This window comes from Rosa rugosa, chromosome 4 (genome assembly GCF_958449725.1).
Source record: "Rosa rugosa chromosome 4, drRosRugo1.1, whole genome shotgun sequence".
Lineage (NCBI taxonomy): Eukaryota > Viridiplantae > Streptophyta > Magnoliopsida > Rosales > Rosaceae > Rosa > Rosa rugosa.
The window spans coordinates 17,447,943-17,592,121 of NC_084823.1; the positions used below are offsets into that span (position 1 = coordinate 17,447,943).

The 144,179-nt window shown below is 39.9% G+C and overlaps 6 protein-coding genes, 5 long non-coding RNA genes and 1 pseudogene across 12 annotated transcripts; 8 read left to right on the forward strand and 4 right to left on the reverse strand.

Annotated features, from left to right (window-relative positions):
* Nucleotides 1-19,634: 19,634 nt before the first annotated feature.
* Nucleotides 19,635-22,751, reverse strand: LOC133707135 (uncharacterized). The gene is made up of 3 exons (XM_062132674.1): nucleotides 22,298-22,751; nucleotides 20,427-20,502; nucleotides 19,635-20,014 (listed from the first exon to the last, which is right to left on the reverse strand). The coding sequence occupies exons 1-3, from the start codon at nucleotides 22,664-22,666 to the stop codon at nucleotides 19,890-19,892; spliced, it is 570 nt and encodes a 189-aa protein (XP_061988658.1). The 5' UTR covers nucleotides 22,667-22,751; the 3' UTR covers nucleotides 19,635-19,889.
* A 5,228-nt stretch (nucleotides 22,752-27,979) lies between these two features.
* LOC133744443 (glycerophosphodiester phosphodiesterase GDPD2-like) lies at nucleotides 27,980-33,053 on the forward strand (annotated as a pseudogene).
* Nucleotides 33,054-36,892: 3,839 nt separating this feature from the next.
* On the forward strand, nucleotides 36,893-40,222 carry LOC133741720 (uncharacterized). Its single transcript, XR_009862081.1, has 3 exons — nucleotides 36,893-37,813; nucleotides 37,897-39,659; nucleotides 39,862-40,222. It is a non-coding gene; the product is annotated as an uncharacterized LOC133741720 (long non-coding RNA).
* A 255-nt stretch (nucleotides 40,223-40,477) lies between these two features.
* LOC133706476 (uncharacterized) lies at nucleotides 40,478-45,321 on the forward strand. The gene is made up of 3 exons (XR_009844565.1): nucleotides 40,478-40,606; nucleotides 43,173-44,536; nucleotides 44,716-45,321. It is a non-coding gene; the product is annotated as an uncharacterized LOC133706476 (long non-coding RNA).
* Nucleotides 45,322-50,303: 4,982 nt separating this feature from the next.
* Nucleotides 50,304-55,335, reverse strand: LOC133706943 (uncharacterized). Its single transcript, XR_009844816.1, has 3 exons — nucleotides 55,022-55,335; nucleotides 54,105-54,171; nucleotides 50,304-53,947 (listed from the first exon to the last, which is right to left on the reverse strand). It is a non-coding gene; the product is annotated as an uncharacterized LOC133706943 (long non-coding RNA).
* Nucleotides 55,336-58,570: 3,235 nt separating this feature from the next.
* LOC133742299 (nuclear matrix constituent protein 1-like) lies at nucleotides 58,571-64,447 on the reverse strand. Of its 2 annotated transcripts, none has more exons than XM_062169971.1 (8): nucleotides 63,991-64,447; nucleotides 63,664-63,873; nucleotides 63,327-63,580; nucleotides 62,916-63,186; nucleotides 62,749-62,832; nucleotides 60,128-62,112; nucleotides 59,192-59,336; nucleotides 58,571-59,078 (listed from the first exon to the last, which is right to left on the reverse strand). In XM_062169971.1, exons 1-8 carry the CDS (start codon nucleotides 64,249-64,251, stop codon nucleotides 58,839-58,841), a joined length of 3,450 nt encoding a protein of 1,149 aa, XP_062025955.1. In that variant the 5' UTR covers nucleotides 64,252-64,447; the 3' UTR covers nucleotides 58,571-58,838. The 2 variants fall into 2 exon arrangements, 1 of the variants encoding a protein (XP_062025955.1); XR_009862477.1 differs by having other exon boundaries at nucleotides 58,938-59,078; nucleotides 59,192-59,331.
* A 6,026-nt stretch (nucleotides 64,448-70,473) lies between these two features.
* Nucleotides 70,474-72,530, forward strand: LOC133744444 (uncharacterized). The gene is made up of 5 exons (XM_062172550.1): nucleotides 70,474-70,625; nucleotides 70,817-71,004; nucleotides 71,188-71,289; nucleotides 72,057-72,097; nucleotides 72,272-72,530. The coding sequence occupies exons 1-5, from the start codon at nucleotides 70,474-70,476 to the stop codon at nucleotides 72,326-72,328; spliced, it is 540 nt and encodes a 179-aa protein (XP_062028534.1). The 3' UTR covers nucleotides 72,329-72,530.
* A 6,653-nt stretch (nucleotides 72,531-79,183) lies between these two features.
* Nucleotides 79,184-84,509, forward strand: LOC133746343 (uncharacterized). Its single transcript, XR_009864072.1, has 6 exons — nucleotides 79,184-79,717; nucleotides 80,115-80,168; nucleotides 81,400-81,448; nucleotides 81,863-81,928; nucleotides 83,742-83,831; nucleotides 83,961-84,509. It is a non-coding gene; the product is annotated as an uncharacterized LOC133746343 (long non-coding RNA).
* Nucleotides 84,510-94,928: 10,419 nt separating this feature from the next.
* LOC133743653 (F-box/kelch-repeat protein At1g22040-like) lies at nucleotides 94,929-97,491 on the forward strand. Its single transcript, XM_062171650.1, has 2 exons — nucleotides 94,929-95,088; nucleotides 95,612-97,491. The coding sequence occupies exon 2, from the start codon at nucleotides 95,672-95,674 to the stop codon at nucleotides 97,100-97,102; it is 1,431 nt and encodes a 476-aa protein (XP_062027634.1). The 5' UTR covers nucleotides 94,929-95,088; nucleotides 95,612-95,671; the 3' UTR covers nucleotides 97,103-97,491.
* Nucleotides 97,492-99,765: 2,274 nt separating this feature from the next.
* LOC133746285 (uncharacterized) lies at nucleotides 99,766-102,720 on the forward strand. The gene is made up of 2 exons (XM_062174464.1): nucleotides 99,766-100,511; nucleotides 100,589-102,720. Exon 2 carries the CDS (start codon nucleotides 100,829-100,831, stop codon nucleotides 101,840-101,842), a length of 1,014 nt encoding a protein of 337 aa, XP_062030448.1. The 5' UTR covers nucleotides 99,766-100,511; nucleotides 100,589-100,828; the 3' UTR covers nucleotides 101,843-102,720.
* Nucleotides 102,721-110,651: 7,931 nt separating this feature from the next.
* LOC133707430 (aminotransferase ALD1, chloroplastic-like) lies at nucleotides 110,652-114,057 on the reverse strand. The gene is made up of 8 exons (XM_062132996.1): nucleotides 113,998-114,057; nucleotides 113,446-113,562; nucleotides 112,961-113,023; nucleotides 112,611-112,715; nucleotides 112,402-112,452; nucleotides 111,438-111,758; nucleotides 111,127-111,333; nucleotides 110,652-111,023 (listed from the first exon to the last, which is right to left on the reverse strand). Exons 1-8 carry the CDS (start codon nucleotides 114,031-114,033, stop codon nucleotides 110,730-110,732), a joined length of 1,194 nt encoding a protein of 397 aa, XP_061988980.1. The 5' UTR covers nucleotides 114,034-114,057; the 3' UTR covers nucleotides 110,652-110,729.
* Nucleotides 114,058-140,648: 26,591 nt separating this feature from the next.
* LOC133742698 (uncharacterized) lies at nucleotides 140,649-141,209 on the forward strand. Its single transcript, XR_009862680.1, has 2 exons — nucleotides 140,649-140,927; nucleotides 141,006-141,209. It is a non-coding gene; the product is annotated as an uncharacterized LOC133742698 (long non-coding RNA).
* Nucleotides 141,210-144,179: the final 2,970 nt, after the last annotated feature.

Below are 144,179 nucleotides of genomic sequence, written 5' to 3' on the forward strand. Positions count from 1 at the left end.
CGGTGTCATGTAAATCAAGACCGGCTTCAGCCGTGTTTTCTTTTTCGCAAAGTTTCTCTGTGTTAACATAGCAGTTAATATGTGATTTCCGATCGCCGTTGAGGATCCGTATGTCGGCTTGGTCGACAACGCTCACTGGTGCTTGGAAACCAGATGCTGGTGGGATCCAGATTGGCTGCAGGGTCGAATTTCTGTCTCAGATAGCGATGAGTTGGATTCTGGATCGACCTTCACTAGGGTTCCCCAGTTCTGGGCCTTACGGGTGTAGGCTTGGTCTATTTGGGTTTATAGCATTGGCAATCTTTCATTTTATAATTTAGTCTTTTATTTAGGCTCGCATCATTTTTCACAAAACGGTGATGAACCTATTTTTTAGGCCTGGGCACGGGCTGGGACCGCATGTTAATTTGCTAGGCCCGGGACCAAGCCCGAATTTTTCGGGCCGGGCTCAAATAACGTTTTTCAGTTATAGGGACGGTGAAGGCCCGGACCATAAATGAACGGGCCGGTCCTGCTGGGTTTTCAGGCCCAAAAGTCCCATTTTGCTTACCTTCATTTTCTCCGTTTCTGATTTTCTGACTAGCACTCAGTTCATATCTTTATGTCAGATCATTGTTGGTCAATATTCTAAAAATCGGTCTAGGCGGTAAGAAACCGATCGGATTTTGGCCTAGGCGTTGCCCTTAGGCGCTGGGCTACTAGGCGGGGACTAGGCGGGTTAGGCGGTGCCGCTTGGGCGGTGCTAGGCGGTTCTAGGCGGGGACTAGGCGGCCCTAAACCCTAATTTATTCTATATTTTGACTATTTTTATATTTATAATTAATTTTTAGACTTTAAATATTTTTATTTTTATTATTATAGGTCATAAAAATAATTTAAAAATTAAAAAAATAAAAACCGCCTAGTCCCCGCCTAGGCCCCTAGGCGCTAGTCCCCGGGTCACCGCCCGACTAGCGCCTAGCGTTTTTAAGAACCTTGTTGTTGGTTAATGCAGTTATTCATCATCCAAACAATAACTTCCATTCAATTACTCGACACAGTTTTAAGGATGAATGACTAGGCTTAAAAAAAAAAAAAAACTTGGAATATGGCAGATGCAAATAACTGGTGAAAGATTGAAAGAGTATGATTCATCAGTTCAAGATATTTCATCAAGCATCTGAATATCCAACTTAAGATGCATGCGTACCTGTTACACCTTCAACAGATCACATATAAACTAAACATATAAACATATAAACATATCTTGAGTCCTCAGTCCACAAACTAATGAAGAGAGGCTTCGAGTTCCACCTTAGGATTGGGGATTTGAAATGGAAAATTGAAATTACTATTGGGTTTCGAGTTAGTGAAGAAGGCTAGAAGGGGATTGCTGCTGGGTTTCTGAAATTAGGGTTCTTGTTCAAAATCTGGAAATTTGGAAATCGGTTGAGGGCTTTGAGCTTTGAGCTTTGAAATATGGGTTCAAGCTTTGAAGGGAAACTGGAAAAGTGGAAATCAAAACCCTCCTGATCGCTCCTAAGGGAATCGAAATTTGGCTGCAGATTGGGAAAGAAGTAAGAAACTGAGAAAGGTTTGGAGACTCGGGGTTGTGTTGACGGCTAAGAGTGTAAGACTAGTAGAGAAAAATACAAAAGATGAAAGGTATATTTTGAATCAGGTATATTTTGAATCGGGCCTACGGGGCTTTCGAGCTTATTGATATCAGGGCCCGGGACCGGCCCGTTAAAACTTAAACGGTCCACGCTTTATTTTTTTGTGTATTTTTTTTTTCTCAAAGCCCGGCCCAGACCTGACGGTCAGGATCGGTCCAGTCCGGGTTTTCGGGCTAAAATGCCCAGGCCTACTATTTTTTACCTCCTTTTTTTTGTTTAGTAGGAAAGATCAACAAGGAAACTAAAAACTTCTTTGTTTCAATTTGTTTCTATTTGGAGTTCTAAGTTTTCTTGTCTTGGGCTTAATCCAAAAAGGTGGGTGTACTAGGAGTGTGCTGTGTGTAGGATAGTATGCTTTATGTAATGATTTTTTTTTCTGACGGCCCCTCAGGGGGATGTTATTATTGTATTGCTTGCTGAATTACATATATATAATGGATGACCCTTTATTTTCTTTGTTTGAAAAAAAAAAAATGGATGACCCTCTTTTTTCTTTTTTTTTGAAAAAAAAAATATGGATGACCCTTTCAACTAAAAAAAAAAGTCTAGATTTGGTTTTTAGTTTTTTTTTGTCAATAGTGTAATTTACTTTGTCTGTTTAGCATTTTAGAAATAATCCTCAGCCAATAATCACTCTTGCTTGCTTCTATACTCATTAACGACAATATCTAAGTGCAGGGGTAAGTCTTTTGGAAGGAAAAAAAAAACAGAGAGAGATAAGGTTTTTATTGTTTTTGTGTGTACATTTCATTTTATCTTCCTGACCTTTACACTCTAAATCACTTGTGCTCTTGCACTTTTAATTTGATTACAGGTGATCTTGTACTTCAGAGATGTTCCCCTGGTCAGCAGCTGACCAGGGATTTATGGTCAATCACCGTCCGATTGAAATCGGACGGTTGACAACTCTCTAACTTTTTAAAAGATGAAAGCTGTCAACCGTCCGATTGAAATCGGACGGTGATTGACCATGAAATCCCTGGTCAGCAGCTGACCAGGGGAACATGACTCTCTTGTACTTACCTATTTCAACCAATCTTTTTCAACACTTATCTTTTTTGCCAATTATTGATGTGTCTTTACATACCGTGTTAGGTTACATATCATCTTAAAAGGATGCCAACTTGAGCCACATTTTTAATAATTAGCAATATGTGAATACACACACACAGCACCCATATAAAAATGGTGGTTATGTTATACGAATATAGTATACTAATTTAATATTTAGATATCCCTCTTTCTTCAACACTAGTTAATGTTAACAATAAGGAAAATAAGATATTATTTATTTATTTATGGAAAATTTTGCAAACAGTACACGAAGTAAAGGCCACTAATAATTTATATACATAAAGTTCCAAACCAAATATTTTGGTACACGGAATTTGAAGACCGACCCACACGACGTCAATGACGTTGTGAGATCTCTGCCAGCTGGCATACTTTTAGGGGCAAATTGGTCTCTATCTCTTTCTTACTCTGGCCACCCAACTCTATCTCTCTCTCTTACTCTGTGTGGCAACCCGGAGACCGGATTACCACAGCGCCGCCTCCCCAAGGAACCCTACACCCGCAACACTTGGAGTAAGTGTTTTGGGCCTAGGATTCCTCAAAGAGACAAGGCCTTTAGGTTGGAAAACAAGAAATCTATAAGCCCGAAATTTTTGGGCTTGTATAGTGGGCTTGGCTCGTAATCACAAGATTACGAACTAGGCGAGGAAGAGGAAAGGAAGGTGGTGTTGTGTTGAGTTTAGAACCTACATCATTTTTTTAGTTCTTAGCCCAAGTTTACATTAGGTTCATTGAAAAGTAATTTACGTGAGTCTTCTAGGTCTAACCCACTAGGACCTAAACTCAAATGGAGGTTCTAACCCTAGGGTTCCACTTTGGTGGTAAGCAATCACACTCATCATCAACCATACATAACGTTACAAAAATTTAACGAAATCAAACAAGCCAAATAAAACTTTAAACAAAACAAATTTTGGCCTCCAAGGATTATCCTCCGTACCCAAGCTTCGACAACAACAGCCTGCAAAACAAACTAAAGTAGGGGTTAGGCTCCTAGATCCAGTCATTGCCCATGCCCGCCCCCATATCTAAGTTTAAAAACATGAGTTATCGTTTTGAGAAAAAGTAATAGATAAAAACCGGTTTGCGATTCCACGTGATTGTCACCACATAACTACAATCCCACGACAATTGATCTTCTTCCACAACTTTCATCATAACCGTCTATCTAGCCAATCACTTTCCGGAATTCAATAATCTCAAGGCTAGAGACAAGGGGATAATTCAATAACAAGGGCATGGTGCACACTGCCACCACCGGTGGCTCAAGGAGGAACAGACCTCTCCTTACATCCCCATCAATTGCCAACACATCAATCCAATCCACGCAAACCATTTCAATTTGTAAAAACAGATAATTTCCAAAACATGCAAGAGGCCTCAAATAAAACATAGTATATGCAAGAAAAGCATAGATAGAGTTAAAGGCATCCCCTACCTGGAACTCAAGCTTTCTCTTGCAGCACTTGGCCTCAATGCAACCTTGTAGCAACCACCACTTCACAAGATCCTACCAAGATATCAAGCCTAGACCAAATAAGTGACATTAATCACGATAAACTAGGCTAGCTATTCACTCTCAATACTCTCCGAAGAAAACCTTTCCTTTAACCTAATTACTAACTAATAACTAGACCATTTGGGTTCCAATAAGGAGTTTGTTGTTAGGAAGAGGGGGTAAGAACACTTTTTAAAAGACAAGTTGCTGAAAACTGAAAACAGAGTTTTAAAGGAGTTGTCAAGGGTCACGGAATTGTTCAAAATACTTGAGGTAAATTCTTGAGAAATTTTGAAAGAAGGATGGCTTGACAACCAACTCAGTAAGATTGAAATGGTTATTGAATTTCAAGTGAAACCAAACAAAGAGTAAAGGTTTTAAAGGCTAAAGTAAAACAATGTGCAAAAATCTCTCCAGAAATGCCAGCTTCTGTACACCTTTTTAAAAAATTCATAACTAATTCTAGAAACATTATTTTGAGGTGATTCAAAACCCGGAATGTTCATCTATGTGTCTACTATATTTCTCTAGAAGAAACTGATCCCAAATTCCGAGCGGTTTAGCACCAGTTTTGGAATAAATGCAACTGGGTCAGAATATACCGAAAACTGAAAAACTGTAGGAAGTTGTGTTCTTGTTCAAAACTCTTTTGGTACCCAAAATGGCCAGTCGAAGCTAACCCAACACACTTAAGAGGCATTTCTAATGCTCCTAATGATCTATAGCTCAAGTTACTTACGAATACTATATGGGCAGGTGCTGTAGCTCGATGACATAATGCATTGAAACATGATATTTGGACAGCTACAAACAACAAATAACCTTTGAACCAAATACGATTCTAATACTCAAGGTGTAGCCATAACCTAGCAGAATCCCTAGACATTAGAATGGATGAGAAATCAAAATTAAGGCAGCAAGATACCAACAACAACAGTGACAAGTTCATAATCTTCAAGAATTCGTAATAACAACCAAAAATATATTGAGTTTTATGGAAAATATGATACTCACCAAAGACTAATAAAAAAAGGTGAGTTTTTCTTGAGGGATTCAACAGGAAAGAGAGCTGAGGGTCGGAGCTGATTGGATCGAGCACAGTTGCAGGTCAAGAAATTCGCTCCATCTCGAACATGCAGAGTGAAACAGAAATTTCTCAATATGTGGAAGAGTTGTTTTGAATGTATTGAGCCTAAAATCGAGGAAAGAAAGGGGAACTTGATGGTTCCAGAATATTACCAAGTGTTTGTATCAGTCTCAAGTAAGATGTGAGGGATTCGGGTAGAGCAAGAGAGGGAATTCAAGCAGAAATCCGGAACAGGCTCGCTTCCGAACAGCTTTCGCTTCTAGGAATGTACAGGTCTCAAAACGTCTCCGATGGAGCTGAAATTTGGAGACTAGATAAAGGAGACGTAGATGAACAACTTTGATGAAGAACGTGTTTTGATCGGAGGTCCCTAACTAGGAGTTTCGAGGCATGCAAACACACTGATGTGCCCAGCAAAGAGAGAAAGGGCGAGAAGAGGAGGGTGGACGACAGTCTCTGGTTTGGGACTCTCCCTTTTGAAGGTCTGGAGTGATGTTCTTGGAGGAGTTGCCATATGCATGCTGGCAACGTGGAAGGGAGGAGCTGAACGAGGTTTACTTTCCCTCTGCCCAATTTGACGAGACGTGAAAGTGAAGGAAAGACTTGGGCTTTGTATAGGTAGAAGCAAGCTCAATGTGTGGGCAGAAAAGGGTTTGGATCAGCTAAGGCATGTGATAGGAAAAAAGGGTGTAAAAACTAATATGATGGGGAAATAAAAGTTGAACAAATAAATAAAAGAAAACTCAAAAAATTAAAAATGTTGGCAAGACTAAATAAGAATTGGGCCTTACCAAATTTATAGAAAAATGGCAAGGTAAGTTTGGTCGGAATTTTGCTCGAGTTTGAAAAATATAAGGAGTAAATAAATTATGCTTTTGAAAGTCGGTGAGATGGTTGACGAGTAAGTGTCGGGTAAGGCGAGTATGAAATCAACCAACGGGTAAGGAATAAGGTAAAACGAGAAATCGTAAATGCACGCACAAGTATACAAAATTATGCAAAGATGTCATTATGAGCTACAAGGACCATATTGGATCAAGGGAGATGTTCGGGTCAAAGGTCAACTAACTTATTAGGCTAGGCTCACTAGCATACCCGTCTGTTGGGTGTCCAGAGTAAATTTTGGACTCTAACCTTATGCTATTCTTGGGCCCAAGGCCCAAGCCCAAACTATTTCCAAAAGTCTTTGGCCAAACAAATGTCACGAAAAATTATCCCATCAAAAAGTGATGTTCGGAATTTCACGAGGTCTACACTCTGGCCACCCATCTCTCCCTCTCACAGCTATATCCGATCACTATTTCACGGGCGGCTGAAACAACACAACACCATCCCGATTGAATCCGAAATCTTTGAAATTTCGGCAAGAATTGTAGCCATTTTCTTCCTTGCAGCAGAGTCCTTCGCTCCCCCAACAGACAATCTTCTCCCTGGAGAAATCCGCCACAAGAGGCTCCGGCGAACCGACGAAGGGGTGGCGGCCAGCGATGGGGCGGATTCCGGCGACGCGTGGCACCGAAGAGTCGAAATCGAAGCGGTCGACGTAGATGAACTGGCCGAGCTGGAGGCGGTTGGCAAGGATGAGATCGGTGTCTTTCTCGGAGAGGGAGACGTAGGTGGAGTTGAGGGAGTTGGAGAGCTGGATGTAGAAGCCTTGGTTGGGCCAGAGGTCGTCGGAGTCGAAGAGGGCGGGGACTATGCCGATGACTTGGAGCAGGGCAGAGCGGTGGCCGCCGGTGACTTTGGTGGCGGAGTTCATGGACTAGAGGAGCCGGAGGAGGATTTCGGGAGTGGGTGACGCCATTGGGGGTGAGAGAATCAGAGAGAGAGGATTGGGATTTGTGTGAAGATGATGAATTGTAAGAAAGAGTAATTATAGCCATTGAGGAGATGCGGGGTTTCAGCCACGGGCGGCTGAAACAACACCATCCCGATTTCGGTTTTGGTGGGGATTGAGCTTTCTGGGTTTTGGTGTGTGTGTGTGGGGGTGGGGGGGGGGGGAGGAGAGCTAGAGGAGATCTGTTTTTCCTTTTCTTTTCTTTTTTTACACCAAAAAAATGAATCAGAGTATGAGAGTACTAAATTACTCTTTAATAAATGAACAATGACATAAGAGTTAACGGCATCATTGACGTCCTGTCTACATAATGGGTCGGGCTCAAAAGTCTATGTACCAAAATGTTCGGTTTGAAACTTTATGTATCGAAATTATTAGTGGCTTTTACTTGGTGTACTGTTTGCAAAAATTTCCCATTTATTTAATTTAGATTTTTTTTTTTTTGAGGTAAGGAAGTATTGTATTAAGAAAAGAGATTAGCTATGTCTGGTATAATCAAACTGAAGTACATCACTAATAAGAGGAGAAGCTTCCCTAAACCAAGCTTCTCGTTGATCAGATTTAAAGCCAATACCGGCTAATCTATGAGCCACCATATTACACGTTCTATGGGCAAAGATAATGCTTACATTGTGCAGAAGACGCTGTACCTCCTGTATATTAGCAATGATCGATGCTACCCAACTCAGAGTCATCAGACTGGTTTATGGCTTGAATTGCAGCCAAACGATCAGATTCAATAATCACTAATGATAGTGATACGCTCAAAGCAAGCGCATAATTTAACCCTGAAATGTCATTAGTAGTATAAGTAAGTAGGGATCGTTCTATTCCGGGGATTGAGGGTACACCTGTCATTGTCAAACAATTAAACAATTAAAATTAAAACAAAGTATAATATTCACAAAGATATTCACAACTATAAACATTTTACACGAAAAGGGGGGATTTTGTTTTTGGTTTTTTTTCGAAAATAAAACTAAATTAATAAAACAATTAAAATGCAAAAACATAAAAATACAAATGGAATGAGAGAACAAAGATCAAAAACCGAAACATATGATTAAAATCGATTCAAACCCTAATATTGTTCATCTAAGTCATGAGAAAGGAGTTGATCATGTGAAACGTTAAAAGCAAACAATTTCCCATATTTTACTTTTCAATGCTAATTAACCTAAGCGAAAGCACCTAGATTAATCCTATCAAACATGTAATCAAGCCCTAGAAAGCTAGTCAATCATGACATGTTCAACGCATAAAGCACATAGAAAGGCTATCAACTCAAGTGTACAACTTAGTATGGAAAAGTCCACCTAATTGCAATTCTCTTTAATTAAATTCGATCTTTGTACAAAACCTTTACTACTTTGATTCAAGTTTACACAAAACGAAAAGTCGATTTCATGTTCTTAAACCTAGCACCAATTATATCGAAACCCTAAGTGTTTGCAACCACATAAGATTAAAATACAAAAGTTATCTATAACGCAAATTTAATTAAACAAACCCACATAAGCAACTCTCGACGAACAATAATATGAATCTGAAAATTTCATTTAATCATAAAAAATTCCAGAAATTAATATTCATTCAAACACATATGTCAACTAGTTCATAACCAACGAAATTCAAAGCAAAGGTTACAAAGGAGAATCGGATTACACCGTGAATGAAGATGAGATGGATGATAAACGTTGTGGGCTCTTGAATCTCGAAAGCAAGCTTCAAGGATGGATATGGATGGTGATGCTCACGGCTTCTCTTCTTCTTCCTTTGGCCTTGCTTGAACTCGTGGAGATGACTAGAGGATGGAGAAACTCACGGCTATGCTAAGAAGATTTTCTGATTTTTTTTCTAAAGTGTAAATTGTATATGAGAGGACCCTTGACGTCTAGAGGAGGTGAGTATATATAGGGAACGGCCAAACTTGGTCTCCAAGCCGTGTAAACCTCATGGAATTAATCTGAAAATTCCACATAATTTCCTCCAATAATATCTTGCCAAATAAACCCTATGAGGTGGTCCAACCAATCACAAAATTCCAATGTTAATTCCCTAAATAATCTTGCCGAAATATATAGAGATATTTTCTGATTTTCTTCACCAATTTCGGCAACAATATATTTAGAGAATATAGGGGACGAATCTAGACTCCTTTGAGAGCTTTTTGTGTTCAACACATATTCTCTTTCCTTTAAAAGCTCCCTAAGAAATCTCCATCGAAATCTCTTCTTATTTTCTGACTTTTCTCACGGCAAACCCTACTTTCTCTCTTGCTTTGGACGGCAAACTCTTCTAGGGTTTAGGTTTTGCGTCACAAACCCTAATTTCATGGGCCTTGTTGGGCCTTGATCCATTTTGCCGAAAATCCAATTCAATCTTTGAGTTCTTGGGCCTTGTTGCTTCAACTTCAAGCTTTGTCACCCTCCAACGTCAAAACACATTATTTTTCCATTTCTTTTTCATGGTTGCGTTGGAAACTTCATTGGTAAGCTCTCCTCCTTTTTGCAGGGTTTCCTGGTTGAAGCAGGAAAACTTCTTTTCTTCATTTCTGCTCATTTCTGTGGCTCATTGTTCCTCATTTTTGCTCCCCTTGGTGTTCGCAAGCTCCTCTTTCCATTTGTGAGTTCATTTCCACTTTTTAGCTCGGAGGTCCTGAAAATAGAAACTAATAAGAAAAATAGAAACTTTCCTAAAATGAAAAATGGTAACTTTCCTAAACTGAAAATGGGAAACTTTCTAAAAATGAAAAATAGAAACTACCGAAAATGGAAACTTACTAAAAATGATAAATAGAAACTACAAAAATAGAAACTTTCTACAAATAGGAACTTTCCCATTCAAAGAATGGAAACTTTCCTAAACAGAGTTTTAATAAGGAAATAACGCAAGAAATGTAGGGAAATGCAGTTAAAACGTCGCATTAAAATGCTCCTATCAGATAGTTGCATCTATAGTGCAAGATCAAGTCCCTCACGTATAGCCAATAGTTCAACTTGTTTAGCAAAAAGCACATGAGGAATAGAATTTGCAAAGACAACCACAAAGCTACATTGAGGACCACGAATAACTCCCCCAATGCCCCCATGTGTGACAGACGACAAGAATGCTCCGTCTACATTGATCTTGAGTTGATTACCATCAGCCGACCTCCACTTTGCTGCACCATCAACTTGTTGGTTTCTGCTGCACCATATGGCTCCTAGCCTTATGAAATTCCTCTAGCCATGCCATAGCACTGCAAAGAAGAATAGCAGCCAACGTTGTCTTGTTTTCCCACAGAGTTTGGTTTCTATTCTTCCAAAGAGACCAAATAAGCATAAAAAGCTTTTCAAAGATCTCTAGTTTAAGCCTAAGTGCACATTCTAGCATCCACTCTTTGAAAATTAAGTTAGGCAGCAATGAAGTATGAAGATTAAATGGGGAGGCCGAGAACAATTCCACAATAATAGAGCATTTACAGAACAAGTGTGTTGTATCCTCCAATGTTGCAGAGCACAATAGACATCATTGATCTCCATCAGACCTTTTTGTGAGTAGCCTCTCTCATGTGGACAAGATGTTTTGGCAAGCACGCCAAACACATATATGAACCTTGCCCGAAACTTTGGCTTTCCATAGCCGCTTCATAATTCCTTAAAGAGATCACCACCAGAGGAAGTGATACGCTTAGAGCAAGCGCATAATTTAACCCTGAAATGTCGTTAGTAGTATAAGTAAGTAGGGATCGTTCTATTCCGGGGATTGAGGGTACACCTGTCATTGTCAAACAATTAAACAATTAAAATTAAAACAAAGTATAATATTCACAAAGATAATTACAATTATAAACATTGTACACGAAATTAGGGGGGATTTTTGGTTTTGGTTTTCAAAAATTAAACTAAGTAAAGAAAACAAATAAAACACAAAAACATAAATGGAATGAGAGAACAAAGATCAAAAACCGAAACATATGATTAAAATTGATTCAAACCCTAATATTGTTCATCTAAGTCATGAGAAAGGAGTTGATCATGTGAAACATTCGAAAGCAAACAATTTCCCATATTTTACTTTTCAATGCTAATTAACCTAAGCGAAAGCACCTAGATCAATCCTATTAAACATGCAATCAAACCCTAGAAAGCTAGTCAATCATGTCATGTTCAACGCATTAGACATAGAGAAAGGCTATCAACTCAAGTGTACAACTTAGTATGGAAAAGTCCACCTAATTGCAATTCTCTTTAATTAAATTCGATCTTTGTACAAAACCTTTACTATTTTGATTCAAGTTTACACAAAACAAAAAGTTGATTTTACGTTCTTGAACCTAGCACCATTCATATCGAAACCCTAAGTGTTTGCAACCACATAAGATTAAAATACAAAAGTTATCTATAGCGCAAATTTAATTAAACAAACTCACATAAGCAACTCTCGAAGAACAATAATATGAATCTGAAAATTTCATTCAATCATATAAAATTCCAAAAATTAATATCCATTCAAACATCTATGTCAACTAGAACAAAACCAACGAAATTCAAACAAAGGTTACAAAGTAGAGGTCGAATTACACCGTGGATGAAAGATGATGATGGGTGAATAAAGATGAATTCTTTGAACTCGAAAGCAAGCTTCAAAGATGGATGGTGGAGGAATAGGTCACGGCTTCTTCTTCTCTTCCTTGGCCTTGCTTGAACTCGTGGCTTGCTCTAGAGGATGGAGAAACTCACGGCTATGTTAAAGGGATTTTCTGATTTTTCTAAGTTGTAAAACGTATGGAGAGGGGAGCCTTGACGTTGTGAATAAAGGAGTATATATAGGAGCACGGCAAACTTGGTCCCCAAGCACGTATTTTCTGATTTATTTTCCAAGGAATTAAGTTAATAATTCCACATAGCTTCCACCAATGAAAAATTGTCAAGTAAGCCCTAGTGTGTCATCCAACCAATCACAAAACTCCATGGAGATTCCCTAATATATTCTTGCCGAAATTCCTTGAATATATTTCTGATTTTCTTCTTGTAATTCGGCCAAAATACCATTAGGGTTTCTAGGGATGAATCTAGACGCCATTTGGTCCTTTTCTTGATGTCCACACTTTTTCTTTCCATAAAACTCTCCCTAGAATATCTTTTTGCCGAATTCTCTAGGGTTTCTTCATGAATATCACGGCAACTTCCTCCTTTTCCTCTTGGCTTGGACGGCAAGAGTCTCCTAGGGTTTATCTTTCCATTAAAATTACCCTAGAAAATCTCTTGCGTAATCTTCTTTTAATTTCTGATTTTCACGCCATCTCCCTTGTTTCTCTCTTTGGTTTTCACGGAAAAACAACCCTAGGGTTAGGGTTATGCGTCACAAACCCTAATGTCATGGGCTTTGATGGGCCTTGATCCATTTTGCCGAAAATCCATAGAGTTCTTGGGCCTCGTTGCTTCATCTTCAAGCCTTCTCATTTTCCAACGCAAAACACATTATTTTTCCATTTCTTTTTCATGGTTGCGTTGGAAACTTGCTAGGGAAGCCTTCCTCCATTTCGTAGGATTTCTTGGTTGGACTAGGAAAGCTTATTTCTTCATTTCTGCTCAAATGTGTGGGCCGTTTTCTCTCATATTTGTTCGCCTTGACGTTCGCAAGCTCCTCTTTCCATTCGTGAGTTCATTTCCACTTTTTAGCTCGGAGGTCCTGAAAATAGAAACTATACTGAAAATAGAAACTTTCCTAAAATGAAAAATGGCAACTTTCCTAAACCGAAAATGGAAACTTACTAAAAATGATAAATAGAAACTACAAAAATAGAAACTTTCTACAAATAGGAACTTTCCCATTCAAAGAATGGAAACTTTCCTAAACAGAGTTTTAATAAGGAAATAACGCAAGAAATGTAGGGAAAAGCAAGTAAAACGTCGCATTAAAATGCTCCTATCAGGAAGTAGCAAGTACAGAACCCAGAACTGGTCCTGGCCAATCCAATATGCAGTTTTAATGGTAATGAAACCTCTCTTTTCCGGTTCCCACAAAAGTTTATCTGGTGTGCTTCTTCTGCTCAAAGAAATGCTGAGGATGAGGTCTGTAATGTCCGGTGGAAATAGTGTATAAACTGTGGCATGAATCCATGTACGGTGCTGATGATCAATAAGGTCAAAAACCATAATAAACAAAGACGAGTGTTGTGTTCTGGGAATCAAGTGTCTAAAGCAATTTGGATTCCAGTGAGCATTCCATATGTGAACATTGCTGCCATCTCCAATTTTCCATTTTACACTTGCTTTCAAGATAGGTCTGCCTTCAAGAATGATTCTCCATGAGAAGGATGGTAAATCTCCAAGTTGAGCCTCACAAAAGGAGGAGTGTGGGTAGTACCGAGCCTTGAATACTTGTGCCACAAAAGAATTCAGGTTTGACAGCAATCTCCAACACTACTTGGCTAACATTGCAAGATTATAAGCATAAATATTTTTAAAACCCATACCTCCTTCTAGTTTGATAAGACATAATTTCTCCCAGTTGCGTCAATGAATTTCCTTCTTAGCATCAGTATCTCTCCAAAACAAAGAAGCACATAATTAGTGAATATCATCACACAATCCCTTTGGCAATAAGTAGAAATTCATTGCATATAAAGGCATGGTTTGAGCTACTGCCTTGATAAGAATTTCTTTACCTGCACTGCTTATAATTTTGGACTTCCAATTCACAAGCTTCTTTGTTAATTTCTCTTTAATGTACTGAAAAATATCTGTCTTTGATTTGCCAACTCTCAAAGGCAAGCCAAAGTATCTATCATGCTCTTCCACACTTCAAGTATTGTAGCTAGGTCAGATTGTAAATCAACATGCACATTTTTACTGAAAACTACACTGCTCTTTTGAAAGTTGATTCTTCGTCCAGAGGCTCTTGCATAAGTGTCAAGGATTGCACGAATGTGGAGGCATTCTTGAACAGTAGCTTCCCCAAATAAAAAACTATCATCTGCTAAAAATAAATGATGCAAGGTAGGTGCCTGTGGGCTCATTTTGAAGCCCTTAACATAACTTGAACCAACTGCGTGAGACATAAAAGCAGACAATCCCTTAGCATATAGAATAAAAAGATATGGTGAGAGTGGGTTTCCTTGCCGGATACCTCTTGTTGGCGTAATTGTTGTGCTTTTCTCACCATTGACATGAATAGTATAAGTTACAGATTTCACACAGCTCATAATCATATCAATCCACTTTGAATCTAAACGCAATTTAGTCAAAGTGGCATGAAGTAATTTTCATTCAAGGTGATCATAAGCCTTACTAATGTCTAATTTGAGGGAGAAAAAACCTTCTTCCTAATGTCTCAATTTATGCATAAAATGAGCTGTCTCAGTAGCAATCAGGGTGTTGTCAGAAATTAAATGTCCAGGCACATATGCACTTTGCAGTGGTGAGATAATTTCTGGGAGCCATTTCTTCAATCTGTTAGCAATAACTTTGGAACTAATTCTATAAATGACATTGCAAAGGGCTATGGGACAAAAATGAGATGCATAAGTAGGATTTGCAATTTTTGGAATAAGATATAGATGTGTAAGATTGGAGGCAGCCCAAATATCATCATGTTCCAGAAAGTTTCGAATTACTACACAAACATCCAAACTCACAATGCTCCAATATTTCTAAGAAAAGAAAGGAGACATAACATCAGGTCTAGGGCTCTTTGAAGGGTGCATCTAAAACAAAGCAGCCATGATTTCCTCATCATAATAAGGCTACAGCAAGCCCATGTTCATAGTTGGTGTGACTTTCAATGGGGTTGCTATGAAAATCTCTGAAATGGCCTCTTCATCTGTATTTTCAGTAGCAAAAATATTGTTGTAGTATTCCAGAAGTATCCATTGCATCAAGATTCGAAGACCACTCCCCTTGTGCATTCTGTAAACCCTGAATGGTATTGTGACATTTTCTGTTAGAGGCTTTATGATGCAAAAAAGCTGAGTTTATGTCTCCATCTTTTAACCACACAACCCTAGACCTTTGCCTCCAATATTTCTCTTGTTGAGTCAGTATTTGACTGTGTCTGACATGTAATAAGCGTTGTTCTTCATATTGTGTAGAGGAGAAAGTACTAAGTATAATGTCATTCATCTGCATCGGTCTGAATGCTATCCAACTCGACTTTTTGCTTCTGGAACTCAGTGCTATGCCAAGCCATTAGATGTTGCCTGGTGGAAGCAATTTTCTGCCCTATTTGTTTCAAAAAGTTACCTGTATTAGGTTGATCCCAGTGATGTTGAATGATAGCCGTGCATCATTCATCACCATGCCACATCTCTTCAAATCTAAAACACTTGCAATGAGTGCGTTTTTGATTTCACTCGGCTCTTACTTCCACAAGGTTAGGGCAATGATCGGACTCACTTGGAGATAATGTAATCACTCTACTATAGGGATATTGTGTTCTCCATTGATGTGTTTATAGGCCTCTGTCAAGGCGCTCCTTAGCATATTTATTGGACCATTTGAACCGGCTACCAACAAAACCCATATCCAAGATGCCACAATCAATTAGACTCTACCTAAATCTTGCCATTGAAGTAGCTGCACGGGGAGGGCCGCTTGATTTATTCGCCTGGCATAGTATTTCATTAAAGTCTCCGGAAATAAGCCATCTTAGAGAGCATTGTTCTACAGCCAATGATCGCATCAGATCACATGTTCAAGTACGTTCACTCCTTGCTGCAAAACTATAAACGCCAGTGAATCTATAGTTAGGAGGTTTTTCCTATTTTACCAACATTGACGTCAATGTGATGGAGAGATGATGTTCGAAGTTCAACATGTAGGTCTTGTCTCCAAAACATGGCCAGTCCTTGGGAATCATCTTCATGTGCATAGCAAATGTTACCATAAAATCCAATTCGGTGCATGATAGCATCGATATGGTTTGCCTTAGCAAGGGTTTCTTATAAGAAGATCAAGCTTGGTTTCTTCATTTGCACGAGATCAATAAGGGCTCATTGAGTTTCATTGCATACAATTCCACGACAGTTCCAGACAAGGATATTCTCTTGCGCTAGCATGCTTGGAAGGCTGGCGAAAGACCGCTAGTCAGATTGGAGGCGGCGTTAGATAAGATATTATTTGTTTAGATAAATTCTTATGGAATAAAAGCTGGGATTTTTTCAAAGAAGATTTTTTTTTAGCCATTTATTTTTATGTGTCCTTATTAATCATTTTATAAGTGTTGACAGAATTAATTATTACTTGGAAAAATAGGGAGGTTCAAATACTAAATTTGGAGGTATGAATAGAAGCACCTATATATATAGGACCCTTGCAGTGAAAGAACCTTTTTTTTTTGCTACTTTGAGGGATCGCTTATTAGACCCACTTTTCGATCACTTATCCATATCTCAACCATTCAGTGTTTAGGTCTATATGAGTGGATCATCTCTGCAAATTTTAAGCTAAATTGATAATCATTAAGTCCTTCATAACTGTGAATTACAATTATCAATAGGAATGGTTTGTGTTGGACAGATTCGGTTCGTCCATTGATTTAATCTTGTTCGATATCTTCAGGATCATCAATTTAGCTTAAAACTTGCATAAATGATCTATACATTAGAACCTAAAAACTGAACGGTCGAGATGCCAAAATGTGATCGAAAAATGGGTTCCACAAGAGATCCCTAAAATGACCAAAAAAATGAATCTCTTATTGGAAGGAGCCTCATATATATTTAGAGTATTTAGAGTGTTGAAGAAGCCCTACCAACATAACCACCATTTTTTCATAGCCTTTATTTTTTATGTTAAATCACAATCTCTACAATGAAGTCTGCTTGCATTGTAGTGTTCACTCTAAACCTCATACTTCCCATACAGATTCTTTGGATCATCGCTCAATATGCAATTAAACACATATTCCACTACTTTATGATCTTCCCACAATATTCTCTTAGATTTATCGGCATCAGTCTGGGCATAAATTGATGGTATTCAGGCTTTTGATTAATTGAGAGGGAGGGGGGAGAGAGGGAGAGATAGATAGATAGGGGGGGGGGAGGGAGGGAGGGAGGAGAGAGAGAGAGAGAGAGAGAGAGAGAGAGAGAGAGAGAGAGAGAGAGAGAGAGAGAGAGAGAGAGAACAATTGTGACTTTAATCCTCCTTGTTGGCTCCAATAAGAGCATTAGCAGTGGAGACTCATTTTTTGGACTCAAATTTGGGTCCAAATAAGCTGGAATAGTAATCTGAGTCCATCTGAATAGTGTACAAAAGGACTTACTTTTATTGGGTGCTGCAGTGGTGCAGGACTTATTTTAGGACCCATATTTTGGACTTATTTTTTTAGACTCAAATTTGGGTCCAAAACACAAATCTTGCCACTGTGGAACAGATTCATATTTGAGTCTTCTACTTTATGTTTGTTTTAATATATATATATATATATATATAGACACACACACACATATATAACTTACATTAAAAAAAAAATGCCTAACAAATTAGTATAAATAAAAGTTAATCATCAAACATTAAACATAACATTCATTAAATTTATTCATTACAATATAAAAAAAATCAAAATTATACATTTCTCAAAAAAAAAAAAAAAAAAAAAAAAACTGTAAAACAAATTTATATATAATTAATTGAATCTATTTCTGGCCGTTAGATTGAATTAAACATTCAATCTTGGCCTTTAATTAAACACAGCAAGAGCCGTTGGGTTCAAATAAGTGTGGGTCCCATTTTTTTCTGATCTCATAGGCCACGTGCTGTAGCTTTTCTGTCTCCAAACCTCACTTGCATGTCCTTGCATGCATAAGCAAACAGAACGTGGCGGGTCCCACAAATTTGGATCCAAATTTTTTTGGGTCCAAGACTGGATCATATTTGCTCTCACATTTGGGTCTTCGGCAATATTAGGTCCAATTTTTTCCGACCCACTGCAGCTCAATTCCTACACTTTGGACTCAAATTTTGAGTTTGGACCCAAATATAGGTCCCCATTGCTGATGCTCTAAGGCATACCAACTTAGCTAGTTCCTCTCGATTATATTGAATTTTACTAGATTGACAAAATTATTAAACCAATATTGTACGAGTTTGGCTTCAATGAATTTCAAATCTGCTGTTAGTTTGGTTTGTTTGTTCATTCGATGAAGATTGACAATGACTCGGGGTCCTTGAGTTCATGGATCAGTCAACGACTTTGATTCATGGCCATGAAAACCAAACTGGTAAACACTTCTATTGATTTTATTGGACAATTAATGGACATTATGGAAAAATTAGGGAGGTGTAAATAGCATATTAGTTATTTGTAAATGTAAGTTGGAGGTCTATTAAGTGGGGAGGTCCAATTAAAAGTCGATTTTGGAGGTATGAATAGAAGCTACACACACACACAATGAAAAAAGCTAATGATCGTACAAGATTGATTAAAATTTGAGACCATGGGGGCACATGTGATGAAATTAGAAGTGTAAGAGCACAATTAATTTAAGGTGTAAAGATCATGCATGTAAAATGAAATTAACTATCTTTTTAGTTGTTATGTGTAATTTTTTTTTTTTTTTTTTTTGAAAGGGGTTTGGAACCCAGCCTAGCTGGGAGGCTCAGCCCCACGCCTGGTTCCATTTAGTATATTAATTTCATAATTTTGCAACGGGGGGGACATAAAACCTGAACCCCGTGCTACAGCAGAACTAAGAGAATAATCCTCGTAGAGTACATCCTGAATAATAGCAGGAGTCTCCTCTAGCCAACATCATCAATGGAAAATAAGCTAGCAAGGTGGGCAAGTCTATGTGCCACACCATTTGCTTCACGGTAAGTATGCCGAACCCTTACAGATTGAAAAGCAGACATATAATCTCTACAATCATCAAGAATCCAACTTAATTAGTGTAATTTTAATACACTTAATTAGTTAAACGTTAACCAACTTTTTTTTTTCTCCTAAAAAAATCCTTCGGCCACCCCACCCAAACGTTAACCAATCTATTTCCTGTAAGTTTAACACATAAACTCGATTTTAATTTTTATTATAGTGAAAGACAACAAAAAAAATTTCATTAAAAAGGACACCCTTTACTATTGTGAGTGCAAGAACCAAAAATTCATATCCCAATCCAGATGGAAAGGGATGGAAAACTTAAATCTAGAATTGAAATATGCTCGATTCACAAATCGAAACCCACAGAGGACCTATAACCTGAAATTGAAACTGATAGGATTCGTAATAAACCCAAATATGAGTCTGATAACGACCTGATGAACCCCAAACTCGAATTTGAAACCCACCTGTATCTCAGAGACGGATTCAAGAACCGCCTAGATCCCAAATCTAGCTCGATCATAATTGTTCTTATGTAAACGTTTAATTGTTTAACCCATGCCATGGTATTTAAAACTTTTAATTTCGTGCCATCTAATTCAATAAGATACAATAAAATGAGACATACGTACAAGAATATTAAAAAGAAAAGGAAACGAAAATAAGAAACCAGAAACAAAAATTGTCCTTGAATTAGTTGTTAAACCTTGATACATCAACATCACTACAGCTCACATGATCAAATTTACAACCCACTTTAATTATATCAATTTATTTTTGGGAGGACCACCTTAGTTTTTTTAACAGTTACCTGAATACAAATTGATAGACAAATATTAAAGGGAAAGAATTTAATTGCATGCGGTTGAAGCTTTCCTTCCATAAGGAGTAAGGTAGCTAGTTTTAACCTGATCCATCAGTTTCATTCATTCAACTGCAGGGCAGTAACTCTGCCTTTTTAACCTTGGAAATGCTCTCCACGACTCTGACTGGCGACACGTGTCCTCTTACAGTTACCATCTTTGTCTCCAGGTCTATACTGAAAGATGTAACCCCTGCAAATTAACCCCAGAAGTATTTTCTCATGAGATAATAATTTTCGATAGAAAAAATTAATAATGACCGAAATCTAGTTAATTCAATGATATTTAATTCCATAACGGTATATGTTTCAAGTTTAAAAACATTCATTTTTTCATTTTTCTTTTTAAATAAAAAGGCTTCGGAAAATTTAGAACTTGTTTATATATCCTTAATTAAAATCATTTTTATTTCTGTTCAACAAAACATTTGGTTGCATAACATGAAGGCAAACCAAGAAAAGGGAGCAAAGAAAAGAGATGATCGAGTGGTCTCTGTGGAGGAAGAGGAAAACCCCATGAAAATGATGTAATTGAATATTTCCCATTCCTACTTATACATATATAGGCATATAGCAGACCAATTAAATAGTAAATACGTACGTACCTTCCATTTTAGAAAGATGTTTCTTCACTTTACCAGCACATCCTTGACAATGAAGAGCAACCCTCATAACAACCACCTGCAAACCAACACATGCAAACAGTTCATATATATCAGACCAGAATTTACAAATATAGCTAGCAGAAAGTTGAGAATAATTTGCCAATCCAGTACTATATTGGAACCAATAAATGATTTAGCTAGGAGATAGAGGGCCCGGGTTCTCTTTCTACAAACTAGCAGGGCTCACCCATTTTGTGTGTGGAGAGAAGTTAAAGGTATTGAGAAAATCTTTCGTACAACTACCACATTTTCTGTTTTTTTTTTTTAAAATATTTTTATTCTTTTTTTTTTTTTTTTACAATTTACTATATTATTCCTATTGATTAATTATATTTTATAGTATTTTAATATATAAAGGTTAAATTGGTAAAAAAAAATTAATTTTGGAGAGCAAGCTCTCTTCTCTTAATAATAGTAGGGTGGTTCTAATTGGACCTCCAAATTTACTATTTGGACCTCCAAATTTACTATTTGGACCTCCTATGCTTAGTACACCTCTAATTTATTTTTTAGAATACTTGAAAAGCTAAGTAGACCTCCTTATTTTTACTAAAACACTCTTGAACATGAGATACAATAATCTTTTAATCTACTTTTTATCTCTATCTTCAACCACGAGAATAAAAATCAATCAAAATCACATGATATTGCTCTCTTATGAGTATGTCTCTTCTCCACCAAAATTAATAAGAGGATTGGTTCTTGATCTTGATATGTTGCTAGAATCCCTTTGAATTTCGTTTTGGCCGGGTTGGAAAATTGAGTAATAACTATATCATAATATTCAATTAATTTAGTTTAAGAAAATTTCAAATCAGATTGTTTTGAATTTACTTTCGTATTAAATGATGGGCTATGTATAGAAATTATTATTTTTACTTAGTTGTTTTAGGTATATTATAAAACTATATAGTAATATAAGGAAATTCCAGAAAAAAAAAAACCAATTTAATTGAATGTTATATTTGGGGAGGTAAGAAAAGTAATTTTTTTTTTCATTTTTCTCACTCTGTCTTTATTTGTCTTTTCATATGACTTGACAAAATTTATTAATAACTTAAAAAAGTTGGAGGTCCAAATATCAAATTTAGAGGTCCAACTAGAACCACCCATAATAGTATAGATTTGGCCAAAGAAAATATATGCGTACCTATTATATGTACGTAGACACTACCACGTAGTTTGTTACACTCAATTTCTTTATAAATATTGTTAGAGATCCCAAATTTATTTACTAAATTTTTTGCATGTTAGGTAATGTGACACTTTATAAGTAAGGAGCTAGCTTTGTCTGTTTGAACTTCAAAGTAATTAAGATTTACAGTTAAATCCATTTTGCATTAAAAAAAAAAAAAAAAAACTGCACTCTGAAATTAATTTGAGCTGCTTGACAATTAAAAAGAGAAAAAATAAATATGCAAGTTTGTAATATAAACTAATGGACGACGAATAATTCATCCCTATCTGTACTCGATCTTAGGTGCATGAGGGCTAGAATTATTAGTAGACAAGATACATATAGATCTGAAGATCGAATTTTGGTATCTAGCTAGTACTGTCAGAATAAATAGTATAATGTGGAAAACAAAACAATAAGTCGCACTGGCAGATTAAACAAATATAGCAGAGACAGATAATTAATGAGACAAACGCATATGATGCCTCAATATTCCATTTGCAAATTTCTTATCAGGTTCGAAAAGATCGATACAATTCTTATCTGACAATATTGGCATACACATACTGATTAACGGTTTATCATCAATGATCGTTTTCTCATATTGGTAGAAAGTAATTAACTAGATAATTACCTGGAAGACATTATCTGTAGAAGGTAGAACTAACGCTGTTTTCTGCAGTGACATCTTTGGCTTCGAGTGATGATGGTGGTGGTGGTGGTAGTTCAAAGCCGACTCTCTCTTGATCATGGAAGACAACAAGGCTGGTTTTTTCCCATGATCAGCTAAATTGCCAGACCTACGTGACTCAACGATCTTCGAGTACCTGGCATTGTAGTTGTTGATCATTCTCGTATTTCTAGCAGCTGGGACGATCGCGGACCGAGCTGCATCGGCGCTGCTCACGCAGACGGCAGTTGCTGCCTGAGAGTGGCACATGAACCCCCTCGGCATCATCGTCATCTTCTTCTTAGTAGAAGTGCTGCTCTTCATGTTCATCATGGTAGCAAGAGAACAGATCAGAGCTAGAGAGAAGTGAAGTGAGTGAGTGAGTGTGTGTGTGTTATTAAAATGACATGCTGTCTTTATGAGGTAGTTTGGCTGGGGCTGCCAGTTCAATCTGTACTCATGTTTTGAATGACTTCACCAATCCTGTCATTTTCTCTTAGTTAATGTTTCAGAGAAAATTAACTAATCGACTATTTATCGCAGAAAACGACTTGCTAGTTGACTACATCCAATACCCCATCACATGCATTATTATTACCTCATCCTTGATAAATGCTTCCACCTGCAGCAAAACTGAATAGCTTGCTACTACCAATCCTTATTTTGATACATAAATAGGAACCTAGCTAGCAACAACCATGTGCCTTGGTTATTGAAGAGTATGAGTACCTTCACGAGTAATGTCACTATATGGGTTCTTTCAACCACTCTCAAGGAATCTCCCATTCCCTTCGACTACAGGCCACTATGGACTATAGCTGTAAACCACGCCTTCAGTGTCTTGTTATAGGCCTTCGGTGTCTTGTTAGGACTGCCCTTGAGATTTTTGGGGTCCTAGACGAACTAAAGATACAAGGCCTATTTTTTCTTTTTTTTTTTTTGGTCAAAGTAAAAATACTTCATTAATAAGCCAAAGGGAAAAACCCAAGGACGGAGGCCAGAGCCCCAAAATACAAGATTAACTAGAACAGGAAAATTACATCTCTAACCTAACTCCACATGAATCAGGACACAAGAGAGTAACCCTACAAAATAAAGAGAACATATCCTAACTTGATACCACTGCTGCCGCCACCCAAACAATATTGCACAAGCAAAAGCCGCACAAACATCGATGAAGATGTTGCCAGAATAGCCAAATTCAAGGAATAAAATCCGTGACACCGATGCCAATAGAATCCCAGAAAGCAGCTCCAATCATACCCAAAATACACTTTGATACGGAGGGAGAACCAACACCTCAGACTAATCATCTCATCTCTACCAGAACCCAACGATCCGGGAAGGAAACGTAGCCACCAAAAGGGGACAGAAGCCAGCAGAAAAGAAAAAATACAATGGTGAATGGGGGGTGAAACACCCACGCGTGAGCACCCATAGACCGCAAGGTAAGTGATTTTCACTTTAAAGAGGCAGCCAGGAGAACCTCCATGGAAGTCAGTGGTAGAGGAAAGGGAGTTGGTATGGGATATTGGGTAGAAGAAAGTGTGGGGGCTGATCTCAGATCTGAAAATTTTCAGAGATAATTGACAAGAAATTAAAGGAACAAAGTAGAAGGAGGAACAGAGTCCTCTAGATCTGGACATAGCCAGCACAATCACCACAAGAGGGTGTAATATCTGGACAAAGCCAGCAAAATCACCACAGAGGGTGTAAAGGATTATGGTTGGGGATGGAGGCTGATGAGTGGAGCAGATGGAGGTGGGTGAGGATGATGGGTTTACTGACGGTTGACTCTCAATGGATGGGAATGGCAGAAAACTCTAGAGAGAGGAAGGAGCCTCTCTCTCTAGAGTTTTCAGTTTCAGAAAACTCGTGGCCTATTTTTTCATATGAATGTATAGTTTTTGCCTAGTATCATTTGATCTAGTGGCATAAGTACTTAATTTGTAAGAGAAAAGTCCTGAGTTCTATTCACGGACTAATCATTGTACATTCTCAATTGTAATATCATCGGTTAATTATTGATCTTTTTATTTTATTTTATTTTGTTTTTTTTTTTTATCGGGAGTGCGGTAGCAAGCCACCTCGGTTGCGTTAGCAAGTTAGTAACACACCCACCCAGTCAGTATTCGAACCGAGGTCCATGAGAGTATCCCAGCAAAGCCAGACTAATCTCCCATTGTAGGTGCACGAACCTGAAGGCTCATCAAATCTGCTGGCCACAAACTGGTGGGAGTTGGGATTCGAACTCTAGATATGGAGTTCCATACTAGGCAGCTCGACTAACCTTACCACACCAGGTGATTATTTATTGATTTTCTACTTTAAAAAAAATGTATAGTTTTTATTTTTGGTATCATAAGATCTTTTTATTTTTTTTAATGATATGAAGTCTGAATAAAGTGAGATAATGAGATTTCTAAGATGTACTATGAAACATTGGTTAATGATAGGGAGCCTCAATGAGGCCTAAGATTTGTGGCCTCAAATCCTATGTGTCATGCTATGTGAGCGAATACAGATTTTATTTTCAGTTCCACATAATATATCTTGCCACATGATACTCTTGCAACACCAACTTTACCCTTTTATATTTTCTTTTAGATGTTAGGGGATGAATCAATGATATCAATGAATTAGTCGGAGCTCCAAAAAACTCGGATCCTCTTGGTCTAGGGTTTTGAAAAAATCTACTCGTCCGGTGGTGCTCGGGATCGGTATGGGTTTGCCTTGCCGCTCATGAGTCGCTGCTAGATGGGTTATTGAATGCTATATTGCTCGGCTTGGTCTAGAGACTGGTTTAGGCTCAAGGGACAGATGGGTGGCTGGATGGTGAGCATCAGACGAAGGCTCTATGCGTGGTGGTTGGGTTGTGCAAGGATGGCCTGAGCAACGGCGTGGGTTCTACAAATCTGGGGGCAACGGCGTGGGTCGATTAGACTGAGCGGCGGTAAGGTTCTTGGGGCTATGCGGCAGCGAGGTTTCGAGCTGATCTGATGTCGACTTGGTGACTGTAGAGTTGCGGGGCGACGTAGGTAAGTGTTGGACTCTGGGTTCCATCCGGTGAGGACTTGGGTTAACGCGGCTGGATGCGGCGATGGCGCTACACGGCCACAGCGCGCAATGGAGATGGGTTTTTGGGCTTGCTCCAGCAATCCTGCTGGACCTGGAGATTGGGCTTTCTCTTTGAGCTGCTGGGCTTCAATTTGGGCTAGGGTTTTTGCTCTAGGCCCAATTTTATGTTTTTTAGTTTGTCTAAATTACAATAATTCCTTGTATTAGGAAGCTAAGCAATTGTGCGTACCTATGTACCTCTAGCGCCTTTGGAGTTGTACCGAAGGAGAATTCCCGCTATCTACGTATTTAATCTGTAATGAATAGGTCAATTTCTATGTACCACTGTGGGTACTAACACTATCTTCTTGTCTGTCTATACCATTAAATGAAAGCGGAAGGGTATGTAACGGCCTATTCTGGCTTGTGATGAATATATTATCTCGCCCCGGGGGCTTATTCAAAAAATGATATTAATGAATTTAATTAGGTGACAAAAAAAATCAGCTATTAATTGTTTATTAATCTAAGGGATATGTCTACAGATTCTTTAGTCCATATTTTTCTTCATTTCATTAAGTTCTTTCCTATAATTTTTCTTTCTAAATAGCATTAATATATGGAATTTTTTTTTTTTTTTTTGATCGGGTTAGTTGTTAGTAACTCACACACCCATGCAGTGGTATCCCAGCGCCAGGACACCTGCACCGACATTGCTGCGAAAGCCTGGCAAAGCCAGACTAATCCACTGCACCGCAGACGCACGAACCCAAAGGGTCCCTCAAATCTGCTGGCCACGGGATGGAGCTGGGATTCGAACGCTAGACTTGGGGGTTCCAGACTAGGCCATTCGACCAACAATAATATATTGAATTAAGTGACAAGAAATAGGCATTAATTTTTTTTCCAACTATTGATCCATTTCATAAAAAAAAATAGCATTAATAAATTGAATTTGAAAAATACGTATGTCCAAATTAAGTAGTACGAAAATATTCCATGTTAGTAGCAGCCAATAATTATCATCTACAATCTAAATATAAGGGAGAAAAAAAAAATTAACCCTAGCAACAGAAAGAGAAAAAAATGAACAAAAGAACATACACTATCAGAAAATTACACTTTTACGATGCACAATTTACGGCGTGCATCCCAGGCGCATTTCGAAATGCGCCTTAAAAAATATATGGTTTGGGTCATTGACGGCGTGCATTTAATGTACGCCCTAAATGTTGCTTCTCATTTACTGCTTGCATATTTTGTACGTCGTGAATGACTTCTTTGAAGTCTTTTACGGCTTACCTCTTAGTGCGCCATAAATGGCATTTCACTAGCGCGCCCAAACTCTCGCCCTAAAATTTGACTTCCCACTTTTTTTTTCTTGTCCCACGCCAGAACCCTTTGAAGATCTAAATCAAAAGACTCAAGAGAACAAGAGCCGGTATCACAAAAATTAGAAGACCCTCTGACTGGAGAAAGCACTAGATTGAAAACCCTCTCTTCTCCAATTCTTCGAATCTCTTTCTCTCACATAATCCATTTTGGTCTCTCTACATATGCGCAGAAGAACCTGAAGCTAGAGCTCCTGCGACCCCATGAACGGGTGAAGAGGATCCAGTCGGTGACTAACACAGATGACGAAGAATCCCATCGCAGTGCTACCGGTCAAAGCTGATTGCCTCCCGAAAGGAAAGGTAAACGTCCCAATTTAATTTCAATTGAAATTTCTAGGGTTTTTAGTTTGGAGGATTTGGTTTGGTGGTTGTCTTCTTCTCTCATCACTAAGATAAATTATCAAAAATTGCTGGAATTTCTTTGGGATTGTTAGGAAAATAAATCTAGTTGTGGTTTTCCGAAAGGTAGAAGTCCCCAATTCGGAACTGTAAAAATAATGTTCTTGTGGAATCAGTCTCGTCAAGGTTTTGTAAATCAACCTTTTTACTTTTGACATTGTTATGCTTTGTATTTCTTTGTGTTTGTAATTCAAATTGAAATTGTGCAGATGAAACAGCTCGGATTTTGGTCAAAATAACTTAATTACCTTCCAGGTTTGTTCTAATCATATTCAATCACAAAGCCCATTTCTTTTTGTGGTTTCTGAGATATTCTATGGTGTTGGTTCTGTGTTTTCTTCAATTATTTTGGAAAACCCAGAAAGCAAAATCCATGGTCTTTGTGTTTAAATTTTGTGGTTCATAGAGATTATATCCATTCTGCTGTCTCAGGACTTCTTCCTTTTGGATTTGAAAAGAGGACAAACTTTCCTCTTCCACTTTCTTTCAGCCAAATCCAGTTATGTATCGGCATTTTTAGTGAAATGGTTAGTGGTTACTATTAGTAATGGTGTTGTTGATGAAAAACAATGGAAAACTTAGTGCATTAAACGTACTAAGCAGATTTTCCTATTTTTGTTGTTGTATAGGTTCATGATCTGCAAGTTCATTGGTGAATGGTTACTGGTTGGGTTAATATATAATATGAAATAGTAGCCTGATATTTTGGTGGTTGTGACTTTTGACAAGTATATATATGACATGTACTACATCTCCTTTGTGTTGAACCAAATTCTCACATAGTGTTGAACCCGCAATGGCAATTGTGCCAATCACAGCCGCTGGTGCTGTTTCTGGAGCACTAGTTACTCCAAGATATCGGGATGGTGCTCAATCACAGCTTTGGTTACATGATGCAGAACAGATGGCAACCAAATTTGAAGAGCAGTTAGATCGTGTTAAAGGAGGAAAACGAAAAGTGACTAGTAGACGCGAAATAGCTTCTCGGAGTCCGATTGGGACGCACCATACCTTTCCGGAAAGGGAATCGCGCCAGAAATCAAACTCGTGGCTATGCCACGACGTGTGACCTTTTTCGGGCTTTCGGGGTCGTTTAGGGCCTCAAAAATGCGTTTTTCTATTTTTACCCGTTTTGGTTTTCCTAGTTATTTTCGGGTTGTTTTCGTTTTTACCCATGGGCTTTAGGGTTTCATTGTTAGTCGCCCTAGGGTTTATTTTCTCTTATTTAAGCCGCCTTAAGCGACGGCAAACCTATCTATTATCTTTTATCAATAAATTTGAGATTATTCTCTTTTTATCTCTGGTGGACTCCAGAATTCTTTGTTAGGTTTATTGCTGGTAAACCTAGGTTATCAATCCGATCATTCCGACTGCGTCATTACAAGTTAGTATACTTCCCTATATTACAAATTCAACTTGCTTGCTTTCTTATCACCGTTTTCTATAGCCTTTGAATTAGTTTTTTGAAGCTTAGAAGTTGGTTTGCATTCTATTTCGCAAATTGATATTTGATATGCAATTCATAAGTCTTCAATAGGATTTGTGTAGCTGTTATACATAATGACAGGAGGAGTGTTATGTGATATTCCACAAATATGTTGAGCTCTATCAATGTAGTTGACTGATCACATATGCTTTTTTTGGGTCTTAAAGAAAGCTAGACTTGGAGCATCTTTTGCCAGCTCCTATTGGTTTTGTTGACAGCAAGACACAAGTTACTCGGTGGGAAGAGGGGAATGGTGTTGGTAAGATGGCCCGTTTTGGCTCTATCTTGTGCCCCATTTGGATGGTAAGATGGGCAGAGTTTCTAATTCTGTGTCCTCTGAAAAAAAAAATGCAAAAAAAAGGCACTGCCTAATTGAGTTTTTTGGTTTACAAATTTGTTTAGTTTGTTATATGATGGTGACCATCTGATAATGGCCTTGATTTATATATTGGTTCAGGCACATAACTTAGCTGTCTCAATTTCCTGTTAAGATTATATATCATTTATAAGCTGGAATTTATTACATGTTGGTATAGGACACAGAGGCCGAAGTTGGTATTGATAGGACACAGAGGATGGAACGAACATGTTGCAGTCCTCTGATATCAGAATGAGAGGAATCAAAGGGAACTCAATCCTCTCCTTCAATATTGCTGCTCAATTCCCAATTGATTTTGTTGAGTTCGACGTTCAGGTAATTAACTAAGCATAATCTTTGTACTTCTTTTGGGTTCCCAATTTCTAAACAAAATCAAGAATCATGATGCACCTTCATGCATTTCGTCACAGTTTGGTTTCTTAGTAGTATTGCTTTTACTGTAAGCAGAATTTACTTTTGTAGGTGACCAAAGATGACTGTCCAGTAATTTTCCATGACAGCTTTATCGTCAGCGAGAACAAGGTTAGTTGGTTCTTGATCGATCCCTCTAAACCCATAAGTTCTTGATTTGATCTGCTTATTTTCATTAGTGTAATATGTAATCTGAACGTAGGTGATATCTTGTGTGGAATTTGGTTTCAGGATGTTTTCATTGAGAAGAGAGTTACAGACCTTAAGCTACCAGAATTTCTTTCCTATGGACCCCAGAAACAGCTTGGAGAGGTCATCATCAATGTTGATTTGTTTGTTTTCATATTGATTTTTTTGTATCTGTGGATTTTTTGTGGAATTGAAGTTTGATGATCACATAGTCTACAAAGAGAGACAGCTCAAGCATGTTCTTCAAGTAATCTTGCAGGTAACAATGCTTATTTTATAGTCTATATATGTGTAATAGTTGTTGTCTTAAGGTTTACTAGTAGAACACAAATCGAAATTGGGTACTTCAACCTCTTTCTTCTACAATGTACAATACTTCAATACATATAGGTCATTTCACTAAATTGTTGAAATGGATTGAAATTGAAAAAGGGTTTTCAACATCTTTGTTATACAATATTGAACATATAGGTGGTAATTTTTACCGAAAGTTGTTTAAACAGGTGGTAAATGAGTATGCAGAGGGCAGACCAATCTTCTTTTCAACCTTTCAGCCTGATGCTGCTCTTTTGATAAGAAAAATGTAGAGCAGTTACCCTGTAAGTAGATCACCTTGATTGGAAAATTTCATGCAAACTTGATGTTTTGAATAGATAGAACGGTTTTGCAGTGACTGACTTGTTAATCTATATACTTATTATCTCCAGGTATATTTCCTGCCTGAAGGAGGGTCTCAAATGTATGCTGATGTTAGAAAGAACTCTTGGGAAGAAGCAGTTAAGATGTGCATGGCAGGTGGTTTGTAAGGCATTGTTTCAGAAGTGAATGAGAGAAATGAATGTAAAGTTGTTGTAAAGGTTTCTTTTTGCTTATATATATGTTTTTCTTTGCTTGTAAGCAAGTTTTATATATGTACAATAATTATATAAATTAAGTTTATATACTAACAAAAAAATAGAAACATGAAATAATACATAAATTGTGAATTTTTGGTTTTTGATTTTTTTTTTTTTTACTTTTTCAACCCTCATTTACGGCGTGCATGGTATGTGTGCCATAAATGTAACCTCTTTTACAGCACACATTTGACTCATTTATGACGTAAATTTTAACTCATTTACGGCGTGCAAGGTATGTGTCGTAAATGCACCTTCTTTTATGGCACACTTTTGATTCATTTACGACGCACATTGTGACTCATTTACGGCGCACTTTATGTGTGCCGTAAATAATAATTGTCTTTTACGGCATGTCCATTTACGGCGCATTTTTGTGTGCCGTAAAATGTCTTTTACGGCGCTCTTTGCGGGCTGTAAAAGACCATTTTTCTGGTAGTGATATATAATCATCTGAATATGTATTTTTCACATTATATTTTCTGTTTTAGGAAATCAGAAATTGGGAGAGAATTGAGTTGTGTTTTCATTGATAATAGGGGCCTCTTTATATAGAGGATAATTACAAGCAGAGAATATAAGTCTTACAAGGAAACTGAATCATAAAATGAGTAGGATATCTCTGAGGATATCTGTAAGACTAACCCTATTATAACTTGCACAAGTAACTTAGAGTTTGGGCCAGACACACAATTCTGTGTTGCCCAAACGTGGTGCTTCTCTCGTTGCCTCGTCAAAAACCTTGTCGAGTAACAAAAACCCAGTGGGATAAAAATAACCTCGGTCGAAGGAGAAAAAGAGTACAACACACCCTTCACGTTTTCAAGACCATACATGTAGACATCTTCTCATGATGACTACAGTCATGAGAGTTTGGATAACTTCCAAACGATGCTACCAACATGTTTCTCGAAAGTGGATTTAGGCAATGACTTAATGAACAAGTCTGCCACATTGTCCTTAGATCAAACCTGGTTCACTTTGATCTTAAGGAGAGTCTGTTGTTGCTGATTATGCTTGGTGTTGTCGCCTTTAATGTAGCCTTGCTTCATTTTTCCAAAACAAGCAGTATTATCCTCATAAATGCTCGTAGGCTCATCTGTGGTAGACTTCAAACCACAATTTCGAACATGCGTAATTATGGATCCAATCTATATACATTCACAAACTACTTCGTGAAGAGCAATAATCTCTACATGGTTCGAAGATATAGCGACCCGGGTCTGTTCTATAGACCTCCAAGATATCGCGGACTTACCCATGTGAACACATAACCAGTTTGGGAATGGCTTTTGTGTAGGTTAGAGAGATACCCAGCATCAGCAAAACCTTTTAAAAACACAAATGTCATTTTGGGATGGGGGTAGAGAATGCAGGCTAGTGTTGGCGGCGCTCCTAGTGTGTGATGGGTCTGAATCCATCATTTCTCTGTAGGGATAGAACAAGCCCATATCACCAGTCCAATGGCATCGCGTTGGCACAGAGGTATACCTAGCTAAAAAGTTTACTGCAAATGAGATGTTCGGTCTTGTGCATTGAGTTAAGTACAATAATGCGCCTATTGTACTTAAGTAGGGCACTATTGCCTCTAGCACATCTTCGTTATCATCCTTCGGACAAAGATGATCCTTTTTAAGATCAAGACTATGGACGATCATGGGCGTGCTTGAAATCTTGACCTTATTAAAATGTCTAAACATCCATCAACACGATGCTCAAGTTTCAAACCGAGACATAATCGTGTTCTCCCAAAATCCTTCATCTCAAATTCAGATTTCAAGTGTTCAACGGTTTCCCTTAATTTCTTAAGGGCTTCCAGTGAAGATCATGTCACCAACATGAACCGCGATAGAATCCGAAACTTGTTATGGAAACGCGCGGGCATATCCTTCCCAATCAAGTAGTCACTTAGTGAGTGTTTCAACCTCATTGCAAATGTGTTCCATGATCTAAAGCCACTTGACTTGGGTAAATGAAGTTCACCAGGAACCTTCATGTATATTATGTATCTAGATGTCCATAGAGATACGTAGTGACCACATTCATAAGCTGCAAGTTCAGTTATTCGGAAACTACCAAACTGACAAGGTAGTAGAGTGCAATGACATCCATTATGGGAGAATATGTCTCCTTGTAGTCGATTCCAGGGTGTTTTGTGAGAAGCCTTGCGCCATAAGGCCAGATTACCATCTCCTTTTCTCATCACGCTTTCTAATGAAGACCCATTAGTCAATAGGTTTTATGTGAGGAGGTGTTAGCATTAGTAGCTCGAAAAAACCTTCCTCTTCGTTAGAGAATCCATCTTAACATGGATCACATCTTTTCATGTAGGCCAATTTTCTCTATATTGGCATTCATTCATCAGCGGAGCGCGGTTCGATATCATCGGACTCAACAAACTCATGCACAATGAAATGCCCGAATACATCATCAATCATGATGGAGTTTCTATCCCACATCTCATGTACAATAGTGTAATTTTCAGATAACTTTATATTCTCAGGAATAGGTTATGACGTTAAGGCATCTCCCAACGATAACCTTAATCCGGAACATTCTCATGAGATGAGCATGGTATACTCGACCTTGTGCTCCTCCTCATAGGTGGATGTCCACCCTTGCCCAATTTGTCATTGTTTCATCTTTCATTCGTAGTCGTAGGTAAGGCTCTAGACATCGAAGGTCTTTCCGGCATACTACACGCTTCCTTCTTAACTAAACAAGTGAACACGCACCAAGCGTTCAAGGTTCCCACAGACGGTGCCATTTGTTGGTGCCAATTTCGTCATCAACGAGTGAACGGAAGTTTTGTTGAAATCCAAGTGTAAAGTGGTGGGGTTGTTTTCTTCAAGTGGGCCTATCTTTTCCTTCAATTAGTTTGACTATGTGAGTAGCCTTGGTCGTCCACTTATGACTGAAGGTATGCCCTAGTGGTCATGTGCCTAGTCTTGGTCGTCTACCTCTTGTAACTAAACTACTGAAGTAAGACCTCGATGGTCCTCTTCCTTTGACCTCCTTGAGTAAGATTGGAAACTTGGCCTTGGACACCGCTATTTTCTTCTTGAGTGAGGCGGGAAGGCCTTTATCATTCCTTCTTGAGAATAGATGGAAGTATGACCGTTTGTTGTCTACTCCCTTGTAGGATGAAACTGATAAACTCGCCTTGGGCTTCCTCCACTTGACGTTGGGCGTCCAGCTCCCTTGTTGGGTAAATTTAGTAGTCTGGCATCAGGTTTCCTTCACCTGGCGTTGGGCGTCTAGCCCCATTGTCAGATGAAACTGATAGTCTGGCTCGGGCTTATATCGTCTTCTTCATGACGTTGGACGTCCACCACTTGAAGTTGGAGGAGGTTCATCATAACAGCTCTCTTGTTGGGTGAAGCTGATAGCCTCGTCTAGGGCTTCCTTCACCTGATGTTGGGACTCCACGCTCCTTTGTTGGGTGAAACTGGTAGCCTAATCGCAGGCTCTCTTCACCTGACGTCTCGAGATTCCTCCACTTGACATTGGGCGTCCAATCTGTGACTTGGGTGTATATCAACCTCCTCTTAAACATCCAATCTGGCTTGGGCGTACAATATCCTCCACCTGATGCTGGGCATCCACTGCCTCGAGTTGGCGGACCTCTATGGAGGACCAGCCTAAGGCCAGCCAAACACACTCCGATGCCTAAGTTAGATAAGTGTGTTTGAACATTTATGGAGATTGGAGAAGAAAGAATAATGCTTAAGCATTTTGACATGAGAATGAAGTTGACATGTCAGTAGAGAAAGAGAGATAAGAGACTATGCATGTTGGCATAGCTTTGGGAGAGAAGAGAGAGTTGAAGTCCCCCCTTCTGCTTGTGAAGGATTGATATTTATAGGAGAAGGAGTAGTTGAGGTGGAAAGGGATAGTATGGGCTCTTCCCTAAAATCGGGGTGTCAGCCCGTAATTCCTGCTTACTGACACTCCAAGGTATGGGTTTGACAGATTCGATGACACGTGTCACCACGTTATGGTCTGATTTGGTTGGTGAAGGGTCAAGAGACATGTGTCGCCTATCCAAGCTTCCCTTTTCCTTGAATTACTCTTAGGCCATGCCTAAGAGCCATGCTTCATGTCAGAATTCGACACTTGGCATGGTTGGTGAGATTTGGCCTTAAATGGTGCTACATGTCTCTTCATGATAACTACTAATTGTGAACCTGGAGGTCGATGCTTTAGCCTTGGAGCTCGTGGTCATGATCCTTAGAGGTCGAGGGTCTTAAGCTTGGAGGTCAAACTCTTGTTCTTGGGGGTTGAGTGTCTTGATTCCTTTGGATTATGTTTCCCATAGTGAGGTCATGATATGCTTTTGTCTTGCCATCCAAGATGGTGAATCAATCATATGGTGACCATCCAAGACTTAAGAGGTGGAGATATAAGGTTGGAGACTTGGAGTACCAAAGTGAAGCATCTCACTAGCCATGGTTATTTCCGTCTTAGGATTATCTTTTCTTTCTTGACGAAAGGTTTAAGTGCATTGAAAGGTCGGAGTCTTGCGTGGACTCTTTGACATTTCAACGCATCCTACGTGGAGTGGGTTGAAAAGTCAAAAGTATTTGGCGAACCAAATTATGACATCAACAGAATACATTGGCCACTAAACCTTTCGAAAATCGAAAGAAGAAGTGGGTGTTTCATATGATCTAGGATGAATAAGTTGTTCCTTTTAATTTGAAATCACGGTCATACATGTTGGTGATGACATGGATATGAATGTGCATGTGTGCATTTTCACGCTTGCGTAAATTGAATGTCCACACAATACCTATCCGAAAGAAAGAGAATACTATGAATTTTTTCATTTGACTATGGTGAGAAGAAAGAGCTACAGATTTCTTTAAGTATTTATTTGCTGCTGAGATGAGACCTCACATGAGATTCCATATACCTATTCTTTTTCCTGATGTTGATCTCCAATGGATGGAAAGAAATATTATAGTATGGAACTATGGATGATATGTATTCTGTTCTTTTCAAAATTGGTGGATTAAAGGCTCCCGGTGTAGATGGCTTTCCTGCTCTCTTCTATCAAAAGCATTGGAATCTTTGTGCTAAGGGTATCTTTGTATTGTGGCTTTTGCTTTCGCTACTGGTGAGATTCATACTGGTTTAAATCAAACTCTCTTATCACTCTTGTCCCTAAAAACTTAAGGTCCTCCACATATGCATCTGTTTTGACCTATTAGTCTTTGCTGCACAGTCTATAAAATCATTTCTAAAATTTAAAGTTCAAAAAATAAGGCCTTTGCTCTGCAAATGGATAAGCCCCAACCAAGTAAGTTTTGTGCCTGCTAGACTGCTAGGCATATTTGCTGACAATATTATAATTGCACAGGAGATCATTCATAAATGTAGAAACTCTAAAGGTCAAAAGGGATTTCTAGCTTGGAAAATCGACTTGTCTAAGGCTTGTGATAAGCTGAATTGGCAATTCATTGGAAAAGTTTTATATCAAGTTGAAATTCCACAAAAACTTGTTAAATTGATTATGAGCTGCGCATTACCTCTGCTAGTTATCAAGTTATTGTAAATGGTGAGCTTTGTGATACTTTTAGTGGGGGGATGTTGGAGAGGAAAGATCTCACATTGGAAAAGTGACAAATAAAATATAACGTATAAGTGGGTGGCTCTTACCCAATTGTACCGAGGTCTTTTGTGATTAAAACCAACACCTAATTGGTGGTTAAGTTGGGACAGTATCGGTACAATGGTGGGCCACGGGCCACGCTTGTCGCTGTTTAACATGGTATCAGAGTGGGTCGCGGTCGCTCTTCAATACGTCGCCATCATGGACCCGGATATGGATTCATTCATTAATTGATTCACCAATCTCCTCTCTAATCATGGACCTAGTTTGGGTTCATTAAATTGGCCATCGGAAGTTTCCGATTGGATTATTGTCAAGTGTCCGATGTGGGCCTTGGATTGTTATGTGATTGGTCAAGTCTCTAATGTGGGACTTGTGACCCGATTTCCAATGTGGAATTGGGTTTGTCAATTAATTCCACGTGCATACCTAGAGTTAGGTTGTACGTGAGGGGGCGTGTTGGAGAGGAAAGATCCCACATTGGAAAAGTGACAAATAAAATATAACGTATAAGTGGGTGACTCTTACCCAATTGTACCGAGGCCTTTTGTGATTAAAACCCAACACCTAATTGATGGTTAAGTTGGGACAGTATCGGTACAATGGTGGGCCACGGGCCATGCTTGTCGCTGTTTAACAGGGGAGAGGTATTAGGCAGGGGGATCCTTTGTCTCCTTATATTTTTGTTCTTTGCATGGAGAGGTTATCTTATCTTATCACTTCAGCTACTGAAGTAGGTCAATGGAACCCCATTCCTGCATCCCGAACTAGTCCTTCTGTTTCTCATTTGTTTTTTGCTGATGACTTGATTTTATTTTCTGAGGCTACTGTTCGTCAAGCTGGTGTTATGAAGCAGTGCATGGACATATTCTGCAACTTATCTGGTCAGACTGTGAATTTTGACAAATCCATGGTTTAGTGCTCCCCTAATGTAAATGTCAATTTGGCAAAACAGATCAGTGATGTGTGTGGCTCTCCCCTAACTAAAGATTTGGAAAAGTACCTTGGAATGCCTTTGATTTATTCCAGAGTAACAAAGAATACTTATGCCTCTATCACTGATAAGGTTCAGTATCGTTTGGCTAGCTGGAAGAGTAAGATTGTTTGACTGGGAGGTAGACTCTAATTCAGGCTGTGTCAGCTGCAATTACTCTCTATGCAATGCAGACAGCAAAACTACCAGTGCATACTTGGAATAAGTTGGATAAGTTGAATCGGGATTTTCTTTGGGGAGACACTGATCAGAAGAGGAAAATTCATCTCACTAATTGGGACATTGTTTGTAAATCCAAGGTTAATGGTGGTTGTGAACTAAGAAGGCTACTGATATGAAGAAAGCTATGCTTGCGAAGGCACGCTGGAGGATAACTCAGGGAGATCAAGGTCTATGGTGTAGAATTTTTCAAGAAAAATACCCAAAATATGACTCTTTATTACAACATAGCTATCGGAAGCCAAAAAATTATTCTAGTACTTGGATGGGATTGTTTATGATGCTGAGCTTCTCAGGAAAGGTCTTTACTGGAGGATTGGCTATGGTATTGATGTAAAATTCTGGTATGATAAATGTTCCTCGGTTGGTGTGTAAAGCCAAATTGTTTGTATTCTTAGACATTCTAACCATATGTCTACTGTTCAAGATTTTTGGTGTAATGGTGAGTGGAACCTTCCCATGCTCAAAAGCTGTTTACCTATGGAGATTGTTAATAAAATATAAACATTCTAATCTCTATGACAGGGGTCCTTGATACACTCATTTGGAGAGGTACTTCTTCTGGAGTTTTTACAGTTAAATCGGCTTATCAGCTTCTTTGTGATGAACCAGACCAATCAAGTAATAAGTGGAATCTGGTTTGGACCATTCCTATCCCTCCCAAAATTAAAATGTTCATATTGCTTGTGCTGCAAGGGAAAATCCCTACCAATGTTCAAAGATTCAGACGAAACATGGCTGCTGATTCTTTTTGTCACTTGTGGCGATAAGGAGGATACTTTACTTCACTTGTTCAGGGATTGCCCCACAGCTCGTAAGGTTTGACAAGCTTTTAATATTCCTTTAAACATGAGGCTTACTTTCAATTAGATTGGATGAGTTGGTTATGTGCCAATATCTATCAAAAGCATACTTTTCTGAATATGCAGTGTGGAATGTCTTCTTCATCTTTTGTTGTTGGTTCATTTGGAAGTGGAGGTGTAATGGTATTTTTTATCAGAATTTCTGTACTCCCTTCAATATATATATATGATGTAATTATTGGTTATGCTGATGAGTGGTTTAGTGCAAATATCAAACCCCTTGTGCAGAAAGATATGCAGATTGAAGCAGGGGGATAAATCAGCAAAGAGATTGTTAACAACATCAATTTTTGGTTGGTAGGAATCATTCAGTCTAATATTGAATGAGATGCAAGAAAACATATCACTGGTGTTCTATTCTAGTCGATTTATCTCTCAGGTTTGGCTAAGTTTCTCTCTATAATTTTTTTTTTAATACAAATTATGAGTGATATCCCCTCTCCAATTTATCTTTTTTGTTTCTTATATAAAGACTTCCAAGTTCACAAGGCACCCAACTTAAACAATTTCAATAATTATTTTGACTGTTATGTAACTTAAATGTTCCTCAAATTGGTTGGTTCTTTATTCTCCAGCAATGAACTGTGAACTTACCATGGACATTATGGTTCATAGGTTGGGTCATTTGTCATCAGAGCTTAACTCAATGCATTCTTTAATTTTAATTATTTGAATTGCTTAACCATTTACCTATCCATCATAAGCCTATATGTCATTCTGGTTCATGTATGTCACAAAATGAAATCTTTTTTTTTTTGTTAAATAAATTGAAACTAATTTGCTTTTGAGGTTGCTACAGTACTCTTACTGGTACAAACGTAACAATGAGTGTGTTCTGACTCTAGATAATCTTGGTGAGCAGGTTGGAACTGTAAATTTTTAGTCATCCATTGCCTGTCTTCACTTACACATTTTGTTGCTGTTAGATTTGGTCAGAGATGCAGAATGGTTTCTTGCCAAACTTCATCCTTTTCAATACCATCCAGCGTTTTAACGATCAGCAAAGTTTCCTCTTGTTCCTATTCAAAAGTCATCAGTTTCCAATTTTCCATGCCAAGCCTAGTTTCTATTGCGGTACTCAAGGAAGCAAAAATTCTTGATCACTAAATCTGTTAAAGTAATATGCAATTCATATGGTTTGTGACCAGTATCACGTTTTTCTTTAGTGTATATATAAGAATCCTCTATATCACCTTTTGTGATTGCTGTAAAAAAATTGCTATTAATAAGCTAGATGAAAACAAGTTTTACTAACTTTATTGTGTTACTGTTTTCATGTAAGGATTTAAATGCAGTTCATCAGAGTTTTGCAAGGTTGCACAATGGATTTTTTGGGATGTCTCACATGTTTTCCATTGTAAAGCATCTAGGGTCCAGATCGTTGCCCTGGCTAATCCATGCACTAGAGATCATATATCAAACAAGGTATGTCATGCCATGGAGCAATAGTTCAGAAAAATTGCAAATGCAACTTAGTTAATTACTAAAGGGTAGTTTTAAGATGTTTCATCTGTTTAGTTGCATTCATCGTATTGTTAGAGGGTTTTCTGTGTTTCTGCATACAAGATTTTGATAATGCCCAAAATTAACTGGGATTCACTTTTTGGTTTATGTGTTCTTTTTTCAGACAGCTACCCTGGAAACCTTGATTACAGGATTGCAAGAAGCATTACCAAAATCTATTGGACTGCTTCCTTTTGATGAAGGCGTGACAGGTATATGTGCTTGCACAGGTTGTATGAGGCTTGTTAAAGAAAAGCTTACCTGGAAACCAAATCAGAGCTCAAAGGAGAAGTTCTTAGTGATTGATATAAAGGAGATTGGAAGTGTATTATATTGGCTGGGGATTCTTGATATCGTATTGGTTAGTGATCTAAGTTTTTCATTTTACAACTTAATTAAGGATGCTTCCATGTTGGTATTTACTTATGTTCTTATATTCACACAAATTATACTAGGGACTTCAAAAATGTAATGCAAACAGTACAGGAAAATTGGTCATTCACGATGCAAGATTTACGGCTCACATTTGATGCTGGCCATGAATAAGTATCATTTACGACATGTATTAGATGCACACCGTAAATCTTACAATTCTTTAAAGAAAATTACGACATGTTTGCAAGAATGCCGTAAAATCATACTTTTATTAAAATTTACTGCGTTTTACCGTTGCAAGCTGTGATTTCAGCGCATAAAAAATTGTCAAATGGGACAAATTGGCCCGTTACAAAAATTAGACTTCTCACCTCGTCTCTCTCTCACTCGTCATCTCTCCCTCACTCTTCTCACTCGCCTCCTCTCACCTCAAAACGCAGCGACCATTGCTCCGACCTCCTCGGCTCTCCCATTGCTCCGGCCACAGTAGTTCGGTACCTTCTTCTCTCCCATCCACAACTCTTATAGATGTATCTTCTTCTTATGTCGATTACTTTGGCTGGGTGTTTGGCTAGGGTTTGTATTTGACTGCAATGGATTGAAACACCGATAGAGTTTAGGTTTGAGGCTAGAATGAAATTGAAATATATGATGTGAAACTGAAATTGGTTAAAACCTATATACTCGGGAATGTTTTGTTTGTTTAGGCCTAAGAACAATTTGTGTTTGGGTAAGAAGTTCGGTACCTTCTTCTCTCCCATCCACAACTCTTATGGATGTATCTTCTTCTTATGTCGATTACTTTGGCTGGGTGTTTGGCTAGGGTTTGTATTTGACTGCAATGGATTGAAACACCGATGTTCGGTACCTTCTTCTCTCCCATCCACAACTCTTATGGATGTATCTTCTTCTTATGTCAATTACTTTGGCTGGGTGTTTGGCTAGGGTTTGTATTTGACTGCAATGGATTGAAACACTGATAGAGTTTAGGTTTGAGGCTAGAATGAAATTGAAATATATGATGTGAAACTGAAATTGGTTAAAACATACTCGGGAATGTTTTGTTTGTTTAGGCCTAAGAACAATTTGTGTTTGGGTAAGAAGGTGGAATTGAACAATTTGCCTAAGAACTAGAATAAGGCGTAAAACTAGTGTTTGGGTCTGATTGAGCTATAACTTTAACAGTATTTTTGCTTATCTGTAGCAGGGAGGCAACAAATGCATGAAACATGCTTTTACAAATTGGGAAAACGGATAGGGTTAGAGACACTATAGGAATAGACCAAAGTATTCTTACAAATTTTTGAATTTGGGATAACGTCATAACAGCCAAATGGATTCCAGGTACTTATGTTGGGTCGGGGTAAGAACCTTAGCTACCAATGTGATATTTTTAAACTACTTGAGATACCAAAGTTACTAATGAAACTATTCTAAAAAAAAAAATAATAATAATACTAATGAACCAAACGTTAGGATCTGTTTGCATTTTTTTCCCAATTAATGGAGGCTTTGCAGTTACATTTGTGGCAAATCTTCAATTTAGGGTTGTTTGATTTCATTGTCTGATTGTCTCAATTTTTACTTGAACGAGCGAACGAACAAATATTTGCAATTGAATGACTGAAAAAAGTTACCCACCGAATAAATAAGGGTAATTTTTATCCTTCATTCAATTGCAAATTTTTGCCCAATACCATTTGGTCTAGTGGCATAGTCTCTCCTTTGTAAATGGGAGGTTGTGAGTTTGACTCACGAAAGACTAGTTGTAGCATTTGAGTTGTTTATCTAATAAAAAAAAATTGCAAATTTTTGTTTGTTCGTTCGTATGCTCATTCAAATAAAAAACAAATTCATTTACTACTTGTAAATTTTATTTTTGGATTAAATATTTGTTACTCCTCAAACTTTTGTCTGAAAAACAGTTTAGTCCCTCGCCTTTCAAATTAAACTGGATAGTCATTATTCTCTCTAATTCTCACACAACAGGTCCAAAATGATCTGAAATGACTATTATGCCCCTCATTTTCTATTTTTATTATTATTTTTATTTTTTCTCTATTTTTTTTAATTTTTCTCCCCTTTTTTAATACTCTCTCTCTCTCTCTCCCTCCCTCCCTCTCTCCCTCTTTCCTGGCCGCACGGTCTCTCTCTCTCTCCCTCGACCTCTCTTCTTCTTCTCTTCCTCTGCCATCACCGGAGACCACCACTTCCGGCCACCATCTCACCAAAAACCTAAACTCTCCCTTTCTCTCTTCTCAGCCGCGCGTCCTTCTCTCTCTCCCCTGACCTCTCGCTCCCTCTCTCTTCTTCTTCCCTCTGCAACCACCGGAGAACACCATTTCATCACGCCGCCACCTCCAATCGATCCAGCACCCAAATCCCCGAAACTCATTTGCCTGACGCCTGACGACGCCGTTCGAGCATCACCGAAGCTCTCGGCTCTGCATGCCTTCGATTTCTAGTCTCCAGCTCGAATCGAGCTTCAACACCTCCATAAACGAAGTCGGAGCTACACTATCTTTCGAAACCCCAAACTCCCGACCTCCTATTCTGACCAGAGCCGCCGCACGCGCTTCACGCGCCACCGCTGGTGCGTGGGAGAAGCTAGCTCCGCCGCTCATGGCTGCTAGAGCTTCAAACCGCCTCTATTAGGCAATCTTAGTGTTTTCTGAATTGATTAATCGAATGTTTGGTGTTTCGGAAATTTTAGCTAAATTTGGGTTCAATTTGGTTGTCTGTAGGCAGCAAATCCTCATGTTCGTGCTATTGTGTTGTATCTGAGCACACAGTACTCGGTTCGAATCTCGTATGTATGGTGAAGATTATCGAGTTTGAATTTAGTTGTAACGGAGCATTGGATTGATTATTTGAAATCTAACGGTAGACTAGAGAGTTTTGATTAAGCAATCTTTGTTCATTAGTTACTCCGGATGCTTTTTTTTTTTTTTTTTTTTTGCTTGTGGAAGGTAGTTTAGCTGCAGAATTGTAAGATTAGGTACGATTTTTCGTTTAATATGCTCTCATTAAAGTCATGCTTTCATGCTTGGCTTGTTGCAGGGAGGTGCTTAAACCTATTCTTGATCCGTACTTTGATAAATGTAAGTAAAAAATCGTTTTTGAGTTGGTAGATTAGACATGGCAGAAGAAATGAAATGGTGGCCGGAGATGGTGTTCTCCAGTGGTTGCAGAGGGAAGAAGAAGAGAGAGGGAGCGAGAGGTCAGGGGAGAGAGAGAGAAGGAAGCGCGGCTGAGAAGAGAGAAAGGGAGAGTTTAGGTTTTTGGTGAGATGGTGGTCGGAAGTGGTGGTCTCCGGTGATGGCAGAGGAAGAGAAGAAGAAGAGAGGTTGAGGGAGAGAGAGAGAGAGACCGTGCGGCCAGGAAAGAGGGAGAGAGGGAGGGAGGGAGAGAGAGAGTAAAAAAAGGGGAGAAAAATTAAAAAAATAGAGAAAAAATAAAAATAAAAATAAAAATAGAAAATGAGGGGCATAATAGTCATTTCAGATCATTTTGGACTTGTTATATGAGAATTAGAGAGAATAAGGACTATCCAGTTTAATTTGAAATGCGAGGGACTAAACTGTTTTTCAGGCAAAAGTTTGAGGAGTAAGAAGTATTTAATCCTATATTTTTTGTTTGATTGATTCACTCGAAAGTTCATGTTCTTGGAGGATAGGGTGGGCAGCTGAGGATGATAGATTTATCTGTATCATATAGGGAGTATAAGAAAATGATCGGAAAAGAAAAATAACAACAGAAGCATAAAGATAAGCTTGATAAAAAAATTAAAAAAAAAAGATAAGATGAGATAGTAAAGATAGAGTGATTATAAATTCATTAAGCGATGATTAAAATATTTTCAATTAAGTGAGTTTTGATGTTTAAGCGAATGATGCATAATTCTCGTTTCTGAGAAATTTATAAGTGTCGTTCTAGCCTTCGATTATCAATGAAATATTCCTTTACTCAAAAAAAAAAAAAAAAACAAAAAAACAAAAAAAAAACATTTTCACTCACCATGTGGTTATTTTTAATGATTTTCACTACTAGCAAAATAACCTATCCATACTGATTTCTACTAGCCACAGATATCTGTGTGGAATATCAAGTGATACAGACAACCGTAACTATTAACTTATATGGACCGCACAGAAAATACATTCATAATTGTACATACAAAAATCTATGTGACTGGCAAGGGAAGTGGCGAGGGCACCCGCGACACGGGGGGACTGGCACAGGAGGCACCGGCACTGGCACCGGCGGAGTTCCGTGGCAGTGGATTGTGGATGCTCAGAAGAAGATGAAGGTTCAGGCCAAAATCTGTTTCTTTTCTGTGCTCATGGTCATCATGCTCTGCTTCGTGATCCTTAAAGTCATCAAGCTCATCGAGTTTTTCGCTGTCACACCAAAGAAATGAGATGGTACCACCGATTTTGTGTTTAAGCTGTGGAAAACACTCTATTATCATTTTGGATCAGTGGAACAATTTTTGTTTTGATGTTTAATGTATGGAACCGATTATCGGTGTAACTAATTTTGTTTTGATGTTTAATCTTTGCTGTGGATGACGCTTTTTGCCAATTTTGTTGCTGGATTGAAGAGCTTCCTGGTCAGATCTCGCATGTCGGAGCCTGCTATCGCGTTTTCGTTCCTCAGCAACGCGGTCTCAGTGGTGGGCTTGTGTCTGCAGGAGGAAGCGCGTGGGGCGAAGGAAGCCCGCGATAAGGAGGTACATGCCGTGTGGCAGGAGGAGCAAGAGAGGGAATCTGTTCGCCAGGTCAGGGAAGTGGAAATTGCCAAGAAGAAAGAGCTGCTTGAAGCCAATGCGCAAGCCATGGCGGCTCACTCTCTGATTCTGCAGTAGGCGTTGGTAGCCTATGTTGGGCTACTTTCGATCTCTGACAAATAGGTTGCTCATCATTGGCACGTGGAATTGTAGATTTGTGGAGAAACTATGGAGTTAGCAGGGGGCAAGGAAAATTTTGGGTTTTTGGCATGATAGCAGGGAGGGTTATGGGAATCAAATTTTAATTTTCAATCTAGATTTTCATCCATGTTTTGCTCAGGTTGTATGCATGTTTTGCTCAGGTTGTATGATCTTACACTATTGGAGAATTGAAGTTAAGTTTAGACAGAGATATGATAGTAATGGTGTCTATCTCCTCGCATATTGTCTATTTTATTTGCTATTCTCTGTTTTGTCATTTTTTTTTCCTTCCAGTTTCCTTGATACACATTGTTAAACTAAAAGCCTGTTTCTAAATTTCTAATTTATGTGAATTTTTTGTTGAAAAAAAAAAAAACAAAAAAAAAACATAGACCCACACATATTTGTGACAATATCTATCTCACACTGATATTTGTGACAATACCTATCTCACTCAGATATATGTGTATATTGTGTTTGTATTTCATACGGTTATCTGTGTAAAAGATAACTGATAAAATCATTAAAATGTTTAATAAAACGTAGACCCACACATATTTTGTGACAATATCTATCTCACACAGATATTTGTGTATATTGTGTTTGTATTTCATACGGTTATCTGTGTAAAAGATAACTGATAAAATCATTAAAATGTTTAATAAAACGTAGACCCACACATATTTTGTGACAATATCTATCTCACACAGATATTTGTGTATATTGTGTTTGTATTTCATACGGTTATCTGTGTAAAAGATAACTGATAAAATCATTAAAATGTTTAATAAAACATAGACCCACACATATTTTGTGACAATATCTATCTCACACAGATATTTGTGACAATACCTATCTCACACAGATATTTGTCTATTGGGAAAATGCTCATTTACCCAATTTTAGCTTAAAATTTGCCACTTGCTCCACTAACTGTTTTTTAACCCCGTTTACCCAAAACACTCTAAGGGATTATTTCCCATTTACCCAATTAATTCTTTTTTTCATCTTTTTATTTATTTTTGGGACTTTTTTGCCCTCTCCCCCCTCACCGATTTCTCTGTCCCCCCCCCCCTCACCAATTTCTCTCTCTCTCCAGACGACATCGGATCTCTCTCTCCCTCCCTCCATCCCTCCAGCAGGTCGCCCACGACGCCGGCTCTCGCCATCGCCGCGCTTCGCTGCCAGGCTCGACGCCAAGCCGACGGTCCTCGTCGCTGAGAAGCTCGGCGAGGCCGGGTTTGACCTTCTGAAGGAATCGACGACGGACTGAAAACTGCTATCTGGGACTGAACGTGCTCTCCGCTGCCAGGCTCGACGCCAAGCCGACGGTCCTCGTCGCTGAGAAGCTCGACGAGGCCGGGTTTGACCTTCTGAAGGAATCGACGACGGACTGAAAACTGCTATCTGGGACTGAAAACTGCTATCTGCTATTGTGCAGTCATAACCATAAAAGTTGTAACATTAGTGCCCCCCAGTAGACTTTGTATTGGGGGCCAATGATGACTGCTTTATTTATTGACGGACTGAAACTGCTATTCCAAAGTAAATGTAGTGTTAAATTGCAGTAGTCGATAAATGAAAAAAATTGTGTGGTTTGTGTCAGTCTAGTGGGGGGCAGTAGACAAAATATTGACCCTCATAATGTGGGTTTTTAGACATTATCTGTTGTTTTGAGTGTGAATAACTTCTATAATCTGTGAAACATAGGAAGCGGTGTAATGTTTGATGGTCTATTGGGGGCAGTAGACACATTAGTGCCACCCAATAATGTCTTTCTTAGGAGACAGTAATCATCTCTTGTTGATTATAAAATGATCATTTTGGTTTTGTTTGTGATAAAGTGCAATACACTGTGAATCCTTGAAACTGGTGCAAGTTTTAATGGTTTAGTGGGGGGTAGTAGACACATTACTGCCCCCAGTAATCATATTATTGCCCCCCAATAATCAGATTATTGCCTCCCAATAATCTATTGACTCTATGTTATTATTTGTGGGAATTATGTTTTTGATAGCTGATACGTTTATTTGTGTTTATAGAGTGGAATTGTAGTGTACTATGTTGGTCTATTGGGGGGCAATAGACATATTATTGCCCCCCAGTAATGTGATTTTTAGACGTCTTCAGAGCATCTCTCTCCGACCAACCCGACCCCGACGATGACTTCGAGTCCAATCCCGGCCTTCTTCTCCACACTCATCCCTCAGTCGGACGACGCCGTTTTAGGTCCTACGTCAGCATTGATATCGCTGTGGTTGACGTTGCTGGCACCTGGCGCCGGCGCAGAAGCATCGGAAGCAGAGTCCGAGAGCGGCGAAGCAGAATCGAGGGTCTGCGGGGTAGGAGGTGAAGCGAAATTCTGAGAGTTCGCCGGAGCGTCAGGGGGAGACGGCGGGAGTGAAATCCGAGGGGCATTGGAGGGTGAAGGTGAATCGGAGGAGGGAGATGGTTAATCGAAATCTGTCTGGGGAGAACGAGTTGGTGAAGAGGAAGAAGCAGTGAGTTGCAGTAGGAAGAAGGCGAGGAGGAAGAAGCGGAGGTCGCAGACTCAGAGATCGCCGACGACAGTGGCCGGTGAGTCCGATTTGAATTCCGGCGAGGGCTTTCCAGAAGCAAGGGGAGGAGAGAGAGGTTGATGGGAGTCGAGAGAGATAGAGAGAGAGAGAGAGAGAGAGTATGAGGGCAATACTGTCCATAGATGTTAGATTGGGTAAATGGGGTTAAATAACTCTTGGTGGAGTAAGTGAGCAATTTTTTGTCTAAAATTGGGTAAGTGGTCATGGCCCCTTATCTATTTTGTGTTTGTATTTTATACGGTTATCTGTGTAGAAGATAGCTAATAAAATAATTATGATATTCAATAAAACGAAGACCCAAAAATATTTGTGACAATATCTATCTCACACAGTTATATGTGACAATACATATCTCACACAGATATTGGTGTATTGTGTTTGTATTTCATACCAACCTTAGCCGCAGCTTTTCTTATCTTCTTTTTCTTGAAACGGCTTTGCTTTCTTTTCTTATCTTCTTATGATCGAATCTTTTCTTTTTGGATGAACAAAAGAAAACTTCAACTTCTTCCGCCCTCTCCATCATCTTCAATGGTAATCTGCTTCATCACTTTTTTTTAGCCTTTGATCATTAAGTGCCTCTCTATATTAGAAATTCTTCTCCATTAACAATAGAGTGATTTTGAATCTCAGATTTACTTTTTAGTTTCAAGGATGGATTATGATGATCGGTCAGATCTAGTCCGTCTGCATTTACGTTTATCTGCTTCGGTGCCATTGCTCAAGGAGAAGATTGCGTTCCTTTCTCTCTCTCTAATACTATGTGATTTGTCTCTAATCTTTGATTAAGAATATTTGGGTATTGAATTTTAGTTACCTAAAAAAATTCTGGGCTGTGGGTTTTGTTGCAGAAACAACATTCTAAACAAAAAAAAAACAATTATAAAAGTTAAAAAAAATACCAGAATTAAAATTTTAACAACAAATTAATTATGTTAGAGTTAGATGAAATGTGGTGGGTCCCGCACAACAATTCACACAGACTTTGATTTCTTTATGAAGAAACCATTCTAAATGGGTATTTTGCTAATAGTGATGGGTCCCACAAAAAAATTCACACTGCTTTTTCTATCAGCTAGTTCTATTTGGCGTTTCATGAGAATCTGGCTCTCTCCAAAACCTAGCCGCCAGGGCTATGGTGCTTTATTCCGGCGACCGCCTCTGGTCCCCGCCCTAAGTGGCGACTGGTTCTCCACGCTTTGCAGTCTCGTACCTGCACTCCAACGCCGCTGTTTTCCAGCAACCGCTCCACCATGCCCAACTCCTCGTCCATGGGAACTCCATGTGAATAAGGAGAATGGCCGGACAGGTCTGCTCGAGATCGGAAATTGGAGGACTTGGGAGTCGGGTGTGTAAATCAGACTGAGGAGAGGGCGACTCAAATCTCCGGTCTTTCGCAGAGAAGTCTGGACGTCTCCCAGGTACGGGCGTGGAGATCTGGCTGGATTTGTTTGGGTCGGCTTGATGACTGAGGCGTTGCGGCGTCATGAGTCGACTGAGGGAAAAGAGGCGACTGGCGATGTCCAACGTCTTGCAGGGGCAGTGATACGATTGAAACCATCGTCAATGGAATGGCAAGTTGGTCTTGATATGAATTTGCTGCCTGCGATTGTGAGGTAGATCACGGGATGGAGCGTCGAGGCGGCCCACGTTTGTGTGGCGGAGGGGATAACGACGAAGAGTCGGGTGGACGGGATTGGCATCGCCGGTATTTTTGCATATGGAGTATCCTTTTGTGGTTGGACCCTGGCAGCAGGCACTGCTCTCCGATCAGACCATACGATGGAGAGATCGATGACGGCAAAGGGTATCATGGTCGCCGGTGAGAGGAACCCTACTTCTGGTGGGATGTCCAAATCATTTGGGTGGCCCCTTTCTTGTGGGTTGCCTAACTCAAACAGGCATGTTCATGTTGTTGGGTTCTGGACCCAAGTGTGGCCCAAATTGAAAAGTTTGGGTCCTTTAGGGTTTCGTATTTGGCACCCCGGAGAAGTCTTCCACTTCACTAATGGGCTCAGTTCTTTCGGGTATCGTCTTTGGAATCTAGGAGGATCGGCTCAGAGAATCACATTTACAGTCTTTCCAAACCTCCCAGCCCTAACTGTTATGGGAAAGGAGAAATTTATTTTTGTTTTTTTCTTTCGAACTATGCCTAATTACTATGTTTTACTTTCATAGTTCTTAGGCTCGCTTTTGAATAAGTGAGCACTGGTTGTCTAATGGGTGGTGCTAGCATACCACGTCCTAAACTTGTCCTTGGTATGGCAAGGGAAGGTATGTATCCGTACCATTCTGGCTTGAGTTGAATGAAATTGATGATTTGGATCAAAAAAAAAATGTCACCCCCCCCCCCTTCCAAATGGGACAGAAATTTAATCCGTGAGTGTAGGGTATCTATTAGGCTTCCCACACTAATATCAGTAACTATTAGAATTTATATTCACTAATTTCAATCAGTGTGTATAGTCAATTTTGCTAATAGTGTTTAGAAAATAATGTTAAAAACCAACTTAAAGACCAAAATTTGGTCATTTTTCAAAATTTCTCTATTTTTTAAACTTGAGATACCAAAATTATGAATGAAACGATGCTACTAGCTTTGCAATCCTAACTCAATCCATATGTAGTAATGTAGCTATAAACTGCAAAAAAAAAACACACAAAAAAAAAAAAAACAAAAACAAAAAAAAACAAAAAACACAAAATCTCCTATGAATTTTCAGCATTGACTCTCCGTTAGCTTTGTCGCATCTTCTTTAACATGAGTATCAGCTTAGGGTAAGACTCTCATTAACTTTAATAGGGAAGCTTCTTTCATCATAGTTGCACCAAAAACATTCTTTCCTTTTGGTATTGAGAGAAAGATGTTTGCATCAAATTCACAGAAGTTGTGCTAGGTCCACTGCATTCTAAGAGCAACAAAGACATTGCTTACAAGATTCCAACTCAACTTCTTAAGGAAACCCTGCAAACTCCTAGCATCTGTAGTGGGCCAATGGCACTTACTTGGAGATGAAAAACTTGCTGCATTTTTGCGCAGGAGAGATTCTGGTTCATCGATTTTGACAGGGGAAGAAAACCTGCTGCTCCCTATGCATATGCGATAGGAAACTCAGAACACGCAGTGGACTGGTTAGTGAGTGAACAATATTGAATTTAACATATGGAAAGTTATTAACAAAATTATGCACAAGTTGTTAGGTGTGGGATCAGAACTTGCTAATATGTTCAAAGATCATTGCTTGAAACAGCTTCTTTAAAAAGAAATAAGTAAAAAGGTAAATGATAACTCAATGCTGCACACTAAAATGCAGAAGCATAAGGCCCTAATAGCAAATGAAATCAATGCTACTCTATTCTCTTTTTTCTCTGTCTTTCTCCTTCTATTTTCCTCTAAAGAGAAGCTCCTACAAGGCATGGACATAATAAACTTTTTCAGAGCTTTTCACTTTGACATATATGGGTCGAGTCATCAATAACATAAAAATGAGATATACTTAGGCCTAAGAGCATCAATGCTTCTGACATATGTGTGCATATGGACTTAAACACACTAAGAAATTGATAAGTACACCCGTACAACTCTGCAGAGAGCATGAATCAGTAGAGAATAGTTATTCAGGATCATCTTAATTTTTAAATTCTGAAAGAAAAATTGCAAAAACTCAGATCCTGCTTAGTAATGATTCAGGAGCAAAAGTTCTGTCAGCTTCACATTGATTAGCAAGAAACCTAAAAACAAAAAGATTCTTTTGGGGCAAAATAAATTAAGAGGAGAACGAATATAAAGGCAAACCAATGCACAAAAATTGTACTTTAATTAAAACAACTAAGATCAAGACACTAGAACAAACGAAAAATAACAAAAGAGCAGTGGATTGACTCGACATCAATGCAGGAATTGGTAAACTCCCTCGCAAAATTGTCACAATATGGTTTCATCCACTTAAGCTTTCTAACCTGATCAAATAATAGCCAAGACAACTGCAATCAACAGTGAACATGTGTATCAAAAATACCTTTCAATAAGTGATAGTTTGCCCCAAGTTTCACAGGAACACTTACTTACGTCCTCTATATGCTTTTTCAAAAGTGGCCAAGGGGGGAACTGGTCAGTCAACTTTAAGGTTCAGATAAATCTAACTGCCTCAATCTGTTGGTTCGTTTCAACTTTCAACATACCGAATAAAAATTTCCATTTGCAAGACAAAATTGTAAGGTTCATTTATGCTGACAAATCAACTCAAGAAGCTCTTTCACAACATAATAAGCAAAGGTGAATTCATACGCAGTTAGCAAATGTTCATTGTGAGTCTGCAACAATCAATTCAGCAATTACTTATTCTTCATTCACTTATGAAAGCCAACATCAGCAAAATGACACACTATCTGCTACCAATAGTGTCAACATCTCCTTTCAAAAAAAAAATAGTGTCAACATCTTGGTCAACATCAGCAAAATGACATACTATCTGCTACCGATAGTGTCCCTCAGTCCCTCTGCCATCAATTAGCTACTGATCTAAATTCACCCTCAGACATATCATATATGAAGCCCTCCACCTTCAGTACTTTGGCTAATGCTCCATCTTCACCTATATCATAAAGTCAACGACATGGTCAACACCTGCAGACCAATGCATTAGCTAGCTTGTAACCTGCACATTCTCATGCCACTACTCAAATTCATACCTATCACACTCAGATAGACCTCACAATGATTTCTCTACATATCATACTCTCTGCTTCCACATCTATTTCCGAAAGTCAACTCCTCAGTCAACACCAGACTTGCATCAGCAATTCCTCTTTGATTAACTTCACACCATATCAGTCAAACTGCATTTTGGGTGAATCATTACAGTCCTTCTCTTTTAAGACTCGGTAAAATTTATATCTAATTATCTGAGGAGCCACTTCATTCAGTTGCTCCTGATTTTACTTCAATTGCTCTAATATGATGCATTGATGCTGTGATTTACAGAGAAATGATGTAGAAGATGAAGATGAAACAATACACCAAGAATTACAAAACAATATTCAGGCTACTCCATATAACTGAAGCAAATGAAATGACATTTAAAGGCATAGATCGAGGAGCAACAAATTGCTATGAAGAAAACCAAAAGGAGTGCTTTCGAGGGCATGATAACCTGCTAAAAACATAAGCTACAAGATCACTACTAGAAACTTTTGTATGGTATGATTTGGGTATGAGTTTCTCCACAATTTAAGTATTGTTTGTTTCAATTGTCACATTGTTGAAAGGAGAATACAAGATTGCCATGTAGTATATAATGGTTTACAGAAGGTCAGAAGGCATATTAATGGGGATAAAATCCTGGTGTCTACAGAATATAACTATGCAACAGGAAGAAAAATGTATATCTGACTTAGAGTTTAGGAGGCGGTTTCTCCCCACTTTTATTGTAAATTGAGGAAGACCGAAATCCTTGTAAATGAGTTAAATCCAAATGGATTTTTGGTTTGTGTGAATTAGAATTTGCCTACAAAACACTGATCCTTTCTCAAAATACTCATGAATATATTCGCAAAGAAAGGATCAGTTACTTCACAACCGAATCACCTATATGCTCTTACCTACAAAATCGCTCATCTGTAAATGATCAACAGCAAAGGTCCAGCAAGAGAATATCGCACACAACAAAATATTAAGCAGAGACAGCTCTACTCATAGAGAGGGAATCTCAAACCAAACCGGTTAACAGCCTATATAATCAGTAATCCATCAAAACTATATCTTCCAAGCCAACACTACAATTTCTACACTCTAACATGACAAACATGTTAAAATGTCACCAGAATCTTTGGTAATCTGATAAGAATTGCATCACATTGAATGCATGGCTAATCTGATGACACTAGGGAAAAAACAAGGTAATAAAGAAGCAACCAAGCTAATATCTAGCACAAATCAGAAGAAGATAAGATACCAAGCTAATATCTAACACCAACCAAGGTAACAAATCAGAAGAAGATAAGATACACAAATGCATATATGGACATTATATCTTCAGCATCTATCAGAAAACACATTCAGAATTCATAAGACAATCTAATCCAGTTCTTCCCCAACTCTTATTTTAAATTTCATGGTTGCATAAGAATTGGGATCAATACACCAAAACTAGAGGAAGATCTAAAACTACTCAGTAATCCCAAACTCCCAATACTAATCATTAACAACAGAAAGCAAATTGGCTCACTAAATACCTCTGTGTGTAATCCTTTGGTTGCATCTCAGCTGCCAGCTTCTATTTTGGACAGGGGAGATGCACATTATAGGATTAATCACGTCATAGTGTCTGCACAGAGATAAATTCCATAGTTTCGGTTCCAGAAACTTCATGAAAGTGTGAATACAAAAGCCAACACTAGAATAACAGCACCCAACATATGCACCTACTTAACTGTTTAAGCACCAGTGCTCATTAATTAGGTTCATAAAGTCGCAATTTTTACCTGTGGTGGAGATGAAGATCAATGTTGGTGCTCCAAAATTCCTTTATTTGCATATAGATATTGGTGCCTAACAGAAATCCAAGAAATTTAGAGAGGTCAAACAAGCACCCAACAATACTTGCTATGATATTCTCAGACTCTTTCGAAAACAAAAACAAAGACAGCTCAAGTTGTAGCAGAATCCATTTAGCAATGATTGAAAACAAATTTAGGATACAGTTTTTCAACAACATATGTCCTGGATCCCGATCAGACAGAGTCCATTTTTTTTTTTTTCTTTTTCTTCACTATAAACTTCCTTTGATACTTTCCACAGTCAAAGAGTTTAGACACCATTCATTTAATATTCCTTGACAACGAAGAAAAATCACCGACTTACATCTAGTGCAATAAGATGAGAAATCCAACCGAGGTCAACAAGCAAGCAGGGTAAGTAACAAATCAAAAATTACTCCTGAACATGGACATTGAGAAGAAAAGCTGTGCTTGCTTGGTTTATGGTCAACAGCACGAAGATGATGCACTTTACCTTCCATGCCACATAACAAGGGCATGTAGATACCTAAAGGCGATCAACAACACATTTTAGATAATTCTTGTGTTTCTAGACTCCTTTAGATTGACAAGATAGTCTGTGTAAACATTAGTTTTTACAAAACAGGTGACTGAATCATTGTACAAGATCAGATCTTATCTGTTTCTATGGTCATGCCCGTGAAAACACAAATTTAATAAGAAATAATGGTCTATAATGAAGAACCATTTCTTCAAGTTCCTACCGCAATCAGAATGCTTGTGGTACTCACTTTCTTTCTATTGCAAAACTGAATGACATTTCTCTGCATTCGACTATGCATGAAAACAACCTTCTATACATTGGGCACAGAACTTTGGTATTATAAAATAAGATTACTCACTGTGAGGCCCATATCTGCATGCAAATTCTTCCCCTCCTGTAAGCCTCTCCACAACATCAAAAGGAAGGCCAATCATCTCGAATGTTTTTTCCCACACTTGAAAGTGTCAACATCATGAGCTTCTTCGGAAGGATTTGTTGGATTGCAATCTTGAGAAACGAAAGCACAAACAGGAAAGTCGTATGGTTTCAACAATTGACAGAACTCCGGAACCTGAGGATCAGTGGCCGCAAAGAGAGCACTCCTTGAGCCTGCATTGCAATAAATCATCACAAGGCCGGTTTTCACAATCCCTCATACCCCTATTTTAGTACCTCGTTACCTAAACTCTCACCCAGTAGGAGTTCTGTTCATAATTTAATTTGGTGAGATGAGTTTATTCTTTGAGTCATGACATCATCACTCGTTACTGCTGTTGATTACCCTAGGCCAGTAGAAGACTGCTTGTTAACTTCGCAATAATTAAGATCAAAGAATGCTTGCATCTGGTGGTCTTCAGACTTACATATAATATAATATAATATAATATAATATATATATATATATATATATATATATATATATATATATATATACATGCCGAGCCGTTCGAGAGCGGACGTCCGCAACCCAGAAAAAGTGCGGACGTCGCTGCTCCTGCCTCGATCGAGCGGCGACGGCGCGGCGCGGCTTGCCGGAGGGAGGCCAGGGGTCGTGCGGAGGGGTATGCAGTCGGGTGGAGTCGCCGGCGACGGGTTTTGCAGTGCTGCACAGAACCTGCAATTGCAGGTGAGGTGGCTGCCCGGAAACCGGCAAGCCCGACCTCGAACGGTGCCCAGAACGGTCCCGGACACCTCCGGCCTCCCTCCTGCAAGCCCCGAGCCGCCATTGCCGCCTGGAAGCCCCCTGCTGCGTCGACGTCCCCACTTTAGCGATAGTGCGGACGTCCGCCCTTGATCGGGCCTATATATATATATATATATATATACGGGAATCCTTCCCGTATATCGGGAAGGTTCTGAAGAGGACGTCTGCAACCCAAAAAAAGAGCGGACGTCCCTCCTCCGGCGTCGGGAAGGCGGCAATCGCTGCGCTGTGGGTGCCGGACGCACCCTATGGACATCCCAGATAGCCTCGATCAAGCGGCGAAGGTGAAGGTGATCGGAAACTCGGCGGTGTGCAGCGAGCTCGCCGGAAACCATGGAAGCCCAGGAACCTGCAACCCCGACCTCCTCCGACCTCGATCGCTGCCCAGAAGAGGTCTGGGACGCCTCCGGCCTCCATCCGGCCAGCCCTGCGCCGCTGTCGCCGCCTGAAAACTCCTGCTGCGTCAACGTCCGCACTTTTTCTGGGTTGCGGACGTCCGCTTCAGATCCTTCCCGTATATATATATATATATATATATATATATATATATATATATATATATATATATTATTATATATATATTATGTTATTATTTCTGTATATGCATAGCAAAAAGAATCACCTTCTTGAGCACTAGAGATAAGATAGGGTATCAAACAATAGCCACCTTGAACGATTCTGGGAAGATCATCAGCAATTTATTGGATATCAAACAACAGGAGACTCAATTGATAAAACTACAGAGCATCACATTGGAATTGCAACAGGTCACACATCAAGTCATCAAGATGCTACATTTGTCTGGACAACTCCAGGAGAAACACATGTTAGACAGATACCAGCTTCAGCAGGCAGCCGCTTATGTAAGACACTACTAAATATAATATATAATGTGCAACCAACAATGCATCAAACATGTACAGCACCAACTGACTAAAATCTAAATAAAACAGATATGTAATAACATGGATTAATTAAATAATTTACAGATCACAAGGAGCTGCTTTATAGTTCAACAGACCCAGAAACAACGTTCACGTCGTCGGTCTGTGTCAACGAACCCAACCTAATGCATGTAAACAATGGAAAGATCACTCTTAGATTTACATGATGACATTCTTATAAAGTAAACCTAGAAAATGTTATATAATAATTTAACTTCTACTTTTTTCTTTATAAAAAGACATAGAGCAAAAATGAGAGGGGGGGGCCTCTCCCAAGAGCAAAAGAAAATGCAACAAAGATTTACAACTCTTGCAATCCTGAAGGCTAAAGTGGCAAATATCTGCTTTGAGATTTATTGTGATCATACGGGGCAAGAGTAATGAGGACAAATAAGGTATTCTGAGATCATAAGCACAGCAGTACATTCACATTGTCTTCTGAGCCAAGAACCATTCTCAAAAGGAGAGACCATTAAGGATCAGTCTTTTTTATAAATGACAAAGATATACTTGCTGCCACCGAGACCAACCTTGCAGCCACTAGAGAGTGGATTAACATAAGCCAATTCAAACAAGCAGACTTGAATATGAGAATGAACTTGCTGTACTATTTTTGTTCACCAATTAACATGAGAAGAGGATTTCCATAATAATCAATAAACTGCAAATCAAAGTTGAATAAGAGAGAGGAGTACCAGGCCTATAGAAAATCACCCATCATCTATCAGAAGCAGATATTAGAAGCAAAGATTATAACCAAAATACCAACTATGACAATTCCTCTGAGGCATAGGTTATAGATATTAATTCCTTTGATAGAGCCTGGCAAGAAAGAACAATTACGTGAATCGATACTAAGGCAAGCCATTTAAGTTACTGATATAAGCGGCACAAGTGCAAGGGTGACGAGAATCCCACAAATGGACACCCTCATTATTGGCACCGAAATTGGCTAACTTGTCAGAGACTTTGGTTTCCTTACCGAAAGATTTGGGAAACAAGGAGATGCATTTTGGCTGGGAGGACACGACAATTACCCCATTGAGTAGCCAAGAGCCAATGAACTGATGAAAAAGAGGATGAGAGATATTTAACCGCACTCACTCGATAATAAACTTCTACTAATTAATACCTTCATGAACTCAATTGAAGTTTATAATTTTAATTTAAGGTTGCAAGTTGCAACTAGGTGTCTAGGTCTAGTTTGCATATACACAGATTACATTTCTTTGCATGGTAAAGTGACCACCAAAAGATCACTCTATCCAGAGACAGTTGAGTGCAGGTTATTGCAGTTTGTTGAGATTGACATACCTATCATAATTAATTAATTATGATACAACACAAATGGCTACAAACTAAATAACATTATCCATTCATGAAGATCATGGAACTTACAAGGGAATTCACAGTAAGAATTTGACTTGGAGGAGCCTCTACCAATACCGAGAATAGTGATGGGCCAGATGATTCACTTGTGAGTGCTTTTCAATCAGCTTCTGCTTGATGCAACTGCAGTAAACGATTTCAATGGACCCTGCCACCCTGCAATAGGTTTAACCAAAAACTGCAGACAAGATCACACTTGTCATTAGTATTAACTAGTGAACAGCTCCCAAGTTTGGCTTTGCTTGACTAATCTCTATTCGAACTCTGTAAACAAACCGCCAAATCCTCAAAGAACCAAAAGAGGTGTCAACTTTGTCAAAAGAAAGGAGAAGAAAAAATCTCAGTAGTAACTTTCAACTGAAACAGATCATCTGAAAACTTGATTCTGTAACCTTACTTCATTAGGAAACAAGGAGCTGTTTTATACACTTCTACAATCGGACTGCTCAATTATCAATTTGCAGGAGCTACAGCTGGTAATGGGATTACAAGGCAAATAAGGAGAAAAGAAAAGAAAAAAAAAAAAAAGCTAAGAGAGCCTACTAACTGAAGCTAACTCAATACAGGGCTAAAGATGCTGAAGCTAAGTCATTGTCATTACAAAGATGTTCAATAATTGTTCAAGTTAAATTGACTCATCATGTGCTGAAGAAGGTCCAGATCTTCTTCCCTATTGACGCTTGACCAGGATGATCCTCATCATCATAGTCATCGCCGCTCTCATCACCTGTGCTGTTGTCACTCTCACCGCCTGTGCTGTTGCCACCACTAGATTCTGTGCCATTCACTTCCGTACTCAACTCTGTCTCTTCAACCAACTTCGTTGCATCAGCATCAGCATTGCCATTAACAGTGTCTTGTGGTTCTGGTGTTGCAAACTGTACCACAACAAAGAGAAGTTACAACAACTTCATAAGAAAGGTTCAGAAATTTCAGCTACAAACCATCACAAATTTTAAGAAACAAAAACTAAAAAATTGGGGGACATTACCCTCACAACTCGCTCCTCTGTTGACTCCACAGTTTTTAATGTTGTGACCTGAATCAGGTCTACACCAACAGATTCAGGATTTGATTCTTCCTTCCTTGTACTTTTCAGGTGAGGCGCTGCTGATGTTGCTGCCAATGTGCCTGCACTGAACAACATTCATACAAAACTTTACAATACTTAAACATACATGGAAATCATATTATACTTTAATCTGTCGACCAGGTCACATGTAAAACACCAGAACGTGAATTATGGAACTAGTTATCAACAACAAACATGGATCAACATATCATCTTGATGATGTCTGTGTTAAAATTGTATCAAATGATAGGAAAGAATAAGGCACTTCAAGGCTCACTGAAGTTAAGCCAGTATGACCAGTTATGCAACTGGTAGGAGCTTGGAATAAATTATTCTGGGTTGAAATGTTCATTTCATATGTCATCCATAATCAGAACAATTCCTTGTAAGGGTCAAACAACAGTTCTTTCCAACACCAAAAGAAGAAAAGTATGTTGCAGAGCCAACTACAATGCTATAGGACTAAGGACAGGTTTAACTTATCAAGTTTCAACTCAATTTGAGCATTTAAAAGGGGACCAACAATCTATATTAACATAATAGATATACAAAGAGTTCAGAATACGTTTAATTTATGGAATTGACAACGTTTTGGGAATCCCAATAGTACGAAAAACCTTAGCTAATTGGAAACAAACCCAAAAATGGATGTAGCATAGCAAAGACTCACAATACATCTACTTAGACACATAAAATGCTGGTCTTGGAACTTGACACCAGTTGAATTACCAAATCCTCAGTCCAAGTGGGTCAAAATATTATCATCACGCCAAACTGCAAACACTATTTTGAAATTACTTCCATATTAGCTGCCATTGCGCCATATGATTTCATACAGAACATTAAGGAACTTACGTCTTGCGGTGTCTGAGATTATATCGCTGTTCTCCAGGGGTTTGCACTGCTGAAGCAACGGGTTGGCGCCTCTTCCTACGCCCACCAGCTGTGACACTACCAGAACGTCCTTCACTATCACAATCATCTTGCTCGCTTTCTATCCTGGAGCTCTGAGGGCGGGCTCGTTTCCGACCAATGCTCGTAAAACTGGAATCACCTTCATTTATGTAACTACTCTCATTAAGCAAACTTGCATTTGATGCTTCTGGAGTTTCTCCTAAAAATTTCTTTGCGTCTTCAACAACTTCCTTCACTGAGTGTGTTCTAGACAATCTAGACTTGCGTCCCCTAGCTGGTTTTCGTCGGCCACTTTTCAGCTCTGATTGCTCAGAATCTTCTGGAATGTCTTGCTCCTGGCTGTCAACGAAACTGTGATCGTCAATTGATGGAGCATACCCATCATCCACCTTCTTAGAGTTGTTATCAGTTACGACTGCTTGAGCATTGACCGAGTCATTACATCTCCTAACAGATGGCTGAGGCACTTCATGACTGCTAGCACCTCTTGCTTCCTCATCAGCAAGCAAGTTGGGTTCCTTTCCTTTCTGCATAGCCGATAGTGGTGGTAACTCAGTAGATACAACATGTTTTTTATTTGATGTTGCTTTGGAAACTACTAACTTGCATTTCTGTTGCAGTTTTTTCCCCCATCCTGACTCTTTATGTTCAGAATCAGGAACAGCCTCAGCATGGTACATCCCAGGTACTTGGAGATCAGAGAGAACAAATTCCCTTGTTATTTCTCCACAGTCCTTGCAACTCTTAACCTTCTCAACAAAGGCAAGAAAGCGACCTCTTTCCTCAATCAGCTGTTCCCTCTGGCACTTGATCTTCTTGCTAAGCTTGTCAAGCTGATCTATGTCTTCTCGCATTTCAAGTTGGTTCGCTTCCAGCTCCTTTTTCTGCAGTGCAAGTGCTTCCCTTTCCTTTTCATTCGTATTCCTTTCAGATAATAGCTCTTCTCTTTGCTTATCAGCAACTCCCTTCAAGAAATTAATATTAGTATGTTCTCTATCCTTCTCCTCCTCAAATGCTCTCTCCCTTTCCTGCAGTTGTTTTATCATCTTATCCTGCCTATTCTGCATATCAATCTCAAGATCTCTTCTCCGTGACTCAAAATCTTGGACCATTTGAGCATGCTCAGATTGGGCCTTTTCAGATAAGGCTATCTGCTCATTACTCATCTTAGCTGCAAATGATTCTTTCTCCTGCTTGAGATTTTCCATCTCCCTCTGTCTGTAATCCTGCACTGCTTGTCTCTCTACTTTCAACCTCTCTGCTTCAATACATTGTAATCTTTCCAATTTTTCTTTCTCTTCAACAACTTTTCTAAGCTCTACATCAACTTTAGCTCTTCTCTCATCCAAATCTTCCCACTCTTTTTCGAACTTTTCCCTCTCCTGCTTCAGATCTTCAGCTTCCTTCAAAAGTAACTCATTTTGAAGTCTATAATTGTTTATCTCCTGTTGCAGTTCTGACTGCAAACGTACGTGGTCCGACCTCTCTTTCTCGGTAATTCCCTGCTTCTCTCTGCCTTCACGAATTTGCTGCTCCAGTTGAGCATTTTCGTCTTTTATTTTCTGAATTTCATCTTTAAGATTCTGAAGGTGCTCTATATCAGTAAGTATTTGCTGCCTTTCCAGCTCTAACTTTTTCTCATCAGCTTTGAAGGTCTTCTCTTTCTCCTTCAAATTTTTCAAATTTGTTTCAACTTCCTTATTTTTCTCCTTCAGCCTCTCTGATTTCTCATCCAACGCTTTCTCTTGCTTCTTCAATATTTCTTCCTTATGACTGATTTCAAGTTCCTTTTGTTCCACCGCTTCTATCTTGCTACTCTGTTCCTTCTCAAAAGATTTCCTCCTTTCCTCAATTCCCAACTCAAAAGCCTGCATTTTTCTATCAAGAATGGCCCTGTGCTGGGCAAGATGCTCTTGAATCTCCACCTGTAAAAAACCATAGATAAGCAACAGTGTCAGACTTATGGTAATACCAATTGGATGGCAGTGAAGATTCAAGCATTTTAAACTCCCTCACAATAACTCAATCATAGACACCCCAAACTATTACATAGAGTCTTTCATAACTGTTATGGATGATCATAATTCACAGAAGGACATAGTAGCTACATATGTTAGAGATGTGCTATACATCCTAAATACAAAAAGGAAGTTCCAAATAAGATCTAACCAGCTTACAACTAAAGAAGGGATAAGTCCCGCATATGCCAGAAAATCTTTTCAACAAGACCATGCTGAGATGCTAAAAAGGAAAGATAGCTTCAATTTGCATATATAAGCACAGATCCCAGAAGATAAATAAAAAAGGCACTACAGAATTTGGCAGGAGGTTGATTTGAATAAAAATGCACTATAATTTAGATTGGATTGAATACAAAGGTTCCAAACAAATAGTCAAAGGTAAATATTGTTGTACCAAATTGCCAAATCACTAACTCAGTTAGGCAACATATGAATTACAACCTAAGAATACCTTTACAAAATGTATCACTTTGGAAAACAGAGTACAGCTAGTCATCAATAATATAGCATAACTATCAGGAATTTGGAAGTGGGACTCACATTTTCCCTTGAATTTAGTTTTTCCTCCAATGCATGTAATTCTTTCTCCTTCATCTCTAAGATGTATGAAGCTGAATCAACCTCCTGCAATAAAAACAGAAATGAGCAAAACTGAGATTGAACTTGCTGGAAAAATAAAATAGCTCTTGTAGACAAGAGACACACACCTTTTCCTTTGAGACTATGTCAGCTAGGCGTTTATTCACATCATCTTCCTTCTCTTTCAACAGAGAGTTTGAAGACTCAATCTTCCTTTCAGCCTCATAAAGGTCTTTCTCTTTTTGCTTAAGAATCATACCGTTTTCATTTGTTTTTTCCTCTTTCTCGTTCAAAATTTTACGAAGATTGCTTAGCCTCTCTTCCCCTTCTTTTAACTTCTTCTCCCACTCGTTCAAGTCTTCTCTTTGTCTGTAAAAAGTTGTCTTGTGTGCCTCTCTCCTAATAATAACAACAACATCCACAAGTCAGATTTAACAAACTAGAAGACTATCTCACATTCATTGCGAAAATAGAACAGCTACATATGATAGTAATGTGCATATCCTAAATGCGAAGTATTCATGGGGTATAGAGCATACTCTGTACTTAACGACGCTTGCTCCCTCCGAAGCACACTCTCACGTGTCTCCACCTCTTGCAACCTCCTCTCCACCTCTAGACTCTTTTTGTTGGCCTCAGCAAGCTTGGCTTCAGCAGCAAGAAACTTCTCATCTGTCACTAGAGATTTATCTTCAACACTAACAATCAACGCATTCGCATCAGCCACCTTCACGTCAGATGCATGCTTTATCCGGGTATACTCCTCGTGCATTTGACGCAATGACTTTTCGAGCTGCAATGATCAAATGCATCAATATTCACACACATTTCCAGAATATTTAACTACCGATTAATAACCGAGACAGATAAGCATACCTCAGCGGCAGACCTCTTTTCCTCCACCAATATCTTCCTCAAATTCTCCTCTCGCCTTTCGACTTCCGAAATTGCAATCAGATGAGCCCTCTGCTCCCGGTGTAGAATCTCATGGGTTTCAGCCAATGCTTGGCTCAACTCCTCATGCTTCAATGCCCATTCTTTCTTCTCAATGAGGAGAAGCCCCATGCTATGTTGGTAATCATGAAGCTTCACAACAACAAAAAACCCTTGATTAAGATACCTCACAATGCAAATTAACCTACTCAAATTCTAGGGTTCTGCAGAAACCAATAATCAAATTTTGAAAAAAGGTGGTGACTTTACCTCAGACTCAAGCCTAGCGACCTTATTGGCGAGTTCTTGGCGGTCCCGGCGCTCCATGGCCGCCTCATCGAGCAGCCCAACCTCCTTAAACCGCCTCCAATCGGCATTGTCCAAATCCGGCGACGTTTTGGCCCCGCCGCCGCCGCTTCTGATTTCGCTCAGAGAACCAAGTGGCGGCGGAGGACCGTCGACGTACGCCAAGGCTTTGCCCTTGTCGGTGGTCCTCGGCGTCGCCGGCGCCTTCCTCAGCGGCGTGAACATCTGGGAACCGCTAATGCCGAAACCCTAACTGCGTTCCCGAAAATGTCGAGGACTGGGTGTTCAATTTGAGGAGAAGTGAGAGAGTGGGAAATGGCAAAAGATTTGAACTTTCTGATCGGAAACCCTAACTCCGATGAGTATTGCGAGTTTTCTCGGTGGTGGCTCTGAATTTGTTTTTGTTTTTTTTTTTTGGTTGGGGTTTATTTTCGGGTTCGGGTTTGGGGGTTTATGTAGTTAATCGAGCGTGACGGTGACGCGAGGCAGTGAAACGGTGCGCTTTGAAACTACGCGACTATTGGAGGAGAGGGGACGCTAAAATAAAAAAACAGATAATCCTTCTATTCAAGGAAAAAAAAATTAATACTTTACATTTTAGATTTTATTGTCCCTTTTTATTGCAAAAGAAGATAAATAGAATAAAATTCAGTCCTCCTCCTCCTCCTCCAATAGAACCAACCATCCCTATATCCACGTTTTGCCAATACTAGAATAGGAATAGCATGAAGCTCAGAAGCTTAGGCAAACGTTGCTTGGGAAGATTGATAATCATTGAGTTTTTTTTGTGTGCGAAATTATCTTGGTTTGAGTTTTATCTCTAAAATTATAATTGAGTTGATGAAATCGATTTAAGTATAATTGAACGACTTGTTTTGATGATGACACAGGTTTAAAGCACGCTCAAGACCATTGATTGTGGCTTTTTCACTTAGGTTTGAACTTGAACCCTCCTAATTTATAATATGGTTTCTAAGAATCAGAAACATAACCCAAAAAAGAGGACATTTAAGGGACAAATTGGTTGCCAGTTAGAAAAGGTGAAAGGCAAGTTTTATAACACCTGCTCTGTAAGATCTGGAGAGCCAATATCCAATATGGAGGCAATTAGTTTGTTTTTCTCTATTGTTCGTCTTGTCGCAACCTTCACCCCGTCTACATCCTTTGGTTTTAATTTTAGTTCAGATAAATCATCTGTATCCTTATACCTCTAATTGCATCATGCTAGAAAATTGTGTCAGCGCTTTGCCACGGATTTTGGAGCTAACACAATGTTATTTAATGACTAAATTTAAAAGCCTAGAAAATACAGTTGACATGCATGATCATTACATTAACAAAAGATATGTCTGTTTTATAACAAAATTAAGATGAAGTAGATCATGTCCTAGTAACCTCACCACCAGTACAGATGTTGTGGTACAGTGTTCCAAAAACAGGTTGTCATAGTTTAAGGGTGACTTATTTACAATTACTGCTGCAATAGTTGGAAAAAACATAGTTGATGATGTCCATTAGTAGGTGTATATCCTCAAAAAGTGTAAGCCCATTGATAGCTAGTCATGGAGGATGTCCAAAAAGTTGCTTCCTCCGGTCTTGTTTTTACAAAAAGTGGTCTGGCACTTCAGTCGTTTTTCTCCTTGTTGCTGATCTCCATTGATGATATTGGGGGTTCAGTGTTAGTTTCACTATCATTATGAAAGAAGGGAAGCATAGTTAAATGTTTAAAACAGTGAATCTTATCAAACATAAGGAACAAAAATGCAATTATGTCTGATTGGTTGCATAAGAGTGAAGTACTAAGGCATTTAGCACCAAAGTCATGAAGGAGTTGCACAAAGTAACCAAAATGTACACAAACATTTGGTTAAACTGTTAAAGTGTAGGAAGAACCCCTAATGTTTTTTCATAATTCTACCTATGCACATTTAGATTACATCTTATCTATTTAGTTTAAAGTAGTTATGATGGATATTCAGCAATAAGTTCCGATAGAGAGTCATGCATAGGCAAACCACACACACACGTTAACTTACTACCACAATTGAGAACTACATAGAAGCATTCATCAAAACAATGATCCTGAAATTTGAAGAAACAGATTGTGAATAGTCCTGACATATCAAACTGAATGAAACAGATAACCCAAACTGCAGAAACCAACAGTTCTTTCTTTTTAGAGCAAACATCAAAACAAATGATGATCATCACCAACCAATCCACTACAACTAAATACTGATACTTTAAAGGATTAAATACTTGTTACTCCCTGTACTTTACTCGATAAAACAATTTAGTCCAAAAATTTTAAATTAAACAGATTAGTCCTTATTCTCTCTAATACACAATAGGTCCTAAAATTACTATTTTACCCCTCATTTTTTTCAATTGTTCTCTCTTTTTTCTTTTAATTTATCTCTCTTTTTTTATTTATTTTTCCTACATGTTCTTATCCGGATGAACCTTCAAAGACAGCTTCCTATAAGCTTTTTGAACATCTTCAACACTACAACTTCTCTCCACCCCCAAAATCTCATAACAATCCTTCTTCTTCTTCAATTGCCTCACAATCGTAACCTGCTCCTCCGTATAGCCACTAGCAAAGGACGACCCGGACTTGGCAACCGCCCTAGTCCTTTGATGGAGCATAGGCATACCCAAACCTGACCTGAACGGTCGGTCGACAGTTTTGGCGCCATCTGAAGTCGGCAGAGGATCAGAGTCTTTCTCAATCAACGATAACAGATCGAGGACTTGCGGGGTGAGGCGGACGTGAGGCTAAACAGTGATGCCGGGGAGCAGGAACTCCTCGAAAATAGAGGGGTATTGGCGGACAAACTCGACGGGGCGCGTGGGAATCATGAGGGAGTGTCGGGTTTTGGTGAGGATGGAAATGTGGATGGGTTTGGAGGGCTCTGATTTGATGAGGTTCTTGATGTTGATGATTGGCCAGAGCTCTCTCTCTAGACCAGGTGGTCGAGGCCGCGGTCGTGAACCCAGTTTATGGTGGCATCCATGAAGGTTCTATGGCTGACATCGTTGTGGTGGGATTTTAGGTCTCTCTCTCTCTCTCTCTCTCTCTCTCTCTCGACCAGGTGGTCTAGGCCGCGGTCGCGAACCCAGTTTATGGTGGCGTCCATGAAGTTTCTGTGGCTAACATCGTGGTGGTGGGATTTTAGGACGGAGCGGAAGGTGAAGTGAAAGGGAGACATTGGTTCCTGATCTGCGGTAATGACAATCAAAACTTTGAGCGATTTGGATTCGAGTAAAGAAACGAAATTTAACCCAAAATTGAGGGAATTGAACTTACTGATGAAATGGATATGAAGGAGACCTCTTCTTGATATTGATCTTTTTCTGGAGATTCTGATCGAATCACTGTGATTTCATGGAGTCTAGGGATTAGGGATGACAAAAATCTCCATCGGGTAGGGTACCCATCGGGTATTCGACCCTAACGGGGAGAAATTCGGGGGAAATCGGGTAACGGGGATGGGAATCCCCAGTATTGGAATTATGAAATCGGGTACGGGGCGGGGATGGTATTTTGATCCCCATACCTATACCCACCCAATAAGAATTATCTGAAATATATATATATATATATATATATATATATATATATATATATATATATATTTGTTTTTTTTTTTTTTGATATTATTATGTTAATAAATATGTTAAAAAAAAAGGAAGATTCCTTTAATAAAATATCTTTATCAACATGTCAATTTTCCTTGATTGAAAAGTTTGATTTTAACTTCATATTTTATTGTATAAATTTTTATATAATAAATTAGTAATATTGTTAACGGGGATTGGAGCGGGTACGGGAACGTAATCCCCAATGGAGACGGGGACGGGGAATCCCCAGTATCTTATTACGGGGATTGGGGCGGGTAAGGGGATGGAGAATGAAGTCGGGTATGGGGATGGTAATTTAATCCCCTGACCCTACCCTCCCCATTGTCATCCCTACTAGGGATTGTTTTTAGGAGGAGAGAGAGAGAGAGGGCTGAGAGAGAGAGAAGCAACAAAAAAGAAAAAGAAAAAAAAGAGAGAATTAGAAAGAATAAGGACTAATCTGTTTAATTTTAGCATAATATTAACAGATTGGACCTATTAGATCAAAATTAAAACTGCAGGGGTGTTTTTGATAAAATTAGAAGTCCAGAGACTAAATTAATTTTGGCCATAAACCACAGGGTAGTAACCAGTATTTAGCCCTAAAATATATACTCACCATTTTGATCAGTTATTCTCATTATTAACGATATGGAATTTTTGTCATTATGCACACCTTTTAAGAAGAAAAAGTTGCCTCTTTTTTACCTCGATCTGAACGACCACGTAAAAGGAATTGTTGATATCATATGGCTGAAGCTTCTTATTGTGGTTTAAGAAGTAATTCTCCTTCTATCTTTGATATACTGAAATTCCTTAACCTGCATCAGAAGACAGTAAATTGTATAGAGAAATTTTATACACACACCCCTATATACTTAATACGTACACACCTCTTAAATTTTTTTGTCCAAATTTTTTTCCCAAACTTCCTCTTATGCCCTCGTTATTTTACTTAATACACACTCCTTAAATCCATCATCTTCTTCCTTCTGCCAAATCGAACCCAAGCATGCTGCTCCTCAATCTTGCACCCTATTTGTCACGGTCTCACTTCTATGACCCATACCACCATCCTCCAAGTGAAACCAAATCGAAGGAAATTGGTAAGCAAATGAAACTCAACAAACAATCAATGGAGACAAAGTGAGAGAAGATTTTTTTTATATTAATTTCCCATTCAATTAACTTCCAAGATTTTCAATTAATCAATGTACCATAAGAAAGTTGAAATCACCAGGACGCTTGTAGACCGTAGACCACTTGGAGTCCTAAATATGAAGAGAAACTCAAAAGCTTAATATTCAAATTTGAATTTGTTACTTCATCCTATCAAATTCATGAAAAAAAACTTGAATAGAGTATGAGAAGTTTTTTGAGTGCATGGATAAATTAGTTGTGTTGTTATTGAATGTAGGATCTTGGTCGTCCTGGTCATCTCCAGTTCTAGGTCAAAGTTGTTATTTTCTTTATTTTGTTTTCGCTTTTTGTAGTTTTCTTTTTGTTCATCTTTTTTTTTTTTTATCAAAAGAGGTCAGCCTATTATATAGATTCAGCAAGCAGTACAAAAACGAAACACCCCTAAGGGGTCGACAGAAAGAATTGTTCCTTAGAGAACCCTAAAACCTATTCTGAAAACAAGAATAAGACCGAGGATGCCCCCAATACACCTACATTTTAGAAAGTCCACGCACCATTATTTCAAACAAAGACCTAGGAACTCCGAAGCAGAATAAAAAACCCTCAGAGAAACTGGTCTTTGCGACCAAGATAAAAAATTAAACAATATTTGGAGTAGATGATGATGTATCACCATCCACTCCATCTTCATTCATTAGAGCCGCCCAAAAGGAAAAGTGCCAATCAACCTCAGCCCAGCAAGACACCCATGTAGCCCAGTATCCGATCCACAGGGAGCCCAAGAAACAGCCCCACCCATGAACAAACTTCCAACTCATGTCCAACGTACATCTTTGGAACCCAAATAATAGCCCAACTCACTATGCCAAAAAACGAATCAGACAACACATTTCCAACAACAGCAAAAATTTTAACTGTCGTCTGATTATATCAGACGACAGCAAGAATTATTCTGTTGTCCAAATTTTTGATTCAGTCAACAGTTATTACATTGCTGTTGTGCAATGGTTATATTTTGATGTTGTCTGAGTGAGTTATTTCAGACAACAGTTATTACATTGACTGTTGTGCAATTACTATTCAGACAATTGTGGTTTTTTGATGTTGTATGACCGATCTAATTCAGACAACAGTTGTTTTTTGTTACTTTATTATGTTGTGTAACTCTCTTTCAGACAATGGCTTCAAACAACAGTTATCTATTGATACTTTACTGTTGTGCAATTACTATTTAGACAATGGTTGAGTTTTGATGTTGTCTGACTGATTTTATTCAGACAACAATTATTTATTGCTACTTTATTCTGTTGTGTAACTCTTCTTCAGACAATGGCTTCTGACAACAGTTATTTATTGATGTTTTAATCTGTTGTGCAACTCTTCTTCAGACAATGGCTATGAATTTATGTTGTCTGAGTTCCACATTTAGCCATAACTCAATTTTTTGACTCCCTCATTTCCTTTGCCCGCCTATTTTTTGGCCAAAACTTAAATTTCCCCCTTTTCACAAAACTCCTCGTTTTATCGTGGAAAAAGAAATAAAGGGTTCAGATTCCACCTCTTTCTTCTCTCAGAGGCGCATTCCGCACTTCTCTCTTCTATCTTTACTTCTTTCTTTCCAAGCTCCACTCCCCCAATTCCAAAACCCAATTTTCTCCTCAATCCCAGACCCTCTACCAGATGATGTCCGACGAGAAACATTGGGATTCTAAATTCTCCGATCGGAATCTCCACCAGAAAGTCCACAAGCTCCTCGAATCGGCGCCGTTTCGGAACCCCAGTTGGGGAGGGCTAGTTTCTGGTGATGTAAAGCTCACGGTGGTGACCAAGGACTGGTTTTGTTAACTGGTATTTCTCTCCTCGAATTTTCATGTTTTTGAAATCGATTGGGTTTTGGGTTTGATTGATTTGCTGGTTAAATGGATTTGGGGATTGGGGATTTCATAGAACTCGATTTGGGGTGTTAGCTAGGGTTTGCTATTAATTTTGATTTGGAAGTTACTGTTCTTGGCGATTTTCTATTTAGTTATAGTTGTTTCTGTTCAAGTCCTTATTGGGTTAGAAGAGCTGATTGGTTGATTTATTATGCTTATTTTGATTCATTTTTGTTTTGGGTTGTGTTGATGTTGTTGGTAGCTCCGTTGCAGGGAAACTTCCATATCCAGAAGAGTCGCTGCTCTGCTTGTGCATACCCAGCTGTCCGCACCAGGAAATGTATGAAACCCTTCTCTCTCTGCTTTTGGTTCATGATTTTGTTCTTGTATATGGAATTTTGGTTAAGAAATTTGAGTACCCAGAAAAGGATTTTTGATTTTGATGAAGGTTTTGTAATAAAGTCATTGCCTTTAGAATTGTTGTGGTTTTGGGTTTTTGATTGATGTTTGGTGTTTAAAACAGTCAATTGGAGTGTGAAGGCCATCAGGAGGAAGACCACCGGGACTGGAAGGATGTGGTATCTGTGCAATGTCCCACGCAGGTTTAAGAGCGGTTTCAGGGAAGGTGTTGATCCTTTTAGTTTTATACTCCTTGATGTATAGTTGTGAGCTAATCGGTGTATACGTTGGTTTTATTCTTGAGAGATTAATTGGTTTGTTTGAACAGGTTGGATTTAGTGATCTGTGACTTTGGATCTGGTTGGAAAGCCACTGATTGCATAGTGAGATTACATCCTCTTTAGATTAGGATGTATTAGTTTCCTACCACATTGTTATTGGAGAAGGCTTACTCAAGGAATTTTTGCCTTCACAGCCTTGTGCTTTCAAAGTATAATCCCAACACATGCTCAAGTGATTTTGTTTCTTTCTCATGAAGTCTCCTGCATCATAATTGATTTGCTGCAACCTTGGAAGGATGCTTTTGATAATATAACACACTTTTGATAAAAACACTTTTGATAAAAAGTGTGCCATTTTGTCTTGTGCACTTGATTAAAGCTTCAAGCTTATTCTTTTGCAATTCCATCGCCACCACTTTCTTTTTGTTTTACACCATGACATGTTGCACCCAAGAATGCATAATTGTCAGATTTTTGGGATAAATTTTAGACTGCCTCTTTGATTGTTTTGGTCTTCAGCAAATATAAAATTAATCCCGTGCACTCTCTTTTTATTGAAACTGATTGCAAGGAGCAGCTTCTTTTCTTATTTGTTCTTCAGTAGCAGTAGTAACTTGTGGCTGGATTTTCTTTGTGAGTTCGGAACAATGACAGATGATTGCAGACTCAACATAGCTTGTATTTAATTTTAACAGAAATGTTTGCTGTGCAGGTACAAGCAAGAGCAGTGATTGTTTTGAATCTTTTAAGATGGTATGACAACCACTTAAATTCGATACAGTAAAGCACTTCACTCAAAAAACACTTACAGAAAGCACTTCTATTAATAGGCAGAAGGTTCTTTCATCTTGTTTTTATTTCAATTTTCTTTCCACATTTTCTTGTTTTTAAGTCAAACTAATATTACTTGTGAATTTAACATTGCAGAAATCTGACTATGAATTCATCATGGTGAAAAAAAGAAATGGATGGTCTAGTCTTTGAAGTCTGAGGCCGATGATCAGTTCTTCCAAGGCCGTATTTGTTAGTTGCGAATCTTCAGAACAAGCTTGGCGAAGCAAATCAAGAGTATTGTGTGCAAAATGATTGATAAAATGGCGCAATAAGGTTTGTAGAAGCCAACTGCAATTGAAGACTAGGTTATTGCACTATTGAGGTGTGATGATGAGATTGTGAATGTTTTGGATGTTTAATCAATGAATGTATGTTTTGGATGTGTCGTCATTTTGTTAGGTGCCATATATGCATAATGTATGCCTAAAGACTCCCAGACCATTCTATTCCAACCAAACTATTGTCTAACAAATGAACATCATAAAATGGAATGCAAAAACTGTTGTATGAACCACCTAATTACAATACTTTTCAAACATATTCAATTGCCCAATTAGAAAACACACAACAACAAAATAGCGTATTTTGTTGTATCAAATATAAACAGACAATGGTTTTCTCAATTTTCTGTTGTCTTACTTAAACAAACTCAACATAATTAAGTTAAATCCTGATATAGAAGATTGATAGAGACAACAGTTTCTGCACAATGCTTGTTGAATGACTTCTCTTCACAAGTTGCTTTCCGTTAGGCTCATGTTGCATGACAGACTTTGCTTTGGACAACATATATGACATCAAGTTCTGTTGTTCTTTCTGGTGTTCAGACAACAGACATTTACATGCCTGCTCTCGTACAAAAGAAAATCAGACGACAGATTTCTGATGTTGTCTGATTCTCCTATCAGACGGCATGAGTATTAACAACAGCAATTTGGCCTATCAGACGACAGTGAAAAACTGTCGTCTGATTCATTTTTTTGGCATAGTGACTTCCCATTACCCAAAAGAAGGCCCAAAGCATGGAGACTGCTATGGGCACCCCAACACCTCCACCCAACAGATTCCGGCCACCGAAACCCTGAGCCAGCTCCGTCGCTGCAAGGCCTTCGCCACCAAACTCTCGCACCCCCGCCGAGAAGCCGCCACCATCCTGTCCCCGTGAGACTCCGTCCCAACCGCCAGCAGAAGCAAATCGGGTCAGATTTCCCCAACCAGTCGCGCCCCCGTTAAAGGCCCAGCCAGATCGCAGCAGAATCAACCCCAGACCTCCGCCGTCTTTGATCGACTCCCTTCGAGAGCCATTTAACGCCTTCGGCAAAACCCCAACTAGCCACTTCCTGGATCGATCCTCCATTGAGCTTCGCCCCAAAGTCAAACCCAGCCATAGTGATCGCTCTTCGGAGGGTCTGAACAACAAACCATCCACCATATCACTCTCCCCAAGTCGACACTCCGGGAAACAAACCAAATCGGCGACGGAGGAGGAAGGAAAAGCCCTAGACCAAGGCGGCTCTCCATAAACCAAATCAAACACAGCAAACAGGACGACACAATTGGCCACAACACTAGTGATGACCATAGCCATCAAGGTTTGGAAATTTTTGAAGTTTTATCGAAGGTGGGAAGCCGTCGAGCAAACCCTAGCAGAGCGCTAGGTCAGAACTTCTTTTTGTTCATCTTTATCAAAAAGGGTAAAAACGTATTAAAAAAACAATTCAAAAAATAGGGGTGTGCATTAAGTAATTTGGTATGTGTGAATAAAATTTCTCAATTGTATATTAGGGGGGTCAAAAAAAAAATTTAAGTACACTAAGCAGCACTACAAACTCAAGAACAGCAAATATCAGAAGAAAATTTACAAATGAGTTATAGACCTATTCTAATAGTACCATAAGCCAAAATGAAGAAAAAATGAAAATAATTTTCAAACCAAGACCATTTAATGAAAACCTATGAAAGTCGTACAATAAGGCAGTTAGGCTTAATCCTATGAAAATTTAGCCATGCTTATGCAATCTGTAATCATAAGAGTAATAACACAATTTAATGAAAATCTATGAAAGATAGGAAGGCAGTAGGGTTTAATCATATGAAATTTTAGCCATCCGTAAGCAATATGCTAAATAATTCTCTGGCCTTATAAACGTAGACAGCAGTAAGGCTTAATCCTATAAAATTTCAGCCAAGCAAGCCACTTTCAGTCAATAAGAAATGAAATAAGGGCAGATATTTTACACATAGATAGACATATATGATGAAAGATTACCTTGTTCCTGTGCTTGAAATCAAGAAACTCAGACACAGCCGTTGCTTTCTCTGCATCAATGGCTTGCTCCATGACTTGACAATTGAATTACCAAAAGAAAAATTGAGACAAAAAGATTTAAGGGGAATAGTTGAAGACACCAAATTAACAAAATTACAACATATTGTTACCTGCAAGTAAGGTAGTTCTTTTGTAATTACTACAACAAAGACTACATATTTAGAATGAACAATCTCTCTATCTAAAATTTGTCAAGACCCACCCCGGAATTACCCTCCTAACTCCGAGATGGACCTGCGGGGCCCACTTTTCGGGAAAATTCGACAGAACCTCCCCTAAAAGTGGACAACCTTAAACCTGCTGAAAACACTCCAAGGTAACAATTTCTATGCTTGAAACCACCCTGCTTCCAAGGAACAATCCGCAAATTTCCAAGTATAAACATCGAACTACTTATATAAATTACAACCCAGCAAGTCAAGTCATTCAACTTCCTCCAATATTATACAGCTCCCATACACACATAATTATACAAATGTATAAATCCACCCTTTTTAAGTAATCAGAGCAATCTAAAGAACATACTCGAAATATAATACATAAAGTAGGTTAATAAATAACCTACTGAGGATAGATGGCAAAGGTGGTGCTAGCCTCCACTCCTAAGCCGATCAGCAACGCTGCGATCTGGGCAATTGAAACCAAAGGGCCCAGGGGGAAAGTACATAAAAACGTTAGCGTGAGTGGACAAAATAAATAAGTATAAAGGAAGAAAAGTTTATACTTTCCCACAAATTTAAATTATAAAATCTCGATGCATGCAACATTTATAAAACGTATTTCTTTAAATTTAAACTCGTGAAAAACATACCAGCCCTGCTGGTTAAAAGAAATCGGACTAGCCCCGCTAGTCAAGTAATGGTAAAATATGGGGAAGAAATTTCACCATACGAAAGAAGGGAGCCTCCCAGGCTCGGGTCGGAGTGTCCCACACTCTGGAGCATCCCATGCTCTGCTCTTACTCACCCACAAACACATAGTAAGCAGGGAGGAGTACTAATAGGCTAGCTAGCAATAAATATGACGACCCAGGTATGGCGGGTAAAAAATCATACGAAAAATCGAAAATCAGTAAGGCTTCCCCATAAGTCCCGCGAATAAAGAAAACATGGGTACGATTCCCAACCGTACCCGAAAATTCTCGTAGAAAGTCACATAAATCTACAGCGTGTCCCACACGCTAAAAGAATAATTAGATCATCAGTAAGGCATTCCCAATGCCAAATCCGAAAGTCGATAAATAAATATGGAGATTTACTCCAACAAAACTCAATTTGCAAATAAAGTCTCAAATCGACGAATATAAGTATAATATAAATAGTATAAATCCGGAAATCACATCGAAAACAATTCGTCGAAAATCAACATCAGATATAAATTCAAATCCGAGCATAACAACTTAATAACCGAAGCTCACAACCGGTATAAATCATAAATACTTCACAAAAATCATTATTAGAAACAAATCCACGATATAAATCGAAATCAAATTCCAAAATCAATTCATATGCTCGGAAAATAATATGTTAATTAACTAGAACATGCTTTAATAAATAAATGCATGCATCACTTATTTAAAAACAAAAGTCCACTCACAGTGTACGGCTAAGCCTGCCGTCGATCCGAACCCTCCTCGAGGGAATCCTCCTCACGTCCTGTACAATATAACGTTCGTAAACCCTTAATTTACTGGATGGAAAACTAAATTACGATAAATAAAACCAAACCCTAACATTATCTTTATTTGCCCAAAACCTCCCAATCTTCTTCACTAATGTTATTCCCTTAATGTATGGGCTTAAGGGCCGAACCGAGGAAATCCGATGGATGGATCCCTCGTAACTCAATTAACAATTCCACCATTGAACAACATCAAAATCCATATTCATTCCATCTCCAATTCTATCCCAAAGCTGCAATTATGAAACTAGATGTATAATTGACTAATTATCTCAACAACAGAAGTCAAAGTCCGGCCAAATATAGTCTCACGCACCACCAACAGTGGCGGCGCGTGGCACCCACGCGCCGGTACCAACCTCCACCACCGGCTACCAAATTCCATGTATAGCTACAACTCAACCCACTGATAAATTTTCTCAACTACAACACATCCCAATTTTACCTGGAAATGGTCGAATTCGGCCGGTGAAGATAGCCCAGAAAACTCAAGAACCCTAGGTTGTCGATTCGGCCTCTACACGGCAAATTGGACTGCAAGACCTTAGGGGAAATGATCTCCAGCAAAAACCCGACCTTCGACGTTAACTTGGTGACCGGAGGTGGCCGGAATTTCCGGAAATTGGCGAAAACTCCAAAATGCAGCCTGAGAGAACTTTGCTTCGATCTGGAATTTCTCGGCCAAATCTCCAAAATCCCAGGTCACTAGGGTCTAGAGAGGGAAGAGGCGCTCCTATGGTGGCCGGCTGCACGCCGGTTGGTGGCCGGAAAGTGTGGAATCGAAGGGAGGAAGAGAAAACCCGAAAGGGAAGAGAGAAGAGTCGGGGGAGAGGAGAGAGAGAAAGGGGGTGGGTTTCCGGTTTTGGAAACCTACCCGGTAACTTTCCTTATTTATCTTAATTTTTACCATGAATAGTAACTTCCGTATTTCACTCATAACTTTCGCATACTAAGTCCAATTTTTACGCACTACATATGCACGCGCTCGGTTTAACGTCCCCTACAACTTTCATGAAGAACATTTTCTCAAATTTTGACCCGAACAAAAAGTCAACTTTTAGGGCCACTAAAAGTACTAAACCGAAGGTAAAAGTGAAAGTAAAGGTCGTTTACCGTCCAAACGATTAGTAAACCGGTAGATTCAGGTTCGGGATGTAACAAAATTAGTACTGAAAGAATCAATTAAAGAAAAACATGAAGAGATTTCAATTTAGGGCTTTAAAGAGAAAGTAGCGAAGCAAAAACCGATCACCCACTGCACACAGAAACAAGTATTTAAAGATCCTGAATTTACAGCAGAGGGATCCAATTCTGATAGAATTGATGCTTGGGTTTCGAAGAAGGTAACATGCATCCACAAAACGCAGTAAAGCAAAGCAAAAAAAATAGTTTTGCTTCTACCAAATGAATATCTTAAGCAGAAATCTCTTCAGCATGGCATGCTGAATTGAATTCTTCTGATACAACAGGAAACAATTATGCTCCACAGAAGATACTAACAGTCAAAAATGTGAATTCCCATCAACATTCTGGGTCAGTAGGGCATCAACCAAAGATCTAAATACTAATGATTCTAATAGAAGGTTTTGAATAAAATAGTAGTGTTTTCATGTCATGCTAGGAATGTCTTCAGTACTACTGTACTTGCTAGCTTTACAATTTTTCCCGTCTAGCAGTTGAGTTGGTGGCTCTTCGTCTTCTTGGACTTCATCAACGTCTTTGGGGTTCAAGAAACTCGGTTAATAGGTTGAAGAAAGGAGTTGTGCCCAGATCCTATCGGTAATCACAACCTGGTTCTGGCTCTCAGTAATATGTTGTATATCAAAAGTTAAAAAAGATCAATATGTGAGTCTTAACTTTAAACTCTGAGAGCACGCAACATTTCTAATAAGATACATACTAAGACGATGCAGTTAAAGTAGAAGCTTCCACCATTCATGACAATAAACAAAATTGTAAGAGAAATGATAACTACCAAGCCTGTCAACCCTACCATTGCTCCATGAACGGCACTTTGAGCATGCAGTGTGCAGTATACATTTAACCTAGAAAACAATTGCATGTATTGACTAGCTTCTTAGGTGGAATAATACATATTCTTAGTTCTTTTCTTGTGTTATGTTACGAGTATTCCCATCCACCTAGCTAATGTTACCCTAGAATGAAATTTTGTAATGAAGAGAAAACATGCATCAATGTTTCTAGCTGCATATCTAAATGGAGATGATCATCACTTTTCTAAGTGGCTCGAACAAGAGATGGTCTTTTCTAGTGTATTTTTTCTGCACTAATCTGTTAAACTATTTAAAAGGTGGTCTCATCAAAACCGACATAGAAGTGCGCTGAACAGAAAGCAAAAAACTGAAAACAGACAAATGGTACCACAAACTTTTAGGAAATATTGCAATCCTAAGAGAATCCCTTTCCATGACCTCATTAAGTAGATTAAGCAATAGAATGAGAGAGTAGTAGCTACAATATATGTGTACTGTGTACGCGCTACATACTCTGATATTATCCAACGAGTCAAAATGTAAACTTTTAAGAGCTCCCGTTGCAAAAGTTTCGTTTTTCAATTTCATTTCATTAGCAGCAACAGTATAGAGCTAACCCCAAATTGGTAAAACAGAAAGTAAAGAATCCACAAGGGTACATGCAGAGCTTGATGAGATGATGCTGAATGCAAATATTGAATAGGAGATTTACTCACCCACTCAAGAAAAAGAGGGGAAAGTTACAATTATAGTATTTGAAAAGAAAAATTACAACACATTGTAAGAAGGATTAAACAAAGAAGCACCACTACATGAAAATTGACTTTTCACGATGCGAAATTTACGGCGTGCATCAAATGCGTGCCGTGAATGAGTATCATTAACGACAGGTTTTAAATGCAGGCCGTAAAATATGCACTTTTTTGAAAAAAAATTAAGATGTATTGGTATGAACGTCATAAAATTCTTACTTTTTGAGAAAAAGCTTTTGGGTGTGCCGCGGTCTGCAATTGCTGCGCGCTAAAAAGGCTGAAAATTAAACTTCCCTCCTTGTAGAAAACGAAAAAGTTGAAACTTTAATAGTCACACAAGCTCGACATCGAGCTCTCCGCCTTCATCTCCAAGCTCTCCTCCCTCTACAAAACCCCCGAGCACCTACAGCTCTCCTCCCTTGGCACCGAACTCTACAGCGCCTCCGCCTCTTCCTCTTCCTCCTCATTGACGCCTCGAATTCCGTTCAGAGTCACCGGAAGGCTTTTCTCCCACCGCTCCGGCCTCTACCTCCTCCATCAACCCGGAAGGATTGGACAAGGGATATGCCTGATTCCGTTCCAAAATTGCCTGATTCCGTCCCTCCTCCGACGGTTCCTGATTCTCTTTTGAAGGCATTCCCGGCGACGACGTCATTATAGTTCAGCAAGGCAAGAATCCCGGCGACCCGATCGTTGTCACAGTCAATTGCCCCGACGAGGCCCGGCCTCGGCTACGACCTCTGCATAATTGTGTTCCAGTTCGGCCTTTACATTACCAAAGGAGGTAATCCAAATCTATCGAAAGTTTAGGGTTTCGATATACACAAATCTATCTCTATGTTATAATTATATATAATTGATTGTTTTGTTGCTCAGAAAGTTTGAAGGAGTGAATTTGTATTCTAATTAGCACTAGAAATTTATATGAATTTATTGATTTTATTGCATATGGTGTGTGAATTCGTAGTTGCATTCAATTAGCAGTGTGGACTTCATGTATATGACAATTGAGGTATAGCAAATTTCATGCTCATCGAAAATGAAAATGAATAAGTTATGGCCTATGGGGACTTGAGATAAATAATCAGTTATTGCTTCCCTTGGTTAGGTTTCATTGTTCTTATTTTGTGTAATGTAATTTGTGTTGCATTGTTATATATGTGTTGTTTTTCTAATGGTAGGGATGTAATAGGTGAAGGGGAAACAAATGGAGGAAATCCTGATATTAAGAGCATGTAAGTTCTTTGCTTCTGCTTATGGTTCTATAGAAATCCTACGCTCTGAAAAACATTAGGGAATTGAAACATTTTCACATTGGGACAGAGATGTCATTTTTTGTTTGTGTTTGCTTTACCTTGCTGCAGTGATTATTACTTCGTTCTATGATGGCTATTGTTAAGTACTTTGAAAATAGTTTAAGATTTATTCAAAAGAACATAGACTTTCTTGTTGGAAAAGTGTGGCTTAGATTAGAGCCATTTGGAATCCCACATCAGAAAGGTGAAGAGTCATCCTTGGGTTATAGGGAATGGTACCACACACACTAATGTCGAGGCCTTTTGTAATAAAACCCCATACTCGTTCTGCACCGGGTGGCTAAAGTGGGGGGAATATCGGCATTATTGGATCCGTGTGTGTGGGACTCATTTGCCGCTTCTGCACAACAAGTGGTATCAGAGCCAGGTTACACTTGGGACTTGGTGTCTCATACGGTCGAGTTGCAATTTGGAGGAGCTCCCATTTGGATTAGGATCACAAGATTTGGAATTGGATGCTTGTGGTCAAGGTGGAGCTATTGGAATTTGGATCATGAGACAATTGAAGATGGCTCGAATCACGCAAAGGTGGAGATTGTTGGAAAAGTGTGGCTTAGATTAGAGCCATTTGGAATCCCACATCAGAAAGGTGAAGAGTCATCCTTGGGTTATAAGGAATGGTACCACACACACTAATGTCGAGGCCTTTTGTAATAAAACCCCATACCCGTTCTGCACCGGGTGGCTAAAGTGGGGGGAATATCGGCATTATTGGATCCGTGTGTGTGGGACTCATTTGCCACTTCCGCACAACATTTCTCACCTAGCATTGTTACATTCAGTAACATAATTGTAGGGAGCTTGGCCAATGGTGGAATCAGCCTCGAAAAGCATGGCATTTCATGCACTCTCGATCTGGCTATGTCAGGATAACAATTATTTATAAAAGATTTTACACTCATTCTTTGTGCAAAAGATTTTACGCTCAGCATTTGTGTAGAAGGTTTTGGGAAAAATCTCTGTAACTTGTAATTCAAAATTTTTATTTGATAACTAAAGTCCTATATGAGTGATTTATTAGAGGTTTAAAGTAATGATATTTGCAAGAGTATGTGAGCAGTGATATATATATGTATTGGTTTTGGGAAAGCTGGAATAAGACTATTGCCTTGTGAAGTTCATTTCCCTCTTTATGTCTGCTCTTTTGCAGGTTACAATTTTGGCTGGTGTTCTCCTTCACTGCTCTATTTCACCCAAAGGTGTTGTTGTTTGATCTTATTTTGTTTCTGAATTTGTAGTGGAGTAAGTTTGTATACTTAATCACTATGTGTTTCTAGGACTTCCAATTTTGTTAATGTGTGTGTTTATGGTTTGCCTATGCATGACTACAATGAAGGGACAATTGATTGCTTTCTGGTAGCATAGTAATTGATTGATTTCTATTAAGATAGTGTTTGATTGCTTTATACTACTATGATCTAAGTACTGTATTTAGCTCTACTAAGGTAATGTACTTGGGTCTTAGCAAAGGAAAATGAGATGAGGCTCTTGGTTTCATTTTGTTATTTTATTGAAATATTCGACTGTTTGGTGAATTGGTCTCAATCTAGTAATAAATAGAATCATGAAGTTTCCTATTCCTATCTGAATGGACCCTTTTCTTTCTTTGGCAGTTTACAAAAGGTTGCCGAGAGCTCTAAGTACCCACTGGACTAGAGTGAGATCAATTTATGGAATTGGTATCCCTCTCATCCCACACTATTCATTTGTTGGGTGCTTCTAAATGTACCCAGCAAATTACTTAGTAAACCCAGCAAATTATTTATATTTAAATATTATTTTTAAACATCTAATTAAATTCAACAAGTTTCCCAAAGTACCCTCCACCTTTAACAAAACCATGCACCCAGCAAAAACAATCTCATGATTTCCAGTATTCTTCATTAATGGCACTCTTCAGGACGGGAAAAAAGAAAAATTGTTTAGGTTTACCTATTTCCTCTACTCAATTGGTGATATTGGTATTGTTTTAAAATTGTATGATCTTGTTCAACAAGGATAGAGACTTTGAATTCTAATCTCTTGAAATGAAGAAGATTTTTCAGAATATATATATATATATATATATATATATATATATAAGAATTTGATGGAGCTCATGGATAATCATGATTATGGGTATGAACTAGAACTAGTAGAAGTCTTTTGGCTGCTGCAGTGGTTGGATCTGGGTGTCTATCCCATCATCACGAATCCCTACTCCTCCTTTTCTTCTCTAACAACCATAATCTCATCTTTCCTCTCATTGCTATTTGTTCACATATATATTCAGTTTGCTGGGTATATGAACATCAAATTGGAGAAGATGAACAAATCACAAGAAATATTTTGGAAATTAACACAGCCGTAATCTCATCTAGACAACAGGGAATAATCATTTTTCTAAATGTACGCTCATTGCAATTTGTTATATGCACACAGTCGTAATCTCATCTTTCCTCTCATAGCGATTTGAGGAAGAATTGGTGGATCAAATCTTAGGTATGGCTTGGAGAAGATCATCAATTAAATTGGTGGAATCTAACGTTGATTGGAGAGGTTGGGATTTGTTTTCTTGATTTTGGGAACAAATCGCATGAGCATTAGTTTATTTGGATGGGTATTTTGGGAATATTTGCCAGGTATAATAAATATTTTAAGGGCTAAATACTGACTACTACCTTGTAGTTTGGGTCTAAAATCAATTCAGTCCCTAAACTTCTAATTTCATCAAAAACACCCCTGCACTTCGAATTTTGATCTAATAGGTCCAATTTGTTAGTCTTCCGACAATTGAGTCATTTAACTTGTTGACGTGGCTCATATATGGCCTATGTTTTATGATGTGATGTTGAGGTGGCCTACATAGTCAATTTTGGAGTGAGTCCCACTATTAGAAATCTATCAAATAAATAGTTTTTCAACAAATAATCCAACTATAACTTGAACTCATAACAGAATATTAATGAATTGGACCTATTAGATCAAAATTGAAAGTACATGGGTGTTTTTGATGAAATTAGAAGTCCAATGACTGAATTGATTTTGGACCTAAACCACAGAGTAGTAACCAGTTTTTAGCCCATATTTTAAATATAAATGAATAGCTGGGTATACTTAAAAATTTGCTGGGTACATTTAGAAATACCCTTGTTTTTTTGTTTAGTGTATGTAGTTATTCACATTTCTGTTTATTAAGACCATTTACAAATGTGAAATCCTCTATGGATTTTTTTTATATCATTTATTTATTTATTTATTTATATTTTTTATAGCATGAAACTCTGGGTATCTTGGTCTCTGTAATATGGATAGATTTTATGATAATATCAGTTCCAGTATCAATATGTATAGCTCATATTTAAACTTTATCAACTATATTTAGTATTCTAAGATACTAATATGTATAAGGATTGAGGCATTGATTTCCTGATTGGTTAGACTGACTGATAGGTGGTTTCTGTAGTTCAGTTATCTTAATCTTTGTTTTGTCCCCTTTGTTTTGGTGTATAGATATGTGGGGGTGCTGCGCTGCTCACTGATGTTGTATTTTGGCTCATTCTGTATTCATTTCTAATGAGTAAAGATTACAAACTGAACTTTGTAAGTATACTACCCTTTTAATAGGCCTTAATATTATGCAGGAAAATGTTATGTTCTTGTACCTTGGGTGGAGTTGTTGTTTTGATTGCATAGTGTATTTGATGAAATTCTTCTTACTTTTCAACTCAGATGATGGCCAGTATGTACTCATTCAATCTTGTTTTCTTCCTTGGGGAGACAATTTTGAATAGCTTGGTAAGTTCGGTTCCTTCTTCTTGTAATTGACATTTTCTCTCCAAAGACAGAAACTACTTCATATGATCTTACTCAGCTCTGTCACCACTCACCACAACACATCATGAACTTTGCATGTATCTTGGGGTTGGAGTGATGCATATCCCATGCTACGGCGTCTCTGCTTTAATTGTTAGAATGAAGCAGTTGTGGTTCTCAAGATCATTCCTGGAGTCTTTTTAGGGTGAGAGGTGTCGTTGCGTGCATTGAATCACAAGAGTGTCGATCTTGGAGTACTATTAGTCTTACATTATTGCTTGTTGGGTCAGCAATAGTCTAGTTTTGCTTGGTGTTCTTTTCTAAGCTAGTATGTTCTGAATTGGCTTCAAGCCTTTTAGCTTTGATGAATATATGATATTGCTTCAATGTTTGGGTGATCCTGGATAAATAGAGAATTATAATACTATTATTATTATTTTTTTTATTATAAAAAGACAATTTACGGCGTGCAATGCAGGCCATAAAATGACAATTCACAATGTGCATTTGGTTCATTTACGGCGTGCAATGCAGGCCTTAAATGACAATTTACGGTGCGTAAGGCATTCATTAAAGGAAAATTTACAACGTGCATTTAGTTCATTTACGGCGTGCAAAAATGCACGCCGTAAATGTGAAAAAAAATGAATTTAATTTTATGACGCGGTCTATAAGGGCGCATCAATACGCGTCGTAAAAAGTCATTTACGGCGCTTTTTGCATGCCGTAAATGACTTATTTTCCTGTAGTGCACCCACAAGGAAGTAAAGAACCAGTTAACAAAATGAAGCCAAATACAGAGTGTAGCTTATACTTGTAGATATCTTGAATATAGATGAAACCATTTGCATAACCTTTATAGATCCATTGTACTGCTGCTGCTACTAATAAAATGGCAAAATCACTTACCTAGAGAGGGAAATAAAGGAAAACATACACTAGATACAATTTTCCTTCAAGCCACAATTACAAGGAAAGGATCATGGCAAAATCAGATTCATGATGCAGGGACAATTACCATAAGAATGAAACCGTAAACTATAGTCCAACATCAATAGAAACACGAACATTACTGTGCAAAGAATGAAACTAAGCATATCAATAGAATTATTTTCATATTAAATTGTTTTATCCTTAGTGAATCAAGATAAAAAAAAATTGACACAAACAATCAAAAGATGGATAAAATTCAACCAGTAAGCAGGATAAAGAAACATAAAATGATAATTACCTCTGCTACCACTTTCCTTGACTCTACCGAATCTGCTTTATTCCCAGCTAGAGCCATGAACATATTTGAATTGCCTTGTCATAAGAGAATGATCTGAGTAGATAGAATTAGCCATATTGTAACACACAAATTAGCATAAAGAAGTTAGAATACAGAGTGCACCACCTAAACAAAACTGAAATTGAAGTTATAGCCTAAGATTGTATAAAGCAACCAAGGACTGAGTGATGTTTAGACAGCTAGAAAGTGTGAGCAATACATGCTTGTCTTTACAATTGAAAAAAGAGTATCTTGTAAAAGAGTATCTTGTAAAAGAGTCCATCCCTGAAAAGAAAAGTTTCGGCTACTTCATTCAATATAGAGAAGAAAAGAACAAAGTGACAAGAATAGATCAGTTTATAGCTCTTTCCATAAGCAACTAGCAAGCTGATCATACTAACATGATGGTATTCTAGGTACTCAAGGGGGAAGCAATACCTTGTTATACTTAAACTCAAATATTGTGTCAATTCCTCTGTCAATAACCCCACAGATGCAGCGGAAAAAGAGATGCTTACACTGTACTAAATCGATATCAGAAGGACAGTAAGGACATTTGGAGGTTTTTGTGCCGTTCTTTGACACCTTTGTAATAGATTGCTTGCAAAGCACATGTCCAGATGACATCAACATAGGTGGATTTTCTTCGGTTGCTTGTTCCTTGGAGGCTGGACAAACAAAAATAGAATGGAATTGAAACTCACGGTCTAACTCCACTGGCACAAGCAGCTGCTTCATAGTCTGCCATTCATTTCTCTTCCCTACCATTACATTCATAAACTTGAGAAGAGGTGGCAACCCCTGAACAGTGAATCATAAGTGAACAGTAAATAATGTAGTAATTATAATATCGTTTAATTGTAATAATTGTTTTTCTTTATAATTAAAATAATTAGTTGATAAATAATGATGTAATTACAACGATGTTTATATTTGTACTTATTGATTTTTATTGTAAAACGGTGAGATTCATTCTTATTAAAATTATGACCTTTATATTTGTTGATAAATCATTTAATTTGTTGATATATTATAGTAAAATATTACATGATAAATAATGTAGTAATTATAATATCGTTTTAATTGTAGTAATTGCTTTTCGTTACAATTAAAATAATTAGTTGATAAATAATGATGTAATTACAACGATGTTTATATTTGTACTTATTGATTTTTAACGCAAAACGGTGAGATAATTTCTTATTAAAATTATGACCTTTATAATAGATGACCCTTCATAATAGCGTTTATATTTGTACTAATTGCATTTTTTAATTACGTAGCAAGATGAAGCACATAAATTGTGACATGCCGGGATGAAGAGAAAAACTGGGAAGGCCAAAAGACACAATTTTCAGAGCTTTGATAGTTACGCTGTTGTGGAGGGCTTTGCACAATTTAAAGACATCCCTAGCCATACATCCGGAGGAACATCAAATGAAAGAAATCAACATATGCGCACACAACCAATTCCTGGAAATTCTCCCATGAACTTGGACATGGATGTAGATGAGGTAATTGCAGATGAAACTGCAGATCCTAATGTGAGGCCTCAAGGAAGGAAGGCTGCAAAAGAAGCAATACGGAAAGGAAAGAAGGCAGCGAAAGATCAAAGTCCTTTGTCAAGCACTCTCGAGACTATAGCGAACAACCCAAAAAAAAAAAAAAATTAATGAACAGTAAATCATAAGTGAACAGTAAAAATGAGCAGTTAAAACACTAAATGAACAGTGGAACATGAATAGTTAAAATTGATGAACAGTGAAAGATGAACAATCTTGACCGGTCAAGAAAAACAACGGGTGTAAACCCATGTCCAATGGCAGTGAACAGTATCTTGACTGGTAAAATTCTTGACTTCTCGACCTTGACATTTCTTGACTACGGGTGAACTTGCTCTAATTAAAGATAGAACAAAATTGGTAAGAGCCGGCAGCAAAGTTTCACTAGTAGTAGATATGGCTTATACTCGGGGCAAGTCTTGAACTTTACGAGTTTTAGTGCGAAAATTTAATTAAAAGACAAGACACTTGGTTGCGCTAATTAAGAGAAAATGTAAAAGAAAAAGAAAATCGTAGGAACAGAAAAATGGCGATTTCAGACTACAATAGACCCAAGGTTTGGAAATTCAATTGCATTACCAAATAAATGATCACACACTTCAGTTAATAATATTTTTTTGTTTTTGCTTTTTATATGTATATCTATTGTACATCATGCTGTATTTGATCGAAGGACTCTTGGAATCAGAGGCTTGGTGCCGCAAGGCCGGCCCTGCTTATATAGAGCAACACCAATCTTTATGAATTAGAACTTAGCAAGGATTAAGGTGGCAAGTGAATGCAGAGACAACAAGCATTGATTCAAGAGATTAGCAACAGTGACCAAATCCAATTCTACTTGTACTTCTCAATAACCGCGATCATATGATAAATAAGAGTCAAAAATATTAACGAGATGTTCAAGGAAATCCCGATTATGTGTCTGGCCCAAACTCTAGGTTACTTGACCTAGTGGTAATAGGGTTAAATTAGAAGGATCTAGATTCCTATTCAATGTACGATTACTTTCCTTGTATGATTGAGATTCTATGCATTGTAATCCTCTATATAAAGAGGCCCCTACTATCAATGAGAATACACAGCGAATTTCTCTCAATTTCAGTTTCTTTACAACACGTTATCAGCACGAAGCCCTAACTCTGAAACCCTAATTTCGTAGCCCTCAAATTCCAACATCCACCGCCCATATATTGAAGCCCTAGTCCCAAGGAACCCAGAACCGGCGGCGGAACCACCGGAACCGGCCAGAAAACCCCTGAACCGGCCGTCGGAAATTCAGACCGGCCCCTGCCCTGTGCCTGCCCTTGCGAGCCCTGCCGAGACCTGCCGACAACCCCTGCAAGCCCCCTGCCGAGAGCTGCCGACAGCCCTTGCAAGCCCCCTGCCGAGACCTGCCGAGACGTGTGCCTGCCCCTGCCGACAGCCCCGCACACACCTGCCAACATCTGTCGACATCTGCCGAGCCCCTGCGCAGCAGCTGCCGACAGGCCCTGCACATCCTCCGCACAGTCTCTGCAGCAGCCCTACACAAGCCCTGCAGCTGGCCCTGCAAGCCTCCGCAATAGCCCTGCACCAACCTGCCTAGCTCTGGCCACCACCTTCGGCCACCGGTTTTTGGCCACTTTTCCGGTGACCTCTGGCGACCTTTTTCCGGCCATCTTCAACAACTTTTCCGGTCAAGAATTCCGGCATCTTTTCAAGGTAAACTTTTCTAAAAGTTCCCGTTTTTGAAGTTTTTCAATTTCTTCTTCTTTTTCTCGGGGACTTCCAACATCCCTTCTTCTACCCCCCTTTCTTCATCATAGGGGAGAACAAATTAAGCCGAACTGTGGGGGTTCGTGCTCACTCCAAGCTTAGAGCTTGTTGAGATCTCCAAACTTAGAGTTTGTAGAGAATTTATGATCGACCACTTACGTCATTGTTTCGATCTAATCCAATATATCTTGGAATCGAATTTCTTGGAAGCGACTGCGCTTGGAAATTCCTAATTTCTTGGAAGCGATTACGCTCAGAAATTTTATATGTTTTCGTGGTAGCCTATTTCGCTCCGAAACTAACCCTAATTTCTTGTTCTCTTTCAGGATGAGTAACCTGAACAAATTGGACTTTGCTCCATTGGGAACAACTGGCTCTGGATATCACAGGTGGGTTCGTGATGTCCGCCAGCATCTCAAGGCTGATGGAATCCTAGATATGATTCTCGAGCCTAGCCAGGACGTGCTAACTGTTGAGCAAGCTCAAGCTTTGGAAGCAAATAGAGCAGCCTTAGAGGCAAATAAGGCGAAAGCCATCATCCTAATGACTCGTCATATGGACGATTCGCTCCAGTACGAGTGTATGAATGAAGAAGACCCCAGAAGGCTGTGGGTCTCACTCGAAGAAAGATTTGGCAACGTCCGTGACTCCTTGCTTCCTGACCTAGAAGTGAGATGGCATAGCCTCCGCTTCTGTGATTTCAAGTTAGTTCTTGACTATAACTCGGAAGCACTTCGCATTAAATCCTTAATGGAATTCTGTGGTAAAGAGATCACAGATGCGATGTTGATTGAGAAGACTCTCTCTACCTTCTTCGTCTCTGCATTGATGGTTGCTAAGAACTGTCGAATCGATGTTACTGCAGGACGGATCACAAGGTTTCATGAGCTCATTGGGGCTATGAATGTCGCTGAAAGCATGACAACATCCTTGTGAAGAACTATAATTCGAGATCCGTGGAAATAGAGCATATTCTGGAATCCAATTATAGTCACGCCCCTAAGAGAAGGCGTCAAGAGCGAAACCCTAACCTTAAGGATACTTCTGGACGTTCTGGTCCATATAATCGCTCTACTTGGGAAGGTAACCTCCAATATGGGCGAACACGGAACCGAAGAGGTCAACGTGGAAAGAGAGAGGGAGGCAACGCCTCTGGCCATGTTGGTGGCGCCACCAACACTAAGAGCCATCTAAATGACGCTTTCAAAGCACCTCAATCAATGGAGTTTGAGCAAAGAGATGTATGTTCTCGATGTGGAGTGTCTGATCATTGGGCACACATTTGTAGAGCTCGTGAAGAAATTGTCACCGCCTACAAAGCATATTGTGAAGCAAGAGAAGCTCACTATGTGGAACAAGAAGATCAAGAAGATGATCTAGAGTGAAGGGTTCAAGACTACAAATCTGGCTGGGATCAATAGATCGCCAATTCTGTTTAAGTCTTTATTTTCCAAGAGATGGAGGCAATTGCCATATCATTTTTGTAGTAGATGCCAATGCTTTTGTCTTTCTTCAAAGTAGGCGTACTCAACGGAAATGTGATGTCTAGGAAGGTTTTGAGATTAGTGGTACTTAAGCGAGCCTTGCTCCACCAACATCTCTCTACTCACCTGGTCACATTTATTTTGGAATTACCGAAATAAGTTAGACGACTACCATTGTTTTGCATTAGCTAGCATTTGGATTAGATTCTTCTAATGATTAAGAAAGGGCTAAATACTAGTTAGTACCCTGTGGTTTAGGTCCAAAATCAATTCAGTCCCTAGACTTCTAATTTCATCAAAAACACCCCTGCACTTTCAATTTTGATCTAATAGGTCCAATTCGTTAATATTCTTTCAAATAGTTGGATTATTTGTTGAAAAACTATTTATTTTTAATAGTAGGACTCACTCCTAAATTGACAATGCAGACCACCTTGACACCGCATCATAAAACATAGGCCATATATGATCCACATTAACAAGTTAAATAACTCAATTGTCGGAAAACTAACAAATTGGACCTATTAGATCAAAATTGAAAGTGCATGGGTGTTTTTGATGAAATTAGAAGTTCAGGGACTGAATTGATTTTGGACCTAAACCACAGGGTAGTAATTTGTATTTAGCCCATTAAGAAACAATGATGTACTCCGTTGGCTTATGAATTAAATTTTGAGTTCTTTTCATTATGACTCCATTTTGATTCATGAGCATGTTAGTTTGTGACTACGATGGCTGGGCCATCAAGGATTAATTCAAGGACATGGAATAGCCCAAATTCCCCTTGCCAAATGGGACCTTGATTACTGTCACGGATACTCTCTACGCTCCTAGAGCAAATCGTACCTATGAATAGCCAACGGATTCCATGCAGAAACGCATGTAGAGAACGAAAATGAGTTCCTTTGCAATACCTCTAATGATTGCGAACAAAGGCGCATCTTAGAGAAGTTTATGTGTCTCTCTAGTGGACTCTATGTCACTATTCGAGCTATTAATCCAATAAAAGTTATGAGAGAAGATCTCTTGGATTTAGACACATATTGGCTTTGTCACGACAGGATAGGTCATCCTAGTCATGATATGATGATCCGTCTATTAAAGACTTCACACGGATATCCATTCTTCAGAGTGAGAAGAAGCTAGAATCGAAAATTGATTCCAGGACTAAATAAGACAGCAGCCACCGCAGCATCTGGTGCTGCAGCTGTCTTGGGACTCCATAGGGCCGCCCAAGTCCCTCGTGATGACGCCAAAAGTGGCGCCAACCATGGGCATGACGCCATGGTTGTTCCTCCCAGTGGCCATGACGCCATACATGCTATTTCCATGGCCCCAACGCCATGATGGGAGATGTAGTCACATATTTTGCTTCTAATAGCGTTACAGACGCTTAGGCCCGACCAAAATCCTCATTGGTTGATTCTAAGGCCTCTCGCTCATTTTACAAAGCCTGTTCCTTAGAGAAATTAGGACTGAGACCGTCCTATGCAAAGGATATGACAATACTCATTATGTTCTTACATAGAATCCGTAGGGATTCTCTGGACTGATTCACCAAACTTGCGGACGTTTAAATATCTCATGATGTTGGTTGACATGCAAACACGCTGGTCACGTGTTGTGCCATTGTCCACTTGTAATGCTGCTTATGAAACACTCCTAGCACACATCATATGACAATGGGCTCACTCCCCGAATCATCCTTTTCAGTCAATTGGATTTGACGTTTACATCAAAGACTTTCGATGGTTATTGCATTTGGGACTGATGTTGGACATCATATTCCTATGAGCACACCCAAATGGTCTCGCGGAAACGACTACGATGGTAGTCCGGACATTGGTAATGCACACCAACCTCCTTATATCCGCTTGGGGTGATGTCATATCGCATGCAGCTATGCTAATTCGTCTACGACCCACCGCCACTCAATCTACATCTGCGTTACAGCTAGTCACTGGGTACAAGTATCGTACTTACACATCTTTGAGTGTGCCACTTATGTGCCAATAGCGACGCCACAACGCTCTATAATGGGTCCTTATAGACGAATGAGCAACTCAGTTGGATTTGAGATTCCAACAATCGTCTGACACTTAATGCCCTTGCATGGCGATCTCCTTACCGCTAGACTTGCAGATGTCACTTTGATGAGACAGTCTTCCCGTCGTTAGGGGGAGATAAGAACATAAATGTTCAGCAGGAACGACATGAATTGTCTTGGCCTGTCTCCACTATGTCTTATCTCGATCCCTACTAAAGTGACGAGATCACACAAATATGCTGCAAACATGCCTGCAAGGATGGACGTCCCTACGAGAGGACGTAGCGCCACCCTACACAGAGGTAGGCATGGCCTCAATGCCAAAGAGAGTGGCACTCAGGCGTTATAGGCCATGGCCCCAGCTAGGATGCGTGGGAGGCCCGTGGGTTCGAAGGATACTTTGGCACATTCTAATCCTTTGATCATCAAGACTCAAAATCCGTCTCATGAGTATCTTCCGGGTTATGGTTATCGTTGGGGGACGCCTCAACGTCAGAACCTATTCCTGAGAATATAGAGCTCTATGAAACTTACACGAGTGTACATGAGACGTGGGATAGAAACTCCATCATAATGATGATGTAGTTGCGCATGCGCATGAGTTTGTTGAGTCAGATGATATCGAACCACGCTCCGTTGATGAATGAATGCCAACGTAGAGAGATTTGGCCTAAATGGAAAGATGCGATCCAAGTTAAGTTGAATTCTCTAACGAAGAGGAAGGTTTTTGAGCCAGTGATGCCAACACCTCCTAACATAAAACCTATTGTCTAATGGGTCTTCGTTAGAAAGCGTGATGAGAAAAAGAGATGGCAATCTCTCCTTATGGCGCAAGGCTTCTCACAAAACGCCCTGGAATAGACTACGATGAGACATAGTCTCTCGTAATGGATGTCATTGCACTCCACTACCCTGTCAGTTTGGTAGTTTCCAAATAACTGATCATGCAGCTTATAAATGTGGTCACTATGTATCTCTATAGGGATCTAGATACGGAATATACATGAAGGTTCATGGTGAACTTCATCTACCCAAGTCAAGTAGCTCTAGACCATGGAGCGCGTTTACAATAAGATTGAAACGCTCACTAAAGTGACTACTTGATTGGGAAGGGATATGCCCGTGCATTTCCATAACAAGTTTCAGATTCTATCGCGGTTCATGTTGGACATGATCTTCATTAGAAGCCCTTAAAGAGTTAAGGGAAACCGCTGGACACTTGAAATCCGAGTTTGAGATGAAGGATTTTGGGAGAACACGATTATGTCTCGGTTTGGAACTTGAGCATCGTGTTGATAGATGCTTAGGCATTTTGACAAGGTCAAGCCTTCAAGTACCCCCATGATCGTTCGTAGTCTTGATCCTGAAAAGGATCCTCTTTGTCTGAAGGATGATGATGAAGATGTGCTAGAGGCAGAAGTGCCTTACATAAGTACAATAGGTGCATTATTGTATTTAGCTCAATGCACAAGACCGGACATCTCATTTGCCATGAACTTGTTAGCTAGATATAGCTGTGCGCCAACACGACGCCATTGGATTGGTGTAAAAGATATCTTTCAGTACTTGAGATGTACGATTGATATGGGCTTGTTCTATCCCTACAGAAAGATGATGGATTCGGACCCATCACATACCAGAAACGCCGCCAATGCTGGCCTGCGTTCTCTATCCCCACCCCAAAACGACATAAGTGTTTTGGAAGGTTTTGCTGATATTGGGTATCTCTCTGACCCACACAAAGGTCATTCCCAATCTGGTTAAGTGTTCACCATGGGAAAAGACCGTGATATCTTGGAGGTCTACAGAATAGACCCTAGTCGCTATATCTTCGAACAATGCAGAGATCATTACTCTTCACGAAGTAGTTCGTGAATGTATATGGATTGGATCCATAATTACGCATGTTCGAACAATTGTGGTTTGAAGTCTACCACAGATGAGCCTACAAGCATTTAGGATAATGCTGCTTGTTTTGAACAAATGAGGCAAGACTACATCAAAAGCGACAACACCAAGCATAATCAGCAACAACAGTCTCTCCTCAAGATCAAAGTGAACTGTGTTCGATCTGGGGACAGTGTGGCAGACTTGCTCACTAAGTCATTGCCTAAATTCCACTTTCGAGAGACATGTTGGTAGCATTGTTTGCGGAAGTTACCGGAACTCCCATGACCGTTGTCATCAGGGGGAGATGCAGACATCAGGGGGAGATGTCTACATGTATGGTCTCGAAACGTAAAGGGTGTGTTGTGCTCTTTTTCCCCTTCGACCGAGGTTATTTTTGTCCCATTGGGTTTTTGTTACTCGGCAAGGTTTTTAACGAGGCAACGAGAGAAGCACCACGTTTGGACGACACAAGGGGGAGTGTTCAAGGAAATCCCGATTATGTGTCTGGCCCAAACTCTAGGTTACTTGACCTAGTGATATATGGTTAAATTAGAAGGATCTAGATTTCTATTCAATGTACGATTACTTTCCTTATATGATTGAGATTCTATGCATTGTAATCCTCTATATAAAGAGACTCCTATTATCAATGAGAATACACAGCGAATTTCTTTCAATTTCAGTTTCTCTACAACACGAGATTGATTTTCTTTTTGTTAAGAGTATTAATAATTACCAAAAGAAAAAGAAAAGGTTTTCAAAAAATTGGAAAGGTCCCACCATGTTACAGTAGTCCTTTTGTGGGGCGAGTTTAGTGGACTTTTCAAGTCTACCGAGTACCGACGGAGGAGGTCGGCATTGCGTTATAGGGAAGGGAATCGGATGTGGTAGGTAGCCGCACGCAAATGACGCGAACAAAAAAACAAAAATCTTGAAATTACTTAAAATGAAGCAAATTAAAGTGTGAGAGGAGACAAAAATTGAGGACGATTTGCCCCAAAAGTGAGCTCCTCTTCTTCCATTTCATCCATCGCAGGTGAACGAACCTTCTCGATCTGCCCTTCTTCCTTTTTTTTTTGATGTCTTTTTACAAATTCAAATTGGGTTGATTGTGATGAAACTGTGGGAATTTAGCTAAGAAATTACAGTGTTTTGAGGACTAATTTATGTGTTTGGTGGCATAGAAAACAATCAAGTATGTGAATTTGTTTGTCAATTTAGGTGTATGGAGGAATTGGGTTTCTTGTATTTGGCTGTGGAAGCTCTGGATTCATTTCATTTTAATCTCTATGATTGTTAGCTACTTGAGTTCATAACCCTTTTTTTTTTTTTTTTTTTGGATAACCCCGGTTTAGTTGATATCTTATAATATGTTATGAACTGTTATTGTCTGATAATTGGGTACCCACCACAGCTGTGAATGTTATGTGTGATTCATAATTTTGGGTTTGGTCAAGTTCTTGAATTTTATGGAGGAATTTTTGGTTTTTGTGGTCGATTTGGTTTACTGATGTTTGAAATCCGATACTCAATTTCTCATTGCCTTCCTTGTTTCTCAGTCTGTTTGTTGATATGAGGGTACAACTGTGATTGAAGAGGATAGTTAGAGGAAGCTATCCATGGGGGCTATTTTGAGTTTGAACAATTCTAGGACTAGGGAGAGTGGACCTCATGGGGTTTCACAGAGTGAAACACGCAAGAGGCAGAGGTTGTCTTCATGCCTTTATGAGGAAAACCCGAGATTGATTCCCAGTCTTCCTGACGAGATATCTATTCAGATTCTTGCCAGAATACCTAGGATCCACTATTTGAAATTGAAGATGGTGTCACGTACATGGAAAACCACCGTTATGACCGCCGAACTTTTCAATTTGAGAAAAGAACTAGGAACAACAGAGGAATGGCTCTATGTATTAACAAAGGTTGAAAGTGATAAGCTCATATGGTATGCTCTGGACCCTCTGGCCGCAAAATGGCAAAGGTTGCCACCAATGCCTAGTGTTTGTCCTGAAGATGAATCTAGGAGGGCTTTAACTGCTCGTAGAATGTGGAAAATGGTAGGTTCAAGTATCAGACTTGCGGATGTCATCATGGGCTGGCTTGGTCGGAAGGATGCACTGGATCGAATGCCTTTTTGTGGTTGTGCCGTTGGTGCTGTTAATGGCTGCCTCTATGTCCTAGGTGGATTTTCAAGGGCTACAGCCCTATCATGTGCCTGGCGGTATAATCCAGTTATAAACTGTTGGAGTGAATCAACTCCAATGTCAATGGGTAGAGCGTATTGTAAGACAGGCATTTTAAACAATAAACTTTATGTTGTTGGAGGGGTTACTAGAGGACGTGGTGGATTGGCCCCTCTTCAATCAGCTGAAGTATTTGATCCAAAAACAGGTTTATGGTCCCAAATACCAAGCATGCCCTTTGCCAAAGCTCAGGTGTTACCAACTGCATTTTTGGCTGATCTGCTCAAGCCTATTGCTACCGGGATGACTTCATACAAGGGTAGATTGTTTGTTCCACAAAGTTTATACTGCTGGCCGTTTTTTGTTGATGTTGGAGGTGAGGTTTATGATCCAGAGGTGAATTCATGGGGTGATATGCCAACTGGCATGGGGGAGGGTTGGCCTGCAAGGCAAGCAGGGACGAAAATGAGTGTCACAGTCGATGGTGAATTGTATGCACTGGATCCTTCTAGTTCTCTTGACAATGCCAAGATCAAGTTATACGATTACCAAGATGATGCTTGGAATGTTGTTGCAGAAGATGTTCCAATTCGGGACTTTACTGAATCAGAGTCTCCCTATTTACTTGCTGGTTTCCTTGGGAAGCTTCATGTGATCACGAAGGATGCCAATAACAATGTTGCAGTTCTGCAGGCTTATGTGCCGAACCGTCATGCTTCCACCTCAGCAGCTTCATCCTCATCACCAGATGATGCCTCTGAAATTTCTGAACCACAAGCAGAGTCAGAAGTAGATCTTTGGAAGGTAATTGCCACAAGGAGTGCACGGACTGCTGAACTGGTTAGCTGTCTCGTCCTTGATCTGTGAAGATTTTCACTTTACTTAAGATATAGCGTACAGATCCTACAGTTAAAAAAGTGTTGGTTGGTGTGATTGCTTTTTGGTACCCTAAATTATTAGCTGTGCATTGTGATAGTCATTTACTGTATGTAATTACTCACCTTTACTCACCTTTGTGATTGAGGAGAAGCAAAATCACAAGGTTCAGGATATATTATGAGACTAAGTTATTCTCCGTCTCCAAAATCATAACATTCAGGATATATTATGAGACTAAGGTTTCAGCTCAAGCTGCTAGCTGGGTGGTGTATCTTCCTTTTTCCACGTCTCCTTTTTATTATTTTGTATTTGATTTCCCCACTTCTATAGTTAACTCGATTATGTATGGCTTGCATAAATACATGTTATTTCTTTTACGTTTGGTGGATCATCTATACATTTCTACTGAGATTGGATGCTGGTGAGGAGGTATCAATTGAGTACAGTAAACATTATGAAGTTATTTCAGTTTCTTGTCTCTTAGAATTGTCTTTTATTTGAGCATCTACTGAATTTTGAAGTAAATAGTTTGCATTCTCTTAGTATCCAAATCTCCAATAAGCTTTCTATCATGAACACACAACAAATCTAAAGGAAGCAAAGCAAGTTCCAGTTTTGTTAATCCCTATACATAATCAGTGATCCTATTTACTTTTTTAACTCTAGCATGCAAAATTGTTAAGACACTATTCTCGGTTTAAGAGTCAATTCGTTGCATCTGTCTTGAAGCTCGACCATCTCCTACTGCAGTGTTGTAACTCAGCCTAGTTAGCAAAATATGTGCTACCTACAGCATACATAGTTGACTACTCATAGGCATCCACAAAGATAGATACATACATTTGTACAAGTAATAATGTAATGCACTTCATGCATATACAGCTTACGTACGCTGTTTGACACAACTATTGCCCAAGGTTTTGAACTTCAACCATCAGACGGAAAGAGTTTACTTATGACTTGTAATCCTTCAGGAAAATGAAATTGAACGGTTTAAATCACTAGAATACCACATCACAAAAGAGGCTCAACGTGAGCAAATTTGTTTATGACTACATCTTTACTAGAGAGCGATTGTCTATTTCATCCATATGCAAATTGTATGAATGTAGACGAGCGCATCAGTGTGAGGGATAGAGACCAAAACAAAGTTCGGTGTGCTGGAAGATGAGAAATCTAAATCTCTATAAAGGGCAAAGCCTTCTGGTGTTGCTTATTCCTGATTTGTTTTCATAACAAACAGTGTTGATTTGTTTTCATAATAAACACTGGGAACTCAAACTGTTTGTGCCGAAATCTGATCAGGGAACATGCCCCGGCAGAATCCTACTACGAGACTCGGTACTCCCTAGGCGAGTGGACGATCACGGTTTCCTGCAAGAACCGACAGGCGTCGGGTAGACCGGGTGGACCGGCGTATAACCCTTCGATGCCTAAGTCAGTATCTAGTAAGATGTTGACAATTAGGGGAGTGAGATAGTGGTAACTTACTTGATATGGTAGTGGGGGCGTCTTATGTAGCCTGTTTTGGAATTGGAGTCCTATTCTCTTTCGGTGTGGGAGAATGTGCGCGGGAAAGTGGTGAATGTGCGCTTTCGAAAGTGGCGAATGTGCTTTGCGCGTTTTGGGAAATAGGGACAGGAGTGCAAGAGTGGGCCTGTGCCCTGTGCGTTTGGCGACATGCCGAGGTGGCTTTGCATCCCATTTTGGGAGTTCGGATCCTCCCCTTTTGGGGGTTAGTGAGCCTTATCTCCCGGTATTTACAGTTGGGAGCAAGGTGGTATGAACAAGTCCCCCAAAGTCCCTAGTCAAGAGTTCTCTTGGATAGGGAGTTTGTTTCTCTGGAAATGCCGGAGTAAGGCGAGTTGTTTTCCCAAAACGGGGTGCCTATTCCCCCTAGTCTTGACTGGGGTGCCGAGGTGGCCTCGCTAGGGGCCCAACTTGGCGTCTCCAGACGTGTTGGTGTTTGTCGTTACCTTCGTTTTGGCACGTGTCACTGCGGTAGTGGTAGTTCGTGGCTACGGATTTAGTGTATCGTGAATAGTACTAGTTATAATGGTGCTCTGTGCGGGATCGAGGCGACGGCGTTTGGTCGTCCTTGTGTTAGTCGTGGGAGGACACATGGCAAGATCTTGTGCTGCGCCCCTCTGATCCAGCGGGTGAGAGCGAGGGATGCCTTGTTATATAAAGGCTGGAGAAAGAGAGTTTCGGCTACTTGGCTTCTTCTTTACGTTTTCGCTTTGGCCGAAGAGTTTGAGAGTAGGTGTTTTGTGTGCGTGAAGTTTGCCCGGAAGCGCCTGCCGTCGTCTGTGTCTGCTAGGGTTCCTGGTTCTCCGGCGTTTCGCGGTTGCTATTGCATCCCTCCCTTGCTCAAACAGGTATGAGTTTTCTACTTTCTTGTTTTTGTTTTCGTGGGTTTTATTTGGTCCATGTTGTCTTGGTTTATGAGCGGTGATGTTGGCGGCGTTATGTTTGGTGGTTGCTGTCGTCGGAGAATGTACTAGGTCTTGCACCTCCGCTGGGCGGGTTTTTTTTTCCTTTTTTTTTTGGTTTGGAAGTTGTCCTGGTTTTGGTGTACGGGGGTGGAGGAAAAGTGGTGTTGATGTCCTAACTAATGTTCATGGACTTTTGGCAGTGCTATGGCAGGCAAGTATGAAACGTGTGAGGCTAGAGGTTGAATCCGGTGTGGGGCCGTCCGAAACGGACCAAGGCAGGGGTGGCCCTCGGGGCCATAAAGCCGAGGAGGAAGTTGGTTAGGAAGCTTCCCTAAAGTCTTCGGGGGTCGAGGGGTCTACCTCGTCAGGCTACCTGAGTGAGGAGTTGGTACTAGCGACTAATCAGCGAGGTAGGATTAAGCTGGGTTCTAGGGACGATGGTGTTGGCATAGATCAACCAGGCACGAGTATGACCCTTGAGGAGATTAATGAGCTAAGGTGTAATTGGCATATTCCCGATACTGTTTATTTGCGACCCATTGAAGATACTGAGTGGGCCAGTCATCCTCCCCGCAGTTGGACCTTGTTTTACCCGTATCAACTTAGTTGCAGTTTGTGTTTTCCTCTCTCTCGGCGGCTGCAATATCTGTTGTACTCGCTGAACATAGCCATTGGGCAACTGACTCCTAACGCCCTCAGGATCTTGACCGGGGTAATCCTACTTTGGAAGATGTGTGGACTGAAATGTCTGACCTATAACGAGTTCAATGCCATGTATAAGCTTTCATACTCGGCCAAGTATGGAGGTTGTGTTACGCTGAGGCCTCGGAAGTATGGGTCTATTATCGAAGATCTCGTCACCAATATCAGCCCCTCGTGGGTGAAAAAGCCTTGCTTCGCCGGTGGTTTTTGGTAGCTTCCCAACCAGGGATTCGAGGTGCCCGCACACTTCCAACCTATTAGTGAGTTTTGCAATTGGAGTTCTTGCTTTGGAGATTTTTGTCGTGCCGAGTGTACTAATTCTTTCTTTGATATATAGGGGAGCAGCCTTATGCCCTTAGTGATCTTGAGAGGAAGCGCATTCTTAGGGTGAAGTGTAAATTCCCTGCCCGTACGAGAGGGGTCTATAAGTTGTGTCGATTACCGATGTACGCTAAATGGCGTTTGGTGAGGGTTCCTGGTGAGGATTGATAGTCTTTTCAAGTGTTTGTGTTGTTGTGATTGACTGACGTATTTCTTTGCTGTATATAACATGGCTGGCTAAGGTAGCAATACTAGCATGATGCCATATGCCAAGGTCTCCACCGAGGTTATATTGGCCGAGTTAGAGCATGAATCGAAAGCGGCTTGCCGAGCCGATGTTGATCTGGAGACTCAGCAGGCTGTTGATAAGGATTTCCTGGTGGATTTTTCCATGGAAATGCCGCTCTATGCTGGGGTTCCCGAGGGGGTTGCCGAGCTGCTTGGACTCGACAATGCTGAAGAAGAGGGTGCCCAAGTGGTCGTGGGTAGTGGGGAGGAAGAAGTCCCCCCAGTGTCAGTTCCTGAACACCAACCTTTCATTGAGGAGCAAGAGGTTGTTCCGGGAGCAGAAGTGCCAGTGGTAGACCTGGATGGGCTGAGTGTTAGGGATGTCGCGGAGGTCGTGGCTCCTGATTGTGTGTCAGAGGAAGGGCCTCACCAGAATGTACCGGTGTCTAATAGTTCAGGCGAGGCCGAGGTGACGAGTTGGCCGGCTTCCATTGTGGGCGTTGTTAGAGCTGCCGATTTGGGCCTTGTGGTGCCGCAGGATTGCCGAGTTGTCGCCTCTGAATGTGTTGGTCCCCAGGCTGGGTCCCTAGCTCCCCTGGTGTGTGCTACACATGCTCGGAGTGCCGTGCTTGTGCTAAGTAAGAGGAAAGGTGTTCGCTTTGGTCACCCTGCCGTCGGCTTGTCTCTAAATCCACGTCCCAAGAAGAAAACTCGGCGAAGTGGTGACGAGGGTAGGAAGTCTAAATCTCACTCTAGTGGGTCTCGACACTCCCAGGCTGAGGTGGCGAGTAATCTGACTCGTGCTCTCGGGGAGATTGGGGTCGGTGAAAGTTACATGCCCACCATGGTGGCCGACCTGCGCCTTATTCACCGTGATGGAGGTCGGATCCACCGAGGAGATCTTGTCGCCGACGTCGAGGGTGCTCGGGAGGGTATAATGAGGGTTGGTATTTTATTGCTCATTTTGTGTTATTGTTCCCGTTCTTACTATGACTCCCTTGCTTTGGTAGGCAGGCTGTGCATGGGGTTTATGCCTCCTTAGATGGTTTGGTTCGTCACCATGCCTCAGAGATTGCTCGCCTGGAGGTTACCTTGGAGGCTGAGAGAGTTCGGGCTGATGGGATGCAACAAACTTTAAATGTCGAGCCTGAGCGGTTAGGATAACTACAACGAGCCATTGATGAAGGTGTTGAGAGAAGGCTCCAACTCGAGCGAGATCTATTCGCAGCCCAGGAGTCCAGGCATGAACTATAGGGCAGCCTGGCTCGGGAGCAAGGTCTAAGAGTGGACGCCAAGGCCTCGCTGGGGTTGGCCCGCTCGGAGATTACTGAGCTTCGGCTGAGTAATGAGGAGCTGGAATGTGTCGTGCGGCAGGTGGACGAGCTGAGACTGGAATTGGACCGCCTTGCGACTCGAAATGCCGAGTATGAAGTTGTGGTCAAGTAGCGAGATGTAGATTTAGCTGCACTGAACCCTTTGGCAGATTAGTTGGAGGCCGAGGTGCTTCGGCTCCGGGTCTTTGAGCAGCAAGCATTTGAGAATGGTGCCGAGACTAATCGCCTCAGGGCTGAGTTGGAAGAAACGAAGTTGCAATTGGCTAACTCGGAAGGGAGGAGGGAGCACTTAGTGAATGAGTGTATTCAGTTGGACAAGGCGCGCACCTTGACTAGAGACGTGTTGCAGAAAGCTAGGAGGGAAGGTGCGGATTGGTGGGCAAGCACATTTGAACGAGGTCCCGCTTTTGCTGCGAAGATGAAACGAGCCTTCGATCAAGGTTGTACTCATTGGACCAAAATGACCATTGCTCGGGGCTGGGTTGACAAAGAAAGGATGACTCGGGATCTATAGCCGATCGCACTGCTGAGAACGAGGCGAAGGCTCATGAGGAGCCGTCCACGATGTGAATTGCCTTCCTCCTAGTGGGACTGCTCAGACTAGGATGGCTAAAGGTGATGGGAATGGGAGTGTCGAGACCGAGCCGAACGATCCTGAAGGTGGTGAACCTGGTACCGAGCCATAAAGGGTTTTTTTTTTAGAGCTGTTTTGATCCTTGTTTTGGATTCTTCTTATTTCTCTTGTAACATAGAGGGTTTTCTCTCTCTCTCTCTCTCTCTTTATTTTTATTTTTTTATTTTTTATGATTATCTTAAACGATGCCACTTGACTTTAACTGGGAGATTTTGAGGCAATTGTGTTTTTCTTGTAACTGCTGCTCCGTTTAAGTCACTTCTGGTGCGCTTTTATTGCTCTTTGAATGTATTCAACTTTTTTTGGAAAACACATGCAGTTTTATGGTAATAAATGTCGTTCTTTTTTAGCTACTAGGTGACGATCAGGTTGGTGAAATTTTCCCTTTAAATAGGGGGGCTTGGAGTTGGAGGAGGGGCATTCCAGAGAGATGCCTCTGAATGTGTTTTTCTTTCTTATATTCCTTTTGCTTCTGAAATTTGGGTTTTTGGTGATGGGCGGCTATGGCGACGTGTTGAGTCTGATGGCCAAATCTCAAGCCTGGATTGAGTTTGATGACGAAATCTCAGGCACGCTCATCTTCAGTATCCCACTGAAGTTGGGCTCATGCCGTTTTTGGGTTGAAGTTCTTGAGGCGCGCTGCAAAAGTTGGTGCCGAAGAGAGCCTAATTGCGAGCATAGTTCCCATGCACCACCACGATGACTTGTCGGTGCCTGGTGATTACAGCGGAGACGGCGGCGCACGTTATCGTCCTCGTAGGCGATGTGTGTGTCTTTGCCCTCCGCGGTGGTGTTAAGGCAAAGTGGTACCAACCTTCCTGCCCCTCGGTGCCTCGCCGGCGATAGTAGGGTCGAATCTTCTCCGGGTTGGTTTGGTGGCATACTGCTTATTACCTCGGGATAGGCCTGGTGTGGTGACTGTTCACGTCCTTTATTGTTCGTCCTTATGTAATAGGAGATTTATAAAATCGCTTGGTGGTTTAAACGTTGTATTCACAATTTTGTGATAGGAGATTTAGCTGGTGATATGGAATGATGTATTACAATTCGTTAAGATAATGAAATCAGAATTATGACTTTCATAAATTTTTGGCTGTTTGTACGTCTATGTTTAGCCTGTGAATTTTTAAGCTCTGTGTGGGCGATGGCTCATTGTTGAGCTTCGCTAAGACGCTGAGTTGGTATAGGGTAGCTATGTCAGCTGGGTAGCCTAGAGTCCACTTAAGTCCAATGATAGCTGTAGATAAACTACTTTTATTGCTAATCATAGTGTGGCTCGCTTGCTAGTTTGGCTTGATCAAGGCCGTTTTAGCATTGTTCGCATGTGTGTATATGCGTCGCGTTACTGGGGTAGTGTGTGCCATGTCAATTTTACCGAATTTTGATTATCATGAAGCCGAGGAAGGCCATTGGCCAAGTGGCTTTAATGGCAATTGGTGTCCGTTGTTGGGGTTGCAATGCTGATAACGACCAAAGCTGTGTGTTAGGAGTAATAAAAGTACTAAACGACAATTCATTAGTAGCTGCCGAGGGTAGGAAAATTACAAAAGAAAACATGTATGTGCTTGTGCCTCGGTGGGCGGAATGTGGGGAGCGGCGAGGCCGAGGCCGGTAGTCCTGGGTGTTTACTTGGGGAAATATCGGAGGTGCTGCGCATTCCATGAGTGACCGAGCCTAGCGGTGTCAGCCCCGCGGAGATAGAATGTGGCTGGGCCAGTGGCTTCAACTATCTCATACGGTCTTTCCCATGTGGGCTTCAATCCTGTTGGTGGTGGCATGACCTCTTTGGTGACCCAGTCGCCGACTTTCAGGGGTCGTGGGATAACCCGTGCGTTATAGTGTTGAGCGATACACATTTTGTTGTTGATGTTGCGGAGGTGGGCACGCTCTCGGCATTCTTCCAGGAGGTCACTATTCAGTTTTAAGCCTTCAGCATTTGTGCTCGGGTCGAAACACGTAACTCAGCCACTGGGTACCTCCCTTTCCACTGGGATCACCGCTTTGGTGCCGAAGGCCATGTAGTATGGGGATTCGCCGTTGGCATCCGTGGGCGTCGTCCTGATAGCCTAAAGCACTTCGGGCAACTTGGAGGCCCACAAACCCTTAGCGTCATCAAGCCTCTTCTTCAGAATCTGTTTTATGATCTTGTTAACTGCCTCAACCTGACTGTTGGTTTGTGGGTAAGCCGGTGATGCATAGAGTATCTTGGTGCCGTATTGGCCAACAAATGCCCTGAGCTGGTCATTGTCAAATTGGGCTCCGTTATCGGTGATTATGGTTTCCGGGATGCCAAAGCGGGTGAAAATGTTTTTTCACAGGAAACTGATGACCTTGGCCACAGTTATTGTTGCTAGTGCCTTTGCCTCGACCCACTTGGAATTATAGTCCACTGCCACAATGGGGAATTTCAGTTGTCCTAGCGCCGTGGGGAATTTATCGATGAAGTCCAGACCCAATTGGCAATAGACCCATAGAGCTATGATTATGGACATTGGTACCGAGGGTGCTAGAGGGGAATTGGCGAACTAGTGGCACTTTAGGCAGGATTGTACTATTCTCTTGGCGTCCTTACCGAGTGTAGGCCAGTAGTATCCTGTGCGCAAAGCCTTGTATGCCAAGTTCCTGGCGCCCGCATAGTTTCCGCAAACGCTCCCGTGGAGGGATTGCAATACCCTAGCGCCCTCCTCTTCAGTGATACATTTCAAGTTAGGAAAGGACTGCCCCCTCCTGTACAGTTTACCTTCTCAGAGTATGTAGAGTGTTGGTCGCCTCTTGAGCCTTGTGGTTGCTGTCTTGTCTGCAGGCAGTGTGCCGTTTGACAGGTACGCGATAAAGGGGTCCATCCATGATGGCGGCGGGAGCTCCTCTGTAACGAATATCACGGAGAAACTCTTGTCGATGCTTGGCCTTTCGAGTATTTCGATATGCAGGGATCCTGTACTTGTCCCCTCAGGGGATGTGGCGAGTCATGCAATGGCGTCTTCCTTGGCATTCTGTGCCCTTGGTATTTGACTGATTTTGTAGTGGGTGAAGCTGTGTTGGAGGAGTGCTGCGACGAGGTTTTGGTATTGAGTAAGGTGTGGGTCCTTAGCCTGAAAACCGCCTCCTGCCTGATTGACGACCAGCTGTGAATCGCTGAAAATGTTCAAGCTCTTGGCGCCCAGCTCCCGGGCGAGCTGAAGACAAACTACGAGTGCCTCGTACTCTGCCATGTTATTTGAGGCTTTGAATTTGAATCGCAGGGCGTACTCGTAGTCATGGCCCTCAGGATCTTTGAGCAGGATACCATCACCACTTGTCTTGTTGTTGGTTGAACCGTCAACGTATAGTTCCCATGCCCCTGTTGTGGCCATGGGTTGTACGATAGGTTTCGTTTCCTCGATGTCCTTTCTTGGAATGAACTCGGCAATGAAATCCTCCACTGCCTGGCCATTAATAGTCGTCCGAGGGATGAACTCGATGTCAAACTCCCCGAGCTCGATTGCCCACTTTGTCAACCTTCCAAAGGTTTCAGGCTTCTGTAAGACTTGCTTAAGCAGTTGATTCGTCAAGACATGTATGGTGTGTGTCTAAAAATATTGTCGTAGGCGTCTGGCGGAAGTTAGGAGGGCTAGGGCTAACTTTACTATCTCTGGATATCGAGTCTCGGCATCAGTGAAGCCTTTGCCCATGTAATACACCGGTAGCTCCTCACTGTTCTCGCATCGTAACAACGTTGAGCTCACCGCCGAGTTGGAGACGACCAGGTATATATATAGTATTTCCCCTGGGATGAGCTTGGAAAGGATACGGACCGAGGCACGGACCGAGGCAAGGTACTCGTGTATACTGTTGAAAGCTCTCTCTTGCTCTTCCCCCCAAGTTATGTTGTCAATGTGCTGGGATTTCGGGAGTTTGAAAAAAGGAGCGCACTTATCTGTCAAGCGGGAGACGAACCTGGCGAGTGCTACGATTTTTCCTGTCAGAGATTGCTCCTCGTTCCTCGTTTTAAGGGTGGTCATGTTGAGGATGGCCTGTACTTTTTCTGGGTTGGCCTCAATGCCCTTATCGCTCACTATGAATCCTAAGAATTTACCGCCCATTACAGGGAAAACACACTTGTCTGGGTGGAGTCTCATCTCGTGGTAGAGCATGACATCGAAAATGTTATCCAGGTAATCGATGTGCTCCTTGATGGTGCAGCTTTTGACCAACATGTCGTCTATATATACTTCCATCACCTTTCCAATGTGGGCGGTGAATATGGTGTTGACCATTCTCTGGTATGTGGCGCCAGCATTTTTCAAGCCGAGTGGCATGACCTTGTAGCAGTACAATCCTTTATCTGTAGTGAAAGATGTATGTTCCATGTCCTCGGGGTGCATTTGTATTTGGTTGAACCCGGAGAATACGTCCATGGAGCTTAGTAATTTGTGCCCAGCTGTGGAGTCTACCAGCTGGTCGATCCGGGGTAGGGGGAAGCTATCCTTTGGGCAGGCCTTGTTAAGGTTTGTATAGTCGATGCACATACGCCATTTTCCATTGGGTTTCTTCACCATCACCATGTTTGAAATCCATGTCGGGTAAGAGACCTCGCGTATGAATTGCATGTCTTGGATCTTCTGTACTTCGCCTGTATTGCTTTGTACTTTTCTTCCGTAAATGCCCTACGCTTTTGTCGTACTGGCTTTGCAGTACTGGAGATGTTGAGCTGGTGGGTGATTACTGAGGGTGATATGCCAGGCATGTCGGCGTAAGACCAAGCAAAGACGTGCTGTCTGGATTTCAGGAATTGAGTGAGCACCGCGCCTGGAACTCGGGGCTTATCGCCAATCCTACCTAGGGTTGGGATCTTCATCATCAATGTATGACCTTCTACAAAGCATTGGAGTCCCCATATGGCATCCCGGCCGAGTATGACATTGTACGAGAAAGGACAGTCCACGATGATAAAGTGGGTTATCATGTTGGACACTGTGATGCCTTCTCCCAGGGTTATTCTAAGGTCGTCGGAACCCAATGGTTGTGTAATGTCTCTCGAGAAGCTAATCAGTGGTTCGTGGTTGGGATAGAGCTTCTTCGAGTCTCGCCTCAGGCTATTGTAGCAATTGGCGAACATTATGCTGATGGCAGCCCCTGAATCCACAAGGATCCTGTGACATCTGTAGTGGTCAATGATCATGGTGATTAAGAAAGGGTCATTGTGGTGCTGGCGAATGGTGTCTTCCATCCTGTGAAAAGTTACCGAGTCCCAGGCGACTTAGGGACTGTTGCAATTCTGTTGGATGCCCATGACCTTGTGCGGGGTACATTGTTGTTTGGTCTGCTGAGGGCCCCCGAGCCGGCATGCCCCGCCGTGAATGGTCATGATTTGGCCGTAGAATTCAAGGGCGTTTACAACCGTGGCTGGGGTCCGATACTGTGTGAGTTTCCCTTTTTTGGATTAGGTGTTCTATGACTTTTTTTTAAGGCGTAACAGACGTCCACGGTATGCCCTGGTTCTTCGTGGTAGTCGTAATATCTTCCGTTATCCCGGGCCTAGGGCTTCGGCGATTTGTGCTTCAGGGGTGGTGGAATAATATCCTTATGTTGGCGCCAAATGTCCTCGTAGAGGCGGTCAGGGTGGTAAAAACTTCGTATCTGGGAAGCTGTTCCTTGTGGTATGGAGTGTCGCGGTGGCCCGAGCTTCCCGATGCGTGATGCCTCTGTTTATATGGGCTTTTGCCAAATTGCTTCTCTCTCGAATCATTGTAGGCCTTATCTTTAGGCCAGCTACTCTTTTGGCCCTGGGGTCTATATCGAGCCCAATCCTTACCCTGGCGTTGCCCCTCGGTTCCTCGCTATGTTGTTGAATGTCGAGGTGTCATGGATTAATCCAGTCTGGCGTCGAAGCTGTACTACCGAATGTTTCGTATTCTACCTTCGCGTATACTGTGGCGTAATCGATCAAGTCTTCATAGAATTTTGAGGGTTGCTGGGTGATTTGGAATAAGAAGTGTCCCGGCCTCAATGCTTCCCGAAATGCTACCTCTGCCATATTCCTGTCTAGGTCGTGGCAGAAGGAGGTGGCCTGCAGCCATCTCGTTACAAAATCCCTGAGACTCTCGTTTTCCCTCTGCTTTATTTTTAGCAGCTGACTAGTGGAGCGATATGCGCTAGATCGTACTATGAATCTTTTGACGAACTTGTCCTGTAATTCCTTGAAGCTGTCCACCGAGTTTGGTGGAAGGTTGAGGAACCAGTGGAGGGCCTCATCGGTTAATGTTTCCTCGAACGCGTGTCATGCCATGGCGTCCGTGTAATTTGTCTCGTGCAAGATTGATTGGAAAATCTCGAGGTGGTTGTAAGGATCCTTGGAGCCGTTGTATTTGTCTATTTTGAAGGGTTTGGATTCTGATAGCCTGTTCTCTGCTTGGATTCGTTGTTTGAATGGTCCAGGCTTCTGTTTGAATCCTGCCGTGATGGGCTGCCAATTTCGTCTACTCTCGACCAGCTCTACCCGGACTTGTAAGGCGGTGATTGTTTGGTTCATCTAAATGAGCAGGCGAGTGTTCAGGTCAGGAACTGAATTGGAGTTTGCCGAGGGTCCCACGGTGAATGAAACAGTGCTGACCGGTGTTAGCGTCGGTAGGGCGCCGCTCAGGGTGTTATTCTAGAGTGGTGTGTTCAAATAGATGATGTTCGGAGTGCCGCTCGCCGAGGCGAAGGTTTTCATGGCCCCGGCCACTGCAGCTGATATCGACCAGGAGTAGCCGCCTCCGGGTGCTGTGCACTTACAGAGATGGATTCGTGGGACCGGGGGGATGAATGTGTGAGGCGTGCGCACCCCAGCTATCATAGCTTGAGGTGTCTTCCCTGCTGCCCTCTCCATTGCCTCTCGTTGCTTGTGATCTGTCTTTCTAATGTGTCCCGTAACATACAATTATGGGTTTCCATTGCTTGTGTCTGAGCAGCCAGTGCTGCCGCATGCTCTCTTGCTAGTTGCGCTCGGGCCTCTAGGAGATCTTGTTTTGCCAATGCCAATACTGTCTCGACATCGGTGGTGACACTGGGTCTTCCCGCACTAGTAATCGCAGGGGTCTCAAATTCGAGCGCCTAGGCTATCTCTCTGCTTTGGTCCTCGGGATCCGGGGTGTTGGTGGTAGCCATGCTGGAGACTTGTGTTGTTTCCCGAGCAAGGGTTCGGGGCCTCTCCTTCTAGCGTCAATGGTTTCTGCCGAAATCTGATCAGGGAACAGGCCCCGGCAGAATCCTACCACGAGACTCGGTACACCCTAGGCGAGTGGACGATCACGGTTTCCTGCAAGAACCAACGGGCATCAGTGGGTAGACCGGGTGAACCGGCCTATAACCCTCCGATGCCTAAGTCAGTATCTAGTAAGATGTTGACAATTAGGGGAGTGAGATAGTGGTGACTTACTTGATAGGGTAGTGGGGGCGTCTTATGTAGCCTGTTTTGGGATTGGAGTACTGTTCTTTTTCAGTGTGGGAGAATGTGCGCCTTCGAAAGTGGCAAATGTACTTTGCGCGTTTTGGGAAATGGGGATAGGAGTGCAGGAGTGGGCCTATGCCTTGTGCGTTTGGCTTTTGGCGACATGCCAAGGTGGCTCGACATCCCATTTTGGGTGTTCAGATCCTCCCCTTTTGGGGGTTAGTGAGCCTTATCTCCCGGTATTTACAGTTGGGAGCAAGGTGGTATGAACACAAACAATTTTCAACTCAAGGATAGAACCCGAGAAAATCCAAGCTTGGCAAAACGCAGGCACCCAAACACAAAATGAATCCCAGACAATACAAGGTGAAAATTTTAGCAGAGCCCTTCCAAGTGGTTTAGTGACTTAAAACACAATAAATATATAAGTTTGTATGTTTATTACAAGATAATGATATTGGAATGGCAAACTGCGATCTTATTTAGCCATGTCAAATGTGGAAAGATATGATGGAAACAAGAAAAATGATGCATATCACCATCATGGTTCCTATTGAAATAGGGTTCTGAGCCTACGCGAGGCCTCACGGATACACTCTCTGTGGCCAAAAGAACTAATTCTGAGGCACCCTTCACCAGCTGCACCAAATCCAGAACCTGGAACTGTAAGGATGTGTGTTTTTTCAAGAATCTCAGTGAATACATCCCAAGAACTTGAGCCAGGAAAATGCACCCAAATGTAGGGAGCATTTGCACCACCATATACTTGGTAACCAAGAGAAGCAAATGTCTCGACCAATATCTTTGCATTCTCCATGTAGTAGTCAACCATAGAATGCACAGCCTGAAGCAGAATTTTTCAATTTCGTTAGAAAGCAGTTAAAAGTTGTAAGGCCATGACTTTCTCAAAGTAAAAATTTATTTTTCCAGTGAAAATAGACCTTTACCTGGAAACCTACTGGAGAAAGACATGCCAATCCACCAGCTTGAGCAATATTAGATGCTCCATTAAAGCAAGTGCACACAATACGATTGAAGTCATATATAACAGGAAAACCATTGGAGTATAAGAGCTCCTCAGGGACAACCGTCCAACCTAGACGGATGCCGGTGAACCCAGCAAATTTGGAGAATGATGAAATTTCAATGGCAACCTGAAAAAAAAAAATATATATAATAATAATTATATAAAAGACTGAGCTGGGTCATTTCATCTGTGAAAATTAAAAAAAAAAAAAAGGAAATTGCAATTGTTTACCTCTCTGGCACCAGGAATTTCGTATATTGACCGAGGACTATCATCTCTGATATAAGATGAATAGGCAGAGTCATATATGATAATTGATCCATTCTGCCTTGCAAAATCTACAAGTTGCTCTAATTGCTTCCTTGTTGCTGCATAACCAGTTGGATTGTTTGGAGAGCAAAAGAATATAATATCTGCTCTTGAAGTAGTTGATAAGTTCGGAAAAAAATTATTGTGAGGGCTGCAGTTCATGTATTCAATGCTCCTATACCTCCCAGATTCATCTTTGATCTCACCTGCCTGACCTATTATGACACTTGAGTCTATGTAAGCCTGCAGAATTGGGAAAACAAGAATCTAGTGAGGAATTGGATATGAAGCTAAGAGAATCTCTAATGAATTGGACAAAACATAACAGCTATGGTAATTTCTTTAACATCACTTTACATACAATTCAGCAGTATTCTAATTTCTAAATAAGAAATGCACATGCTACCCTGCTTCATTGGATTTCAACAAATCTATGAACCCTTCAAAATTTCCCAGAGAGTTATTGGTTGAGTTTTTTTTTTTTTTTTTTTTTTTTTTTTCATTTTTTTTTTAAAAGGGGATCAAAGGATTTCACTCCTACTCCCATGGTGACTCGAACTCATGACTTCGTACATAGATTGTGGGTACATAGGTGGTTGAGTTTCTAATTGGGAAACGTCATTTATCATATTTTGGCTTTGAAAGTTACACATGAAAGTTAGTTCTTTCAAAAGATATAAGAAATACTCTATTTCAATTGTACTTATATGTCATGCGTAGTGATATATAACAGGGAAAGCCAAACCGAATATGAACCAGCAAAGTCCTATGTAGCATCCTACTCAGAATTGAAGAACGTTGGATAGCACTTCTATACAAAAGGTACTAGAAATAAACAGTAGAAACAAATAGAAAACATTGATAGTATCATAAGCATTAAAATTACTGGAAAGGATGGATCTTGCACAGCTATCGTCACATTTGAACCCAGAAGCAGCTGTAAAGATACAAAAGGAAATCATAAAGATGGATTACTGTTTTTAGCATTGTCATTTTCAGAAAAATAAAATCGAAAAAGATTTTAAAAGAATAAAAATAATAGAACTTTAAGTTGACAATATATAAGCATCCACCAAAACTTTAGCAGTAAACTACCTGAAGGCGAGTAATATCACACTGAGCGCCATCTGATACAAAAATTTCCATGTCTTTTACTGGTAGATCTTTATAGAATGCTTTTGCAATTGCCTTCCGCAATGCCTATGTTTTGACATAAAAATCATGTAATAAAGAATGCAAGTAATGGAGAAAATCACATAGTTCCTAGCTAGGTAAACCATCTCACTTACGATGACAATAGATGAATGGGCCAATAATTACTTAAGTAAGAGGTAGAGTATTTTGGACATGAAGAAACAAAAAGAAAAGTGAAGAACAAAGTTCACCATCGATATACAGGTGAAAATATTTATATTAAACACCAAATGATAAATACTAAAGGGTACCTTGTTGCCTTGCTCAGGTCCATACCCTGAATAACCATCAGCAGTTGAAAGAGCATGTGCATACTGGAAATAATAAAAAATTAGACATTCAAGTCCTTTTATGGTTTACAGTAGATAGAGATTAGTAATAGGCAGGAGAAATAAATAGACATTAATCATAGAGTCAGATATACAACAGTAGCTTGCTCCCACTTTTCTCAAAAGTTTAAGATTCTCAATCTGAGCTAATGATATTTTCTTCTCTATCAGATAGATTAATGCAGATCGTAGTTGCAAGTGCAAAAGCCTTGGTTTTAGAAAGAGAAGTTTATCCGCTGTAAAATGGATCATGAACTAAGCCTCAGTGATCAGTTTCACATGGAACTAGTATTTCTTCTTAATTTTTGTAGCTAGGACTTGTTCGTAAACTTAAGACAACATCCAAACTAGATTACTAGAAATGTATGCTATATGCCTTAATAGTAAATTCAGGCAGAATTACTCACATTAGCCATGGTTGAGGTTATGATTTCTGGTAGCGGTTCTGTTGTATCACCAATTCCAAGGCTTATCAATTTGGCATCTGGGTACTTCTCAATATGTTGGAGCTCAAGCTTTGAAATCTGATAAATGCCACAAGAATGATGAGCCATGATGGTACTTAAATACCCAGATATTGCGGGTGATTAAGCGGGAATTCAAAATCATATATATGCCAAGTAAAGCAAATGTAGATGGCTTGAGGGTATAAACCAATACTAAAACTGAGCTGGAACTCTAGACAGTTTCATATTTCAAAGGTCTGATTTTCACACACCAAAAAAAAAAAAAAAAAAAAACATACATTTTAATGCTTTGATGAAGCACACATAATAAGATGAAATATAAAAGAAAGTTTAATATCAAACCGAGCTTAACAAAGTTAAAGATTTAGGGAATCTATCAGATAGTTATAGTCATGCAAAATAACAAAAACTGAAATTTAATACTAGCTAGCTGCACCCATAGAAAGATCAGAGCTAAAACAGGAATCAATGAATTAATGAACATAGAGTCACCTCAGGAAACAAATAACCATTCCGCAATTTCTCCATGTTTACACTGCGAGGTACCTTTGTACGGAAACCTGATTATAAAATTGAAGATACTTATGATAAAAGCAAATATTAAAAGAAATTATGTATGTGTGTGTATGGGGGATGGGTGTTTGTCTGTGTTTGTTGCTTATGTAGATGGTTACAGAAACATGAAAGGGCAGTACACAGCATACCAAGTCGCTCCTTTTTGGCCCTCACGCTGTGGAAAAATCAAAACAAATATAGATTATATGACAAATGCCATGAACATGATTATATGTTGTGAGATAATTGATAAAACTCAAAAGGCATGCATATAGAGTACTGATTTTAGTTGATAGTTTTGAAAGCCATTGTAGTACCTGGCATGAACTACAGGCTGCCATATGGTTTCATGGGACCGAAGAGTAGGAAGCTTAAACATTTTCGGTTTGGATTATTGAGATTCTTTCCCTAGAGATAAACTTGTCTAGATCTTCCTTTGATTTGAGATGATAGTAACAATACTGGTTCACAACCACACACACACACACACATATATATATATATATAGCATCCATAGTACAATGCGCATTTAGTTATAAAATAGTCTATCAACAACTCAACCTTGATCGAATAAAGTATACGTCAAGCTCAACCTTGATCCATATTAAATGTCAAGGACCAATGCAGATTCATGCAGTAGTCAGTCCTGCTAAGCAATAGTATGTGAGATCAATTAATTGGTTCATACTACGTACATGTCAATATCCAACATTTATTTTCTTAATAGTACTTATTAGACTAGTATATGCTTTTTTTTTTTTTTTCAATTATTAAGCATCTCCAACATGACATTTCTATTTTCCACACCACCTAATTTTCCTTTTTCAACATTTTCTTTAGTGACCATATTGACTTGTGCAACTGTCCAATGCATGGAAAGTACGTACATTGAAGTTATTTTCCTTGATGATTTTTTAGTCAGGGTGTCTTTCACCCTTTTACATAACAATATCATTGTGGAAATTCCGTTTTCCCTTCGATTAGTCTTCCCTTAGAGGAGAAAGAACTAGTAAAATCTTATGATTTACGATAACATGCAAGAGGGTAATAAAAAAATTCAGTCATAAATATTTTTATTGATATGAACATACATGTTTGTGTTGCTCGATAACAGCACTCCCAACTCCAGACTCCATGCTCTTATTTGAATCTTCTAAAATCTGTGTTCAATAATATAAATGTGCAGAACGTTGGATCAAATGCACTTAATGACATGGAAAAGGATATATTTGCAGTTAAGAGTTGAAAGGCTGTATATGTATACGGTAAGTCAAATACAGCTAAAGCCTGGCCTGCTGCCATCCACTCATATATCAAACTGTTACTAAGGAAAAACTCTCTCCGCTGTATATATTTTGCATTGGAATAACTAGACAGCTTGATAACTTGAGAATCATGATCATATGTTTATAACATTGCGGATACACTCAATATAAACTAGACAAGTAATCAATTTGGGGTACTCAAGGAAGACAAAGCATCTGTACGTTTTACTACCCCTAGCCTTTTGAATGAAGTCCCCCAATGAAAACTCAGTCATGACTTTCATCAAACATCTGGTCGATCAGTGGCCCAAAAGTATCACGCATGCCATAAATTAACAGTACGTAAACTTCTCATCAACTTCTTCAATCAGAGTCCAAAGAGGGATATATATAATAAATATATACATACCCAACACGTGTTTACTGATAATGCATGTTCATACTCAATGCCATGCATGAACCTGAAGCATTCCAGGAAATTGTAAACCAACAACTAACCTACATATGCCAGAAAATGTCCAATATTGACTAAAAGGAAAACGCTAAAGAATATTTGGTTGGTCTCTGCAGAAGCCCCCAACAATTTTTCTCTTTTCTATATTTAATACCTGGGAAGATGCAAGTGGAAACAGATTGAAAAAGACCTCGTATATATGAAAGGGTTGAACTGTTGAAGTCAACGGACATACGAATAAATATTGAGAGTAGACGCAACTGGTGTCAACGACTCAACAACAAAAACGTACATAAATTTGAGAAGATGGACTACTATTTCACTCGAGTGGTCTGAAGTATCGATACATTAATATACCGAAAGAATATCTTGAGTTTTTACAGAATCTCAAGTTCAATCAAAGAGTCAAAATTCCACGTACGTGTTTTGGACCATGATCTTCTAGTTCTAGGGACTTAAAAAATGCCGAGTGACACAGCATTTCAACAAGTCAAATGTTAACAAAGGTCGGTGCTGAAGACAAAAGCTAAACAGCAAACAAGGAAACTTTGGGTAAGTTAATCAATGAATCTGTTCAAATTCACATCATTCATTCATAGACAAGAATAGCGGTCAATATCACTATTGTAACAATTACAAATAGATCACACTACGTCTCTTAAGAAATCAACATACCTATATTCGAATTGGAGATACCTAAGGAAGGTATTTATCCCATAATAAATTACGGTTAGACATAAAGCATTCAACTTTATGAACAAGATCACCTACAAAGGTGTAAAGATGTCTATTATTAAATATCATCTATACAATTTCGTAGACATTTATATTTTATATTTTTTCCTCAGAGATACCGTCCTTTTTATAAATAGAAGTAATTGATTAATCATCTCCTCATGACTAATTGGACATATTATTAGGTATGAAAAGATACATCAAGTTGTTCGAATGAGATTTTCAATACAATGTCATTTTGCAAAGTGTTCGATGATATCACTTGCCAAAAAGAAATTATATAAGGCCCGTTTGGATTTGAGGATTCTGGAGTGTGGATTTGGATTTGGACTCCTCAAATCCAAATCTATCCGTTTGGCAATTCTTTTTCAGGTGTATTTGGATTTCGAATCATCTTGCTTAAATCCACACCCCAATTTTATTAAGAATTTGAAATTACTACTAAAGGGTAGTTATTTGAAATCACTTCTGTCTTTATCTAATCCTCTCTCTCTCTTCTCCATCTCTGTTCACCACGACGTTCTCTCTCTCCTCCGTTTCTGTTAACCACCGACTCTCTCTCTCTCTCCCCCCTCCGTCTCTGTTCACCACTCTCTTCTCCGTCTCTGTTTCACAACGACGCCGGTGCGGTGGTGCACTCATTGAAGGAGAAGGCAGGTTCATCCACGACGGCAAACCGGGAAGAGTCGTGGTGGTAGATCCGACCGACCCGAGCGCCGAACCGAGTGAGAGACCGAACCGAGTGAGAGAATCTGGTCGAAATCAACGGCACCGATTAGAATCTGGGTAACTTTCTTCCCATGAAATCCTTTCGGGGACAATTGCAATCCAAACATCAATATTTGAAATCAGTAAATTCTGAATCATTGAGATTTTAAATCTGAAATTTTAAATCTAAATCCAAATCCAAATTCAGTTTCCAAACGGGGTGAATTGACAATGTATTGAAAATTTGAATATTGCCATGTTATAAGAAACCGGCCTGCAAAGCTTGTGAAAAAGTTTTGCCATTCACATACTAAAAATCAAGTAACAACTTTTTACTTACCTTGATGAGATATTAGGCTTATGGGTACCCACAAAACATACCCGTGACAAGTAATCAAGATTTCAATTTAACTTCTTTTTAAGCTTCAAATAATATTATTAAACTTTGTTTAAAAAAAAATTTAAATTAAAAAAAAAAAAGAAAAAAAAAAGGAGGGAGTATGGAGTAGTGGAGGAGTTGGTACAACTACAAAGTTTCAAATAGGATGGGGGAGGGTTTTGGGAAGAAAGGAGGAAATGAAGTAGAAACATTCACCTAATCGTTAAATCTCTTTCATCTTCCTTTATTCAAGCCTTCACATCCACCATATCAACCATCAATTGATCATCTAGTACTTGTTGGGTGACATTTTCACTTTGTGCAATTTTTACTCAATCATATTTGTGCAATTTTTATTGAAAATTTGAATATTGCCATGTTATAAGAAACTGGCCTGCAAAGCTTGTGAAAAAGTTTTGCCATTCACGTACTAAAATCACGTGAACAACTTTTTACTTACCTTGATGAGATATTAGGCTTATGGGTATTGTGTTAGACTTGTGAGTATCTATAACATACCCGTTACAAGTAATCAAGATTTAAATTTAACTTCTTTTTAAGCTTCAAATAATATTAAACTTTGTTAAAAAATTATAAAAATAAATAAATAAAAAGGAAGAAGGAGGAGGGGTATGGAGTCTAGTGGAGGAGTTGGTACAGCTACAAAGTTTCAAATAGGATGGGGGAGGGTTTTGGGAAGAAAGGAGGAAATGAAGTAGAAACATTCACCTAATCGTTAAATCTCTTTCATCTTCCTTTATTCAAGCCTTCACATCCACCATATCAACCATCAATTGATCATCGAGTACTTGTTGGGTGACATTTTCACTTTGTGCAATTTTTACTCAATCATATTTGTGCAATTTTTATTGAAAATTTGAATATTGCCATGTTATAAGAAACTGGCCTGCAAAGCTTGTGAAAAAGTTTTGCCATTCACGTACTAAAATCACGTGAACAACTTTTTACTTACCTTGATGAGATATTAGGCTTATGGGTATTGTGTTAGACTTGTGAGTATCTATAACATACCCGTTACAAGTAATCAAGATTTAAATTTAACTTCTTTTTAAGCTTCAAATAATATTAAACTTTGTTAAAAAATTATAAAAATAAATAAATAAAAAGGAAGAAGGAGGAGGGGTATGGAGTCTAGTGGAGGAGTTGGTACAGCTACAAAGTTTCAAATAGGATGGGGGAGGGTTTTGGGAAGAAAGGAGGAAATGAAGTAGAAATATTCACCTAATTATTAAATCTCTTTCATCTTCCTTTATTCAAGCCTTCACATCCACCATATCAACCGTCAATTGATCATCTAATTGTTGGGCGAAATTTTCACTTTGTGCAATTTTTCAATTTTTACTCAATCATATTTGTACAATTTTTATTGAGTAAAAATTATACAAAGTGAAAATGTCGCCAATGCTACCTTAACATCATATCAATACTCACCAACCAAGAAGATTTAATCATCAATCCACCACTTAACCATCAAGGAGAAAATCAAGATAGCTGCCACCTTGTTGCCATCTTTGAGAGACCATCTCATAGCTGAGCAAGCCTTATCTTATTTTCTTCCTTTATACTTTGTTCATTTGATATATTACATAGAGATCATGCGTAGTTGTTTGATTATTTGATTACGAGTTAGTTTCACTGTCAAGGCTAATTCCTAGCCAAACTTGTTTGTAAAGATATAACTTGATGATTTTATGTTATGATCGATTTACTTTGCACGTATTTATGTAAGGGCCATTCTTAGTAATGGATCCTTTATTTATTTATTTTGCCATTTTAAGAGATCACTTATGGGACACACTTTTCTATCACATATTGACATCTCAATCGTTCAATTCTAGGTCTTCATGAGTAGATCACGTCGGTAAATTTTCATTCAAATTCATAATCTTTAATATACCGAACTAGTTGAAATCAATAGACGAACCAACTCTGTCCAACTATTACCGTTCTGTTCATAGTGGTAAATCACGATTATAAACGCCTTAATGATTTTCAATGTGGTTGTAAATTTGTAGAACTACTCATATAGACCTAAAAATCTAACGATTGATTTATCGATATGTGATAAAAAAAAAAGTAGGTTCCACAAGTAATCTCTTAAAATGATTAAAAAAGAATTTCTTAGAAACATATATTAATTTAATAGTTGAATATTCATGTTTTAAATTTAATTATCACTTTAAGTATGTTGGTGTTTTCCATAACATGGTGTTTTTTTTTTTTGAATCAATCCATCAATGATTGTCATTAAATCTCAAGCCAGAATGGCCATTACATATCCCTCCGCTGCCAATGGCAAAACAGGCACGACAGACAAGAGGTTGTGGGGGTACCACGGTGATACATAGGGATAGACCACTCATTATACAACCAGTGCTCATAGAAGGTAAAACTTATAGTAGCCCTAAAAACAAAGGAAATAGAGTTCCCTAAACAAAGGGAATTATTGAAAAAGACAAACTAAAAATAGCCAGCCCAAAATAGCAGCCCATCTCTAACTCAGGCCCAACAACTAAAGGCTTGACACAAGCCCAAAGGCAGCTTCAGCTACACTGGTCGTCGGCCACCGCAATCCATCGCCAGATTGTAACCGCCGCAACCCATCGCAGAATCACACCGCCTCAAACCAACGCCAGATCACACCGGCAAGCCAACGCCGACCTCGCCGCCACAAGCCCACGCCGAACCCGACCACCACAACCCACCATCGAAACTCGACTGAGCCACGCCGCATCGAATCCAGACTCCCAAGATGCAGCCGATCCAGCCCCTGCCAGCATGTCACTGATCTTGGAGGAGCCTCGACGAATCGCGACCTGCATTGCACCGCCGCCCACCGCTCTAAAGATGTCGTTCGGAGCTCGTCGCCAAAACCATTCAGAGCCAGATCCGAGCCAAGCCCCTCTCCAAGAAGCTTCCAGGCCTCTAGTATTCAAATTCCCATCCGGCAGCAGCCGCTAGCCGACGAGGCGAGCCAACGCCGCCCATGGCCGCCACCGGACAAGAAGAAGAGATTGCAAACTAGGCCTGGGCACGGTCCCAGCCCGGTACGTAATTTTCAAGGCCCGGGACCGAGCCCGAATTTTTCGGGTCTGGCTCAAATTTTGTTTTTAAGTTTTAGGGACCGAAAAGGCCAGGACCGGAAAAAAACCGGGCCGGTCCTCGGGTTTTTTCGGGCCCAAAAGGCAAAAAGAAAAAAAAAAAAAAAACAAAAGATCTGAGAACAGATCTTGGTCCAAACCATTCTTCCGCCCTCCAAAGCCACCTATCTACTACCATTGAAAGTCTGGGTTTATGGAATCAAGCTCAAACTTCGATCCTCTTGCTCAGGCTCGGACTTCGTTATCAAATCAAGCTCAGACTATGTTATCCAATCAAACTACCAGACCTTGCACAAATCAGATTCGTCCTCCGATCAACATAGCTACAGTTGATCTACAATTGATCTGATGGGGAAGGAGGACTAGGGAGAGAAGGGAAAAGAAAAGATAGTGGAGGCATTTGGGGAGAAGAAGAAGAAGAAGAAGATAAGAAGAAAGAAGGAAAAAGGGGAAAAAAAAAGGGGAGGGAAGAACAAGAAGAGACGGGAAAAGAAAGAGGAAAGAAGAAAGAAGAAAGAGAAAAGAGAGAAGAAGAGAGAGTCCAGAAAGAAGAAGAAGAAGAAGAGAGAAGAATGAAAGAAGAAAGAGAAAAGAGAGAAGAATAAAAAACTAAAAACGTATGAGTAATTATACATAAGTTCGGGCCTTTTTTCTTTTGACTTTTAAGGACCGGGCCCAGACCGTTTATATTGCTTTCGGGCCGGGCCTTGCAAAACTATAAAATTATTTTTAAAAGCCCAGACCGTTTGGGCCGGTCCCGGGCCGATTCCGGGCCTATTTTCGGGTTTTCGGGCTAAATGCACAGCCCTATTGCAAACCCTAGACAGAACAGTCCGAGACCATAACATGGTGTTTAGAGCTTGATAATCTTCTTTAATATCTAAATCATCTTTTTCTTTTTTTTTGAGAATTAATATCTAAAGCATGTTATATGAGTTTTGTGAAAAAGATCTGTCCTTTAACGTACTCTAGTTTTTTTTTTTTCATAAAAGATGATCAAAGGATTTCACTCCTATCCCCATGGTGACTCGAACCCATGACCTCGATCTTAAGTAGTGGGTGCTCCATGTTAGGGAATTTAATCCCTCCGCCACGCAAGTACTAGAAATAGAGATAGAAAGAAGAAATAACCAAGCCAAGAAGACAACAAGATTTAACGAGGTTCGGCCAATATCCTTGCCTACGTCCTCGGAGAGTTTCACCTTCACTAATGAGAGAATTACACAAGTACAAGATTACACCGCTCAAGTTTATGCCCAACCCAAGCCCTTGTATCCAATAGGATACCCCTTGTACACCCTCTCTCAACCTAGAAGATCACTCTATCCCAAGAGCTATTCACACTCTTGAACACAACTCACTTTGCTTCTATACACGAAGACCCTTAGAGTTGCTCTAGACCTCTCCATACTTGCCTTCACACAAGCTTCATCTATTTATACCATTGATGGAAGTCTCCAGACTTACTTCATCAATGCTCATACATGAATCAACCACCCATCTCCCACATTAACTCCCTAGGAAGACTAAAAAGGTCAAAACATGAATTTAACTATGCATTTCTTCCCAATGCATCAACTTGACCATGCATTTATACCCAATTCATGCACTTGACCATGCACCAATTTTCCATGCATAAGTTGTCACCTTGAATGCACAAACAATTAATACCATGCATTCATGCCATGCAAAATATCTCCACCAAGGAGGGATAGGCACCAAACCCAACAATCTCCCCCTCCCGACTTTGGTGGAGAGCTTTGCACCACCACTTCAATCCCTGAAGTCATCTCGATTCGAGACACAACTTGTTATACCCACAAGCATTTCATTGGCCTTCTAGTTGCGCAGTTACACATAATCAGAGTCAATTGTATTTGTCCTAACTCCCTGACAAGACCCGCCCCAGATTCCTCCCTGGAATCCGAAGTGGCCCTGCGGGACCCACTTTTAAAGAAGGTTTACCAAAAATTTCGGCATAACCTCCCTTAAAAATGGACAACCCAAAACCTGTGGAAAACAAATTTCACTTCTAATAATCCAACCACAAACTCCTGGAGCCACCCTGCTCCCATCATTCAACCAGCTCAAGCCCAAAAATAATAATAGTGTATCAAGTACTTCAAGTCTAAGAAGCTCCAAGATTTAAGATACTACAATTCACAAAGTTAGGTCGTAGACCTCAAATATAATTCCATACAAGTCTGGGTCACAAATCCCATAGTAATCAGAGCAATTCTAGGAACGTAAATTAACATAGAGTACAGTAGGCTAAATAGGTAACCTACAAAATATGATGACGGAAGCGGATGCGGTCACTATGGCTCACTCCTGAACGCCGAGCAGCAACACTGAAAACTGGGCATTTGAAACCGAAGGGCCCAGCGGCAAAGTATTGAAAAACACGTTAGCGTGAGTGGACAAAAATAAACAAATTTAAACCAAATGGATTTTATACTTTCCCACATTTATTTCTTTTTACAAACAAATCCCGATGCATGCAAGGATTAACGAAAATAAAACAAGAGGAGTTCCACTCATGAAAACCGACTAGCCCCGCTAGTCACATACGATTTAAAAGAAAAAGTTGGAACTCTGCTACTCAAGGAAAACAAGACCAGCCCCGCTGGTTAAACGAAAATCGAGCTAGCCCCGCTAGCTTAAGTAGTAAAGCGAGTACGGGAAGGCAATAGCCATACCAGTGAGCCTCCCAGGCTCGGGTGATAGCCTCCCAGGCTAAAATACTCCCATAACTCCCGTAATATACCCTTACGCCACTAAGTGTAGCGATAGGATACCGGGCTACAGAACTACTGTCACAGAGACAGTAACCTGCGCCACAAAGGCGGAAGGGCTACGGTGATCCCATCACCGCGCCACAAAGGCGGAAAATCAATGCTAGCAATGAAAATAGTCACCCAAAGTATGGCAACAGAAAATCCGAAAACCAAGTAAATCCATAAATACATAAGGCTTCCCCATCTCTCGTAAAAGAATTTCCAATGACGTGTCCCACACGCCAAGATAAACTCAAATTCAAAAGTAAATAAAAGAAAATAAGCATAGTCCAATGACGTGACCCCGCACGCCATAAAATCTTCAAATAATCAAAGTTCTCAAACCGACATTATTGCTAAGGCATTCCCAATGCCAAAACCAAGGATCAAATAAATAAAAAAGAAAATAATTTCATCGAAATCCCATTTCGAAACCTTTCCAAAAATCTCAAATCCATGAATAGGAATATAACTAAAAGGTAAAATTCCGGAAATCACCTCGGAAATAAATAATTCATCAAATAAAATTATAAATCATAAGCAACTTCGGAAACGAATCATTATCGAAAGTAATTATATGAGATAAAACGAAATCCATCTCCGAAATCAAATCACATGCTCAAAATGTAAAATGATAAATAATTAGAGCATAATCAAAGAATAAATGCATGCATCATTTACTTGAAAACAAAATTCCACTCACAGTATATGATCAATCCTGACGTCGCTCGGTATTTTCCTCGTACGAAGACTCCTCTCGTCCTGTACGAATAGCACTCTTAAAAATATATTTACAGGACGGAAATTAACTTTACGATAATTAGAAATTGAAATTCATAACGTCCCCCTTCAAAATCCAACTCCTTAATTCACAACGAATCCATCCACAATATTCCAGCAATATTCATTCATCAATATATAAATTCTAAAGTGAATTCGAAAGAATTTCGGCGATTGAATTCACGTAAATCAATAATTATCCATTTATACTCAATTCGTAATCCCTCCAATATCCACCAAACTTCATGTATAAACTTCTACAATCGTTAAGGGATTTATGGAGCCAAAACAGAAAATAAATTGCAGCTCCACGCGCCACCTAGAGTGGCCGCGCGTGGGGCCCACGCGCCACCGGCCAACCACTACCAATGGCCACCAAATTTTGGCAGCACCACCTACTCAACAGACCCGATCTCTTTCTCAACTACAACAAGTTCCAATTTTACCTGGAAGAGCTCCAATTAAGCCGGTGAAAATTTTCCAGAAAAAAATTCAAGAACCCTAGGATCGGGTTTGATCGATTCGACCTCCACACTGCAAATTGGAATGCAAGACCTTAGGGGAAATGATCTCCAGCAAAAACCCGACCTTCGACGCCGGTTTGGTGACCGGAGATGGCCGGAATCGTCGGAAATCGGCAAAAATCGTAAACTGCAACAGTTACTTTCCCGGCGCGAAATCAAGCTTCTCCGGCCAAATCTTCACAAAATACCACCGCCAATGTGTCGAGGGGGAGGAGACGAGCTTGGGGATAGTCGGATTCCGTCGTGGGTCGGCCGGAGGAGGGAGAAATCAGAGGAGAACCAACTCGTGCCGAAAGGGGAAAGGGGTCGGGGGAGGAGAGAGGGAGAGTTACCGTGGGTTTCCGAAAATGGAAACCTACAGTGGTAACTTTCCATATATATATTTTTGTTACCATGAACAGTAAATTCCACATTTTAAGCTATAACTTTCACATACGAACTCCGATTTTTACGTACCACATATGCACGCGCTCGGTTTAACGTCCTCTACAACTTTCATGAAGGAAATTTTCTCAAATTGTTAACCCATAAAAAGTCAACTTCTAGCCACCCCCCTAAAAGATAAAACTATAACCGCGAATGGTAAAACATACAGTGATTCGTGCAACTCAGTAAAAGGGGTAAATCGGATGTGGGGTGTAACACTCCCCCTGATTCAATCGGCCAATACCATGTGTAACTGCCCCGAGACAACTATCACTTGTTGACTCTGAAGAGGGACCTCGACTTGACCCCTTTCCTAGCAGGATTTACCTTCTCACCATCGTCTGAAACATGGAAACTTGTAACTGGAGTCTCTGCTATGCTCGCAAACGAGACCTGCTTCAGGTACCTGCATCCTTGTGCACATCGTTTCCCTTCAACCTTCGAGGTCTGAGTTTTTCCTGTCAGACGGAACATACTTCCACACTTTTCTCCCTTCATTAGGACCATGCAGCCACGAGATATTTTCATAACTCCCCCTGCTGACGAAACCCTGCAGCCCTTGGAGTCTAACTGGCTCAAGGATATTAAATTTCTCCGGAACCTTGGGACGTACACAACATCACCCAAAGTGCGAACCGCTCCATCAAACATCTTGATCTTCACCGTTCCAACACCCATGACATGACGCCTTGTGCCATCACGCCAAGTCACAAATCCTTTGACTTCTTGGAACGTATCAAAATATTCTCTCCTGGAGCAAAGATGATGAGAAGAACCAGTATCCAATATCCAATCACGTTGAGAACAAGTGTAATTACCTTTGGAGACTGTGAGAAATTCTCCAAAATCATTTGAAATTTGTGCTACACCAGCCATGGAGCAATCTGAGCCCTTATCATCCTTCTCTTTCAACAACGGACAATCCGGCCTTATGTGTCCCCACTCCTTGCACTTGTAGCATTGCTTGCCCTTTCCCCTGCCCCTGGATTTAGACCTGCTATGTCCACTAGATCCCCTGGCAGTTGACCTTCCCCTTTGATTCTGATCATGAGCAACAAAGACAGAACCTTGGGAATCATCGGCTTTCCTCCGCTTCTCGTGATAAGAGAGTCTATTCCACCTCCTCCATCTTTAATGTATCCTTACCATACAAGATTGTAGTGATGATATTCTCATACGAATCGGGAAGCGAGGTAAGAAGTAGAAGGGCTTGATCTTCTTCCTCAATCTTTACATCAACTCGTGCTAGTTGATCTACCAATCCTCTGAACACATTCATGTGCTCCATGAGACTCGCACCTTCTCCCATCTTGAGCTTGTAGAGATCCCGTTTTAGATTCAACTTCGTCTGCAAGCCCTTGTTGAACAAGGATGTCCTTCACCCTCCTTTGCCATAGAGTGAAATTTCCCTTTCCATCAAATTGCTCCACCTTGAAATGTGAGACGCTAGAACTTTCCATGACAAACAGCCCACGACCGATAAGCCAAAGCTCTGATACCACTTGTTAGGGAATTTAATCCCTCCGCCACGCAAGTACTAGAAATAGAGATGGAAAGAATAAATAACCAAGCCAAGAAGACAACAAGATTTAACGAGGTTCGGCAAATATCCTTGCCTACGTCCTCGGAGAGTTTCACCTTCACTAATGAGAGAATTACACAAGTACAAGATTACACCGCTCAAGTTTATGCCCAACCCAAGCCCTTGTATCCAATAGGATACCCCTTGTACACCCTCTCTCAACCTAGAAGATCACTCTATCCCAAGAGCTATTCACACTCTTGAACACAACTCACTTTGCTTCTATACACGAAGACCCTTAGAGTTGCTCTAGACCTCTCCATACTTGCCTTCACACAAGCTTCATCTATTTATACCATTGATGGAAGTCTCTAGACTTACTTCATCAATGCTCATACATGAATCAACCACCCATCTCCCACATTAACTCCCTAGGAAGACTAAAAAGGTCAAAACATGAATTTAACTATGCATTTCTTCCCAATGCATCAACTTGACCATGCATTTATACCCAATGCATGCACTTAACCATGCACCAATTTTCCATGCATAAGTTGTCACCTTGAATGCACAAACAATTAATACCATGCATTCATGCCATGCAAAATATCTCCACCAAGGAGGGATAGGCACCAAACCCAACACTCCAACCACTGAGCTAACACCACTTCGTCCTTTAACGTACTCTAGTTGATCATTTATGTTTTGTATTGATTTTCGTTGTTTTGTGCTTACTAGGCTAGGCTTGAAAAGTAAATTCTATTTTCATCATTGTTGTCTGAGTTTTATGGAAAAGGTTTTTTTTTTTTTTTTTTAAGCAAAGAAGGTCATGCCAATTTTATAATTCAACAAGCAGTACAAAAATAACGGGCCACTTTAGATCGGCAGAAATAACTGTTTTACAGAGTACCAAAACATATAGTACCAAAGCATAATAAACCCCAACACCTCCTGTACACCCACATTTTAAACAATAAGCACTTTTATTAAAACAAAAAAACAAGTCCTCCGAAGTAGAGTAAATGAGTTAATAGAGTAACCAGTTTTCTTGTGACCTAAAAAATAAATAAATTAAGCAACACTAGGGGCCAATGTAAGGAGCCCAAAGAGTAGGGTAGAAAATCCAGCCAAATTTGGCTCAGAAGCAAAACGCCCAAAACATACTAGTTCCCATCTCTGTCGAGCACCATCTCACTTCTCCAGAAGCTGTTGTCGCCGCCGCCGCAGCGCACACCTCCTCCACCTCAATCAACTTCACCAGCACAGTTGTCGGCATCGTTATTCAAGTCATCATCGCCTGCAACTTGATCATCACACACCACTATGCAAGAGTATCCAATCAATTCATCCCCAAGATCTAAAAATAAACCTGGTACAGCAAACGATGCACAACCACCGTCCCCATCTCCAATCGACTCCCAGAACTGAGGCGATTTCAGGCCACCACCATTATCATCAGAGGAACCAAGGTCATCATCCCCTCGATTATCCTTCAACACAATCGAATCTAGACAATACCCATCAATGCGTTGCACAACACCCTAGAGCCACCACCTCACCTCTGCAAAATGTCCCGATCTCAACACCAAGGCCAACTGACATGATCCACCTAGGATTTCACTCTGAAATTTGAAGTGGGCCTATAAGAGATGTTCTACAGAAATTTGGCAAAATTTTCCCTAAAAGTACTTTTATAATTTGCCACCCACAACTCCAAGTTCAATGAGTCTGCATGCTCTCCTCAAAGATTCATCTCCTGCCAAGAACTAAAAAAGAAATCTTAAACACAAATCTTCAATATCAACTTATTATTACAACTGAATTCGGCCATCAGAGTAGGGGTCATCATGGGCCGGGCTAGGGCCGGCCCTACCCTAAATTTTAGGGCTTAGGGTCGGGTCGGGTCGGGCCGGGCCTAGTCAAAGTCAACAAAATTTAGGGCCGGGTAGGGTCGGGCTGGGGCTTAAATATGCTAACCCTTACCCGCCCGAAAAACCCGATTCGCTAGGGCCGAAAGGGCCGGGTAGGGCCGAAAGGGCCGGGTAGGGCCGGCCTTCCGAATAGGGCCAAATAGGGCCGAAATGGGCCTTATTTTGTATAACCAAACAAAAAATACATTATTTTTTTTTTCCTCAAAATGTAGCTCAATAATTATATAGGTAATACAAGACTCATTGTTTTTTGTTGATCATATTTAATACATATATATATATATACACACACACACATACACAAACAAACACACACACACACACACATATATATATAAATTAACTTATAACATTTATTAATTTAGTTAAGGTGGTTATATTCAATTAACTATCTCTCTAAATCTATCAATATTAATTGTTGTGTAACAAGGAAAATAATAGTTAAAGAAAACAAAGCCTATGTAATACAAAATAATAATAAACATAATATATAAATATTAGGGTTGGGCCGGGTAGAGCTTTTAGGGCCGGGTAGAGCTTTTAGGGCCGGGCCAGGCTTGGCCCTTACGGGCTCAATTGGGCCGGGCCGTAGGGTAGGGCCGGGCTTCATTTGCATGACCCTTACCCTACCCTATTTGAGAAAGGGTAGGGCCGGCCCGCCCTATTGTAAGGGCCGGGTAGGGCTTCGGCCCTACGGGTCGGGCGGGTTCAGGGCGGGCTTAGGGTCGAAGGGCTAAATGATGAGGCCTACATCAGAGCAATCTAAATAAAAAACTAAAGTAAAGTACAAGTAGATTAAACATATAACCTATAACAATGATGGAAGTGGTGGACCCTATGCCTCAACTCCTACGCACCTTCAACCTCAATTACTCTACAGACTGAGCAACGTACCAAAAGGCCTAGGAAGAAATATTTAGAAAAACTGTAAAAGTGAGTGGACGAAATATAAATGATTTCAATGAAATAAAATAAAACTTTATATTTCCCAATTTTATTTTCTTATAAAAGCAAAGCATGCAGTAAGGTTTCATGAAAAATACTTTTAACCATCCTCTAGTACCGATATCTCAAAAACATACTGTAAATCATCTCATTTATGCCGATCAGAATAAATGAGAGGAGACGATGACTAGAGGGTACTGCCAATCAGATGACGCATCGAAGGGTAATACCGAAGAGATATATATTTGGAGGGTACTGCTGGCCAGAATATTGTCTTAAGGGTATCGCTGACCAAACTATTATCTGGAGGATACTGCCGACCAGGTAATGCATGCATGCAATAACATAATTACCCTCCTCTAATTCATAAATGCATCAATCTACACTAATGAAAAATATGCAGCAGATGAGCGATAGCCTCTCAAAACTAATGATTTCTTTCCATGAGTTCGACATTATAAGTTTGTTGGTAGTATGAAATTATTTGGCCTCTCGAAATTTATATTTGCAGCTGAACAGTCTTGACATTAGCACTGAGCTTTACTAATATCAAGAATGCTTAGTTGCAAATATCAACTGAAGCTTATATCAGTAAGTTTTGGTCAAAGGGTTGACTTTTTATTCGTTGAGTTTCTCCTAAAATTTCATTCACGAAAATTGTAGAGCGAGTCGATACGAGTTTGTGAACATATGGAACACGGAAATCGGAGTTTGAATGAGAAAGTTATGGCCGAAGGAAAATTTTTTGTTTTTCGGATATTTTCCAATAAATTGGATTTTTTCCATCGTATTTCCAGTTTTGGTAGTTTTCTCCCCTTTTTCTGTCTCAGCCGAAACCCTAACTCTCTCTACTTTTCGACTAACCTGACCCAAACCCGAACGACCTGACCTGGCCATATCTTCGCCGTTCGGCGACGCCACTTTCACGGACCTGTTTGTGTCCTCCTCGCCATCCTCCCCACTGGCATCCTTTCCGTCGATTCTCGCTGGAAACTGGACATCAAAGCCGACGTTTTGGTAGCAACGGACTCGGTCGGATTTTCCGATTCCGGCGGTGGGTGGGCTTGAAACTTACCACGTTCTCATCCTCTAGATCACAACCATGTCAGCCTTAAAGCATGATTCAAAGTGTGGTGGCCGGAATCACCAATTCAACCTCAACGGTTAAGATTTTTCGAGCCTATTCTAGCTCTATCTAGGCCGAATCGGCCTTAGCTCCAAGTATGAAAGTTGTTCCTCTCTTTATTAACTTCATTTTGACCGGTTGGATTGACCTAGTTTAGAGATTGATCCGACGGCGCATGGAGCCCACGTGTAGCCACTGGCGGTGGAGCGTGGCAGCGCATCAGGCTATGTTTGGGGCAGTTTCTTACTTCATTATCATCTACTCGTCGATATGAGAATTTTGATATATGATTTGTAACTTTTGGAGACCATTTGAATTCTTAGGTTTTTCCGTAATTTCAGTTTTCTCAGTTTGCGATCTGTGAGGATCCGACCGTTGGATCGTCGTATAATTTGGATAAATTGATCCTAGAAGGATTCTGGAGACCTTGGAAGATCTCGGAGGAAGTTTTGTCTTGTTGGACATAGTCTTTGGTTTTTAGTTCGCGGGTTTCGAACTTTAAATGCTTGTGTACGTTGTATCGTATTAAGTGTGACTTGTTGTGACTAGGTATGACGAGGTTGTTGAGAGGAGTTTGATGGTTCGAGCTTTATCTCATGTGGCGTGTGAAGACGCAGCGGGATTTATAGGTGAATAAATCTCATGAGGTTCATTTATGAACGGAGTTACTTTATTATTCAGAATTTGTTTGATAAATTGTGAAATCGGATTCAAAAATAAATATTTGTTTTAAATGAAGTTAAAAATGAATATTATAAAAATGATTTTTCACGGGTTTTACGAATGGTGAACTATATGTCACGCCCCTGATTTTTAACACAAATAAAAATCGACATATAATCTCATAATTATACATGCGTGATCGTTCAGCCATCAATACAAAATACCTGGAAACTTTTTCCCTTAAACCAAGTACATACTGATGCCCTGAACCCTCAAAGTTAATATACACTCGCTCTCCACAGAGTTATATATATATACACAAGCTTACGAAATAAATTGTCAACAACAAAATAAAACGTAAATGCTCCTCAGAGCTTACTACAAGCGGAAGTCTTAAAAACGGTAAAGTCACAAAATTGGCTTCCTACCGTAAAACTGCAAGCACGCTACCTCAGATTCAGCCACAATTTCCTTGACCTGCAGGATTAACCCCTACACCGTTTGAATGGTGCACTGGGTTGCCACACAACAAACCCGGTAAGCTTTTGCAAGCCCGTATGAGTAACTCAAAACAAAACACCGCACAACGCACGCCAAAAACGAGGAAGACCTTTTAACTCGAAAATAAGGAAACCATACCATGCTTCCCAAAACAATACTCTTTTCCCAAAAGAAAACAATGAAAGTCACACCGTGACAACATCATATAAATTGTTAACCTAACAATTCAAATATGATAAATCGATCCAACCTGGATAATAAAAGTCAACTCACAATAAAACATATCGGTCCAACCTGGACAAAACATCAAATCGGTCCAACCTGGACAAAACATCATCACACATTAATCATATCTATCGTTAACCTAACAAATAGAATATGATACACAAGTCCTCCCCGGACATTTAAAAGAAAGAATCCTCGAAACTCCCTTTTAAAACACGTACTCATGAGCATCAGATAGCTCCCCGCTACCCCCCATGATGCACAAAGGCAACAGACTAGAGCTCTAATTGATCGTAACCACTCGCCCGGCCAAAGGCGTTATTCCCGATTTCTTGCCTTGGTCACCATCTGCAACCTGTCACCATCTGTGACATATGATTTTCAGACCCCGTCTGGTCTTAGAATCAACCGTTGGTCACCATCTGTGACACATGATCTTCAGACCCCGTCTGGTCTTTAAATCAAACGTTAAGTAAGTCGCACCCGACCTAAAAACTTTACAAACATCTAGTTTCGGCTTTCCCCATCCCTGCTCACCATCTATGGCTCTTGGTACAAGGACCAATACATTTAAAATAAGTCACGCTTGACTCAAAAATGTAACATCAAACTCAATACTTTTCAAACAATAGAAAACATCTTTTTCCACAATATTGTTTCCTGAAAAGTCACCTTCAACAATAATATGAACACCATCATGCATATTATTCCATCACACATCACTCACAAGAATATATATATTTCATGTAAATATATATATATACGTAGTCATTCGCTTAGGAATGCTTACTAATACCAACTATAGTTTGCAGTTAAATAAATAACGCCAAAACAATAATGGTAACTCCGTTCGTAAATGAACCTTGTGAGATTACTCACCTCGAAACTCCCGCTGCGTCTTCACACCACTAGACTACTTACAAAACGCACTCTGTCAAGCACCTAAGGAAAACACAGCCTTGATTCAGTCAACGAATCACAAATAATTAAAGTTCGAATCCCCAAATCGAACCACAATCCCAAAGTAACGCCAATCGAGGCGAAACCACATCCGAGTCCACCCAATGTCCCCGGAATATTTCTACGATCGATATGCCAAAACCACAAGTCAATCGAACGCTCGAATCCTCACAGATCGAAACATCGAACGGTCCGAAACCGTAAAAATCACAAGAAGCTCATACGATCTCCAAAAATTACGTATTGTATATCGAACTGCTCGTATCGACGAGTAGATCAAACTCAGGAACAGAAACTATCCCTGAGGTGGCCGGAAACTGCCGGAAAATACCACCATAGTGGCGGCGCCGCCGCCGACCCAAAGTCAAATTTTGGCAAAACTCCCAACACCAAAGTTCATCATCTCAACTCCAATTAAAACTTTCATAACTACACCAAAGTCCAATTATAAACCAATAGATCGAATTTTACCTTAGAACAAATCGGACCTATTGAAACCCTAGAACTTCAAAGCTTTGATTCGTCCTCCACAAGTGAAATCGCTCCAAGCCACTTTGGGAGAAGCATCTACGTCCTCAGGGCACCAAAAGCCCTCAAGAACCACCAGCTATGGTGGCAGGAATTTCCGACTCCGATCAAGGCGATTTCATCCCCGAATCGGTCTCTTCTCGGCCTTGCAGCGCTCACCACAGCTCGTCCCACACTCGATGGTTACCACAGACGTGTAGAGGAGATTGAGGCAAAGAAAGCCCACTATTTCACGTCCTATGGTGGCCGGAGGAGGAAGAACAACGCCGGCGAAATGGCTGGCTGCGCGCGGGCTCGTGAGAGAGAGACTGAGCTCGGGTTTCCTTTTTGGGAAATCTGGGCTCTTTTGCAATTTTCCCAAAAATTCGTCCTTTTATACAAGAATGGAAAGTTTTTCCGAAGCCCATAACTTCTTCATACGAACTCCAATTCTCGCGTTCCGCATGTCCACGAACTCGTATTGACGCACTCTACGACTTTCGTGAAGGAAGTTTTTGTAGATACCCAACGAATAAAAAGTCAACCCTAGCGCCCCCCCCCCCCCCCCCTAAAATGACGCTTCTTGAATAATTATTCGCCCGAAACACTTCCGCTCCAACCACGAGCCACAAAATTGTCCAATAACCACTAATTAAATTCCGGAAAATCATCGGAAAATAAATACGAATTTCCGAGGCATCACACTATAGTTGGTATTAGTAGCATTCCTGAGTGGATGACTACGTATATACATATTTACATGAGATATATTGGTGCAGTTGTGTAGTGAGGTAGAATTAACATGTTTTGTGATATCGATCATGCTATTGTTGGAATTGATGTTCTAAAGAAATAAATGAGTTTTGGATGTTAATGATTTTTTATTGACTTACTATATATGAGTGTTATATGTGTCCATTCATGCTGGGCATTAAGGTGTGAAAACAATATTATCAAATTGATTCTATATTGTTGTGAGATTGGAATTGAGTTTTGAAAACAATATTTTGGTTGCAGTCAATTATATTATTTTGATGAGGTTTTTCGATCCAAGTCCTTTTTGTTATATAAAAGTTGGATGTAGTCCGCGCATCTTTTCTTGTTAATTGCGGTCCATTTGCTTTTTTTAATAGTCCATTTTACCCTTAGAATCAAATAAGGTAAATAATTTTAAATTCACTAATTAAATCATAATTTTAGCTCAATTTTAAATTTCAAATTCAAATTTCAAAATCTAGAATTCATAAATGAATAATTTTCAGACATATAAGATTAAATGCATTCCTATAAAATCAATATACCTAAGATGTAGGTATCGAATACTTATATACCTATATTATAGGATGAAAAACTTTAGAACAAAAATTTAAACATTATTACTTCAGTTGTATCTATATAGTAGGTATTTGAAGTTGTATAGTAGAGATTTGACCTACCTAGACATATGAAGCAGGAAAAAGAAACATAGAATATATTACCAATCTAATCAAAAGGTACAAATATGTACATAAAAACCTATACCTAATTAAAAGATAAAGGTATGAAAGAGAAAGTGAGAGATAATGAGAGAACCTAGCTTAGATATAGAGATATAGAGAAACTTGGAAATTTTTTAAACTTGTGAAATCTTACCTATAAATAAGGCATGTAAATGTGAAATAAAAATGTCTGATCAAATTGTATGGCAAATGTTACCTATAACACCATAATCGATTCTATATCAAAAGTAAGCAAAAACTTCTTACCAAGTTTATAATAAAGGTAGCTGCGAAAAGAAATCATGTTAGTAAGACCTAAAAACGAATGAAGAAGGGAGAAACCACACAAAAAATACAGATATGAGAGAAAAAGAAATAAACAAAAAAATCAGAAGTATGTGTTGGAAGGGAATATGATGTCCAACATCAGTCCCATTGCAATAACCATCGAAAGTCTTCGATGTAAACTCTCTAGCATTGTCAAATCCAATTAACTGAATATGATGATCCGGGGAGTGAGCCCGTTGTCATATGATATGTGCTAGGAGTGTAGCATAAGCAACATTACAAGTGGACAATGGCACAACACGTGACCAGAGTGTTTGCGTGTCAACCAACATCATGAGATATTTAAACGTCCGCAAGTTGGTTGAACCAGTCTACAGAATACCCACGAACTCTATGTAAGAACGGAATGTGTATTTTCGTATCCTTTGCATAGGACGGTCTCGGTCCTAATTTCCCTAAGGAACAGGCTTTGTAAAACGAGCGAAAGGCCCTAGAAGCAACCAATGAGGATTTTGATTGGGCCTGAGCATCTGAAACGTTATTGGAAGCAAAGTTGGTGATTACAGCATCACCCAAGGCGCCATCACCATGATGGACGCCATCCATTGCATCATGGATATGGATGTGCCATCCCTAGGCTGGTGTTGGACGGTGACGGCGATAGTCACACTTAATCCAGGAATCAACTTTTGATTCTTGCTTCATTTCGTTCAAAAGAATGGATGTCCGTGTGAAGTCATTAGTAGACGGATCATCATATCATGACTAGGAGGACCTATCCTGTCATGACAAAGCCAATATGTGTCTAAATCCAAAAGATCTTATCGCATGACTTTATTGGATTCAATAGCTCGAATAGTGACATAGAGTTCACTAGGGAGACACATAAACTTCTCTAAGATGCGCCTTTGTTCGCAATCGTTAGAGGTATTGCAAACGAACTCATTTTCGTTCTCTACATGCATTTCCGCATGGAATCCGTTGGCTCAAATAGCTCAATAGGGTACGATTCTCCCTAGGAGCGTAGAGAATTTATGTGACAGCAATCAAGGTGCCATTTGGCAAGCGGAATTTGGGTTATTCCATGTCCTTGAACAAAAACCTGATGGCCCAGCCATCGTAGTCACAAAGTAATATCCTCAGAATCAAAATGGAGTCATAATGAAGAGAACTCGAAATTTTATTCATAATCCAAAGGAGTACATCATTGTTTCTTAACCGTTAAGAGAATCTAATCCAAATGCTAGCTAATGCAAAACAAAGGTAGTCATTTGACTTCTTTCGGTAACTCCAAAATAAATATGACCAGGTGAGTAGAGAGATGTCGGTGGAGCAAAGCTCGCTTAAGTACCACTTATCTCAAAACCTTCCTAGACATCACACTCATTTTGGATGAGCCTATATGTGAAGAAAAACTAAACCAATGGCATTTACTACAAAGTATATGGCAATTGCCTATTACATCTCTTGGAAAAATAAAGACTTAAACAGAATTGGTGATCTATTGATCCCAGCCAGATTTGTAGTCTTCAACCCTTCACTCTAGATCATCTTCTTGATCTTCTTGTTCCACATAGTGAGCTTCTCTTGCTTCACAATATGCTTTGTAGGCGGTGACAATTTCTTTACGAGCTCTACAAATGTGTGCCCAATGACTGGATTCTCCACATCGACAACATTCATCTCTTTGCTCAGACTCCATTGATTGAGGCGCTTTGAAAGCGTCATTTAGATGGTTCTTAGTGTTGGTGTCGCCACCAACATGGCCAAAGGCGTTGCCTCCCTCTCTCTTTCCACGTTTACCTCTTCGGTTCCGTGTTCGCCTATTTTGGCGGCTACCTTCCTCACTAGAGGGAGAATATGGACTAAAACGTCCAGAAATGTCCCTAGATTTAGGGTTTCGCTCTTGGTGCCTTCCCTTAGGGGTGCGACTATAATTGGACTCCGGAATATGCTCTCGAATTATAGTTCTTCACAAGGATGTTGTCATGCTTTTCAGTGACATTCATAGCTCCAATGAGCTCATGAAACCTTGTGATTCGTCCTGCAGTAACATCGATTCGATAGTTCTTAGCAACCATCAATATAGAGATGGGGAAGGTAGAAAGAGTATTTTCAATCAACATCGCATCTGTGATCTCTCTACCACAGAATTCCATTAAGGATTTAATGCAAAGTGCTTCCGAGTGTAGTCAAGAACTGATTTGAAATCACAGAAGCAGAGGCTATGCCATCTCACTTCTAGGTCAGGAAGCAGGGAGTCATAAATGTTGCCAAATCTTTCTTCGAGTGAGACCCACAGCCTTTTAGGGTCTTCTTCATTCATATACTCGTATTGGAGCGAATCATCCATATGACGAGTCATTAGGATGATGACTTTCGCCTTATTTGCCTTTGGCTGCTCTATTACTTCTAAAGCTTGAGCTTGCTCAACAGTTAGCACGTCCTGGCTAGGCTCGAGAATCATATATAGGATTTCATCAGCCTTGAGATATTGGCGGACATCATGAACCCACTTGTGATATCCAGAGCTAGTTGTTCCTAATGGAGCGAAGTCCAGTTTGTTCAGGTTACTCATCCTGAAAGAGAACAAGAAAAAATGTTAGTTTCGGAGCAGAAAAAGCTACCATGAAAACAAAATAAATTTCTGAGTGTAGTCGCTCCCAAGAAATTAGAAATTTCTAAGCGTAATCGCTCCCAAGAAATTTGATTCCAAGAGGTATTGGATTAGATCGAAACAATGATGTGTTTGTGGTCGATCATAACTTCTCAACAAACTCTAAGTTTGGAGGACTCTACAAGCTCCAAGCTTGGAGTGAGCACGAACCCCCATTGTTCGGTTTTTGGTCTCCCCTATGAAGAAGAAAGGGGGGGTAGAAGAAGGGAGGTTCCAAGTCCCCGAGAAAATGAAAATAAAATGAAATTACGAAAGCAAAAGGAATTGAATAAAAGAAAAATAACTTTTTTTTTCTTTGACTTTGACCGTGGGCCACTTCCTCCTTTTTTTTTTCCTTTTCTTCTTCTTCTTCTTCTTCTGCCAACGTGGACTTCCTCTTTCTCTCTTCTGCACACGGGCCACCAGCCACCAGCTTCCTCTTTTTTTTTTCTTTTTCTTCTCTTTCTTTTCTTCTTCTGGGCCCGCTCCCTCTCTTTTCTTTTTCTTCTTCTGCCAACGTGGACTTCCTCTTTCTCTCTTCTGCACGTGGGCCACCAGCCACCAACTTCCTCTTGTTTTTTCTTTTTCTTCTCTTTCTTTTCTTCTTTTGGGCCCGCTCCCTCTCTTTTCTTTTTTTGGGCCGCTCGCTTCTCCTCCCTTTTTCTTTTCTTTGCGCTGGGCTGGGCTGGAACTAAGGACTGGTGCAAGTGCACCAACTGGGAGGCTAACCGGTTCAGGAATTTACAGCACTTCTGCAGGCTGGTCCGACAACTTTCCGATCAGTTTTAAGTGTTATTTTTCTGGTTCCCGGATTCTAGAGTCAGGGCATCAATGGTGACCAACTTTGACGGTAGCAGGCGGTCTGGAAGGTTGCGAAGCGGGCAAGTATCTTTTCTTCTCTTCTGGAAGTCGGTTTGGTACTTTTCCGACCTATTCCGATGACTCTGCCGCCAGTTCTGGGCTCCTGGGATTAGGGGCTTCAAGGTGTCCGGCGGTGGTTGCTCGGATTTAAGGGCTACAAAATTAGGGTTTTAGGGTTAGTGCTTCATGCTGATAACGTGTTTTAGGGAATTGATATTTGGAAGAGAACTTTCTGTGCTTTCATTGATAATAGGAGCCTCTTAATATAGATAATTACAAGCATAGAGATAAAGTTGTACATAAAAACATAATCATACATTGATTGGATATCTAGTAAGATTCTCCGAGATTATCTCTAATACAAACCCTATTACAAATAGAGCAAGTAACCTAAAGTTTGGGCCAGACACATATTCTAAATTTACTTAAACATTTTGTATAATTTAGCTAATTGTAAGTTGCACTGGCCCAACAAAAATCAATGGAGCCCACGAATTGGTTTGGGCAATTGGGTGACCAAGAATTGGTCAGTTAATTACCTGACTTCATAGACCCCACCAATTGCCCAACTGATTTTGCACCGCCGCATTCCCTTTTTTCCCTCAACCAACCAATGGGTCAGGCAATTACCCCATTGGTGTAACTGCCCTTAAGGTGATTGACAACCTAGGTGAGAGTTATGTTATCTCAAAATTGACACCGTTGCCACTACATTTGTGAGCCCCTGAAAATTTTGTTTAATTTTTGAAGGTAATTTTTCACCAATAAGATTTTTCCGCAAGGTGATTTTAATGAAGGAATATGTTTCGGAGATTGTTTTGGTGTCGAGACCACCTATTGGGCCGAGAATTAAAGTTTGGGCCAATGTCCTTCCCAAAGGGTCTGAAGGATCACAAAGGTTTATTGAAGTAAAAGATTGTCGGAATTATTTTGAAAAGATACGAATTGAATTTTTAGCAAATCGAGTTTTGGACTTAAGACGAAGTCGAGAATTTAAGAAGGGTGTCGTTGACGAAAAACAAGTAAAGTAACGAACTCCAAAACCCGGAAGTAATCTGCTAGGAGAGTTTCGTAATTCAACGCAAGGACAAAATGGGTATTTCAAGAACATGAGTATTAATAGAAAGTGGGTAACTAGAAAACCCTAGAAGCACACACTCTCTCCCCCTCAGCCGTACTCTTCTCTCTCCCCGAACGCTCTCTTCCTCTCACTCTCTCTCTGCCATCACCGGAAAACACCATTTCCGGCCACCATCTCACCACCACCAATCGACGCCGCACCTAAACCTGACCAAAACGCACCCGGAATCACTGACATGCACCGCTGGCAGCCTCCACACTTGACAACCCAGGACTGCAACGCCACTGTTCCTTGAGCCTCGCAGTTTTCCGGCCATTTCTTCACACCGCCACCGTCATCCTGCTCAGCAGCTGAGCGGAGAAAAATCAAGAAACCTCTCTGGCCTCCGACACTCTGCGACGCCGTTCGAGCATAACTGGAGTTCTCATCTCTGCATTCTTTCGTTTTCTAACCTCCGGTCAAATCGAGCTACACCACCTTAAGGGATCAAATCAGAGCCTCAAGAACTACCAAAGCCCCCTAATCCAGGCCCCAATTCCGGCAAACGCTACCACACGCCCCGCCGACATAGTCTAATGGTTCCTGTAAGCTGACCCTGAAGCCTTCTTTTATAATTTGGTTGAGTTCCAATGAGATTATTGATATTGGGTTCTTTGGATTGAGATTCTGGAGTACTGAACTTGGAAGAAACAATGGGATTCTGAAGAAAAAGGGCAGTTTCTGGTCATGCCGTTTGATGAGTTAGAGAGGATGCAGTATGTCATAGAGACTGGTCTGGACAGGATTGAATTAGGGTAAGAAATCCCAGCCTTAAACCTATGATTTCAGTTTTGTTGGGATATTGAAATTGATTAATTGAGTATGTTGTTTTGTGGTGGAGATGAATGCCTGAGAATTTGAAGTTTTGGAGAAGAGAGGAACTGCTGGATCAATTTCGATTGAGACTGGAAAAGGTAAGGATCACGTACAGGTTCTGTTTTGGGATACAAAAATGGTGCAGGGTTGGTTGCTCACAATGTGGTACTTGTTAGGTGTTTACACGACTGTTGGTGGTGGATTGCAGCAACGACAAATTAACTTCTAGTTTGAAAGAGAAGATTGGTAAGGACCTGGTTTGGTGATCTTGAAATTGTTGTGGTTGAATTGAACAAAATTGTGAATTCATGATGAATTGAGCATGTTGTAAGATGATTGGAAAATGGATTAAATGAAGGTTGATTTAAGATGACTTTTTATTTTGGGGTTAAATGCTTAAATAGATTGGTAATTGAGATAGGATCAATTTTACGAAGTAAAACTAAATGTTGTGGGTGATGTTAATATTGAGAAGCAGTTGGTCAAGAAAATGGTGGATTCCATATGATTAAGTTATTCGATTAAGGTTAAGCATACAATTACAATCAAAGTGTTTTCTTAGTTACCATATCCCGGAATGAACATAATAAGCAAAATCATTCGGGAATGGAAATTATTACTTATTTGTTTGCTTAAGGTTTAAAGACTAAGTAAAAAGGGGTCAAACCGGTTGACCCGAATTATTTAAAAGAACGACATGTGATCACCATATCCCAAATGGTTCAAATGCAACATCATTTGGATTATTTGGGAATGGATAGTAGATTTTTATGTTAAAGGATAATTCGATGGACTTTAAGGGAATTAAGTGAATGCCTTAGGTGCTCGATTGATTAAGTTAATGACGTCAAGTTACTTATTGGTTTAATTTTATTATAAAGGACTCGAGCGTGTGCATGTGAAATTGGAAGAAGTATCGAAAGTCTGAAACGAAGCTAATTGTGTCCCTTCCTTGTTAGAGGTTTTTCTATATGTGGAATGCTCTAGTATAATAATATGTTGCCTGCAAGTACGTTTTTGGTTGTTCATTAGTCGATGCCTCGTGATATCCGTGTTTCCATAACTGATAATTGCTTATTGCGAAAACTGAGGCTAGACTTGCATGTTGAGATACTGTACCCATCGTATGTTTGTACTTGTGACTTGAAAGTGAATGGGACCTAGACACGTAGATTCCTAGGGATCCCACGGTGTCGATAACCGTGAACCTCCGGAGGGGGCTGTGCTCCTATGTTTGTCGAGGAAGGGTGAGTACCGACAGTGAACCAGTCATAGGAGACTTAGGGCCAGGAAATTGACACTTTCGCTACTTGTAGTCACAAGGACTACAGAGTAGTTGGCCGGTTCTCGACGGATGACGAACCGAGTCAGTCACCGATTTGTTTCAGTTTAGCCGGCAGGTAAGTATCTCGGAGCTCCAAGTTGTGTGAAGCATGCTGCATATGTTTTATAAAAGAGAATAAATGTTTGTGGTTGCCTCTCTTTAAAGTATTTTCGATAAACGTGCACAATATTATGTAGTAAATATTTTCAAGTATATTATTTTTCAAACCTAGCATGGTTGGGTCGGCCCTTACTGGGCATGCGAGGACGAAAGCTCACCCCTACAACAGTGTGCAGGTTTTGAGCATGTGGTCGGGGAGCGTACAGAGGAGGTACATGGCCCGGCTTGGCGCATTCCTCTTTGATTTTACTAAAATAAGGTTTTTGGTCCACTATCGGATTTTGAAGTAACTTATTTATTTATTTGTTTTCTACTCACTTATTTACAAAATTTCGGGAGACCCGTAACCCTGGGGCGCGTCTCTCATACTTGTATTTACTTAGTGATTTGTTATTTTCCAAATTGGGCTCCTATTGTAAGCCCAAATCCTTTAGCCCACTTTAAATTCCGCTTTTGAAAATATGTTGTTCGGTTGCTAGAACGATTTGTCCAAGAAAATATTTTGTAAACCAACAACCTGAACCCAAAAGGCCTTGCGATTTCGGGTTGATGAGTTATTGGGATGTCATTCGTGACATGTCGGTTTCTCATTGGCTCGAGGTCGCGGCGCTGTGGGACCCCTCTCTCGGGTCACCACAAGATTGGTTATAGTAGATGAGTTGTGTAAGATTTTTATGTATATTCATATTCATAGTCGATTGTTCACTGGCATAGTGCCCACAGTTATTTACCTCTTTGAAGGGTTTTACTGCGTCAACAGATCTTGCGTTATATGTGATGATTTTACTTTTGAATGGTTTGGAAAATTGAGAAAATCATAACATCTTCCAAGATATTGATATCCACAGTTTCGACTAGGATTGAAATTATGCTATTTTTTTTTTCTTTGATCTAATTATTGAAATTATACTTCAATCCTATATTAGATTCAAACGAGCCTGCACTCCTAAAACCGATCCTTGAAGTTATTGGCACATTGACTCAATTTCATTAGTTTGAGAAATACATATCCATTCTGTAATTTCATGTGCATAACCAAATAGCTAATAATTAGATGGCTAATATAAAAAGATTAGCAATTCAAAGATATATGCCTTATCAATCATATGTAAGATATACAATAACGATATAGAGTATGTACATTAGTATGCATATATGTAGTGTATAAGAACGATATTAATATATAGTATGCTATATAGTTATTATAGTAGGTAGCTATTGTGATATTCTAATATTGTTATTATATGATACTAGTATGTGTCATATGCTATATAGTTATGCATATGTATAACATAATAGTTTAATAGCAATCACGTTGCTCTTAACATAGTATATCGTTATTATATACTATGTTGTTAACTTATAAGATATATATTATAAGATATCCTATTATAATATCGTTAGGATGCGGCTATTGTCACCCTACTATTTTATTTGTTTACTCTACTTGCTCATTCTAATCGGTTTAGTCTAAGCCCAAAGACTAGTACTGTCACGCCCCGAATTTCAATCACAAATAATAATACAATTAAATCAAATACAAATGTTATAGGCATGATGGTTCGGACATCAATACTAATAGCTATAAAATTTTTCCTTTAACAAAGGCAACCAACGATGTCCTGAACCCACAATGTAAATACAGACTCGTTCTTTAGAGTCACATATTACATTATACAAAGTTTACAAATTAAACTAAAACATCAATTCAATAAGTGTTGCACACACTACACTCATTAGTCATTACACATCGAACGACTAACAAGTGTGTAACACAGCTAGGTAATAAACCTACCACTGCAACAACAAGGAAGTTCTATGGCTTCAACCACGCTCACCCTAACCTGCAGAATAAACTCCTACCATGGAATAGTGCACCGGGTTGCACCAACGTACAAACCCGGTA

Excerpts from the sequence above, each read along its gene's own strand:
- LOC133707135 (XM_062132674.1), bottom strand. The coding sequence starts at position 22,666 with ATGATGAACATGAAGAGCAGCACTTCTACTAAGAAGAAGATGACGATG. Across the intron at positions 20,503-22,297 it reads CTACAGATAATGTCTTCCAG|GTGGTTGTTATGAGGGTTGC; the intron begins GTAATTATCTAG and ends GTTGGTTTGCAG. Across the intron at positions 20,015-20,426 it reads ACATCTTTCTAAAATGGAAG|GGGTTACATCTTTCAGTATA; the intron begins GTACGTACGTAT and ends GTTAATTTGCAG.
- LOC133746285 (XM_062174464.1), top strand. The coding sequence starts at position 100,829 with ATGATGCCATATGCCAAGGTCTCCACCGAGGTTATATTGGCCGAGTTA.
- LOC133707430 (XM_062132996.1), bottom strand. The coding sequence starts at position 114,033 with ATGGAGAAATTGCGGAATGGTTATTTGTTTCCTGAG. Across the intron at positions 113,563-113,997 it reads ATGGTTATTTGTTTCCTGAG|ATTTCAAAGCTTGAGCTCCA; the intron begins GTGACTCTATGT and ends GGCATTTATCAG. Across the intron at positions 113,024-113,445 it reads TAACCTCAACCATGGCTAAT|TATGCACATGCTCTTTCAAC; the intron begins GTGAGTAATTCT and ends TATTATTTCCAG.
- LOC133742299 (XM_062169971.1), bottom strand. The coding sequence starts at position 64,251 with ATGTTCACGCCGCTGAGGAAGGCGCCGGCGACGCCGAGGACCACCGAC. Across the intron at positions 62,833-62,915 it reads ACATAGTCTCAAAGGAAAAG|GAGGTTGATTCAGCTTCATA; the intron begins GTGTGTGTCTCT and ends TTTTTATTGCAG. Across the intron at positions 62,113-62,748 it reads AACTAAATTCAAGGGAAAAT|GTGGAGATTCAAGAGCATCT; the intron begins GTGAGTCCCACT and ends GGTTTTTTACAG.
- LOC133744444 (XM_062172550.1), top strand. The coding sequence starts at position 70,474 with ATGTCCGACGAGAAACATTGGGATTCTAAATTCTCCGATCGGAATCTC. Across the intron at positions 71,290-72,056 it reads TAAGAGCGGTTTCAGGGAAG|GTACAAGCAAGAGCAGTGAT; the intron begins GTGTTGATCCTT and ends TTTGCTGTGCAG. Across the intron at positions 72,098-72,271 it reads GTTTTGAATCTTTTAAGATG|AAATCTGACTATGAATTCAT; the intron begins GTATGACAACCA and ends TTAACATTGCAG.
- LOC133743653 (XM_062171650.1), top strand. The coding sequence starts at position 95,672 with ATGGGGGCTATTTTGAGTTTGAACAATTCTAGGACTAGGGAGAGTGGA.